The sequence below is a fragment of the Heptranchias perlo genome, chromosome 3 (genome assembly GCF_035084215.1).
Source record: "Heptranchias perlo isolate sHepPer1 chromosome 3, sHepPer1.hap1, whole genome shotgun sequence".
In the NCBI taxonomy this organism is placed as follows: domain Eukaryota; kingdom Metazoa; phylum Chordata; class Chondrichthyes; order Hexanchiformes; family Hexanchidae; genus Heptranchias; species Heptranchias perlo.
Window position 1 is genome coordinate 84,733,926 of NC_090327.1, and position 110,464 is coordinate 84,844,389.

Below are 110,464 nucleotides of genomic sequence, written 5' to 3' on the forward strand. Positions count from 1 at the left end.
ACACTCGAAGCTTGACACCGTCCAGGACAGAACAATTTGCTTAATCAGTCTTCTTGCCACTGGATTTAACATCCAACCCCTCCACCACCAGTGCATGTGGCTGCAATATGTACTATCAACAGAGATTCACTGCAGCAACTCACTGAGGTTACTTCAACTGTATCTCTCTCCCTTGTGGTCTCTACCACTGAAAAGGGCAAGAGCAGCTATGTCATGGGAACAACATCACCTGAAAGTTCCCTCAAGGTCACACATCATGCTGACTTGGACGTGTATTGCTGTTTTTCCATTGTCGCTGGGTCAATATCCTGGAATTCCCTACCTATCAAAATTAAGGGACCACCAACAGTACAAGAACTACAGTGATGCAAAGCAAAGGTCCACCACCACCTTCACAGGGAAATAAATGTGGCCCATGTCCTGAGAACAAATATTTTAAAAACACATTGACAGCTTTGTCATGCTCTTGGTGCTAATCAATAGCAAAGCAGAAGAAATAGCTGCCTATGTTGTCCAATGCCTTTGTTACTTATTTCATACATCTGTGGCCAGCACATTGGCTGATTGTGCAGATAATCCCTGTGCTATATAAGAAGGAGGCTGAGGGAAAAAATTGTGTGCAGGAAACCTTGTCTGCCACTGAAGTTCTGTCATTGTGGTGCGGGGTGGCTGCAGATGTCTTTGTATTAGATGGGAGAGATCTGTAAGTGACACCATGCTATTCCCATTGTCATTGCAAGGTAGGTGTGCCAGGTCAAGCAGATATGGTTGGCATCTTTGTGTGAGAGTCCAATCTGTCTTTAGAGCCTGCTGATTTCCCTGACATGCCTTCTTTATCTACTACACTTAAAGCATGAACTGTTATGTTTAGGTTGCTTTCAAATCATTGAGGCAACAAGGCTTTCCAAAGGATATTCATTGCGCTTGCTGTCTCTTCTGGTTGAATGCTTTGGTTCGCCCTGAGGTCTTATGAATGTTGCTATTGTGGTGACACTTTATAGGTCCCATCTTCTTTAAGGATCTTCTTGTACTGCAGTACTCTTGGAAAGAATTTCTGCACAGTTAGTTTCTCTGTGATGTTGGTAACAATAGCCCCAATTTTAACTCCCAGCTGGGAGTCATGTGGGCAAAGTGATAGCTGGACAGCGGGTTCGGGATTGTGGGCGGCAGGAGGCTGCCACCAGGGAATTGATGGAATGGTTCCCAGCACTCAAGTAAGTGGTTTGGAGTGGAGTTTGGAGGGCATCGCGGTCAAGGGAGGGGAAGGGGAGGGAAGCCCGGAACAGACGAGGCCCAAAGTTTCCTTGTGGGGCATGGAGGAGCACTCCATAAGGAAACCAAAAAAAAATCAAAGCCACTTACCTTTTTGGGCCTCTTCTGGCCCCGGCTCCTCTTCGCAGTAGCTTGTCCTGGTGGGGAGCCACAACAGCTTCCCCGCACAGGCCTCCAGTTAAAATTGGCTATTGTTACCAACATCACAGAGAAACTAACTGTGCAGAAATTCTTTCCAAGAGTATTGCAGTACAAGAAGATCCTTAAAGAAGATGGGACCTATGAAGTGTCACCACAATAGCAACTCAGAAGAGCAGGTTAAGATGCAGGAAGGAAGTGGGATCAATGCGGAGATGTCAAACCGGCCATTTTAACTGCTCACCCGCCCACTTTCTGCTGGGTGGGCAGGGTTAAAATCAGCTCTAAAGATTCAGCTGCTTCCCTCAATTCACCAGCATTAAATCCACGGTCTGCTCTGGAAAAGACAGGAAAAACTACTTTAAACATCAGCTGGAAAAATATAATAATATTCAATATTGGCTGATCCAAACATGAATAACACACAAAACATCAGCTTCAAAATTTGAAAACATACATTAATACTGGAAATGTTTGCTGAAAAATAAAAATTATTTTTAGAAATTTGTCATTGCCTCCTTCTGTCCTTTTAGACTAGGGTTATAACTAGCTTCCCTTTATGATCTATTTATAATGTATAGATATGCTGTTGGGTGGGACTTCTGCCCCAACGTTAAATATTTGAACAGCCTTCTAAAGGCCCTCATTAGTATGGTGGATGTACGCATCATTACTGTAGCTTCCTGCTCAGAACAAGTGAGCGGATAATGCAGGCTCGTAGCCCATAAGGAAATCACTGTGGGGCACATTTGCAGTAGTCAAAGTGCTCGTTGTTCAATTTCCGAACCTCCACTTAGCCAAAACCAGTCAGCAGTACTGATACCACCAGGTGGAAAATCTCTGCTACCATGCCAGTTTGAAAGAATTACAATATTAGAAAATGTATCCAGGATACAGCAGTATTACTCCTTGATGGTATGGTGATTAGGATTTCGTGCTCTCACTGCTGCATCCTGAGTTCAATTGCCGGTCAGGCATCTTTTTGATCAAATCGAAACAGGCTTGTTAGACCAAATGGGCTTTTCCTGTTTCTAAAAAAATTCTAAAGTTACTTTCCTTTGTTATTCCTCTGTCAGTTTTTTTTTAAAAAATGTTTCTTTTTCTCTTCCTCTTTTGGTGTCCTGTGTTCTGTGCCACACACACAGTGCTTTCCCAGGCTGCTGCCATTGATGTTCTATAACCCAATAGCCATAAAATAATTATAGTACTAAAAAAAAATTATTGTATCCAGGATGGGTTTCTTCCTGCTTTGTTTCTCTTTCTTTCACAGGATTCTTGCCCCAGGCAGTTTGATTGGTGAGCTCATAAGCTGAATGAGCTGCTGATTTTCATCACTCTCTCTCTCTGGCAAAGTATCCAGCCTTTAACGTGAGGTTTCGCTAATAGCACACCCAAAATCAGGAAATGGTTATATCTGAAATTGTGGGCATCAGGAATTCATGTCAAAGCTCATTGGAGCACCACCTTTAGACATGTTTCTTTACAAATGTGGGAAACAACTGCATTGTTAATGACTTCAGTTTATATTACCTCATGATAGTTATAGTTGCTAATTGATTTCCTTTCAGATGGTGCTCAGAGGTTACAGTTGAAGTGTAAATTTCTCAACTTCAAGTTTTGATCTGAGCTTCAAAACAATTTGCTTGGAATTCTTTTCTGGCTGATATTATCCTGGCCAACCGTGTGCGTGTGCCCCACATAGCCAACCTTCCGAGCACATGATGCACCAGGAAGGTGCTGAGGGTGTGAGGGTAGGTTATTGGGGGGCCAGCAACTGTTGAAGGGCTGCTGGCAGCTCTTAAAACAATGCCCTTTTTTAAACTAATTGCTTCCATAGAAATGGCCTGATTTGTGGTCTGGTATTGGAGGCCAAGCAACAGGAGGCCCACCAACGAAGTGAGGCCCTAGGTAGAAAGAAAAGTCAAATTTTGTATCAAAGCTTCCTGGAAACACCTGTTTTAAGTGGATGCTGAGCAACTGAAGTGCTTTTCACGCACTTCAACAACAAATAATACGGGGCACCCAAGACATTGCAGTGCATCAGGAGCTGAGGACCATGTTATTGCCCCCTATCTTTCCATTATTGCACGTGCAACATGCCGACAACAATCAGAACCAAAATAGAAAATATGGGCCCCAATATTTACAGGAAGGCACCTGACAACAGCCAGGAAACTCGGAAATACGGGAAAGGTGAAGGTTGTGCCGAATTTAATAGCAGGACCTCATTAGAATTTTTTTACTCAGTTTCCCCACCAGCAGCCGGCCAAAGTGAGAGGCTGGCTGGCGGCCAGGCGGGAAGGTCTACGGTACAAGACCACAGCTGGGGACCGGAGAGGAAGGAGGGTGAGATCAGATCACTGGGGGGCGGTGGGGGTGGGGGGAGATCAGATCCCGGGGAGGTCGGCAAATCACGGGGTGGGGAGAGACATCGCTGGGGGGGGTTGGCCAATTGCGGGGAGGGTCTCGAGATCGCGGCAGGTTAGCTTGGAGGATTGTGGGGAGCACTCCTGCTCCTCCTGGCCCACAAGCAGTGCTGGAAAAGCACCTACCTGCTGGATATGTCAGTTCCAGCCTACTCTTAGCTGCCTGTTTCCCGAGCTCCGGGAAACCCATGCTGAAGCCATTCAATCCAAATGACTGCTAAAATCTGAGGCACATAGCCTCATTAACATATTATAATCACCAAGCTGTCTCTCGAAAGCACGTTACTCTCCTGACCCCCAATCCGCCCCTGTTAAACTGGAAGTAGATGCATTTGCGGGTTGGGGTTGTGTTTCCCCCCTCTCCACTGTCCCGCCCGTCCGGGGAGGGGGGGGGGTAAAAACTTTCCCTATGGTGTCATGAAATAAATGATGTGTAAATAAATGAGTGTGTGCACAATATTAGAAGCACATGTAACAAGAGTTGCTGGGATTGTTTTGTCCTGCATTTGCTGGAGTTTGAGGGGTCGCCAGACACGTATTAGTTAAGTGCACAACAAGATTGAACCAGTCCTCAGACACAGCATTCAAGAAGCCACTGGGTAGAAAACAAGCTACTAACTATAATCTTTCAAAGTTCTCTAGATTCAGGAACTGTCCCTCTAGATTGGAAAATTGCACATGTCACTCCGCTTTTTAAGAAAGGAGAGGGAAACCAGGGAATTATAGACCAGTTAGCCTGACATCTGTTGTGGGGAAAATGCTGGAGTCTATAATTAAGGATAGGGTGACTGAACACCTCGAGAATTTTCAGTTAATCAGAGAGAGCCAGCATGGATTTGTGAAAGGTAGGTCGTGCCTGACAAACCTGATTGAATTTTTTGAAGAGGTGATTAAAGTAGTGGACAGGGGAATGTCAATAGATGTTATTTATATGGACTTCCAGAAGGCATTTGATAAGGTCTCACATAAGAGACTGTAAGCTAAGATAGAAGCCCATGGAATCGAGGGAAAAGTACGGACTTGGTTAGGAAGTTGGCTGAGCGAAAGTTGACAGAGTAGGGATAATGGGTAGGAACTCACATTGGCAGGATGTGACTAGTGGAGTCCCGCAGGGATCTGTCTTGGGGCCTCAATTATTCACAATATTTATTAACGACTTAGGTGAAGGCTTAGAAAGTCTCACATCTAAGTTTGCTGATGACACAAAGATTGATGGCATTGTAAGTAGTGTAGATGAAAACATAAAATTACAAAGTGATATTGATAGATTAGGTGAATGGGCAAAACTGTGGCAAATGGAATTCAATGTAGACGAATGTGAGGTCATCCACTTTGGATCAAAAAAGGATAGAACAGGGTACTTTCTAAATGGTAAAAAGTTAAAAACAGTGGATGTCCAAAGGGACTTAGCGGTTCAGGTACATAGTTCATTGAAGTGACATGAACAGGTGCAGAAAATAATCAATAAGGCTAATGGAATGCTGGCCTTTATATCTAGAGGGCTTGAGTACAAGGGGGCAGAAGTTATGCTGCAGCTATACAAAACCCTGGTTAGACCGCACCTGGAGTACTGTGAGCAGTTCTGGGCACCATACCTTCGGAAGGACATATTGGCCTTGGAGGGAGTGCAGCGTAGGTTTCCTAGAATGATACCCGGACTTCAAGGGTTAAGTGACGAGGAGAAATTACACAAATTGGGGTTGTATTTTCGAGAGTTTAGAAGTTAAGGGGTGATCTGATCGAAGTTTATAAGATATTAAGGGGAACAGATAGGGTGGATAGAGAGAAACTATTTCTGCTGGTTGGGGATTCTAAGAGTAGGGGGCACAGTCTGAAAATTAGAGCCAGTCCTTTCAGGAGTGAGATTAGAAAACATTTCTACACACAAAGGGTGGTAGAAGTTTGGAACTCTCTTCCGCAAACGGCAATTGATACTAGCTCAATTGCTAAATTTAAATCTGAGATAGATAGCTTTTTGGCAACCAAAGGTATTAAGAGATATGGGCCAAAGGCTTTTGTTGCTTTCAAAATTCAACTTACTTTTTAAAAAATTAAATCAGATTAGAATGAGGAAGGAAACTGTTGAGGTGCTAATTTTAACCTAACTCATTTGGTGAGAAACTGATGGGATCAGATCATTTGCCCATTTTATACCTTCCATTGACTTCAATAGAAAGTAAAGTTAGGCAGGGTATATAATGAGCGGCCAATCAAATCCCGTCAGTTTCCCGCCAGGTGAGTTTGGTTATTATTACCCTCTCTCCCTATTTGTCTTTCTCTCTGTTTCTGTCTTCTCTCCCTCCTTCTGTCTCAGTTGTTATCCTTTCTTTGTGGATTTCCAAAGACTTTTGGGTTAGTGTCGCCTCCACCTTACTCCTTTTTTGCCCTGGCCCTATTCCAGCTGTATAATATTGCTGCAAATGGCTCTTTTCTGGTTTTGTGATTTTCAATTTTTTCGAAGTGAGTTGGGGGGAAGAGATGTCTCCTGCAAATATTAATACACTCCTGGAGGCCCTTTCACAAGACACTGTAAGCTATCAAAAGGAAAACTTATTATTACAGAAAATCTGTTTTATTAGTATACAGCAACAAAAATAGCATGGCAGTAAGTAACCAAGTACAGAAATCTAATGACAGATGGACAGAAAGCTGATGACCTCAGGGCCCCCTTCGATCTGCTCAGGGAGCGCAGTGTACAAACATATGGTTGTATCAGGCACACACGATTGAGGAAAGTATCATTGTCTTTTTATTGCTGTGAACAGCTTTATTAACCATGTACAGTGTAAAGAGATAGTAACAAGTACAATCCATCTGGGCACTTAATATAACATGCAAAAGAATAACAAACCTGTACTTTACAGCAATCTCCCAACCGAATCTGGCGCTGCACCTCCGAAGAGTCCAGTGACATTTGTCCAACTTCCTCTTGCGCACCCTGTTGGACGTCAACCAGCCCGTCTGTCAATTGGAATGTATATACATTTTAAGGGATGCGCACAGAGCTCCATCCACCAGCAGTAGAGCAATCAAATTAGTAACCAAATATAATGATTTGTATTAATTCACCAGACTACTTTTGAGAGCCATGTCTGTGAAGGGCCTTTCCAGGAGCAGATAATATTACACACGATCAACAAACTCAGCTGGAGGAAGCAAAATATATTGTCCTGGCTTCATAGAGAAGTGAGGTCACCTACAACATATACGGTTAGGGATCAGAGAACAAGATTAAAGGAAGCAATGGAGCTACGAAAATAATTACTGCTTACCAAAAGAGAATGGCCGAGAAATTCGCCGTCTGCCGGAAACAGACACTTCGCCCACTCATTAGTGCCAGCGTGAGGCCCAAACCAAATTCGATTTCAGACCTCACTTAAATGCCGCCGGCGAGCTGTGCGTGCCAAACAGGCGCCCCGTTACAGCTCACCAGTTGTGGGAGGGCAGGAAATTAGTTGGCTATTATGCTGAGCCAACTGGCAGGTTGGGTCTGGGGTGGGGAGAGATCATTCCAGGGGTGATAGTGTGCTGGTGTTTTTTGTGTGGGCCCAGGAGGAACACTGGGCCTCTAAGGACCACTAGTTAGGCCACTTAACAACTGGTACAACTGGGCGGAGCGTACATAGGAACAGGAATAGGTCATTTAGCCCCTCGAGCCTGTTCCACCATTCAATGAGATCATGGCTAATCTGTGATCTAACTCCATATACCCACCTTAGCCCCATATCCCTTAATACCTTTGGTTAACAAAAATCTATCAATCTCAGATTTAAAATTAACAATTGAGCTAGCAACAACTGCTGTTTGTGGAAGAGTTCCTAACTTCTACCACCCTTTGTGTGTAGAAGTGTTTCCTAACTTCACTCCTGAACGTCCTGGCTCTAATTTTTAGGTTATGTCCCCTAGTCCTAGACCCCCCAACCAGCGGAAATAGTTTCTCTCTATCTACGCTATCAGTTCCCCTTAATATCTGAAAACTTTGATCAAATCACCCCTTAATCTCCTAAATTCCAGGGAATACAATCCTAGTTTGTGTAATCTCTCCTCATAATTTAAACCTTGAAGTCCAGGTATTATTCTAGTAATTCTACGCTGCACTCTCTCCAAGGCTAATATATCCTTCCTGCGGTGCCCGGAACTGAACACAGTACTCAGGAGCTCGATTTTCAAATCAAATTGCAGGTGCGTTAGGGGCGGAGGGGCCCAAAAATCAGGCCGAGCGGGTTTGGAAGACGGCTCCAACCCGCTGACTTCCAGGTTCCCCATAGACGCACCAGTGTTCGCGCGCGCCTCCCGAATGCGAAAGTCCCACCGGCAATTAAAGCCAGCGGGATGATTGTTAACACAGTTATTTAGATAGTTTAAGTATTTGAAGTAGTTAATTTCATGGTGATTGAGGCAGGGGACCGATTTTCATTGCGCCTCAGCGTGTTTCCCGTGCTGTGAGAAACACTCCATGTTTAAGGAGACTTGTTTCAGCTGGCTGCCAGTTGGACATTGAAATGCTTGTTTGACAGATGGGGATAAAGGGTGAATTATTGCAGCAGGGCACTCAGTTCTTTCAGACAAACTTTTGGCCGGGAGATCTTTGTGTTTACACTGAAAATTCTTAGTTTCAACTCAGAATTGTTCTGTTGACACATTTACCAACTTTTTGGACCCCCCTCCAAACTGACACCATCAGGATGGGGGGGTGCCATGGCTGCATTCACCACTACATCCGAGGATGAACAACATCACCAGCCTCACCAGGCACAGCGTGCAATTCTGCCACTTAGAGCTCCACAACGCAGTGCTGCGCCACAGGCACCTGCACAAGAGCACAGAGGGGAACAACAGAGGGAGTGACGTTGCAGGAGACATTACCCTCGTCAGAGGGTCTATAGATCGAGGCTCAGCTTCCTGGACCTCTCTGAGGAGCAGTACATACGGAGGCTGAGAGTGAGTCGCCAGGTGGTTGCAGGCATCTGCAGCCTCCTTCAGGCCGAGCTGCTCCCGGCTGGGCCGAGCGGCAGCTCATTACCCATCACATTTAAAGTCACCACTGCCCTCAACTTCTTTGCTTCCGCATCATTCCAGGGTGCCACTGGGGACATTGCTTGGGTCTCTCCGTCATCTGCACAAAAGTGCATAAGGCAGGTCACCGACGGTTTGTTCCGCAGGGCCTGACAATATGTCAACTTCTCCATGTACGACCTCAGCCAGACGAAGAGGGCAGTGGGATTCCACTCTGTGGCTGGCTTCCCACAGGTGCAGGGTGCAATCGATTGCACCCATATAGCAATCCGAGCACCTCCACACGAGCCAGGACTGTTCATCAACAGAAAGGGGCATCACTCCATCAACCCTCTGGGTTTTGGAGCCCGAGAGGGCCCCTCCAAACACTGGTCCACCTGCACCTCTGCAGGGGCAGATTCGTTCATCTGGAGAGGAGACAACATTGCGGGTACTGGTTGAGAGGAGGGCAACGGGTGAGATGTGGGAGCGCTTTGAATGGTGTCCCCACTTCTATGTCCCCTTTTGCCATCATCCCTCCCTGGGCCAGGGCCACATCAGTCCTACCACTCTGCTGGACAACAGTTTGGAGGACATGTGTGATGTCTTTTAGGGCCAGTGCTAGTGTGTTTGTCTGCCTGTTTAAAGCAGCAGAATGTTGTTCACCCTGAGTCCAAATGACCATTGTTAGGGCCTGAATGGACAATCCTAGGCCCAACAGTCTTCAGCTGCTTCATCAATGACCTTCCCTCCATCATAAGGTCAGAAATGGGGATGTTCGCTGATGACTGCACAGTGTTCAGTTCCATTCGCAACCCCTCAGATAATGAAGCAGTCCGAGCCTGCATGCAGCAAGACCTGGACAACATCCAGGCTTGGGCTCATAAGTGGCAAGTAACATTCGCGCCAGATAAGTGCCAGGCAATGACCATCTCCAACAAGAGAGAGTCTAACCACCTCCCCTTGACATTCAACGGCATTACCATCGCCGAATCCCCCACCATCAACATCCTGGGGATCACCATTGACCAGAAACTTAACTGGACCAGCCATATAAATACTGTGGCTACGAGAGCAGGTCAGAGGCTGGGTATTCTGCGGCGAGTGACTTACCTCCTGACTCCCCAAAGCCTTTCCACCATCTACAAGGCACAAGTCAGGAGTGTGATGGAATACTCTCCACTTGCCTGGATGAGTGCAGCTCCAACAACACTCAAGAAGCTCGACACCATCCAAGATAAAGCAGCCCGCTTGATTGGCACCCCATCCACCACCCTAAACATTCACTCCCTTCACCACCGGCGCACTGTGGCTGCAGTGTGTACCATCCACAGGATGCACTGCAGCAACTCGCCAAGGCTTCTTCGACAGCACCTCCCAAACCCGCGACCTCTACCACCTAGAAGGACAAGAGCAGCAGGCGCATGGGAACACCACCACCTGCACGTTCCCCTCCAAGTCACACACCATCCCGACTTGGAAATATATCGCCGTTCCTTCATTGTCGCTGGGTCAAAATCCTGGAACTCCCTTCCTAACAGCACTGTGGGAGAACCGTCACCACACGGACTGCAGCGGTTCAAGAAGGCGGCTCACCACCACCTTCTCGAGGGCAATTAGGGATGGGCAATAAATGCCGGCCTTGCCAGCGACGCCCACATCCCGTGAACGAATAAAAAAAAAAAAAATTTGTGAGCTGTGCTTGAAGCTCAACGCAGACATTCCCGCACTTACCTGCGCCACTATCTCAGACATTTCAGCAATTACGTGTGACACTATCTCAGACAGTTGCTCAAGACCCTGCGACACTATCTCAGAGATTCCCTCCTGTACCTGTGCCACCATGCCACTCATGCAGGAGTTGGACTCCTCCATCCTCTGCGCTATTGTGGAGAGTGCGCGTGGCACCTGTTCCAGTACCTCGCAAATGTGCCGCTGTCCCTCAATTATTCTCCTTTTAAAGGATGGCCCCCAGGGTTCGGCATCTGCGTCCAGCTGAGCAGAGCCTGGAGAGGAGCGCGCACACCGACGTGGACTCTCCACAGCTGCCCGTGCCACCAGTGTCTGGTCATGCTCACTTGTCTGTGCTGATTCACCAGGTGCCAACCCAACTAACTCACTGCTAGGACCCAACAAGGTGTGAGTATCTGCGCTGCTGGATGGCTCGCTATGATATGACGGTGCACCCTCAGATGCCAGCAGGTCCTCTGAGGAATCGACCTCTCCCGTCACTGCGGTCATTGAAGGGCCTATAAGAGAACAGAAGGCAGTGTTACGTATGATCACAGATGTGTCATGTTGCGATGGGCATACTGAGGTGTTCAACATGCCAGGCACTGTTAACATCAATTCATATTGTGTGTGATGAATGTTAAAGTTGTGTCACCAGACATTTGTGGGGTGCCAGTCTTGGCGTCCCCGACAGACAGGCATTTGAGAGTGCAGTTGGTCTGCAGGGCCTCCTGCTCCGCCTCTGTGAGGACCACTATTTGTTGTGGCCCCCTCCTGTCCTCGCCTTCTCGTGTGCATTTTGCGCTCTCTTCTCCTATAAGGGGAGAAAATACAGATGTGTGGGTGAGTATTGGTGAAGTGGCCAGGCGATGAGACTGGTCAACTGCCAACCTTTCAGTCTGTGAATGATGTATACCATGGAGGAGATTCACAAAATCTTAGAAAATAACTCACAAAATGTATGATGGAGGAGGAAATAATCATTGATCATAAGAGCTATTTTTTCTCAAGTTCTGTCTGATGTTTCTGGTGATCTTTCACTGTCCCTTCACCTGCTCCTCGATTCTCTCTCCTCCTCTTCTTACTGGAGACAACAAAGTATGTTTCCTATGATTTCTGAATTTTTAATAATGGTGTATCCTGTGCTGAGGAAAGCAAGTGGTGTATTTGAGGATTGTAGGTTTCAGTACTTCCTAACAGCTTGGTGGCATTGTGTTGAGCTATCAGTTTCTGGTCCTATTGACATGATGGCTTATTCTGACAGTAAGGAATGCTTTTGTGGATTGCCTTCGATCCTGTGTTGGCCTGGTACACTGCACTGTATTTTACTTTTGAATATTGAAGTCAACAGCTGGGGTTTCAATCAGTAAACATTGTTACTTGTGCAAAGAAATACAGTATTGAGAAAAAAAACTCTAAAGAATGAATTTCTAACCAGGTCATTTGGATCAGAATTTTCCAAAAGGAAAGGCTCACTCAACGACCAGCTTTGCAATCTGTGACCTGTCTCTCAGTGCCAAGAGCAAGATGGATGGGACAAGATCTTGGCAACTGAGGAAACACTGATCTTGTGTGCATCCAAAGCTGGCGGCACAATCAGAAATCATAGTACTTTCCAATTCTGGAGCTGCATTACATTCCAGAAAGGTGCAAAAACATACCTATTTGTCTGTGCTGAATTTTTTAACTTATATTTTGCACTGAGAGAAATAGCATGTAAGGGGTTAATACCCAAAGTTACTGAAAACATCTCGTCAGCTGGAAGCCTTCAGCTGAAAACAGACAAGTTATCTGGGAAAGGACCCCACAGGGTGTGAGCATTTTGTGGTCCACACAATGTTTGTCTGAAGTGGTAGTTGGGTAATCAACCTGGGGCTGTTATTTGCAAACACAAACACCTTTGCCATTCTTCAATATTAATGAATGATTATTTGCTCTAATGTATTTCTGAGAGATGTAGGTGTCTGCTGCTTTGTTTCAGGATTGTAAACAATTTTACAACACCAAGTTATAGTCCAGCAATTTTATTTTAAATTCACAAGCTTTCGGAGACTTCCTCCTTCCTCAGGTAAATGTTTCAGGAGCTCCTTGAAGCCTACGCATTTATACATATAGAACAATACATGGTGTTTACAGACTGCCCCTGCAACTGCCCGTTGTTTCAGGATAGCTGCAGGGTGGTTGCAAGCCACCTGTACACTGATCAAAGGATGGGCTCCAACCTGGGAGGGTGGCTTTGATTCACAACTGTTGTTCAGACTACTGAAAGGTGGATAGGGTCACTGGTTGGCTGGTGTCTTCATTGATTGACAGGTCAGTGGTCAGAGACTTCATTTTACAGAATTACATTGGCACTCCATAGCCAGTTTCAATAAGTGAAATTTTGAAGCCAACAGCTTCAAGGCTACAGTCTGGATTTATAGACAAAACTAAGTGATTGCACAAACAATGGTTCAGGACAAAGCTCCGTAACCCTGCCACGCCCAGCCATGAATGGTGGTGGGCAATTAAGCAACTAACATGAACATCCTCATCCACAAAGATGGCGGAGCCTAGCACATGAATGCAAAAGACAAGGCTGAAGTGTTTGCAACCCTCTTCAACTAGAAGTGCCGAGTGAATGATCCTTCTCGGCCTCTTCCTAACTTTCTCACCATCACAGATGCCAGTCTGCAGATGGTTGGGGTTGTTGGAGGCCAATCATTTCAACCTGTACACATCTCTGCAGGAGTTTCTCAGAGGAGTGTCCATGTCCCAACTATCTTCAGCAGTTTAATCAAAAACCATTCCCTCGTCATAAGGTCAGAAGTGGGGCTGTTCGCTGGTGAATGTTCAGTGTTCAGCTCCATTCGCAATTCCTCATGTAATGAAGCAATCCATGCCTGCATGCAGCAAGACTTGGACAACATCTAGTCTTGGGCTGATAAGTCGCAAGTAACATTTGTACCATACAAGTGCTGGGCAATGACCATCTCCAACAAAAAAGAGCATAACCACCTCGCCTTGATGTTCAATGGCATTACCATTGTCGAGTCCCCTACAGTCAACATCCTGGGGGTCATCATTGATCAGAAACTCAACTGGAGCAGCCACATAATTTCCGTGGCTACTCGAGCAGGTCAGAGGCTGGGTGTTCTGCAGCAAGTGGTTCATCTCCTGACTCCCCAAAGCCTCTCTACCAACTACAAGGCACAAGTCAGGAGTGTAATTAAATACTCTCCACTTGCCTGGATGGGTGCAGCTGCATTAACACGCAAGAAGCTCGATACCATCCAGGACAAAACAATCCGTTTGATTGGCACCTCATCCACAAGTCTAAACATCCACCACTGGAGCACCTTGACTGCAGCTTGTACTATCTACAGGGTGCACTGCAGCAACTTGCCAAGGTGTTTTCAACAGCAGCTCCTAAATCCATGACCTACACCATCTAGAAGGGTAAGTGCAGCAAGTGCATGCGAACAACATCACCTCGAAGTTACCCTCCAGGTCACACACCATTCTGACTTGGCCATATATCGCCGTTCCTTCATCATTGCTAGCTCAAATTCCTGGGACTCTTTACCCAACAGCACGGTGGGAGTCCCTTCACCACATAGACTGCACCGGTTCAAGAAGAAGGCTCACCACCACCTTTTCAAAAGCATCCAGGATAGGCAATAAATGCTGGCCTTGCCAGAGATGCCTACATCCCAAAAATGAATAATAAAAAAATTACGCCTTTGAGGATCCAGGAATTTGGGACAGATAGGTTCTGCTCCAGAAGTGCCCCGCATAAATTCCGTTCTAAATTCTGTTATTTCTGCCTTTCCATCTGCCCTTGAAAATGTGTGCTATTGTTTAAAAGGTGCAGTTTGCCAGGACCCGTTCATCAAGATAGATATACTTGGTTAAAGGGACATTGCTCAACTGAGATTTCTTGTGGAGACTTTTGATTATATCTTGGGACTCACTACAGTTATTAGAAAACTATTTTCACTGTTACACTCGGGAAGCCTTCCCCTACTTTCTGTGTTAACCTTGGAAAACATTGTATTTAAATAAAATTATTGAGCTTGTATCCAAAAGCTGCACATAGGCTTCCCAGTGGGAATCCCACTTAACATGCTGGAGGAAGAGGAGGAAATGGAACTACAGGAGGCTGTAAAAGCAAGTCACCAATGCCCTCTTTGCCAAGGCAGCTCAATTTATATAATTTGATGGTGCTCCCATACAGTTGACTGAGAAGGCCATCAAATGTTTCAGAATTGCCGGTTTCCCCAGGGATGTGATGGCTATATGTTGCACCCATGTGACATTGCACACTCCAAAGGTAAACTCCCATATTTTTATATGAACCGCATAGGCTTCCATTCCCTAAATGTGCAGCTCATTTGTAATGACAGGCATAGTTTCTTGCACATGAATTTGCGATATGCTGGGAGCTGCCAGGATGCTTCTGTACTTAGTCAGCCCAGTGTCCCAACAGGGGCAAGAGGCAGAATGACTGCTGGGTGACGCAGGATATCCACTACTCCCATGGGTCATGATGCTTCTTCATAGGACCACCAGTGCTGCAGAGGAACATTACAGTGAAGCACGCATGAGGAAAAAGATAAGAATTGAGCGACTCATTGGGATGCTCAAATCAGTGTCTGGATGCCTTGCAATATGTGCCCAACAACGTCTTGCAAATTTCAGTAGCATGTTGTGTACTTCATAACTTTGCAATCCAGAAAGGACTGATGGTAGATGTTCCAGAGGATGCCAGAATCTGATAATGACACTGCTGATGCTGAAGACCCAGCACAGGAAACAGGTACAGTGGCAACATCTGCTAGACAGCTGTGAGACAGTCTCAATTTAGCATACCTTCACAGAAGAATAGAGCAGCATCATTTGGTAGTCTCATCAAAGCTTCCTATTGTGCTACAAGTCCCATTGTGCTACAAGAGAACCAACACCAAGCAAGACTTACATCAAATATTCCAGTGCTGTATTGTAACTATTCACAAAAACATTATTGGTTTGTCACCATGCATACCCCTTGTGACCATGCAAGATTTTCTTTGCCATTTCCCACCACTCCTTCTTCATGCCACCTGAAAGCCTGGGATCTGACATATAGACAGCTACTTCAGAATATTATGAGCTTCTTGTGATGGAGGTGGCCCTTCTCTCAGGGCCCCCAAGTCTCGGGATGGACATGGGACAGGTTGACTCTTTGTCATGGGCTTCTTGGCAACCTTATCCTGCAAAGATGAAGGCTTCTGAGGGGAGCTGGTGTAGTGCTTCTCTGTGCTGCTTCTGTGAGGAGAAGCAGCCTCTCAGGCATGCACACCAGCTTCTCCACTGGTATTGGGAACAGAATTCTGGTTACCAACAATGAGCAGGAGAATGAACCTCAAACGGTTTCAGAAATATCCTTAAATCCGTAATAGAGAATCAAGCAAATATCCTCTGGTCCCTCTCATATACTGCCATGTATATGTTGCAATCTGGTTGACAGTGACCTCTCCAGACAGTCCTTTAAGACCTGCAGTCCTTCATTCAGTGCCTCCATACTGAGTTGACTGACTTGCCTGGATCACTCAAGAGGCAGGAGATGGTTTACAGGTGCTCCTGAGGGTTCCACTTTCTCTAGACTGCCCCATCAGATGTTGGTGCACAGCAGGGCAATACACTCCACTGCTATCCCAAGCATCTGTCGCACATATTGAGAGAAGCCTCTGTATGTGTCTAAACCTCTGCTAGCATCCTTCAGGGCAGGATCCCTGAGATCATCATCCACATGCTTTGCAGCCAGGGGCTTATGTCTTACAACTTTGCTCAACTACATCAGGCTCCATTTCCACATCTGCATCCTCTGGTTCCTCTGTAATATGTCGCTTTCCACATGTTAATTCCTCACCGATACTATCTTCAAGTTACATCGAGTCTATAGCACAGAAGCAGGCCATTCGACCCAACAGGTCTATGCTGGCATTTATGCTCCAGATGAGCCTCCTCCCTCCCTACTTCATCAGCATACCCTTCTATTCATTTGCTTATCTAGCTTCCCTTTAAATGCATCTATGCTATTTGCCTCAACTATTCCTTGTGGTAGCACATTCCACATTCTTACCACTCTTTGAGTAAAGAAGTCACTCCTGAATATTAGTGATTAACTTCTATTTATGACCTCTAGTTTTGGACTCCCTCATAAGTGGAAACATTTTCTCCACGTCTACCCTATCAAACCCTTTCCTATCTTAAAAGACCTCTATCAGGTCACCCCTCAGTCTTCTCTTTCTTAGAGAAAAGAGCCCCAGCCTGTTCAGCCTTTCCTGATAAATATATCCTCTCAGTTCTGGTATCATCCTTGTGAATCTTTTTTGTACCTTCCACAATGCCTCTATATCCTTTTTATAATATGGAGACCAGAACTGTGTACAGTACTCCAAGTGTGGTCTAACCAAGGTTCCATACAAGTTTAACATAACTTCTCTGCTTTTTAATTCTATCCCTCTAGAAATGAACCTCAGTGCTTGATTTGCTTTTTTTATGGCCTTATTAACCTGCATCGCTACTTTTAGTGATTTGTGTATCCGTACCCCGAGGTCCCTTTGCTCCTTTACCCCGTTTAGACTCTTATTATCCAAGCAGTATGTGGCCTCCTTATTCTTTCTACCAAAATGTACCACCTCACACTTACCTATGTTAAAATTCATTTGCCAATTACACACCCATTCTTGCATTTTGACACGTTCTTCCTTTGTATTAACTACACCCCCCAATTTGGTGTCGTCTGCAAATTTTGAAATTGTACTTCCAATTCCCGAGTCCAAGTTGTTAATGTAAATTGTGAACAACAGTGGTCCCAGCACTGATCCCTGTGGAACACCACTTCCCACCTTTTGAGTAGCTACCCTTAACCCCTACTCTGTTTTCTGTTTTGCAGCCAGCTTGCTATCCATTCTGCTGCTTGTCCCCTGACGTCACATGCTCTGACCTTAGTCATGAGTCTACAATGCGGTACCTTATCGAAGGCCTTTTGAAAGTCCAAATATATTACATCTACTACATTACCCTCACACCCACCTTGATCTGGTGATGCTACAACTGCTGCACCTCAGCCTGCAATAGAGGGTAAATCCAGGAAAATCACACCTGCTGTGCCACTGACTGATAGGCTGGGGGATTGCGGGAAGGGCCAAAAAGATTGAGGAAATTCGGGGCAAATGAATTAAATGTGCATAGTGGCGCAAATCGCTTAACCCCAAGTGTACTTGTGAAAAATTGTTGTCGCGCCGCTATTTCGCGAAAAAGAGTGAGGAAATTCATTCCCTTGGTGTGCTTCTGGAAACTGCTTTTCTGCTGTAAGCACAAGTTAAAAGTGGAGGGAAAAAGCTTGAATTGTAACAGACAATAACACATCTTGTTAAATGCAGTCTACACAATTCCCTATTTTAAAACAAAGCAAATCAAAGATTGCAATAATTTTTTATTGCTGTTAATAGATTAAACCAACGGCAACAAGGTATATTTCAGAACCAGAAATCATTAACAGAAAATGATGTGAAGAAAACATAAAGGTTTGTGACTCCCTATCTATATTTCAGATAGTAACTGTGCTGGTATCAAAAGAATAACTCCTCAAACAGAGCAGTACACCTGTCCTGCTTGCTGCATTGTTAACTCTGTTTCTGGTGGCTCCTGCACATTGTTGTCCTTCTCCTCCTTGTTGCTACTCCTCAGGTGTGCATTTCCACGGCTGTGGTACAGAGCATTCTGCCAACTGTTTCTACTGCATATTAAAGAGCAGTCGTAAGCTCTGAAACATTAGTTAAGCAGAGCAATGTCTGTTTGAGGAGGTTGCTGTCTCTCGAATGTGCCTCATTTTATGTTACATGCTGAAGTTGTTACAAACCTGTTTCAAGTTAGCAAACTATATCTCCAAAGAGCTCACTTTTCAATCTGTTCTCTCCTTGCCAGAGTTGGGAACTATAATTCTCATTAGATAAATGTATCGTGGGTACTCCCTGGAAAACATGCATTTACATGTTTACTTCATTGCCTCTGGTTGCACACTGCTTGGAGGTTCATGGATTCATGTTCCTTTTTTTTGATGAACACCAAGGGATTTTTTTTTACAGTTACTTGAATGGCCACATGGGTGAAATTGATGAAGATGATGTTCTGTACTGTGAGAATACCGCACTATCCATAGAATTGTGTCTACATTTACTGCTGGATCCTGGTGCTGAATTTAAAGCAGTCACAAGGATGTCGAAACAAAACAAGATCTCTGTAATGTAATAGCAAATCACAAACCAGCTGATCACATGATACTCCTCAATGAGGTTGAGGTAGCTCATCCATCCACAGTAGATATGTTGCCTGGGGTAGTAGCAAATCTCAGTGGTCCTTCTCCTATGGGCCTCCACTCCAACACCTGGTGCTCCTCCCCCAGCATATCCAGCAATACTTGCTGATGCATCCATGCTGCTACAGTCTCTGTTAAAATTCACCAAATGAATCTATACAATGCCACCAACTTTGCTCCCTGCTTAATATCTGCCTGCTCCCTTTGCTACTTGACTGCCAGGTTTAATTGGCTTCATTAATGCAATGTGCTCATGACGTGAAGCCTGAGTAATTTTGGACAAATCTCATTAATTTATACCTAACAAGCACTTAATAAGCAAAAAAATATGCTCATGCTGCATCTTAAGCACAAGAGTAAATACAAAAAGAGGGAAAAGTACGCGAATGCAAATGTACAAATTACTACATTAATGCACAGTTAGCACATGCGCTAGCTTTAATGCACATAGTAATTTTACTTTCATGTGAGAAATGGAAATTCCAGCTTTTAATAATTCACAAGCTGGAGCGCACACCTGCCAACTGAAGGAACCAGCAAGGGAGCTAAAGAAAAAAAGATAGGACTGATGTCCAGCTGCACCTGCCTGCTGTTCCATGTAAACCAATTAAGTCTGCTCCAAACAAAATGAGAATATGTCCAAAACATCTATCTAAAATATATTAAAAGTCTTGTGTGCGGTCAGCATTGGTCCAGTGGTAGCACTCTTACCTCTGAGTCAGAAGGTATAAGTTCAAGCTCCACTCCAGTGTCAGACTTACTCCATCACACTTTACCCGTGACACTTTGATAACACCCTTATTGTTATAAAACAGTGTATTGTCTGGCTCACCGTGAGTAACACCATGGATGCTAGTAATGAATTAATTGTTTTGCATATACTATGCACTTGCCGTTAGTGTCACACTTACTTCCTCTCACAATTTCCCAGCCACACTTTCTCAGCTCTGGCACCCGGATTCACTCTTTTTTGAGGGCATCTTGGCCATCCTATGTTCTATCCCACTTGGGCCTCGGGCCTGTCCACTTCCCATGCTGACCCACCCATCTTTGGCCATTCTTAGGCTGTACTCAGACACCATCCCCATCCGACTCAGGCCATTGGCTACACTTGGGACATCCTTGTCTCCATCCTGGGTCCTCATTGCTACTTGAAACTACCAATTTGTTTTTAGTAATGCTTATATAAATAAATATGAGTGCTATAGGCACTTTAAAAAACAAACTGTCGGCTTCCCAACTTAATGCTGGGAAACTATTTTGGAGTCAGGCTAGAAGAGAGCACAGCAGGTCGTGGAAAGGGGATGGAAGAGGTGCGGGATGAGGTAGAGTGAATAGGAGGGGATGGAGGCTGAAAGGAGCAAAGGCAAGGAATGGGATGAGGGTGGAGGAGGTGGGGTGATGGAAGGGGCAAGCCAAAGAATGGGATCAGGAGGGATGGGATACGGGTAAGGGATTGCAGGAATGCAGAAGGGGGAGAGGTGAGGGAGGGGAGTAGAGGGGGAAGAAGGAAGAGGAGGAGAGAGGTTACTGTGAAGGCAATGGGGTAAGGATATGAAGAACTAAAGAGGCTGGTGGAAAGTGGAGAGGGTAGTGGAGAGGGGGTAGTGGAAACTGAAGGGGTAGTTGAGGCAATGGGAGTGAGGGTGGAGGGAGGAGGCAAGAGGGATGGGAGATGGGGACAGGATGGGGAGCTACCACGCACCGCAGGCTGCATTTTCCTTGCATGTGCTACTGGAAAATATACCCTTTGGACCTCGACAGCTCCCTTTCCTATCACATCATCCATTACCTCCTGCCTGAAAGGAAGAAAAAGAGATAAGCAGAACAGCATTGAGAAAGGAGCAGAAAAGAAGAGAAATGCAGAGAGAAGTACAAGAGAACAGTAAAGGAGGAACAGAAGGAGAAGGAGAAACAGAGAGAGAATCAGCAACATGAATACAACAGATATTTATAAGAGAGAGACCGTAAGCTCTGACTTTCCATGAGCCTTGAGAGATCCACTAGTGCCTTTCTCAGTGTCATTCCCACTCCATTTCAACACTAGGCTTTATCCATGTTTTATTCTGGGCACTCTCCCGAGTTGCCAACATAAAACTGAGGAACAGAACCTGCTAGGTGAGTTTTTCGAAAGACGTTTTATGTTAGTAATAAAATTTGTGTTGCAGTTTAAACTGTGTCTCTACCAGCTGGTTGGAGGCTGATGTTTTTTGAACATGCAATCAGACTCCTATCATACTATGTTTTCATATAAGAATTCCAAGGCCTGTCCCAGATAATTTTACGAGAGGCCCACTTGGGCCCTGTGTTGACATGAGATTATCTATCTATAGATCCGTCTATTTTTAAATAAAAATATACTGCTGAAGGCAATTATATTCAGGTAATTCTTTACAATAAATTTGTCAATGGTATAAAACACTTGGAGGTTCAGGGATTTTATTCTGCATAAAACAAAGACTGCTGTGAATGTTATCAGTATGATTGCACTAAATCTGCATTAAAGTATATAAATTTGGTGTGTTAATGTTAACAAAGCATTCCATAACTGTTGATCCACTCCCCAGTTATTCCTATAATAGATGCTAAGCATGATAATGCGCTGATCCTACTTTAATAAGGGATAATATTACGAATTTGCAATCTCGGCACATCAGGAATTCAGGTGTACCCCTGAAATCCCAATTTGTGCTCCCATGAGGTGAAGCTCCACGATGGGGAGTGTGAATTCATAAATAAGATTGACCCATGGTGCTTTTTGTTTGTCAACGAGCCATTGAAGTATTTCTTCTCAAATCGAAGAGAGGAAAATGAGGTGGGGAGGCTTGCCACATCCTGCCCTAAAAATGGCTGCTAGAATTTTCTCCAGGACTTTTCCCCACCCCCGCCACCTGCCTATTGCCTGCCCCGCTGCATTTAATGACAGCGACAGGGTGGGGCTTAGGTCTCTGTGGGATTCCTCTCCACCTCTGCCAAAGCTCCATCTCCACTAAATAACATCTCAATTAAAGAGGCATTCTCCAGGCAGAGATAGTGACCCAGAGCTGGAGGAGAATTAAGGTGCTTATTTAGAGCAATAGGAACAGGGTAGAGTGCAGTACCTCAGAAAGGAGGATGCTGATTCACACATTGCTGCTGCTCGCTATATGATGCTGCTGGAACAATTGCTCCTATAAGTTGCTGCAGCATGCCAATTGCTGCTGTAGCAGTTGACTTTCCTTCCACTCAGCGGTGCACTCCAAAAAGCAGCACTCTTAGTGTGGGAGCTCATGCTGAGTATATAATTAACCTTGCCCAAGGAAAATGGGACAGGTTCACAACGGGGCTGGACTAGTGGCTATAACTCCTGCTCTGTCCTACTTCTGGTGGGAATCCCAACAGTCTGGAATAGCTAGGCCTGAGTTTTAGTGCAAAATGGGCGATAGCGAATCGGCAGCCCATTTTATACTCCCCCAAATTTATTTTCTACTGAAGTCAATCAAAAAGAAAATCAAGGGGAGGGTAAAACGGGCTGCCGATTTACTATCGCCTGTTTTGCGCTACTGCCAAAGAAAAATTTCACCCCCGTTGTGATTCCATATGACTGTACAAGATTTGGGGGAAAAAAAGCAAAGCCAGCTATGATTATTCCTGTTGCAATTCAAGTTCCATTTAAGTACAGTAATAGCTGCAGCTTCCACTTACACTCCAAAATGGTGAACAGTTTCAAGATATCATAGGTATGCATCCGATCTTTGGATACATCCCTATTCCGAGGGGCACAGCTGAATTGCATTTTCTCTATATTATACTGTAACTACTTCCACCCCTGACACATGATGCCTCTTGAGGCATGTGATGTGATCTGTTCCTCACAATTTTAAACATTTACTAACCTGTTCCAGGAACTGACAAATATACATGTTGAAACTAGTAATAAGCTTTATCAAAGGGACAGCATGGAGCGCTCCTGCAAACAATATTTAAACAAAGGCTGCATTTTTTTATTTGCAAAAAGTAGGATTGCCTTTAAGGGGGGTGAGTAAATGCAGGGCTTTTGGTTACAGAAAGTTTGCCAGGCTTTCAGCTAAGCCAATCATATTGAAAAGCATTATAGGCATCCGCACTATACAGCATCATCATCGAAGTTTTGCAGATTTCAGCCCATTAACAGTGTGGTTAGTATCTTAATAAGTAGCTCATCAGCACTATTGTAGGTATGTTCCCATTGGCTTTTCAGTTTTAGCAGAGAGCTAACAGAGGAAAATAGTGCTTTCTTGAGATAGCTAAAAAAAAAATCAAAATTTTAACCCTTATTTAGCATACTTGAGTTAAAAGCAATTCGCTGCCCCCTTTTCAAATATCTATTTATGCATATATAAAACACCCTTGCACAAAGCTCATACTTTCTGTAAGTGTCACACTCACTTTCCGTAACACTTACCCCACCACCACCCCCGCCACCCCCCCCCCCCCCCCAACACCGGTCTTTTCTCATTGCCCCTGCCCTCTTCAGGCTCACCTCTTGCTCTCAGTCTCCTCCCCACCCAACTCCTGATCACCAAACTCCCCTTCCTGCTCCATACTAGCCAATTCTATCAATGGTTCCCTTTTTGGAAATATTGCCCCTCTCCCTTTCAAAACTATTTTCATCACCCCTCTCAAAAAATCTACCCCTCTCAAAAAATCTACCCTTCCAATTACCGCCCCAACTCCAATTTACCTTTCCTGTATAAAGTCGTTGAACATGTCATTGCCTCCCAGCTGCATACCCATCTCTCCCAAACTTCCTGATCAAATCTCTCCAGTAAGGCTTCTGCACCTCTCACGACACCAAAACAGCCCATGTCAAGAATATGAACGACATCCTCTGTGACTGCGATGTGGGTGCATTATCACTCCAGCGTTTGACATGGTTGTTCACATCATCCTCCTCCAATACCTCTCCTCAGTCGTCCATCTTCACCGGGCTGCACTTTCATGGTTCTATTCCTACCTATCCAAATGCAACCAGTGCATCTCTTCCCTCCTCTGTACTGCCAACTCCTCTGTCCCCCAAAGATCTATTCTTGACCTCCTCCTCTTAAATTATATGCTGCCCCTTGGTGGCATCATCCACTGGTGTGAGGTCAGCTTCCACATGTATGTTAATGTCCAGCTCTATGTCTTCACCACTTCTCCTGAGCCCTCAACTGACTGTTGGGCTGCTTATCTGACATCAAGTCCTGGATGTGTCACAACTTCCTCCTGCTCAACATTTGGAAGACTAAAGCCATCACTTTTAACGCCCTCTACAACTCAGCTCCCTTGCCACTGGCTTCAAGCCCCCATGCCGACCACTCTGTTAGGCTGAATCAGACTGTTTTCATTTTTGGTATCCTGTTCAACCTTAAACTGAACTTTGAACTCCACATCCTACCCATCATCAAGATTACTTACTTTCACCTCCACAACAGTGCCTGTTTCTGTCTCTACCTCAGCTCATCCATCACTGAAACTCTTATACATGCCTTTGCGATTTCCAGTCTCAAATATTCCAAGAAGCAAAATACTGCAGATGCTGGAAATCTGAAATAAAAACAGAAAATGCTGGAAACATTCAGCAGGTCAGGCAGTATCTGTGGAGAGAGGAAGATAGAATTAATGTTTCAGGTCGATGATCTTTTATCAGAACTGGGAGATGTTACAAATGAACAGCTTATAAGTAGGAACATAGCTAGGGAAAAGGGGGCGGAGAGAAAAAAAAGAATGGTTTGTGATTAGGTGGAGGACAGGAGATGATTAAATGACAGAAGCGATATGGTGTAAGATAAAAAGAGGCAATAATAAGAGAAATTAGAGAATTAAAATCTATCATTATTGCCTCCTTCAGCTAATGAATCAGAAGTGACTTGTTTGTTTATTTTTCTTCTCTCTCTTTGTAGGGAAGTCCCTGTCTTCCACAAGGTGGCTCCCCAGTGGAACAGTCTAGGACTAACAATCAAGAACTATTACTGTGACACATTGGGCTAGATCTTCCTCTGTCGCAGGTTTAACTGAAAGTGCATTTCCACCTGTCATTGTGATCCTGCTGGATATTCCTCAGTGGACTGTAATTAAAGATTCTGGGTACTGTTTTCACCCTGTGTTGGGACCCCCATTTTAAGGTGAGGGTTATCTGATGCTGCTGCAATGTTAAACTGGCTGTAGCAGCTGAAAGGGCCAAAGCATCCATTTTGTATTTGTAACAATTTGGCTCACTGCAATATCGGAGACTGGTCCTTCTTCGGGGCATCAAGTCCCCAAATTTACAGATTCTTCAGTTGAGGTGTTAGTGGCTGAACTCTGGCAAAAGAGAACCCAGCTTTTTGACTCTGAGGAAAGGAGGTCCTTGAAAAGAAAGAAAGAACTTGTATTTATATAGTGGCTTTCACAACCTCAGGATGTCGCAAAGCGTTTTATAGCCAATTAAATAGTATTTAAGTGTAGTCACTGTTGTAATGTAGGGAATCACGGCAACCAATTTGCACACAGCAAGGTCTCACAAACAGTGATGAAATAAATGACCAAACCATCTGCTGGTTGAGGGATAAATGTTGGCCAGGATACCAGGAGAACTCTCCTGCTCTTCTTCAAATAGTGCCGTAAGATCGTTTATGTCCACCTGAGAGGGCAGACGGGGCCTCCGTTTAACAACTCATCCGAAAGACAGCATCTTCAGTACTGCAGTGAAGTGTCAGCCTAAATTGAGTGCTTAAGTCTCTGGAGTATGGTTTGAACCCATAACCTTCTGACTCAGATGCGAGAATGCTACTACTAAAGCGGTGATCCTGGTCCAGTGGAAAGAGATGGTTTTGACAGTGAGTGCCACGTTTGGCACGTACCTACTCAATGCCATAAGAAGTTTATGAGCTTACAAAGCAGCCAAGGTAACAGGAGGCAGTCATGTCTTGTAAAAATGCACTCTAATAAGCATATTACCCATTTGCAGCTACAATGCTCTCATTGCATTAACCACCATATACAACTTACCAGCAATGTGTAGAAGGTACAATACCCTTCACCAATACCCTTCACACCATCTTCCTTCCCCAGCAAGTGTTCCTTTACTCACAACCCAACATGTAGGGAAGCAGTGGTACTTTCTCCTGCACCTGTTTTCATTTCTTTAAGGAATACTAATTCTAAAATCTGGGTCACAGTCCATATGATGATAAGCAGAGTGTCTTCACACTCTCTACTTTCTACTTGAAAAGGAAAATAGCCCATAATCAAAGACAAGGAAGTGCCGCCTCAGTTCCTCAAGGCTTCTGCTGGAAAATAGCAACCAGCCACCTCAGAGGGAGTACCGAGGAATAGAGGTTAGAATCGAAAAGGCACACAACTGAAAGCAAACATGCAAGTGCAGCAAGCAGTTAGGAAGGCAAATGGTATGCTGGCCTTCATTGCAAGAGGATTTGAGTACAAGAGCAAGGATGTCTTACTGCAGTTATACAGGGCCTTGGTGAGACCACACCTGGAGTATTGTGTGCAGTTTTAGTCTCCTTACCTAAGAAAGGATATACTTGCCATTGAGGGAGTGCAGCAAAGGTTCATTAGACTGATTCCTGGGATGGCAGGACTGTCGTATGAGGAGAGATTGGGTCGACTAGGCCTGTATTCACACGAGTTTAGAAAAATGAGAGGGGATCTCATTGAAACATATAAAATTCTGACAGGGCTAGACAGACTGGATGCAGGGAGGATGTTTCCCCTGGCTGGGGGGGGGGGGGGATCCAGGACGAGGGGTCACAGTCTCAGGATACGGGGTAGGACATTTAGGACTGAGATGAGGAGAAATTTCTTCATTCAGAGTGTGGTGAACCTGTGGAATTCTCTACCACAGAAGGCTGTGGAGGCCAAGTCACTGAATATATTTAAGAAGGAGCGAGATAGATTTCTAGACACAAAAGGCATCAAGGGGCGTGGGGAGAGAGCGGGAATATGGTATTGAGATAAAGGATCAGTCATGATCATATTGAATGGTGGAGCAGGCTCGAAGGGCCGAATGGCTTACTCCTGCTCCTATTTTCTATGTTTCTACAATTGTATGCACTGGTGAAAACAAAAGTAGAGAGAAACATAGATTGTTTTTCTTTAAATGGTGTTAGCACTGACGGGATATGTGCAGAATAATTTGAAGGCATGGTGAGGCATGCCTGTGAAAAACAGTAGTAGAATGGTTTCCAAATGGGAGTCTTGATGGTTATGGAGGAGAGCTGGAATTCAACAAATTAATATGTTGATGTAGGTGCCAAATGGAGACCATGATGACGACACTGATTCTGTAGTTGGCACGGATCTTATTTAGGTCAAGGTGTCCCTTATGAGCTGCATCTACAGATGTCTGGCAGCTGGCAGTGATTTCTCCTGGGTGACCTCTTTTTAAAGTAGAGCCTTGACTGCCTGCTTACCCTGCTGCCATCTTGACTTTCCTCTTGCTCCCTCGCAATACAGGGCAGTCTATGGCGGAAAGACCATTGTGTCCCTCGTTTTGTGGTGGAAGGTCCAAAATAAAATCTCCACAGCACCTGCAGCAATACAGAAACTATTAGAAAGCTGCAAATAGAAAAAGATCTCAAAAAACAAAGAAAATAAAATGCTCTTGGCAGTAAAGTTTGACCAAGTACACTATCTTAATAATGTGTCCATTAACCATACTTTAACCTGCCTATTAGTACTTCGCAATTAGCAACGTCTATTGTATACTGGTGCTTGTGTTAGGCTGTCCAACAGCAGTAGAGGAGAAATATCTATCGGGCTTCAGGAATTTATTTAATTCTCATTTACATGATGCAGGTAGATTGCAGTGGATGCTGTGGGCCATCCCACATTGGGGGTGGAAGAAGATTGCAACGGGGTTTGGACCAGCAAGAAATCAGTGACAAGCCCAGAATCTGCCACAAAACAGGCAGTAAATGGGAGGAAAATATAATCATCATGTTGGAGAACCAATGCTTTACAGCACCATACCACCTTGGCCATTTCTTTTTTATGTTGTGAGGAGTCTACTGGAGATTATCAGAACAACAATGCATTGTATTAGCAGAAAGTCAAGTTTAGCTCCAGCCATTTTCAATTTTTTCCATTCATCTGGAAAGGGCTAGACTCATGTTGATCTTCTAAATCGACTGAAATTGTACAAAAATCTCTGCCAGAACTAGCCCTATCACGAACTAATTTTACCACTAGCAAATAACTGATTCTCTTCATTAGGCTTTGGCCCATTTATTGAGTGGTACATCCTTGTTTGTGACATTACACAATTTGAACTGTTCCACTCTAAACACAATGATCTTCGTCTGGAGGCTCGTGTGGAGCATAAACGCCGGCCTAGACCAGTTGGGCCGAATGGCCTGTTTCTGTGCAGTAGACTCAATGTAAAGAGATGTTATAAATTTCCAGTTCTTAGTGCAGATAATCTCACCGTTTGAGTCACTTGAGTATCACAGGAGAACTTATCTGATATTACTATAGAGCCTTATTGTGCCTCTACGCTAGTATCATCAGTGCTTGCGGGAGAAGGAATAGTAAATTCTAGAAAAAAGCTCATGCTAGTTATAGAAGAGGGTATAGTTTCCTCAGAATTGATCCATGAATCATGGCCGTGTCTCAAAGAACTGGCTGTTTTTTTCTGGATGTGACCTGGTATCTTAGATTTCCTTAAACCCCAGATTATGGTCTGGTCCATTACCACAATGTGTTGATGCAATGTGTCATGGAGTGCAGATTCTTACCTTCTATCCCTCACTCAGCGATGTGATTAAAAGGAAAGGAAAAGAGAGTAAGCAAGGCACCTTCTGACATTTGTATGCGCTTCCATCCACCTAGTTGAAGAATGGCATCGAGGTCTGGCATCTGCTTTCCTGTCTGCGGAATGGTACAAACTAAATAATGGAGGAAAAGTAAAAAAAAAGAGGGAAGTTTAAAAAAATTCTAGATGTAGGTATGGATTTGTTCAATTTAAAATGCGATACCTAACTGAAATTGTTACTCCGGATATTTATTTCACAGATGCCCTTAAAAGGTTAGAAAATATCCAGGATCATCTTGGTTTAATTATAAGCATTTTTCTACGTGATAGAGATATCCACTGTATTAAAGCCTAAAGTTCTAAATTGCTCCTAATTTAGAAAATCTAGACAAAAATTCCAGGACATTTTCTGCAATTCCAAAGACACGTTCCTTTTGATGTGTGTGCCAACATAACAACAACCATTGTACTTCAAAATAGTTTGTTGTATGTGAAGCTCTGTAGGACTTTTTCTAAGAGTTGTAATAAGGAACTATTCAAAAGCAAGTCTTTTCTTTTTTGTCCTTTTTCACCCTTTTTTCTATCCTTTTTCACTCTTTTTTCTATCTTTCAGAGATAAAGTATGTTTTGCCCACAATTTTATACCCTGAAAAGTACAAGTTCACAGCTAGGTTTCTGTGCTTGTGTATTAAGTTTATTTGTTCCTCCAAAGCAATGTTGCTAAATGCAATCCTCTGATGCAAGGCTGTTTACATTGAAGTGATTTCACTTTAAATTACAACCAGTGCTTGAAATAAAGCAGCAGATAAAGAGTGCTTGCTGTTAAAATAGATACAACTTTAAGCCCAGTTCTGATGACCTGTGATCAAAATAAAGAAACCCTCTGGGTCAGCTATCTGTGTCTTTAAAATGAACAGTAGCTTTTTGTAAATGAAAATCACAAGTCTTCTCTTTCCAGATACACATTAGACAAAACCAGGCTCAAACCATCCTGCTTCCCAGCTACAGATTTTTCCCCTCTATATTTAAAATATTTTAAACTACACATATTCTTGTAACACTTTTATTCCTGCCATATGATGCTGTGCCATTGTGAGTGTTCATCACAATGCTTCCTGTCACCTGATCTAAAGATCACAATGGAAAACGCAACACACAAAGAAAGAAAACTTCATCCCATCTTAACCATCTTTTAAAGGACTCAAAATGTTTTAATTGTACACTACTGTATTATACACAATGACAGAAGCATGACTGTATATTCAATGAGTTTGTAACACAATCTTGAGCTTCATAAAAAATAATAAAACTATTTGATGTAAGCTCTCGCAGTTAATGGCCCGGAAATTGCACTGAGCAGTTAAAGAACATTGCCCGCCATTTGTTAGTCATAAACTCACCCACAAACGATCCACAGGCTTTAGTGCGGGAATTTCCTCTAATGGTGAGCAGCAAAAAGTGCAGCGTCCTTTCCCGGGCTTCTTTGAGCTGTGAGAGCAGGGAAAGGATCGCTCTCTCCCCTCAACCAATCAAATTCAAGCATCCTTGACAAGCCGCGCAGTCAGAACCAGGAAATGAAAGCTACAACAGTGAATTCAATGTAAAATCAGTTAGAGAAAGTGAAATAAAGAGTGGGTAAGAAATATTGAATTAAAAGACAGATAAAAGAGACAGACAGAAAAAGTTAAAAAAAATGTTTTTAATTTTAAAAATGTTTTAATTAACGTCAACAACAATTAAAATCATAAGTAATGAGACCCCACATTTTTAAAAGTTAATTTTCAGTGCCAGAGATGTTGTTTAGCAGTCATTAAGACTTACCATGCCTTTAAAAGTTAGTTTAGACAAAAAAAACCAGCATACCTTTTTTATGGAGAGATTAGTTCATTTCCAGCTGGGGTGGAGAACATGTTTGCACTGGTCCATTCATTCAGCTGGCGAACTGTCCTTCCCGTGCAGCTTTCAAACGAACAGGGCAAATGGTAGAGCAATTTCCGCATTTCTGTGTTTGACTGCGCATGTGCACTCACCAGAACTTGCTCTTCAATTTGCCCTGAAATAACGTTGAGCCCTGTTAGCATCCCCATTATTTTATGAGCAATTTCTGGGCCAATGTTCTTGTCAGTACACCTGAATAGTTGCTATTACACACTTCCTTCCATCTGTCATCATGTATGTAAATATGGAACGTAAAGTAATTCTTAGCAATTTTATAAAAATATATATTTAGTAATGAACCCCTGGTTAATAGTTACTACTTTTGCAATATGTGCATTTGGATAAGCACAATTTTAGTAATAATCTGTCATGCATTTCAAAAATATTTTAAACGGCAATTGTGTCAATACTACATGGTGCAACAAAAATTATTTTGTTGCCTGTTCCATTAAATCTACTCACACTATATAGGTAAAAAAATGACTGTAGTTCAGATTTGAGTATCAAGCTTATTTTGATGCAATGTTGCAATTTAGAGACTCAAGGAAGAATAATTCAAAACTAAAAGCTGTGTGATTGGTTTGGTTTTGAGCATGACCGACAGTTCCTTTTTCAAATTGAATGCTCAGATATTCAAAATTCAGATTAGTCTGTTAATTCTTTTCTGTTACATAAGAAAGGGTTTTTTGCTTTAAATTAAGGTGTCAACTTGAAAAATTTCTGAGTAGAAACCAATCAGTTTGAAACTCCTGAAAGATAGAAAAATGGATTGAATTTTCCAAAGAGCAGTTTAGATTGACATTAGGTTCCCACAGTGGTAACAAATTCAAAAAGAAATACTGTCCATATTTCAAAGTTATTTATAAAGGATTATCTTAGTTCCTAGAGTTGTGATCTTTTTATTACATAGAATTACACAGAAATTACAAGAAGCAAACAGGCTGTTCGGCCCAGCCAGTCTGTGTTGGTGTTTATCCTCCACCCAAGCAGCAGTCCTAATCCCTTGTGTCTGCCTCGTTCCCATATCCCTTTATCTCCCTTTCCTTTAACCATTTATCTAACTTATTCTTAAATGTTGATATGGTCTCTGCTTAAATCACTAACTCCAGTTGTGCACTCCACAGTCTTACAATCCTCCGTGAAAAAAAAGTTTTGCCTGGTCTCTGTCTCAAATCTCTTACATTTAATTTTATATCTATGTCCGCTTCATTCTAGATTCCTTAGCCACTGGAAAAAGTCTCTTTCCATCTACTCTGTCCCATCCCTTTGTATCAAAATCATCCCATAATTTCCAATGTTCTAATGAAAACAGATCCAATTTTCAAAATTGAATTTGTATTTCCTAGCATCCTAGTAAATCTTCACTTACCCTCTCTAATGTCTGCAGTATGGAGCCCAAAAATGCAAACATTATTTCAACTGAGGTCTCCTAAGGTTTTATACAGATTCACCATTACATTTCAACTTTTGTATTCTATACCTCTTGCCATAAAATTCAGTATTTCATCAGCTTTATTATTTTGTCTACTTGAAGAGTTAGATAATAGACTTTCTGTTGTAAATTTATAACTGCATTATTTGACTGTTACTTACTTGCTTGCTCATCTTTTGTTAAATAAATTTGCTTAATGGTTTTTAACTTAAAACAAAATCCTAAGTTATGATATGCTATTTGCTCATCAAAGACAGCAGACATCTGATGAAGATATAGAATAAGTCTAGTAGCTAAAAGCAATTAACAGAGAAGATTTGTTGTTTTATTATCCTGGGTGTATTACTTAGATCTCAAGGTTAAGATAAATACCCTTGAAGGTATAGGGTATTGGGACTTGCCCATGAGATTGAGCTATGATGCGACAATCAAAATGATCCAGTCAGAAGGGTAGAAAAAAACTGATTTGAGGAATACATGGGTGGCTGCTGACATTTGAAGCTACCACAATTTTATTATTTTCACACATTCAAAGATGTCATATAAAAATTTTATTTGAATTTTATGGATGTCACTTTAAAATAAAGTTTGATCTATTGCTGATGCTTCAAAAGAATAGCAAAGAGTCAATGGCAAATAGTATTGGTTGATAACAAATTGGATTGCCTTCTTATCTGCTCTAATGACTCCACCTTCTGCATGTTCTCCTTTTTCCTCAGCTGATGTTTTCTTCATCTATAGTTGACCACATCTATCACATTACCAGTGTTTCTGCTTTAAGCCCACTTCCATCCTTTTAGAACAATCTCGCTCTTACCTTCCATCCCAGTAGCCTTACCATCTGCCAAATCATTTTTCATCACTTCCACCAGCTGCAAGGGATGCCACCAGTAAGCACATTTTCTTCTTTCTTCCTCTCTTTCCGAGAGGGATTGCTCACGTTTCCATCACCCCGCTTCAGGCTGTCATTTCTCTCACATTTTCCTATGCAACCATAACAGATGCAACACCTGCCCAATTGCCTCTACTCGTACCATTGTCCAGGGTCTTAAATACTCCTTCCAAGTGAGAGAGCAACTTATATGTACTTCTTCCAATCTTGTATGCTGTGTTCACTGCTCATGGTGTGGTTTCTTCTACGTTGGGGAGATCAAAAACACAGATTTGGTGACTGCATTGTTGAACATCTCCATTCTGTCTCCAAGTGTGATCCTGACGTCCCTGTGCAACAACTCCCTTCCTTATCACACTCTTACATTTCCATCTTTGGCCTCCTACACTGGCCCACTCTTTGCCTGCTTGCCCATGTTCGGAGATCTGGTACAAGCCTTTCACAACCAGTGGACACTGCAAAAGATTCACAAATTTCTGGGAAATACATGTGTAAATACCAAGAAATAATTTCAGTTTAGTTGGGTCAACTGAACATGTTCGTGGCACAGTCCTAAGAGGAGAGTCCTCAGAGAATGATTGATGACATGCAGCATAAACCAGCATCATCCCTAATGGCCCATCTAAAATAGGCCAACAATTCCCCAGTCAAGCTCAACTCAAAGTTCAGGAACAATATCTAATCTTACTTCATAGTATTCTGCTGTGCTCTGGTCTTTATATTAAGCTTTTACAGAATATACTGCCAGCTCACTGTGAGTCCCAAACAACTGATGGGCACCACCAAAGATTAACTTAACAGGCCTGTTAACAACAATGACTTGCATTTATATAGCGGCTTTAACGTGGTAAAACATCACAAGATGCTTCCCAGGAGCGATTATTAAACAAAATTTGACACCGAGCCACATAAGGAGATATTAGGACAGGTGACCAAAAGCTTGGTCCAAGAGGTAGATTTTAAGGAGCGTCTTAAAGGAGGAGAGGTAGAGGGGTGGAGAGGTTTAGGGAGGGAATTCCAGAGCTTAGTCTGGGGGCAGCAGTGATCCATTTGTTTTACTGGGTCTTCCCAACTGCCACTGATTTTCAGAGCTCAGTAAATGTGTTGAGATGCAATCAGTGTGTCTGTGACGTGATGGCATGACACAAAGTGGCATCATGATTGGAATTGGCTGAGTGTACACAACATTGTCGTGACAAGCTGTTAAAAAAAGCTTAAAAACTTTGCAAGTCATTAAATTCATTAATTGCTTCTATGTACAGGAATTTGTATTTACTTTTGGCCCTTAACTTTTACTGTTGCTCTCTCTGTTATCATTGGATTTATTTAGTGCCTATTGGGCTAATATGCTAAGGGGAAAATATTGAAGCCAATGCTTTAAGATTGTGCCAATAAAATTCTTCATGCTAGTCTTAATTTATCACATCAAATTGTTGCTTCCACCAACTACCACCTGTACTTTATCCTAATGTTAGGTAATTCATAATGCTTTCTTTAGTTTGGGCAATTGTACAACTGGAAATTTTCCTTGTTCAAGGGCACAAATATATGAAGATTTCCCATGACCACCACTATGCTTTACTGACATCACCCTTTTTGCTAAAACAATGAGGAAATTAAGTGCTAGATAAAACACAGTGTTTTGTCAGTTCTATCCTGAGAACTATTCAGCACTTGTAATGATTCTGTACAAAAAAACAATTACTTCGCAATATATATTGCACAGCTAACTGGCATTTTTAGCCACATTTTTGCTTTAACGGCGCACTGATTTTTATTTTTGGTTGCTGAATTATGATTCCAGGTGATGTTATGCCTGGTGGGGTCCTGTAGTGTAGTAGTTATGGTGCTGGACTAGCCACTCGGATATTGTAAATTCAGATCCCTCCATGGCAAGTTGTGAAATTGAATTCAACAAATCTGTTAATTTGTGGACCTGCACCAGAGAAAAAAAATGACAATGATTGTCATTAAGAACCCAATTGGTTCACTACAGCCCTTCAGGGAAGGGAGCCTGCCACCCCTACTCTGGCCTACACTTGACTCTAGTGGTTGAATCTTGATGCTTTTTGAAGTCGTCCAGCAACCCCACTCAATTGTAAAAGAATTGTTGTGAAGAAAGCGGCCCTCTATCACCTCCTCAGTGCAACTCCCACCTCCTGAGTACAAATAAACAATACGTTTTGCATATTTTGATAGTACTGCTCCTCCAACAAAGCCCTGGTTAGGCCACACCTGGAGTACTGTGTTCAGTTCTGGGCACCTTAGGAAGGATATATTGGCCTTGGGGGGAGTGCAGCATAGATTTACTGGAATGATAACTGGACTCCACGGGTTAAATTACAAGGAGCGATTACACAAACTAGGGTTGTATTCCCTGGAATTTAGAAGATTAAGGGGTGATTTGATCATCGTTTTTAAGATATTAAGGGGAACTAATAGGGTAGATAGAGAGAAACTATTCCCACTGGTTGGAGAAGTCTAGGACTATGAGCCGTAGCCTAAAAATTAAGAGCCAGGACTTTCAGGAGTGAAGTTGGGAAACATTTCTACACACAAAGGGTGGTAGAAATTCGGAACTCTCTTCCGCAAACAGCAATTGATGCTCGCTCAATTGTTAATTTTAAAACTGAGATTAATAGATTTTTGTTAACCAAAGGTATTAAGGGATATGGGGCTAAGGTGGGTACATGGAGTTAGGTCACAGATCAGCCATGATCTCACTGAATGGTGGAACAGACTCGAGGGGCTAAACGGCCTGCTCCTGTTCCTATTCAGAGCCCACAGTGGCAACTTGTGAAATTGAACTCAGCAAATCTGTTAATTTTCTGAAATCTATAGATGTTTGGACACTAAGGGAATATGGGGATCGGGCGGGAAAGTGGAGTTGAGGTCGAAGATCAGCCGTGATCTTAGTGAATGGCAGAGCAGGCTCGAGGGGCCGGATGGCCTACTCCTGCTCCCATGACTTATGTTCTTCGATGCTGTAATGTCAGAAACAGAAATCTGTAGCTAAAAGCCACACGAACGGTTACCAGGAGCGGAAGAAAAGCTTTGTTATGTATAATTTTTTTAAAAAAAACAAATATATAAATACATATATATATATATATATATATACACAGAGCGACTCCAGCGATTGATTTGCAAGGCGAGGGCATCGAGAAAGAGAAGTCCCCTCCAGTCACTTCTCCCGCGCGCGGTGCAGTGTGGGAGGTTTGCCCGTTGCCGTCCGCTGTGTGTCTCGCGGACTCAGACCGCTGCGACCTGGGGCTGGCGCGTGGACAGGCAGACGGAGGCTCCGCGCGGCCGCCGCTCACAGCAGGACAACAAGAAAAGGCCGAGTCAACCGACGCTCCGCACCGGCCAGCCGCTGCCGGAGAACCGCAGGCTCCACCAGGCGCCCGGGCCCCGAGTCGCAACTTTTAAGAATTCATCTGACGCCGGACTTTTGCTGGAAAAGAAAGAGGAAAAAGAAAGGGAATCGCGGGAAAAAAAAAATATTTTTTTTCTCTTTCCCCCCCCCCCCCACCACCACCACCCCCTTAAACCGCCCCCCCCCCCCCCCACGGATCAGCGACACACAAACACACAATGTCCGGCGAAAGGAACAGGCGCTCGCTGGCTTTCCGTACCGGAGCGGCTCCAGCCGCCAGTGGGGCCGCGCCCGCCACCGTGAAGATCGAACCGGAGCTCGGGTCCCACCACAACACCGAGGCTTCTAACGCGGCCTTCGTCTCGGTCAGTCCCAACAAGCCGGCTGCTCTCCCTGCGGTGGACGGGGCTGGGGCCGGAGCCGAGGCCGAGGCCGATACTGCCGATGCCGAGGCCGCTCCCTCTCAGGAGGAGGACTGGGTTGAGACGGTGGTGGTGGACGATGACTACCCGGAGCAAGGGGTCTCGGTGCGGGTGGTCGACGGCGGCTCCATCAGCAGCAACGAGTCCGAAGAGGAGGAGGAGGTGGTGGTAGCGGCGGCGGCGGAGGCGGAAGAAGAGGAGGAGGAGGAAGAATTAGACGGGCCCGGGAACGAAGAGCAAACCATAACCCCCGGAGAAGGAGTCGGAGTCAAAGTGGGACGAGACGATGAGGAGGAGGAGGAGGAGGAAGAAAACAGTGGCTGCAACCGGAGAGGAGCCGGGCTGACCCTGTTGGGGCGGCCTCAGTCCTTCTTGCTGCCGCAGCAGCGCACTTTCCAGAGGTCGTGGCTGCAGGAGTTCCCGTGGCTTCAGTACGAGCAGGAGACGGGCCTCATGTATTGCTCCTGGTGTCTGCGGGCCAACAGCGGGGCGGGGAGCAACAATAACCGCAACAAGTTCGTGAAAGGAAGCCGCAATTACAGGAGGACCACGCTGCTGCGGCATCACCTGTACGCCGAGCACCGGGAGAACGACCCGTCGGCTGTTGCCTGTATGGAGGTGAGACCGGGTAAAAAATGAGCCTGCAAAAGGCAGCCTCGGCTTCCTCTCAGGGTGGGAGGGTGTTAAGTAGCCATTGCCGATCCTGCCTTCGTTCCGATTGCCGTGACTCCATTTACTTCAGACTTAGAGCTCTAATTACATCAATGGCTCTTCAGGTTACTCGAGGCTATGATAGACGTTATGGTTTGAGGTTGTCTTTCTCTAGCTCTCTCTCTGTACCATCCCCCAAGCTCCTTAATCCATTTACACAACAGATTGAATTCAGTTTGGATCTATTGATCGGAACGGAATTTGATCTTGCACCCTGTTTACATGGCACCGTGTCCCTGGATCAGAACATAACACGGGAGGGATCACATTACTGACCAATACACGCTCTATAGGGAAGGGGGAAGAGAGGCACACAGGCAGTAACAGAAAGCCACCAGATCTTTTACGATTGAGTTCCAACTTTTTTTTTGTTCAGTAAATTTTTTTGCCCCCCGCCTTGCTATAAGAGAATTTAATTTGATGCAGTATTGCAGCCTGTAATAACGTGAATTAGTTCATGTAGTTTTTTGACTAGGGAAATTAAAATCCACTCAACTTTTGAATCAAAAGGAGTCGTTCTCCATTTTTGTGAGGTTAAGCTGTTGCTTATATGCAGTTTACACTTTAAAACTCTTAAGATGTGGTATTAACAATAGGATTTTGAAAAAGAAAAAAAGTAGATGCTAGAAATCAAACAAAAACTGAAAATGCTGGCATTTGTAGAGAACAAACAAGTTAATGCTTCAGATATAAACCCTTTGACATGATTTTGCAAAATGCTGTTTTCAAAGCTGTGCAAACTTTGTTGGGGAATTACAGTTTGGGTCAGTGTCAAACTAATCCATTTTAATCTTAAAGGGAGTAAAACTTAATTATAGATATGGTTCTGCAATTTGTTCACAGGTTCTGAATTAAACCTACTAAGTGTGACCACCACTGACATTGGCCTGAGCTCACTATATTTTGATCGTGAAACCATCAGACATTGTTAATGTCTTTTTGCAGTGCATTGTCAAGACAGCTGTAAATTATCTAGCACACAATTTCCAGAACTACCCCAATGGCTGATGCATTAGTTTCACTTTGAAGTTGAATTAGGATAATGGAGAGAGATGAATTTCAATACCAGTTAATATCTGGAGGGTTTTAAAAATGCAAGTTTCAGATATGGGTCTGTCACAACACATTATCATTCCTGCTGCTATAACCTATTTATATGTGATGTAAATTGGAGTGAACTTGGTCTAATTCAAATCCAGATTAAAATAAACTGATGTTATTTTAACTGTTTTTAAATCTGGATTTCAATGATACCAAGTCCACTTCAACATAGGTTATAGCAGTAATTCATTGTGCTAAGAGAGTTCATATGAAATCATAACTCGGTTGTACAAATTAAGGGCAGCAATGCAGTAGCTGACAATTGGAAGGCTTAAAAAATTATAATGTTCTGTAACAAAACAAACTAGGATCTTTAATACTAATAGGCAAATCATATAAAACCCTCTTTATAACATGCCTCTTGCTGTAACATGCCTTTTTTACAGCTCCCAAATGGAGAGGGTAATTTGAAAAGGCACAGCTGCCTTGTGAAAGGTATTGTACCAGTCTAGAAGAACAGTCTGTCTCAAATTACTGTAATTGCATCTGTCCCAGATGAGCCCATTGTCACTCATTTACTTATATATCTGTCTATTTTTCCTCTTCATTCATTTTTCCTCTTTCTCGTAAATGTTTATTTTTGCAGCATCATATGTAAGAGTATAATCAGGATGAAGTTTCACAGGAAATTTTCTGTTAGATGCATAGGAGTCAGCTCCGTGTGCTGACTGGATCTATTTCAAGATGACGTCTGTCAGGATGGAATATGGAATAGGAGCATGATGTATATAAATAACATAGCTGGGAATATGTTAAAAGATTGTAACAGAATCAAGGGATTCATCTGTTATAATTTATTATAAAACTTGTAATTAAAGATTGTTGTCTTGCTGTTGTGTTGAATTCTATTTCACATCATGTGAATGGACGGAGCCTGTTGCAAGCTTTGGATGAAAATACAACATAGATAAGGCAGGTTCAAAAGAGTTTTTGCCAGTATTTTCACAATACACATGTATGAAGCATTCCCCAAGACAGCTGGATAAGTATTGTTAACTCAGGGTTTTAAAATTTAACTCAAATTGAGCTGTTTGATATTTTAACAAGGGGATTGCCAAATACTCTTCAAGACTTAGGCCCTTCAAAATAGAACTGGGTAAATACACCAGAAAGTCCATAAACCAGCTGTCTTCGATGTAGTGTCATTTGAATTTCAAAGCTGTGTGTATTATGTGTTTACCTTTTAAATGTACCATCTAGTCACTGAAGCTGTGTGCATTTTTTTGAGGCTGCCTGGCAGTGTTTTTTAAGGAAGTTATATTCCCGAGAGAGGCTCTTAACTAGGCTTTTCAAACAAAGTGCTAGCTTTTTTTGTTTTTGGGATCCATTGGTTTCCCAGTGAGTTTTTGTATAACGTTACAAGATTATCTTTTTTAAAAAACTTGTTTTCCTTAATACATAGTGTCCATTCAGTTCATTCTAAATGGAACTGACCTGGCTAGACTTCATTCAATTTTCTGTTGTCAAATCTAAAACCCTTTAGTTGGTTTTATAATAATTATATAATAACCATATGTTGTCTTTTTATTTCTGCTTCTGCCATCAATACTATGGGCACAAGTTTTTAAAGTGCAAACTGGCTCAATTTGAGGGGAGCTATCATATTTGTGAGCTATTTTTGCATTGATTTCATAGCACTATGATAAACACTGAAATGATGGGCATAATTGTTTTTGCCAGGATTTGTGACCATATAGTCACAGCCTAGATTGGCTTATGCCAGTTTGTGTTCTGTTCAGATTTGTTAGTGCAATCATTTCCTCTTAATTCACAGTCACTTCATTTGAAATTTGAATTTTTTTAAGCAACAAATTCCCAATTTGCTGTATTGCTTATGTTCCTCAATTAAAATTACTGAACAAATCTATTTTAATGTAAAAAAAAATAAACTGAATCGTCAGGTGCAGACTGCAGCTTTTGAAGAGTGGATAAAGTAAGCTGAGCCCTTAAGTTTGGTATAGGCAAGAGGGGTATGAATTAGTTTTCATTAAAGATTTGATGTACTTGTTTACTGTTAATATTTGTTCAAGCTCTGAAGAATAAGATTTTAGATGGGTTTTCTGTGTATTTGATAATTGTATCACTGATGACTGGATTCATTGCCTGTGTGGGACAGTTAGATTAAATGTAATATTTGAAGATTCCCTTTTAAATGGCTTTCAAGTTAAATTGGCGTTTTACTAATGCAGACCTGGAAATTAAAGGCAATCTGGTAGTTAAATGCTCTCAGCTCATAAGCACCAGCTCTCATAACTCCTCCTTGGAGAGCTAAATTTAGTTCCTACTCAAGATGTAACTGCTTATTTACTCCAATCAAAATTTTCTACTGCTTTCTTAGTCCAAGTTTCTGGTAGATCTTAACTTAGAAAGTTTAGGACCTGTGGTTATTTCTTGTCTTAAATTTGAGGCTGGTAGCAGAGATCTAAAATTATCATTAAAATTGCTTACTTGCACAACAGCCAGTGCTATATTTAATAGTGCATAGGTATATCTTATGGTGCATTGACTTTTACGTGGATCTCATTGATAAACAAATTCGTTCCCCAGTCCAATTACACTTTTTTGAATCATCTGTTGGGATCTGCAGTGGGAGATCTGGATTACATCTGATTTTTATGAATTGCAACTGCTACCCTTATGGTGGTAGAGTATTTGAGCCAGGATTTATGAAGCAGATCAGTATTAGAACATGAGCTGAAACAGTTAAGGACAGCATACATGGTGACTGAAATGCAGTTGATACCCTAGGGATTACTGTTGCATGAAATTAAATTGGAGAAATTGTTAAAATTTGGAGGCCTGCAACAGCTAACAAATATTCCCAACTAATAATGTTAAGGAACTTCACCAAATTTCCAATTTATGTAACTGATACCATTGTTAGAAACCAGGTGGAAAATATGAAATAATCCTTGTAACCTATTCCATTTTATAAAGTTGCAAATTTTGGACTTCAGAAAAACATAGAAAATGCTAGAAATTAATACTCAAATGATTCGACCATTCAGTAAACTTATTCCTGACTATGCAGTGTTGTTAAATTCTATTTTTAAAAAAAAACAGATTTACCATGTGTGATGGGCTTTCTGGTCAGGCCCATCACCATTGCTGTATTTCTGATTCTAGGTATGGAAATTGACGCATCTTCAACTAGGTCTCGGGGTCTTATTGGTTGGAGTTAACAATGTTAGGTGTTTTGGACTGAGCTGTACAAACGAGAAAACTCCCGGATTTGATTCCCGATCTTGGCAGAATTGGCCTATCCCTGATCACTTGAGACCCTTGCTGGAAGTATGCACACGTAGATGTTGGGCAAGGACAGGATCAGGTTAGCTGTGATTACCCCACAGTCGAACATTTGTGTGAGGAGCCAGAGAGTAAACCAGAAACCAACCACTGGATGTTGAACTATATTCCTGCTTTAGAAGATGAGGATCAAGCAGGAAATAGCAGGGAAAAGATTAAATAGGAATAAAATGGATTAATATTTCAGAGTAATCATAGCACATCGGCTCCATTGTCCACTCAAGCTGACTGAAGAACCTAAAACAATGAAATTGCTGTAATGAAGCCCATGTTGTTTATTGTACGAAATATGTAGATGGAAATGATTACTGCCTTTATAGTTGTTACCAGCGATCTATTATTTTCTATTTAATCCTGTGCCAAACAGACACGGGTGAAATTAGGGGGTCCACCAGAACCAAAGTACTGATGTCTGAGGACAGTTCGTGAGTTCCTATTTGTTTTGTGACAATTCAAAAGTTCAGTAAAATAATTACAAGAATCTGGGAGGCAAGTATCTCTAATACCTGCTTTCATCAACTTTATAAATGGCACTAATTGTCTGTGTTTCACTGCTGAGTTACACCAAAGGTATGATTTCATATTGTTACGATCGTGATTTTATTTTTAAAGAATCTGCAAGGCCAGCTGGTCCTTTTTAAAATAAATAAATTACTGCTCTTCATTTGATCTGCTTTGCTTTATCTAAAGCTGTAAAGCAGACTATTGATAGCCAGATTTCAAGCTGCCCTAACCAATAATTCTGTTCCTGGAAGCACTTAAAACTTAAAGGGTAACCTGGTGTAGCACAAACATAGAGCAAGAACAAAGTGCAAGGATGCAGATTTGATTCCCTGTTTAGTTGAGCTTTTAATCTGGGGAGCTGAGTGGAGGCTGGGCCCATCTAGTGGTTAGCTTAAAATGTTGTTAGTCGTGGCCTGGAAGCAGATGGCCCACAGCTAAAGCATGGTCTTGGAGAGTCTTATAGACCTGAGAGATTGCATCCCTGCAGAAACTAAGGAATGCTTTTTGGAATTTTTTTTTTTAGAAGTATACAAAGGGTTGGATTATTGTTCCCAGCACACTTTTTCATGTATGTAAATATTTGCTTGGTTGAAACAAAAAGATACTTTGCACTCTTGTGAAATAAGTGATTAATCCTAGACCTGAGTGCCAAGTCCTGTAACCCTGAGCATGCATTAGCAAGCATGCTTGAGTCACTAAGTACCTGTATTAATGTGTTAATTACAATACTGCCCGCTCTTGCTTGGACCAAGATCAATTCCATTTCCCACTGGTTACATTAAATTTTCTTGCGTTTGTTCTGTACTTGAGAGTTGCATGACAAATTACAACTAGTTTCACACAGCTGAATTTGTTTGTGAATGATATTTTTGAGCGCATCATGGTGAGGCTTCTTGCCTGGCCCAAAATTTGCAGATGACATAAAATTTGGAAGTGTATTAAACAGTGAGGAGGATAGTAATAGACTTCAAGAGGACATAGACGGGCTGGTAGAATGGGCGGACACGTGGCAGATGAAATTTAATGCGGAGAAGTGTGAAGTGATAAATTTTGGCAGGAAGATTGAGGAGAGGCAATATAAACTAAATAGTACAATTCTAAAGGGGGTGCAGGAATTGAGAGACCTGGGGGTATATGTGCACAAATCGTTGAAGGTGGCAGGGCAAGTTGAGAAAGCGGTTAAAAAAGCATATGGCATCCTGAGGTTCAGAAATAGAGGCATAGGGTACAAAAGCAAGGGAGTTACGGTGAATCTTTATAAAACACTGGTTTGGTTACAACTGGAGTATTGTGTCCAATTCTGGGCACTGCACTTTAGGGAGGATGTGAAGGCCTCAGAGAGGGTGCAGAAAAGATTCACTCAAACTGTTCCAGGGATGAGTGATTTCGGTTATGTGGGTAGATTGGAGAAGCTGGGATTGTTCTCCTTTAGAGCAGAGAAGGTTAAGAAGAGACTTGGTAGAGGTGTTCAAAATCATGACAAGTTTAGATAAATAAAGAGAAACTGTTCCCATTGGCGCAAGAGTTGAGAACCAGAGGACACAGATTTAAGGTGATTGGCAAAAGAGCCAAAGGTGACATGAGGAGAAACTTTTTTACTCAGCGAGTAGTTATGATCTGGAATGTGCAGCCTGAAAGGGTGGTGGAAGCAGATTCAATCATGGCTTTCAAAAAGGAATTGAATAAATACTTGAAGGAAAAAAATTTGGAGGGCTACAGGGAAAGAGTGAGGGAATGGGATTAACTGGATTGCTCTTACAAAAAGCCAGCACAGGCACGGTGAGCCGAATGGCCTTCTGTGCTGTAACCATTCTGTGATTACAAGAAGTGCTTGGCTATCAGTTCCAGTGAGATCCAGACTGCTGTGCGCCTACTGCTGCCCGGGAAGCTGGTTAAGCATGCAGTGTCTGAAAGGACACTGGCGGTGACCAAGTACACCAGCCCCAAGTAAAACTCCATGATGTACTGAAAAACATCTAAACAATTAGCATCCAACAGACCCATGCAACAGTAAGCACTAAGGATAGGGAAATGCATGCTTAAAAGCTGCCTATTAGCAAGTTTGTTCAGATTAAAATTAAAGGCAGCATCATGTGCTGTTGGATTACGATGGTTTGGATACAGCTAGCCAGCCTTTGAATAGTTGAGCTCACATGGTTCTCGGACCATCTAGGGTTCAGCCCTCCATTTAAAAAAAAAATAGGGTAAGGGGAAGGTTTGAACTACTTATTATAATGGGTAGGCACTTCAAGGGTGACCTTTTTAATTTGTCCACGTAGTGCTGTTACGTTGCCCACACTGTGACATTATATGGTTAAGTCTCTTATTTAGATATAACTGAGAATTACTTACAAGGAAAAGTGGGATGGTACTGCAGGAAGTTAGTGGGAGAATGCTTTAACTCCAGGAATACAGCACCCATGTAATTTAAACTTGTAAGATAGTTTAAATGTAGCTCTGTAGTTATGGATAGATCAAAATACCAAAGACCTAGACTTGCAGCCCAGTTAGTCCAGTATTTTATAATATTTTTGTTTGAATTCAGAGATTGGAGATTGGGGGCCACATTCTAGTGGTTCAAGGCCTAGAATTGATTATTTGTGCACATGAGTGACCAGAAATACTGGGGAATTTATCAAAATGGAGATGAAAATTCTTGACTCAATAGTTGTGTTCACCTGGACCTGTGGATTCCCCATTCCATGTTGAGTATATAACCGTTGAATCCTAGGAGCAAAAATTAGAATGTTACTTGATAAACGTATTTGCTGGAAACTGGCATCTTTCCTTTTTAAAATAAGTATACCTAAAGACCCTGCCTCTAGTGTATTTTACTCAAAAGTGTCAGGTATTAAAATGTAAAACTCCATATTTTAAAATTTTAATCTATTGCTGAATAAGATTTATCTAATGAATATGCTTGATTAAATTGTATTTGGATTTAGTTCACTGTTAGTTCAGCCACGCTAGAGGTACATATGTACCATTAGGGTCAAATAGAACAGAGTAGAAAGTAGTAGTTTAGAATGTAGGCTTGGTAAGTATTAATCCGTTCATTTAATGAAATAGACGCTAGGAACCACAGAAATACTTTTCAATGACTTTATTTATTTATTTATTTATTCATTCATTCATTCGTTCATGGGACGTGGGCGTCGCTGGCAAGGCCGGCATTTATTGCCCATCCCTAATTGCCCTTGAGAAGGTGGTGGTGAGCTGCCTTCTTGAACTGCTGCAATCTGTGTGGTGAAGATTCTCCCACAGTGCTGTTAGGTAGGGAGTTCCAGGATTTTGACCCAGTGACGATGAAGGAATGGTGATATATTTCCAAGTCAGGATGGTGTGTGACTTGGAGGGGAATGTGCAGGTGGTGTTGTATATTTTGATTAATAAATATGGGAACATCTTAACGGTTGATTCAAGACATTTAAACCAATTTAATCCAAATGATTACAGATTGGAATAATATCTGCAAGGGATTTGTCAAAGAAGGAAAATTAACTGCAGCTGTTTTTTTTCCAAAATGGAAGTTAATTAAATTTGTATAATCCAGAGTGAATTATTTTCTCCCTTTTTAAAACAAGTAGAAAGTAAAATTAAGCCTAACATTTGATTTCTTCTTGCTGCCTTGCACACTTAGTTATTTATCCAGTTTTATGTTTGTTGTATTCGTACAAAATTGTTGTAAAGATGTAATTTTAATGTTTCTGTATCATCCATGCACCTTGTATATTAAAAATTTCTGCAGCAACGTGTTTTCCATGAAACCCCTTTGCCTTCATGAATATCCGTTCTATCAGAGCATTTTCAATTTGACGATCAAAATTAATAGAGAATATTTCTGCGAGAAGGTCTCCCACGGTACTGTTTGCATGTTGCATTTGTATTAACCTCAACAATTCAAATGATTTTACTGAACACCCCATTTAACAATGCAGTAATGGGTTAATTTGTTAAGTGAAAGATTGCTGGGAAGTTGGCCTCTATGCTTTGGAAAACTGGGAAACATGCTAGAAATTCAGGAAAACAAAAAATGCTTCATAGTGGTGTTGAGGATGCATTTCTACTTGCACTAATATAGTTCTGCGCTAGATATGGTAACATGTATATCAATGTCTGCTGAATTTTTTTTTAAATTGAAGCTTCCAAAATGCTAATAATCATAGAATCATCGAAGTTTACAACTTGGAAACAGGCCCTTCGGCCCAACATGTCCATGTCGCCCAGTTTATACCACTAAGCTAGTCCCAATTGCCTGCACTTGGCCCATATCCCTCTATACCCATCTTACCCATGTAACTGTCCAAATGCTTTTTAAAAGACAAAATTGTTCCCGCCTCTACTACTGCCTCTGGCAGCTCGTTCCAGACATTCACCACCCTTTGAGTAAAAAAAATTGCCCCTCTGGACCCTTTTGTATCTCTCCCCTCTCACCTTAAATCTATGCCCCCTCGTTATAGACTCCCCTACCTTTGGGAAAAGATTTTGACTATCTACCTTATCTATGCCCCTCATTATTTTATAGACTTCTTTAAGATCACCCCTAAACCTCCTACTCTCCAGGGAAAAAAGTCTCCGTCTATCCAACCTCTCCCTATAAGTCAAACCATCAAGTGCCGGTAGCATCCTAGTAAATCTTTTCTGCACTCTTTCTAGTTTAATAATATCCTTTCTATCCTTAGAGTAATTGGATGCATACATTAGAAATGACACCAAATCAACACTTGTTTAAGAAATAATGGATCTATCCTTTGTCCCTTCTGTGTACATTGGTATTCTGTATCAGCTGTTGAACTTGTATCTACCTGAGTGAGATGGTTGCATGATAACATTCATTGATGAAACGAGCAGTGGAGAGTTGGTATTCTTGCCTAGGATCATATTAACAGGGAAGGAAAAGGTGTGGTTTAAAAAGATGGTTTATTCTAATTTTCTTCAGTCTGTCATTTGCCACTGAATAAAGCAATCATATCATCAGTTCTTTTCAGATTATCTAGCTAATGCAAAAATAAGCCAAGATCCTCCATAATCATGCACATAACTTGGTTATGTCACACTATTTGTGATCTTCATCACATCAACAGTATTAATATTAACTTTGACACAAGTGTGACTTGTGACACAAATTGACAACTTTGACAAATATACACCTATGTGAATTGTTGAAAGGACTTATTTGCCACTATGCAATTTCTTAATTACTACCGACTAGAAAGTGATGCAAAATAAAACCTCACTGTTTTCCCAATAAGTTAATTTGTTATGAAGCCTGTTTAAAACTTCTTTTTAAGAACGGAATTCTCCTAGGTCACGTAGAGAATAAAGGATGTGTGGAGATTGTCTACAAGGTTGGTTCCCTCTTCCCCTACTCCAAACAGAAGATGTACTGATTGAGTTGTGTGGCCAAGTAATGGGGGCAAATACTCTTTGTCCCACACAATTGGTCACAAATTGGGCCAACTTTTGGGTTTGGCCATTGGCTTGCTGTTGACTAGAGTTGGTCACTGTCAACTATTTAGATCACCAATAGGCATTATTGTAATTAACCACCCAAATCTCTCTCCTTGCTCCTGGAACAGATATTAGTTTGAGTTGAATGACACAGACCAAACAGAACGGTGCAAGACATAGGATGAACCATTGGACATCAACATGCTTCTGGCAAAAGAAAGACCAAGTTAGTTAAGGAACTCTCTAAAAGACCCCTTCAGTGTTGTGTCCTTGGCGATTGAAAGTCTCAGTAGGAGGGCGTCTGCCCAGCTCCCAGTTGTCACTGCACTAACACAAGCAGTAGTGTGTTAAACTCAATTTCTTACTGGTACAGAAATGTTGGCACTAGGATTTCTGTAAACTGTACATGTTGTCATGTAAAATTTTCCAAATGTGTCTAATTTATTAGAGTTCTTTGAGGAAGTAACAAGCAACATGGATAAAGGGGATCATCTGGATGTGGTGTACTTGAATTTCCAGAAGGCTTTTGACAAGGTGCCACATCAAAGGCTACTACACAAAATAAGAGCTCATGGTGTGGGAGGTAATATATTAACATGGATAAAGGATTGGTTAGCTAACAGGAAACAGAAAGTAAGCATAAGTGGGTCATTTTCAGGTTGGCAAGATGTAACGAGTGGAGTGCCACAGGGATCAGTGCTGGGGCCTCAACTATTTACAATCTGTATCAATGACTTGGATGAAGGGACCGAATGTATGGTTGCTAAATTTGCTGATCACACAAAGTTAGGTAGTAAAGTAAGTTGTGACGAGGACATAAGGAGTCTGCAAAGGAATATAGATAGGATAAGTGAGTGGGGGAAAAAAATTGGCAGATGGAGAATTAAGTGGGAAAATGTGAACTTGTCCACTTTGGCAGGAGGAATAGAAAAGCAGTATATTTAAATGGAGAGAGATTGCAGAGCTCTGAGGTGCAGAGGGATCTGGGTGTCCTAATACATGAATCACAAGAAGTTAGTATGCAGGTACAGCAAGTGATTAGGAAGGCAAATGGAATGTTGTCATTTATTGCAAGGGGAATGGAATATAAAAGTAGAGATGTTTTGCTACAATTGTAGGGGACATTGGTGAGACCACATCTAGAATACTGTGTGCAGCTTTGGTCTCCTTATTTAAGAAAGGACATAATTGCTTTAGAGGCGGTTCAGAGAATGTTCACCCGACTGATTCCTGGGATGAGGGGGTTATCTTATGAGGAAAAGTTGGACAAGTTGGGCCTGTATACACTGGAGTTTAGAAGAATGAGAGGTGATCTTACTGAAACATATAATATCCTGAGGGGACTTGAAGGGGTACATGCTGAGAGGATGTTTCCCCTTGTGGGACAGACTAGAACTAGGGACCACAGTTTAAAAATAAGGGGTCTCCCATTTAAGACGGAGATGAGGAGAATTTTTTTCTCTCCAGGTAGTGAGTCTGTGGAACTCCCTTCCCCAGAGAGCGTTGAAGGCAGGGTCATTGAATATTTTTCAGGCTGAGTTAGATAGATTCCTGATTAACAAGGGAGTCAAAGGTTATAGGAGATAGATGGGAAAGTAGGGTTGAGGTTACAATCAGATCAGCCATGATCTTATCAAATGGCAGAGCAGGCTCGAGGGGCCGAATGGCCGAATCCTGCTCTTAATTTGAATGTATGTCGTCTTAAATAATGAAATAATCCAATAGTAGATTTTGTCCTTCTGCATTTGGATTATGCCCAGAAAGAGAGGACTTTGAGCTGTGTCATGCTAAGGTGAAGTATATGTGGTTACGTGATGGAGGGAGTAATTTGAGGTAATGAATTAAGAGGATTATGTAAGAAGCATATCACTCAAGATTAAAATTTATTGATGTAATACAGTTTTCTTGTATTGTATAGATAATATCTTAAATGTACCTAGCAATAATACTGGTGTGGGTACTGATTTGATTTGGGTCGCGTGACCAAGGCAAATGGATACTTTTAATACATTTCCTCATTATCTCTGAGGCAGATAATGACAGGGGAAGGGTTCCTGTTTCGAGAGTTCTGTGAAGCTTCAGGAATAAGCACTGGAAAAGATGCAGACTGAGCAGGTATATCATTTGTTGAGTTCAATTGCTTCTCTTTTGGAGTCCAATAACATGCTATGGGGTTAACAAAGATGCATATTTGCAGGGCTCCAAATAACATAGCCTATGTTGACTCCAAAAAACAAATACAGGAGAAAAAGTGTTCCAAATAGACTCCTAAAATTTGGAGGATATCAAGATTGTTGTGTCCTGCACACTTTTTAGAAGTATTTCTGTTTGCACTGCCACATGCTGCATCATTGCCTCATTTCATTTGTTCTTGGAACAGTGCTGGAGGTTAGAAGAATGAGAGGTGATCTCATTGATATGTATAAAATTCTTAGAGGGCTTGATAAGGTAGATGCTGAGAGGTTGTTTCCCTTGGCTGGAGAGTCTAGAACTAGTTCAGTCTCAAGATAAGGAGTTGGCCATTTCGGACCGAGATGAGGAAACATTTATTTACTGAGGGTTGTGAATCTTTGAAATTCTCTACCCCAAAAGGCTATGGATGCTCAGTCGTTGAGTATATTCAAGACTGAGATCGATAGATTTTTGGACTCTAAGGGAATCAAGGGATATGGGGACAGGACAGGACAGGGCAGGAAAGTAGAGTTGAGGTAGATCATCAGCCATGATACTGAATGGCGGAGCAGGCTTGAAGGACCGAATGGCTTACTCCTGCTCTTATTTTGTTCTTATTAGCCACTAACCACATGTGGCTAATTGGGAATCCAGATATGGCTACTTCTATTTTTGATAAATAAAAAATGAGTAATAGACACCGTTGTTGGGCATGTGATCTCAATACTCATTCGTACGGCATACGCGTATGTACTTTAACCTTTTCTTGATTTGTGTGCTTTGCTTCCTTGGTTACTGCTTATTGGTAATCTACTAAAGTGGTGTGTAACATGGCTGAAAATGCACCATGGTAGCACCAGCAGCATTGTATGGAGAGATGAGTTGCGATTGTGGTCAGCTCGATCATTCGGAATTACTGCTTTAGGCCAGCAGAAGAAAGCAAGCACAACTGATGAAGAGCAGCTTTTAAAGGGCACGGTATGGCAAAAGGGAAGCCGCATCCAACCGCGATCTGAATGAAGAGTAGGTGGGGTGGATTCTGGTGTGAGTCACTAAACAATCATTCTGATGAAGTCAAAATACTGCTCACATCTGCTGGACAAAAACCTAGAAGTTTCTGAGAAGTGCTGTGTCTGATAAATTCATGCCAGAATCCTAAACTTTGGTGAAAGAGAAAGACTGCAAAGTTTCATACTGAATGGTGGTAGATGTTTGTTGAATAATTATATACGTGAAGTACATTTAGTTGTTTTTTCAGGCATTTTTTCACTAAAATTAGTGCATATGGCTAAAACAGTGTTGCTGTAGCTATGCCCCTGGCTAGTCAGCAATTTCTGTTGGACAATGCTGAAATAAGGCACGGCTCCAGTTCCATTGGAGAAGGTGTCTACTAGATACAATGGTAAATGTCTATATTTGTAGGAATAGGGTTTCAAAAACATTCTCTATTCCCCTGCACATGTTAATATGGTTACCACTTATCCTGCTATAGCCAGAAATAGGGTGTATATTAACATTGCCAAGATGGTTAAGCTGCTACATCAATCACCTATTGATGCCTTAGAACAGGGGCTAATATATCTGCCCAAGAAATTGTCCGAGGCTGCTTTCCATGACTTGCATGATCTTGTGATTTTCTGTTGAAACCACAGAAAAGGCTGCTTGAGGATCCCACTTTACAGAACAGCATATTTAGGGACCATGATCAGCTTAAAAAAGCCTCACAAAACCTGAGAACCATTCCAGATCTGTCCTTTAAAATGTTGCCATGGCATGCATAATGCAAGACCAGAAGCCCCCTTCAGCCAAGAAATGGTCTGTTTGGAACAAGTTAGGATTTATTTTGGAAACGAACTGTTTCTCCCAAGGTGGTCAGCAGGCCTCTTTTATCATGCTTCCACCTAATGGAGGAGGTTCCATTTCGAGGTGATGTCTAATCTTTTTGGGTGCATCGAAGAGTGAAACAAGAATTGAATTTTTTGAACTTCAATTCTCCCAAGTAGTTTGCTTTTTAAAAAATTTGAAATGAAGTGCAGGCAAGAGATGTTTTGAGTTCCAAAGATTCCTTGATGGCTACTGGAAGTTTCCATTAGGCTGGAAACACTTGAAGGTTTACTCTTTTTAAAAAAAAAATGTAGTAGGCTTCCAGTTAATTTCTTCCCTTGGGGTGCCTTTATCTTGGATAAATGTTCAAAACAAAAAGGAGACTGTCTAGGTGTCACTGTTTTGACGGACGTGTACTTGATATTTGATTTGGGAGAATTTTTCGAGGTACCTTCATTAATAAGTGTTGGTGGATTGATACACAAGTACTACACACTGCAATTTAGTCTGTTAGCCCTGGCTCTTAATGGTGATTGTAACAACCTTCTAAGGCACCAAGGCTTGTGCATCTATCCCTACACAGACAACTGGTTTGGATTGATGTAGGCGATGGGGACAGCAGAAGCAGTGGTTAAGCACGTCCCGTTTGTATTTCTTCCGTTGAAAGGAGGTAGTACTTGGTTGTGTGGACAGTGCATGAGGCTTTTAGATAGATTGAAAGAAAATCTTTTGTCCTGATCTGGCAATAATTTGCTTACTTTGGCAACAAAATTGGGTGAATCAATGGAGAAGTTGGGTACTTCCAAGTAAGTACATCTCCTTGTGTCAGAACAAAGAAAGTTGGAGTGCATTCTAGCAGGTTCCTCCAGAGACTGGCTTATAAGCCAGTAACCTTGAGCAGTACGAATTCTTTTTACTAGATATTGTCTTGATGGCTCCAGACACTAGCTTGTTGGCATGCTGTGCTTCAAGCCAACCCAACAATGCTAAGTCCCCAGAACCTGTCAATTTTGAACGATTCTGTTCTACTCCTGTTTCTTCATGGAGCTTGAAGAAATCAAAAAAAATTAGATTATTTACTTGTCGGTTTGATCTTTCTTAAAACAAATTAAACCTATAACAAAGCTCCCTCTCAGCATACCTTTTGTTTTTCTTCTGACCTGGTGTGGCTTTGGTTCTAGTTATTGAACTGTGTTTCAGTATTCTTGCCGTTGGAAGTTCCTTCCTTTACGCAAAAAAGCTAAGGACCCAAGATCTGTATACTGCAGAATGGAGTAAAGGTTGCCTAACTGTACAGGTACAATTTTCTTGGAGCAATTATACCAGGTGACTTTCCTCCCAATGCAGTATGATGGGAGCATTCTATTTCTGTATGTGTATTTCAGAAAGTGAGGATAACTGTACTTATGATATGAAATCTTAACACTTCCATCAGCTTTGCTTAGTTCAGAAGGAACCCAAATTAATGCTGGTGTTTGAACAGTAGCTGACCAAACCTGACCATATCTGTTCACACTTATGGCCCATTTATATTTGGGAACATTTTGAAATGGGTGAACTTTGCACGAGATAAACTTCTAACAAAACCACAGTGATAGGAAAAACTGAATAGTATCTAGCCTGTTAACCTATAATGCCCCAGCTGTGATCAGCAAACTAAGCACAGTGAGGGGATCAAATGTGAAATACATGTCTCAACTAATTGCTGCATTAATTAGTTGAGCCATCAGATGAGGCACCAAATCTAATTTTTGATAAACTTGAGCAACTCAGTTTTATTTTGAAATGTAACCACTTCTAAGCTTTTCTACCAAGCATGGACATGAAATTGTTCATTTTTCTCCTAATAACATAATATTGTGGAACAGTTGAAATCATTACTTTGATCTACCTTTTTGTGGATAAATGTTCATGTTTTGTATAAAATGAACAGTTATTGCAGAGAAACAGGATCCTTTTGGGTGGTACACAGCTTATCATCTCATCCTTTGTTCTATTATGTCCTGTCAAATGGTTCATGTCAACAGGGGATTAAAAAAAACAAACCATATCAACTTCGTTTTTAGGTGCTGTAGCCAGCAGGGCAGTTTTTCTTTGTAACAACATGTACATATTTGGGCCTGATAAATTTCTTTTTTGGTATAAGAACAAGCAGTTAGAAATCAAACAATCTATAATATATTCAAAATCTTGTGTATAGGGTGCACTTCCTGCGTCACACTTACTTCCAATAACACTCTCCCTGTTACACTTGCAATCCATCCTTGGCTCCTTGCTCTGCCTCATCTACATGCTGCCCCTTGTCAACATCATCTGCAGACATAGGGTCAGCTTCTCTGTGTATGCTGACAACACTCAGCACTACCTCAGCCACCTTGCCCAGCCCCTTCTTTGCCTCTGGTCAAACTGCTTGTCTGACATTCAGTCTTTGAGTTGTATTTTCCTCCAGCTAAACCTTGAAGACCAAAGCCATTATCGTCATCTTCTGCCACAAACTTTGTACCCTTACCACTGACCATCCCTCTCCTTAGCCACTGTCTTAGGCTGAACCAAACTGTTCACAACCTTGGTGCCCTATGCAACTCCAAGCTGAGCTTCTAATCCCAAAGACCACATATTTCCCCCTCCCTTAAACATAGCCCCCACCTCAGTCCATCTGCTGAAGCACTTGTCCATTTGCCACCTCCAGATGATCATCCGGCCGGCCTCCCATTCTGCACCCTCCATAAACTTCAGTTCACCCAAAACTCTGTTGCCCAGTTCTGTCCTGTACCCCTATCATCTCCGTTCTTGCTGACCTACGTCGGCTTTTAGTCCCCCAGTGCTTCAAATTTTAAATTCTCATCCTTATGTTAAAATCCCTCCATGGCCTCGCCCATCTCTTTCTCTGTAACCTCCTCCAGTGCTATAACCTCCTCCCCTCGAATACTCTGTTTTTCTGACTGGCTTCTTCAGCACTCCCTTCGCCCCACCGTTGGTGGCTATGCCATCCGCCACCTGGGCCCCATGTTCTGGAATTTCCTTCCTAAACTCCCCTGCGTCTCCTTTTTAAGATCCTCTTTAAAACTCACACCTCTTAATGTCTCCTACTTTGACTTGACCAAGTTTTTTCTTTTTGTATCTGTTGAGTGCCTTTCCATGTTAAAGGCACTATATGAAACCAAGTTGTTGTAGATGGTTATTGGGGACACTACCCTTAGCTGTGAACTGCAGCCAGTCATATCACTAGAATAATTTCTTGAAGATAAACACCATGTGTCCTTGTCTGAGAAGGCTTGCAATGATTTGCTCACTTCTCACCCTTTTTTGGCCCTCTCCCTCTTGGACAAACCCTGTTGATTAGGGGTTCCCAACAGCTTGTTGCATATGTCATCCAGGCCTCAATAATGGTCTTGACAACAGTTTAAGCAATCTTTTATCCGGAGGGCTGATGAAGAATGGCAAATCTGCAGTATAAGTTGCACAGCCTGGTAATTTGTACAAAAACACTCTAGTTGTATATTATGGGCTGCAATGTCACTTACCATAAGTAGGCTCTGTTGTCACATATCAAGTGTAGTGGATAAACTTTGGTAGATGGGACAAATCTGAAACTGCATTCTATTGTTCAATCCCGAGCACAGAATGTTGCCATGCATCTGAATACGAGTAAACTGTTGCCTGCGTTGATCATTTTCGTGTGAGGCATATAACTTGGGCTTTCGCTCTCCTCGATCAATTGAGAACATACAATTTTCAGCAAGATCAATAGACTGCCAAAGCCGACTAATATGACTTAAAATCCAGATCCTATTTCGGCAATGCCAGAAAAGCACAGGCCGACTTCAATCTTCATAATTCAGGCATCAACAAGAACTTGTCCAGTTTTGATTTGGTTCTGGGGAGTCATTTTTATTTTTGTTTTGATGTCGTGGCCAGCCCTGTTTGTGCTTTTTTTTTCTCTCTCTTACATTCCCACTCTTGTGTACAGGCTCAAGATCTGTGCAATATTGCTAGTTTTGAGAAGTTTCTAAAAGTTCTTAGCTTCACTTCACTTTAATTTAACTTCTGCAGTTTTTTAAGCAGGCTTTAGGAAAGACAAGTACAGATTTTAGTTCTTAATTGCTTACTTGTACTTTGATCAATATTATTTGTTTCTCTTGCAGTTAATTCTTCATTTGCAAGCTTGGCTGAGGCCAGTGGTTCTTTGTTATAAACTCTAGTCATTTTTAAACAGGCAAAATCTGCTGTTCAGAGTCTCGATTTGTAACATCTTCATGCCTTTATCATGCCTATAAATTGAATAAATACTTGATATTCTTGGGCAGTCCAGTGGGGTTTTTTGTTCCATTAGCGACATCACCAGAACATAGCTTCCGTCGATAACAAAAAAGAATGTCCATCTGGTGGCGGGCGCACTCTTCCAAGCTGAAGCTTGGTACCCTGGGTTCATCCCTTGGACCCAGCTTCATTGATGCATAGAAAATTTGGAGCTTTGTGCTCTGGCTTTGAGCAATGACTTAGGTTCTAGCACAAGGAAAGAATACAATGGGAGTAATTTTAACTTTTATCGCTAGGTGATAGTGAATAGGCTGCCTTGTTTTGCAACTCACTTGATTTTCTTTTCCATTAACTTCATTGGATATGCCTTTTTGGTTTACTGCTGTTGTGCCTAAGGTATTTTGGAGAAAAATAGGAATATCTGGGTGCAGTCTTAGTTTTGTTTAGAGCCAGTAAGTAATGTATTGTGTAAGGAAGCTTCCTTGCACCCTCCCAATGTTGAATGATAGAGGTCTTTCTGATTATGAAAGGGTTTGATGGGGTAGAGACCAAAACTAGAGGTCATAAATATAAGATAGTCACTAATAAATCCAATAGGGAATTCAGGAGAAACCTCTTTACCCAGAGAGTGGTTAGAATGTGGAAAGTGCTATCACAAGGAATAGTTGAGGTGAATAGCATAGATGCATTTAAGGGGAAGCTAGATAAACACATGAGGGAGAAAGGAATAGAAGATTATGCTGATTGGCTTAGATGAAGAGGGGTGGCAGGAGGCTCTTTTGGAGTATAAACACCAGCATAGACTAGTTGGGCTGAGTGACTTGTTTCTGTGCCGTACATTCTATCTAATTCTATGAGGCAAGGCAGATAAGTGCCAAGAAAGTCGATCTTTGTACATGCCATGCACTTTAATCACTTGGAATTTTGGGCTGTTAAAGATATTTTCTGCCATTCAGCCTGCAATTGGACAGATAATATCTTAGCAGTCCATTACAACAACAAGGTGAGAGAGGGTGTAGAAAAGAGAGAACCATTATGATTTACAGTTTTGGGACACGGGTATCTGACCTGGTGAAGATATTTCTCTGCCACTAGAAGTGGACATGCCCTCACTTACGTTGCTGTCCATTCCTCATGAGTAAAAGATCCATCCTACAGTGACTGAAGAAATATTCTGTAAAGGAAGGTGGCGAGAGATTGACATGTTTTCATCCCTAGAGCCTTCGACTCTTGTTTCTTCTGCTTTGATGGGTGGAATGGCCTCAATTTTCCTGGAGTTGATGTTTCTTTTGCCCTGATGCAGAAAGCACTTGTGGACCAGGCAAAACTCATTCTGATCACTTAGTATTGGCCCTGTCGGCCATAGTTTTAGATGAGCCAAGCCTGCATTCCTCTACCCCTATATGTCTGATAACTTCCAGCAAAAGTTAAGTTTCGAGTTGGTTAGTTACTTGTAGAATTGCTCTTCAGTCTTGTTGAGCCTGCCTGGTTGTGTATATGTATATGTAGTATTAAAAATAAAAACAGGAAAAAGTTGGATATGCATAGCGCATGAAAGGAAGATGCCGTAACATTTTATTTGGGACTCACTGGGGACTCAACATTTTCAGCATTCAGTCATTAGACCCTTGCTGCATAGCTATTAGCAATGCATCAGTGCCTCTGGGTGCCACATGTGTACCTCAGGTTATTTGTCCAAACATGTTTTACATGCTCAATTATTTGTGACAGTGCAGTCACCCACCAAGTTAGTTTTTCCAATGATTCCGGAGATGAGCCAATGACGAGGAAGCCAGTTCCAGGTTAGGCAGCCCTTTTCTGACAGGAAATTTTCTCATCAACCAGAATCACTTGTTCAGACACCATGTAAACATTATCATGTGGCTGAAAATTAAGGAGTCTGATTGCTCACAATGTAAAAACTTGTGACGCAGTATTTTTCCAAGTATCATCAGCTTCTTTAATCTTCGACCGCTTCGTTTTGTCAGAACATACTGGATGATGACATTGATCCACTGGGATGTTAGCAGCAATAATCATCTTTTTCCTACGAATGGGAACTTATTAGGCATGAACTGGATTATAAAGGTCTGGGAAAAATGTAGATCTTCACCTTCAGTTCAAGGTTAGGTCCCCCAGTATATGTATGTGTGTATACGTGTGTGTGTGTGCGTGCAACTCCCTAGTTTGTGGGAGGTTTCTAAAATTAAGTATCTGCTCACTGTTATGTTGCTAGTGCTTTTTGTATGTGAGAGTGCCATATTTTTCCACATGCTCAGTACAAGCATTTTTTTTTGTCTAGCATTAAAGTGCTACAGTCTTTCTGTAATTTTATGGTTTAGGTATATTGTTGCAGTTTAACCCATAATTGCAAAAAGTACTAGGTTAGTGTAGGTTCAAAATTATAGTGTTTGTCTAGCATTATAAAAGAGGTTATTCCTACTACTCCCATTTTTGTTAAAGGAGAAGTCCAGGTAACCTAGTCATAGATGATGGCGGTTGCATGTAATACTCTGCCTTCCTGAGTTTTTCCATTCCCCACAAACTATGTATAGTTTGGTGCTGGAAGTGCCCATTTGGCAAGTTTGTGTTTGGTTGATATTAGTTTAGCAATGTTAGTCAAATCTCTTGATACAATACTTAGGTGCACAGGTAGCTCATTCAAGAAAACACGCTAATCACATGCACAAAACGTGACTGAATTAGCTTTTGTTAAAAAAAAATGTTCTCTTCCAGTATGTGGTAAGTGTAAAGTTCTATATTGAGCGGCAATAATTGTAAGATGCTCCATTAGAACGATTAGTTTTCCTTTTAACTTTGGGGGAAATGGGATTTTAGTAATTGCACTGGTTTGAAGAATTGAAATTACTGTTATTTACCATGGCTTTGAGGCCCAGTGAGTTGTCTAAAAGTATTAAAGGGACAGACATGACTACTCTAATACAGTAAGTGCCTTTTCTACAGTTTTTAATCTTTAACTGTTGGCAACTCCAAGCCTCCAGGGCCTTGGCCATTGGGAATCTTTTTTTTAAAGATTGCCCTCTTGAAGCTGAAGAAAACCCTAATATTTCAATAATACCTGTTTGTGTCTGTACTACTTCTATGGCAGTGATGGTGAACCTGTGCAACTGAGCACTTAAAAGATGTTTACTTCTATTTGAACATAATACTTTTCATTTCCTCTTCCCTCCCCCATTCTCCTATTGATCTTCCAAGTCGTCTTCCACATTTTTCTATTTTAATTTTCCCAACCTACTAATTTTTGATGCAGTAGGTCCAGAGAACAGACACTCTGGGCTGGGTGCTTTAGTAAGTTTTCAACTGAAACATTGTAGTGCTGGAACAAATACTAATTTTGTACAGTAATAAAGCTACGATTTAAAAGCCATAAGTAGGATTTTCACTGGTGATAGCAAAATAAACACTTCAGTTCTCGTCTCCCTGCCTCTCCTCCCACTTTCTTCTTTCCCCTCTGTCCTATTTGTATTTTTTGGAAGTTTTTACAGAAAGATGAAAGAAATAATGCCAAAGAACATTAAAACAATGCATTGTGTAAAAAAAAATCCATGGTGGATTAGCAGCCATTATAATGGTATTTAATTACTTTAAGCTTCATTTTTAAATTTCCCCTTAAGCTGATCTGTCTGTCTTGTATATGATTTCTCATTTTTAAAAAGTAAAATTTAAAATTCCTTTTGCCTTTCCTTCCTTCTGGCTTGAAACTTGAGTTTTGGAGGTGGGCACAACTTATAAAAAAATAAAATAACGGGTAGTAAGGTCAATTTTTAGCTAATCAAAAGCCAGAATTGTGGTGATTGGCTTGCAACCAGGTCAGTCTGACCCTTATAAACATGGGAAGGGGCTGTCACAGGAAGGGTAAACTTAGTAGTTCAAACTGTGTGTGTGGGTCAATAAGCTGGTCCACAAAGCACTAAGGATTGTATTTTTTTCTCCCTCTACCACCCAGACCCTTCCATTAATTTTGGAGGTGAAAAGGCTTTTTCTGAAACCAGCTACGTGGGCCAGACTACTGATCACACTTGTAGCTTTTGTTTTGTATTTTATAAACTTCAGGAAGTACATTAAACTCAAACGGTGTCTTTCCATGTTGTAATTGAGTTAATTCTTCAAAAAAGCAATTTGTTGAATTTTTGAAGCCAACAGCTTCTAATCATCTCTCCTGATTATCACCTGTGTTGTGTTGCCAAAACAACCTGATATCACCTGTTATTTTGACCATTTAAAATAGGTAAACAATTTAACCAAATTCCGAGTTTACAGGGATCCCTTAGAAGGTCACAAACCAGTGCTGCTACACACAGGATTCTCTTCTCTTCTCTCCACCCACCCCCACCCCATCAGTGCTGAGAGGCCCATGCTTTGCCCTCTCCTTACATCTGATAGATGCCAAGAATCCACCAGTGAGACAAACCTGACATTCTACCCTCCGTTGTGTCAAACCTCAGTCTTCGCAAACCTCAGGTTCTCCCTACACAGTGATGCCAGATCAAAGACCCCCCCCCCCCCCCCCCCACCCGGCCCGTGCAGTTCTGCCAAACCCCAGGAACATTCCACAGCTTTACCAAAGCCCAGGAATGCCCCCGTGCTGCTAGATCCCATTCTCTTCCCCCCCCCCCCCCCCCCCTCAATACTGCTGCCTACAGATATCTGCCTCCAATTGGTGATTTTTGCATACCACCTTGCTATGTAGTTCAGCATTAACAATGAAAGATAAATATATTGATAAAGGAATATCATACACTCAGAATGCATTTTACGAAGCATGAAATTTGATTTATTCAGTCACTGTAAACTAGTCTCCCACATGTTGTCCCCTTCATGGCATAAACTTGCTTATTGTCATAAAATAGTGACTTGTCTGACTGATGGTGAGCAACACCACTGGAGATCACTTGGGTCCCCTCCCTCGCCTTTTTCCAGTACACTGATGATTGGATCGGTCCTGTTTCCTGCACTAGCCCCATTTTCCACCCTTCCCTCACCTTCACATGGTCCATCTCTGACTCTGCCCTTCCCTTCCTCGACTTCTTTATCTCCATTTCTGGGGATAGGCTATTAACCAATAGCTATTATAAGCCCACCGACTCCCACGGCTACCTTGATTACACTTCCACCCACCCTGCTTCCTGTAAAGAAGTTGTAAACTTCTATGATTCTATTGGGCCAAGTGCAGGCAATTGGGACTAGCTTAGTGGTATAAACTGGGTGACTTGGACATGTTGGGCCGAAGGGCCTGTTTCCATGTTGTAAACTTCTATGATTCTATTTCCTTCTCCCGGTTTCTCCGTCTCGGTCGCATCTGTTCTGACAATACCATCTTCTGCAACACTGCTTCCAAGATGGTTTTTTAGACCAGTACATTGAGGAGCCAACCAGGGAACAGACTATCATCGATTGGGCATTGTGCCATGAAAAGAGGTTAATTAATAATCTTGATGTGCAGGGTCCTTTGGGGAAGAGTGACCATAACATGATAGAATTCTTCATTAAGATGGAAAGTGAAGTAGTCCAATCCGAAACTAGGGTCCTAAATCTAAACAAAGGAAACTACGAAGGTATGAGGAGTGAGTTGGCTATGATAGATTGGGAAGCTTCATTGAAAGGCATGACGGTGGATAGGCAATGGATAACATTTAAGGAACGAATGCATGAATTTCAACAGTTATACATTCCTTTCTGGTGCAAGAACACAAAAGGAAATGCGGCCCAACCATGGCTAACAAAAGAAATTAAAGATAGTATTAGATCCAAAGAGGAGTCATATAAATTTGCCAGAAAAAGTAGCAAGCCTGAGAATTGGGAGCAGTTTAGAATTCAGCAAAAAAGGACCAAGAGAAATTAGTATTAGTAAAAGGAGGAATTAAAGGAACTTAATAGTGCTGGAGAAATTAATGGGACAGAATGTCGATAAATCCCCAGGGCCTGATAATCTGCATCCCAGAGTACTAAAAGAGGTAACCATGGAAATAGTGGGTGCATTGGTTGTCATCTTCCAAAATTCTATAGATTATGAAACAGTTCCTGTGGATTGGAGGGTGGCAAATGTAACCCCACTTTTTTTGTTAAAAAAGGAGTGAGAGAAAACAGGGAACTACAGACTGGTTAGCCTAACATCAGTAGTAGGGAAAATGCTAGAGTCTATTATAAAGGATGTGATAACAGAACACTTAGAAAGTATCAATGGGATTCGACAAAGTCAACATGGATTTATGAAAGAGAAATCATGTTTGACAAACCGACATGAGTTTTTTGAGAATGTAATTGGCAGAATAGATAAGGGAGAACCAGTGGATGTGGTTTATTTGGATTTTCAGAAGGCCTTTGATAAGAGGTTAGTGTGCAAAATTGAAGTACATGGGATTGGGGCTAATATACTGGCATGGATTGAAAATTGGTTAACAGACAGGAAACAGAGAGTAGGAATAAATGGGTCTTTTTCAGGGTGGCAGGCAGTGACTAGTGGGGTGCCGCAGGGATCAGTGCTTGGGCCCCATCTATTCACAATATATATCAATGATTTGGATGAGGAACCAAATGTAATATTTCCAAGTTTGCTGACGACACAAAACTAGGTGGGGTTGTGAGGAGGATGCATAGAGGCTTCAAGGCGATTTAGACAAGTTGAGTGAGTGGGCAAATACATGGCAGATGCAGTATAATGTGGATAAATGTGAAGTTATCCACTTCAGAAGGAAAAACAGAAAGGCAGAGTATTATTTAAATGGTGATAGATTGGGAAATGTTTGATGTACAAAGGGACCTGGGTGTCCTTGTACACCAGTCACTGAAAGCAAACATGCAAGTGCAGCAAGCAGTTAGGAAGACAAATGGTATGTTGGCCTTCATTGCAAGATGATATGAGTATAGGAGCAAGGATGTCTTACTGCAGTTATACAGGGCCTTGGTGAGACCACATCTGGAGTATTGTGTGCAGTTTTGGTCTCCATACCTAAAGAAAGGATATACTTGCCATAGAGGGAGTGTAGTGAGGTTCACTAGACTGATTCCTGGGATGGCAGGACTGTCGTATAAGGAGAGATTGGGTCCCATTGAAACATAAAACCTAATGGCCTACTCCTGCTCCTATTTTCTATATTTCTATGTCTTCCTTTTTTCTCAACTGAGGATTCCCCTCCACTATAGTTGACGGGGCCCTCGACCGTGTTCGTCCTATTTCCTGCGCTTTGGCCTTCACCCCTTCCCTCCCAGAACCATGATGGGGTCCTCCTTGTCCTCACCTTCCACCCCACCAGCCTCCACATATCATCTTCCGCCATTTCAGCGCGATCCCACCACCAAATACATTTTCCCCTCCCCTGGTCCACTCTTCCAACACCCGCTCTCCTCCCCACGGCACCTTCCTGTGCGAGCACAGGAGATGCAACATCTGCCCCTTCACCTCATCCCTTCCCACCGTCCAGGGCCCCAAACACTCCTTCCAGGTGAAATAGCGGTTTAATTTGTACTTCATTCAATTTTGTATACTGTATCCGCTGCCCACAATGCGGTCTCCTCTACATTGGAGAGAGCAAACGTAGACTGGGTGATCGCTTTGCTGAACACCTACACTCTCTCCTCAAGCGTGACCCTGACCTGACAGTCGCTTGCCATTTTAATTCCCGTTCCCACTCCCACTCCGACCTCTCTGTCCTCAGCCTCTTTCACTGTTCCGATGAAGCTCAACGTAAGCTCGAGGAACAGCACCTCATCTTTCGTTTGGGCACTTTACAACCTTCCGGACTCGACATTGATTTCAATAACTTCAGATCATAACCACTGCTCCCATTTTTTTCAGCCAGCTAATGCTGGTAATGGTTCTGCTGTTGCCATTTACAGCTACTCCTGATCAATCTTTTGTTTCTTAACCTATCCCATTACTACCCTCCTTGCCTTGCACCATCATCCCTTTTGTCATTTACTCACTCATGCCCTCTACCCTATCATTGATCTTCTCTTTTGTTCTTTCCTCCCTCTTCCCCCCCCCCCCCTTCCATGGCTCTGTACTTGCTCAAAAACTTGAACACTCAACATCTTCCAGTTCTGACAAAAGGTCTTCGACCTGAAACATTAACTCTGTTTCTCCACAGATGCTGCCTGACTTGCTGAGCTTCTCCAGCATTTTCTGATTTTATTTCAGATTTCCAGCATCTGCAGTATTTTGCTTTTGACCGCTGGAGATCTTCTAGTGAAAAATTAAAAGTCTTTCATATAATGTGCACTTCCTATCAGAATCACACTTGCTGTAGTGCTTTGTTTTGTTGCATTTCATTGATAACATTCCTGTTGTAAAATATCATATCCTCTGATCCACCACGAGGAATGCCACGGGAAATCTGCTGTGTAGTGTGTGTTTTATAATAATGAGATCTTTAGTGATTTTGGTTTTTGTTTTTAAAATCTGAACATAGAAGCCATTCAAGATGCAAATAGGGTCTGTCATGAGACACTTTTTAAAAAAAAGAGGATAATGAATGAGAAAACAATGGAGAGCAAGAAAAATTATACAAATTAAAAATAAGTAGAAAGTAAACAATATTGACATGTTTTAATCTTACAAAATCTCCTTTCCTTGTTTCAAAAACAGAAATAGCTTTTTTAAAAATAAAATCAGAAAGACAAATGGAAAAGGAAGCAATAGAAGGCAGTTTTAAAAATAAAAATATCAGTGGCTGAGATAATTGCACAAAAATGGGTGCCTTGACTGGTTATTTTGTGTTGAGAGCCAATAGATTTCAGTGCCGACTCATGCTTGGACCAGTATGGGAGAAAACTTCTTTCGTCTTGATGTGTTTCTGTACCCCTTCCTTACCAAATAATTAAACATGGAAATGGTGAAGTTTGTCCTGATGCACTTCTGTGCCCATTTATAAATGCATTTTACTCTGCTGTTTTTATTTTTAAAAAACCCACTTAATCGTGGATGGAATTTAGCGCAGGTAGTGGTCATGCTGGTAAGCTGTTTTGCAATTCAATTGGATACCATTGAGGTGATTGTTTCTTTAGGGTTCAACAGGGTCAATTGTAGGATGCACTATGGTCCATTTCATTTTATCTGAGCAGTGGTTGATAGCATCTAATCAATCTGCCTGTGGGCAATTTCATTATATTGATGAGAAAACTGAGCAGTGATGAATAACACTCTTAACCGAACTTCCAACCCCATCCGACAGTGTGTTACATAGGAACAGAAGTGGGCTATTCAGCCCCTCGAGCCTGATCCGCTATTGAATTAGATCATGTCTGATCTGTATCTCAATTCCATTTCCCTTGAAAAGTATACATGCACGTGGCTGCAAATGTTGACAACATTTGAAAGTTATAAAGCTGGTATTGGATTTAATCAGACTTCATAAATATATTTGTCAATGGGCGCAATAAATTTCTTGCATCCATAATAATAATAATAAGCCTAACAGCATAACTTTAAATGCTTAGATAAATGAAGTTCTCTGACCAAATACTCAGTAAAATATCTTTTTTTTGTGGGGGGGCCGGGGGAAGAGATGACAGAGACATTCTAAATACATTTTATTGTTGATTATCATGGCAAAGCAAATGTATGTCTTTTTTTTAAGACTTTTCATAAAATATATTGAATGGAAAAAAACAATTAAGTAGAAGCATTAAAATAGAATAACTGAATAAGTATTAACATTTTCATTAATGTCTGGATGGTGTTTCTGACAGGTTTTTCTGCTTAAATATATTATTGTTTCCACCCCTGCTATTCATTTCCTGGTTGAGAGGACAGGCATTTGTGAATACTGTTATTTACACGAAGTGGGGTAGAAGCTTTGCGCACCTAATTTTGCCTCCAGCGGAGAATGTGAAAGAGGGATGGGAAGAGGACATGTGTTCAGATGGTTGCCTGATAGCATGGCTACAAATGGACTCGTGTGAGAATATCACTGGTGTATCATGCTACTCCATAGCATAGTAACATAGCCATGTGTTGTTGAGTTGTATTTTGTTAATAGAAGAGAACAGTGAGGCTGCTTGAACCGGTGAGTTGTAGCCTGGGTAGCATTGTAAAAGTATTTCCATTCTGTTTATGGTGGCTAACTAAGGCAAAGAAAGAGTACTTTGAAGTGTAAGTAGCAAAATGTGATTTGCTTTTGAATTAAAAAAAAAATCCTGTGTGGTTTGTTTTTCTTTCCAGGAGTCAGTAATTACTGTACATCCAAAATGACGTACACACACTAGCCCACATGCAGACCCCCTCCTCTGGTACAAATGGAACACTGCCTGCTTTGAAAAACTGATTTATTTCTGGGGTTTTTTGGAGGAAGGAAAGAGAAAGGGGTAAATGGTCTTTCCCTCCATTTCCGCTATGTTTATTTGCAGGGTGGGATGATCGTCCCTCCAGGCATATCTAGATATTAATGGAACTCCTTGGCCAGTCCTCAAGAAGGTATTCATGAATGGGACCCATGGAAATTTCAGCTTTGTTATCTCTTTGCCTCCCTCCACCCCCATAACATCTATGTATCTGGTAATAAAGGAATGTGTAAGTGAACTAGAGTATAAGCATGTAAGTGAAGAGTTCAGTGGTGTTTGCACTAGGGTGTGTTAATTAATAATTAGAGTCAATAAATATTTTAGCATTTTTTTCTCGGTAACTTTGGGAATGTTTTTGTGCATAGATGAGTGCTGAAGAGATCTCGATTCCCTCCCAACAAAGTCATTATCTCAGAGTGCTTCACGTATTCTATTTTAATTTAATCCTCTACATTGTAATTGCTCCAGACAGCGTTACCTGTATTTTCCGTTTAAATTGAAGCGTGCCAAAAATTAGTAAAATTATATAGAACAAATGATTCTTTTTTGACTCTGGTTTTGGGTAATTGCAGTGAGATTCTCCAAATTGCTGTAAGTTTTAACTATCAAAATATTTTACATTTTGTAATACATCTTTGAATTGTTCGAAGATTTGATTTTTAAAAAAAGTTTCTTTTAACTTTTTTAGAAAAACCCATGTCTGTATTTGTGAAGTTTATAAAAATAGTGTGCATGTAAGGAAAAAATCTTTTAAATTGATCAGAATAGAATGTGCTAGTGTTCCAAAATGAAATCGATGGGAAAACAATATTGTTTCTTTTCAGCTCATGCATTGTGATACTCCAAATGATATTGATATTACATTACAGTAATAAAAGCTACTAAAACATTGAAGGAAGAGTAGTTGCCAGGCTGTTGTGCAGCTCTTCCTAACAACTGGTCCAATGACATAGATGGTGAAGGGGAACTAAGTTGCCTGTTTCTTGCTTGTAGGAAGTCTCCAGTAGGAACAGAACAGGGAAAGGGAGAAAAACAAGAGGGTGATATAGCACATTAAGAATTGTGATAAATATTGTAGAAACAAAATTGTGTTTTCAATGTACGGCACTGCATTTGTAAATGTTGTCTTCCAAAGTAGAGTTAGAAGTTTTTTAAAACTGCTCAAGCACTCTGCTTTGGATGAATGCTAAATTCAGACAGTTGATTAATTCTAGTGCTGACATTCAATACTGAAACTGTTACATAGCACAAGTAAATAATTAACGCATGGTGAGAGATGCAACTTGCTCACTTACATGGTGTTCTGAAAATGCCTTATGACTATGTGGGAATTCCTATTTCAGAATGCATAAATTAGGCTCTGCCTCTCTTCGGGGCTCTTCAGAAAAGTGTACAATTTTGGTAGGTCCTGATTAGCCAGTCTTGGCTGGATCTAGGAATCCCTGGGCCAGAGAGGGGAGAATTATCTCAAGTTCATGCTTTTAATTGTTATCCAGTGTATGCTAGTAGTGGTATGCATGTTCGTGTCGCTTGACATAACCCCTATGGATGAACAGCCTGCACTGCAGTATCACATGTGGGGAAAAAAATGGCAGTTTGGATGAAGTATTGATTAGAGGATAACGAGCACCCAAAAAAAGTGTACCCAAGTATATGTCACTGCCTTCAGGAAGGGAGTGGAGGAGGGAGAAAATTGGAGGCAGAGAAAAACCAAGCTGTTTAAAAACGCAGGACACACTATTGTTCCAAATGAGCATTGTTATTTCTTATCTTGCTCCTTACTTCCTGTTGCAAGTATTTGATTTGCTAGTTAACAATCTTTATACCATTTCTTTCATTCATTCAAGTGTGGTACCCTAAAATGTTTTTTCAATCCATTTGTTGCAATGAAGTTGCAGCATACTAGGTAGGTAGAAGAAAATTGATGAGAGAGTTAACACACTGCCCTTTCACTTCTGGAGCCTGAGTTTGAATCAGGCCTAAAAGAATGGAATGAAAATCTGCTTTCTGGTTTCAGAGGGCCCTAATCAATTTGATATTCTCAAATTGGTTTAGTGAGTACTAGCCTCAGCTCAAATCAATGTTATATCAGCAATCTCACATTGTGAATGGCAAATGGAATGGTTTGCACAGATGCAGGAGGAAGTGGTTTGTTTTGCAGCACATTATTGGAGCAGAGTAGAGAGTTTTATGTTGCATCTAAAGCATGCAAAATCTGGTTGAAAATGCATAAGTTTTCTATTCTCAGTACTGACCACTCACTTCACTCTCAAGAAAGAATACTTCAAAATATAAGTAGAACATAATTTGCTTTTAAATTCAAAAAAAAATCCTGTATGGTTTGTTTTTCTTTCCAGGAGTCTGCGATTACATCCAAATCAACAGATGAGATGTACAGTGAGTACAAAAGCGATCGAAATGAAATTTCCTATTGTTACCAACTGCTTCAGGAACTGAATGAACAGCGGCAGCAAGGCATTCTATGTGATGTCAACATTGTGGTGAAGGGTCAGGTTTTCAAAGCCCACAAGAACATATTAGTTGCAGGCAGCCGTTACTTTAAGACTCTCTATTGCTATACTCCGAATGAGAGTTGTGACCAGGTCACAGTAACTCACCTCGATGTTGTTGCAGTACAAGGTTTCACAGTCATTCTTGATTTCATGTACTCTGGACATTTGGTTCTAACCAGCCAGAACGTAATTGAGGTAATGTCTGTAGCAAGCTACCTACAAATGACTGACATTGTTCAGGCTTGCCGTGGTTTTATAAAGGATGCCCTAAACATCAGTACAAAATCTAATGCGGCAGAGAAAATAATAGTGCAGTATGAGAAGGTAAAAGTCTCCAACAGATCCCATAGAGACAACACTGTAGCCATGTTGAAGCCTGAGCCCAGCAGTCCATGGGTAGTCAAATCTACAAGTACAGTGAATAACTGTGCCACAGGAGGCCTGCATGAAGAAAGAGCTAGGTATGAAATGGAAGGCTATGGTTTAGATATGAGTTCAGTAATGGACCAGAATGAGAGCTACCAGATTAATGATTCAACCTGGAGTCAAGATAACTTTTCAGATTATGGTGGAAAAGACCTGCAGGTGGGGCTACCTCAAGATCAAAGTCCTGCTTTTTCATGGGGAAGTTTGGGAAAACTAATGTTGCATCAGACGGTGCCTCGCAGCGGACGACGGAAAAACCACATAACCAGAAGAATTGTATACAATGTTGCACCAAAAGTTGAAGAGGGAGTTGGCGATAACTTGATGATACAGCCACCCATGGCATTCTCTGAGGATGGATTACAGGAAATTCCTGTAGACTCATTTACAGGTACCGTATACATAGGTCAGTCAAGAAATGTAAACAAAGCGTAACACAAAAAGTCAAAGTGTATTAGTGGTTTTTGTTTCCCACACAAATTTTCTCCCCTTTTCTGAAGGCAGTGACTTATGGAGTAGTTCCGAAGTTCCAGGAAATACTTAGAAACAGAAGGTACAACATGAAAACAGTCTATTTGGCCAAACTGATCCTTGCTGGCATTTGCACTGTTCCCATATCCCTTTTCCTTCATCCATCTATCCAATCTAATCTTGACTATTGACAGTTGCTGCCTCAAACACTAACTGAACTCCACAACCTCACAGCTCTCTGTGTAAAGAAGATTCTCCTGTCCTCTAAATCTTACATGTAAACTTGTATGTATGGATCCTAGTTCTTGACTCCTTAACTACTGGAAACCATCTGTTTCTATCTAGCCTGTTCCATCCTTTCATAATTTTAAACACTTGTATTATACCACTCTGTAATCTGTGTTGTCCTAATGGAAAAAAAACCCCAATTTTTCACTGCTGTCTTCATATTTGTATTTCTTTACACCCAGCTGCATCCTAGTGTACCCTTTCTAAAACTACAATATTCTTCCTGCAGTGTGGCACCCAATACTGCCCATAGTACTCTAACCAAGGTTTTATACAGACTCTCATTTACCTCTTGGCTTTTTTTTATTCTATACCTCATGATAAAAACTAGAATTGCATTAACTTTTTAAGGCCCATCAAGCTGAGGTGCTGTCTCTAATGTCCTGTAAACCTGTAACTCCAAATCCTTTTGTTTTTCTGCAGCACTGAGCCTACTTCCGTTCACTGTATAATTACTACTGTTATTTTTTGCCAACATTTATCACCTCACACTTGCTGACATTGAATTCCATCTGCCATATATTAGTCCATTCCCCCACCTTATCAAAATCCTAAAGTCCATTCACTCAACATCTACTGCATTTTCCCCATCTACCATGTCTGTAACCTCCTCAAAGAATTCTAAAGTTTATCAAGCAGGATTACCCTTTTAAAATCCATGCTACTTCTGTTTTCTCTTTCATCCTTGATTAAAGACTATAAATTTTTCATACCACAGCTGTTACGGTAACTGGCCTATAATTACCCAGATTAGTTCTTGTCCCCCTTTTTTGTCCCCATTCTCTAGGCCTCCCACACACATCCACACTCAATAGAGCCCTGAAATATTTGTAGGGTCTCTGCAATTTCTGCCTCATCTCCTTCAGAATCCTAGGATATGTCATGTCAAGCCCTGGTGCTCTGTCTTCCTTTAACCTAACTAACTTACCTAAAATATTTTTTATTCATCATAATATTTCTCATCTTAGTCTCAGCCACGTCATGATTCACCTCCTCACCGATATCCTTCTCTTCAATGTAAACCAAAGCAAAGTATCCCCTCTGCCATTTTTTGATCATTATCTACAAATTGACAATCCTCTCTTTTCAGGGGCCCTATCTTGCTTTGAACAATTCTCTATGTACTGATATACTTATAAAACACTTTACTATTCCTTCTGATGTTTTTTGAAATGTTTTCCTCATACTCCATCTTAGCTGTCCGTATTCTGCTCTAAACCACATTTCTAACTTTTATATTCTCCTTTAGTTTTCTCATTACTATTATTCTTGTAGTCCTGATTGGTTCTCTTCAGTTTTAATTGGTTTCTAACCTTCATGGCATCCTAACACTACCAGCACTTTCCTTTTTTAATGGAATACATTTATTGTGTACCTTTTGTAATCTTTTTTTTTAAAACAAAAACACCTCACTGTTGCTCTGCAGTCCTTTGGCAATTTTTCCTTCCACCTCAACTAGCTTGCCAATAGTCTTTCATTACTTTGCCCAAGTGGCTATTCTTTACATGGGAAGTGTTCCAGTTGAACTGATCCTCACTCCAATAAGGACCACTGGAAAGAGATGAGTTTTCTACTGCCTAGCCTGGGCTATGCTTATAGCCAATTGTAGTGCCTGGAACACTGCACAAACCCAGGGATTGTACCTGGGCCCTCTTGGTCTGTCCCATACCTCATGGTGTGCCTATTCAGTGAGCCGTAATGAAAATCCCATAACTTGTTTAAAATATATATATATATATATAATCTCACAAACTCTCCCCTATGTTTGCTCCTCCCACCAGCCAAAAAAAAATCCAAGAAACTGGAAAATTGGAGGAAATATCTGGGGAACAATCCCGATGAGATCTGCTGACATGATCTGTTGGGTTGTATTCTTCCACAAATTAGCTACTACTACGGGGAATAGAGAGTTTTCAGAGTAACATGGATATTATCCAGGTACCTGAATTTCTTCAGGAGTTCACATTTGACAACAGATATGGGCCCAATTTATAGTACAAAGCATTCTACTTTGCAGACAAACCCTGCTGAGTTTTAATTCTCCTGTAGACGTAAAGGATCTTAGAAGTCCATTTTGACATTGCAGAAACTACTATAGAAGGCTTAAAGCTATCCGAGTTGTGATTTTCCTCCCTTTCTCATGCCTTCATCCTGAAAAAAAAAAGCTGTTTACCAAAGGCGGCAGTGTTGCTTTTGTATGAGAGGATGTCAGGCAGACTTCAGTTCACAGGATCTCCCCCTAAATTTAAGACCATTGTTTTCTCAGGCCATTGAGTGCTCCATCCAATGACCTGATTGCTTTTGAGCTACCCTCAAACTGGACTCAACACTTAGGCCAAAGAATTCTGTCTCCAGTTTTTGTTTTCCGCACTGCTTCAGGATAATTCAGTTTTACATGGCAAATGTTGTTAGTATTAAATTTGTTACTGTAAGTATAATTTGCCTTTTTTTTGTAGTCCAATCTCCACATGCAAAAGTTCTTTCATTTCTGCTTCAGTTCTTTTTTGGACTTGGTGCAACTTGAGCTTTCTAATAAAAATCTTCTAAGAATTCTTGTGTGCAATGTTACATTTTCATTCCTGCCTGGTGCTGCTTTTACCTCAGGAAACAAAAAACCGTGTGTGTCAAGGTGGACATTTGTATAGAGATTTGAGAGGGATGGAGAATAAAAATTGCTTATGGAAACAATTGCTCTGCCATGAAACTCTGTAAAGATCATTGTCAATGGGTGTTTTCCCCTCTCTGGCTTGACTATTCAGTTGTATGTGGAGGTTGAACTGCATATGAGAATGTGTAAGCCCATACCTATTCGGGTAATAACATACATTCTCTTTGCAAACGATACCGGTGTATCTGACAAAGTATTTATAATTGCAGTAAGATTGCTTTCTGCTTTCTGCTCTCTTCCCATCGCCTCCAGAGTAAAATTTGCAGAATGAAATAAAATAAATCTAGAATTTGTTACGTCACCCAAGCTCAAAATATAATTGGTTGATCACCAACTTGACCTGTTGGATCAATGTAGTATTGCCTAGTGAAATTGTGTAAATTCCTTACAGATAATGTCAAAAGAAACTATTCGTATATTGCTATAACTTGGACAATATTGTTGTTAACTAGCCAGATTAACAGAGGAAAGAAATTTGTAAAATTAGTTTTCAAACAGGTGTTATAATTAATAATTGCCTGTGCACTTATTTTTTTTCAATTTTTCCCACCACTTCCACAACCTTCTATTAAAAAGCTGAAAATATGAATATAATACAATATGATTTACCAATATATTGCAATTATCGCAACAAAAAAAGTAGTCATGACTATTGTGATTGTTATATTGTCATGAAAAGATATTTCAGAAGACAGAAGCGTTACTTTCCAAAATAAAGCTACCAATTATATGACCGCTTAATTTGTAGCAAGTGATGGCACATAATGGTCTGTCTCAGCCATTCTAACTTGGGATTCTGATGAAGCTATTGCAGGATAACTTCAGAATTTTTATCATTGAAAGGAAAACAATAAAAGTTGAACACAGATACGTTGTTTTTGTTAAGTTCAAAATCAAATCAAATGGCAGCAACTTCAATTAAATTATGAAACTCTACAGGGCTGGAAAACTGGTCTCAGTAATGTCGATAGATTAAGTGTGTCCTGGGCTTTGTGATGGTAAGCCAAACAGCTGGAACTTATATTCACTCTGTGCTTAGTTCTAAATCCCAATTAGTGCCAGTCCCATATTTGAAATGCATATATTAAAAATTGGTTTGGTGAACTTTAGAAATCAGAAAATAATTGCGGGATTTTAAAATTATGCATGTGGCCGACCCCCTTCTCCCCCCCCCCCCCCCCCCCCGCCCCCCACCAAGATGGCTGTGAATTTAGCCAGTGGATGACTGATCCCTATAGTCCAAGTTCGATCACTGGTTTGTGCAAAGTTAGTTAAACACAGGTGAAGCAGTGGGTACGGCACTAATAATTGGCTTCTGCATCCTTGGGTTAGAGAAGGGAGTAACTGCCAGGATTGCTGCTTCTGAACACTGTCCAGTAACATCTGCTGTAAATGCACATCTCCAAATATGTGATGAGAAGATAGGATTGGGCTCTATTGTGATGTGTTCTGTTGTGAATAGTCTGTTGATATTCATTAGACACTTGTGAATAATGGCCACTTGGGCAAGGTTCTGATGGGTGCCTGTGGAACAGTACCCCATGAATGAATCAATGCCTTCGGGAGGGGCGGTTGAGGGAGGGGGAATCTGGAAGCCATAAAACAAAATGTTATTGATGTAATTAATCTCTTTCCAGCTGGAACTTCAGATCAATTCAGATTTGGACTGTTACAAGAAGCGCAAAATAGAGAAGCCTGGTTAAATGGTAAGTATTTTTCCAAGTAAATCTTGGAGAAATTGTTGCGTTTAACCCACAGCAATAAGCAGATACTATTATATACATAAAATGTGTATTAAAAAAAGATGGTGTCCACACATCTGTACTACTTTGTCAAGATTTCACATTGCAAGATGCTATGTAAACATTTCTAATAGGCATTCCAATGTAAAAAATCAATGTAAATTGGAATTTCTATTTTAAAAATGAAAAATTTAAATTACATATTTCCCAATAACACATTTATCCATTGAATTATTTTGTATTTTTAATACCTTCATCAAAATTTTTATTGAAGGCAGCAGCCGCTCCCAAAAACTTGGACTTAGACTTGAGATTTTTGTTCAGAGCTATGACTGAGCGCTGAAGGCAAATAATGCAGTCTAATGGTGAGCAGTGTATCAACTTGCCAAGATCCATCATTAGTATTTAAGTAGCCAAACTGGAATATTTTTCTCAAGTTTCCAGCAGTTTCTGGTCAGTTTTTCAGAATTATTTTTTAAAAAATGAAGATGAATTTCTAAAACATTAGTCAGATAAAGTTTATATTTTTAAACAGAGGTTGTGTGTATCTGTATATGTGTGTATATAAATGTGAGAGAAATACTGATTGCAAACCTAACATAGCTTTTATGTTCGATAAACTTCAGAAAATGTATTAGATGGAGTGTCCTTTCCTCGCACAAAAAACTGAATCGTTAACCAGTGGTTTCAGTTGTCACCTGATTATCACCTTTGTTTTGTTGATGGTAAATAATGCTAATTACGTGATCTCCCGTTCATCGTGGTAATTGTGCTGCATATAGCATTGCCTCTAAATGGAGACGTTTTTACTTGCACGCCTTCACCCAATTTGAATATTTGTCTTACTGCAGTGTACATTTCTGAACAATTCATATTCAAAGGACTTTCTTTCTTATATTGGACTGTAATTTTGCTCTGCAAATTTGTTCACAAATAAAAATTAAAGATTATTTATAAAAACATACCAAACAAATGCCAATTTTCTGTTGCTTTACTTTTGAGATTGAGATTTCTAAAGTAGAGTACACTAAAATCTGATCATTTTGTCAGTTTTAATGTAGAAAAATATTTTCCAGAGGGTTCTTAAACTGCAGACCAGTTCATTAAAATAAATGCTTACCATTAACATAATGCAGCCCATTTCATCTGTGAAATTGTTTTGCGACAGGCATACGGATTTTTTTTCAACGCACAACTAATCTAACAAAGTTGTTTGATCGATCAGAAACTTTAATCTCTTCACCATAGAAACATAGAAAATAGGAGCAGGAGTAGGCCATTCGGCCCTTAGAGCCTGCTCCGCCATTCAATATGATTATGGCTGATCTCTATCTCAATACCATATTCCCGCTCTCTCCCCATACCCCTTGATGCCTTTTGTGTCTAGAAATCTATCGAGCTCCTTCTTAAATATATTCAGTGACTTGGATTCCACAGTCTTCTGTGGTAGAGAATTCCACATGTTCGCCACCCTCTGAATGAAGAAATTTCTCCTCATCTCAGTCCGAAACGTCCTACTCCATATCCTGAGACACTGACCCCTCGTTCTGGACCCTCCCCTCCCCGCCCCCCCCCCCCCCCCCCAGCCAGGAGAAACATCCTCCCCGCATCCAGTCTGTAGCCCTGTCAGAATTTTATGTTTCAATGAGATCCCCTCTCATTCTTCCAAACTCGAGTCTATCCAATCGCTCCTCATATGACAGTCCTGCCATCCCAGGGATCAGTCCAGTGAACCTTCGCTGCACTTCCTCTATGGAATATTTCTTCGGTAAGGAGACCAATCCTGCACACAATACTCCAGGTGTGGTCTCACCAAGGCCCTGTATAACTGCAGTAAGACATCCTCGCTCCTATACTCAAATCTTCTTGCAATGAAGGACAGCATACCATTTGCCTTCCGAACTGCTTGCTGCACCTGCATGTTTACTTTCAGTGACTGGTGTACAAGGACACCCAGGTCCCTTTTGTACATCAACATTTCCCAATCTGTCACTATTTAAATAATACTCTGCCTTTCTGTTTTTCTTTCCGAAGTGGATAACTTCACATTTACCCACATTATACTGCATCTGCCATGTATTTGCCCACTCACTCAACTTGTCTAAATTGCCCTGAAGCTTCTTTGCATCCTCCTCACAACTCACGATCCCACCTAGTTTTGTGTAGTCAGCAAGCTTGGAAACAGTACATTTGGTTCCCTCATCCAAATCATTGATACATATTGTGAATAGCTGGGGCCCAAGCACCAATCCCTGTGGTACCCCACTCGTCACTGCCTGCCACCCTGAAAAAGACCCATTTATTCCTACTCTCTGTTTCCTGTCTGTTAACCAATTTTCAAACCATGCCAGTATATTACTACCAATCCCATGTGCTTTAATTTTGCACACTAACCTCTTATGTGGGACTTTATCAAAGGCATTCTGAAAATCCAAATACACCAAATCCAAATACACCACATCCCTTATCTATTCTACCCGTTACATCCTCAAAAAAAACTCATGTACGTTTGTCAAAAATGATTTCCCGTTCAAAAATCCATGTTGACTTTGTCTAATCCCGTTGATATTTTCTAAATGTCCTGTTATCACATCCTTTATAATAGACTCTAGCATTTTCCCTACTACTGATGTTAGGCTAACCGTACTGTAGTTTCCTGTTTTCTCTCCCTTTTTTAAATAGTGGGGTTACATTTGCCACCCTCCAATCTGCAGGAACTGTTCATAATCTATAGAATTTTGGAAGATGACAACTAATGCATCCATTATTTCCATGGCCACCTTTCTTAATACTCTGGGACGCAGATTCAGGCCCTGTAATTTATCGGTGTTCTGTACCATTTAATTTTCTAGCACTTTTTTTACTAATAGTAATTTCCTTTAATTCCTCCTTCTCACTAGTCCCTTGGTTCCCTAGCATTTCTGGGAAGTTATTTGTGTCCTCCTCTGTGAAGACAGAACCAAAGTATTTGTTTAATTGCTCTGCCATTTCCCTGTGCCCCTTTAGAAATTCTCCTGTTTCTGACTGTAAGGGACCTACATTTGTCTTCGCTAATCTTTTTTTAACATACTTGTAGAAGCTTTTACAGTCCACTTTTATGTTCCTTGCAAGTTTACTCTCATACTCTATTTTTCCCCTCTTAATCAATCTCTTGGTCCTTTTTTGCTGAATTCTAAACTGCTCCCAATCGTCGGGCTTGCTAATTTTTCTGGCAACTTTATATGACTCCTCTTTGGATCTAATACTATCTTTAATTTCTTTTGTTAGCCATGGTTGGGCCGCATTTCCTTTTGTGTTGTTGCGCCAGGAAGTAATGTAAAACTGTTGAAATTCATGCATTCGTTCCTTAAATGTTATCCATTGCCTATCCACCGTCATGCCTTTTAATGAAGTTTCCCAGTCTATCATAGCCAACTCACTCCTCATACCTTCGTAGTTTCCTTTGTTTAGATTTAGGATCCTCGTTTTGGATTGGACTACTTCACTTTCCATCCTAATGAAGAATTCTATCATGTTATGGTCACTCTTCCCTAAAGGACCCCGCACAACAAGATAATTAATTATCTTATTAATAATAATAATATATAGGGTATGGTAGCATAGTGGTTATGTTACTGGACTAGTAATCCAGAGGCCTGGACTAATAATCCAGATGAGTTCAAATCCCACCACGGCAGCTGGGGAACTTAAATTCAATTAATTAAATAAAATCTGGAATTAAAAAACTAGTACCAGTAATGGTAGCCATGAAACTACCGGATTGTTGTAAAAACCCATCTGGTCCACTAATGTCCTTTAGGGAAGGAAACCTTCCATCCTTACCCGGTCTGGCCTATATGTGAATCCAGACCCACAGCAATGTGGTTGATTCTTAATTGCCCTCTGAAATGGCCCAGCAAGCCGCTCAGTTGTACAATCTCGCTACAGAAAGTCACAATAAGAATAAAACCGGACGGACCACCCGGCATCGGCCCACTAGGCACCGGACACGACAAATGTAAACCAAGCCCAGTTGACCCTGCAAAATCCTTCTCACCAACATCTGGGGACTTATGCCAAAATTGGGAGAGCTGTCCCACAGACTAGTCATGCAACAGCCTGACATAGCCATACTCACACAATCATACCTTTCAGCCAACGTCCCAGACTCTTCCATCACCATCCCTGGGTATGTCCTGTCCCACTGGCAGGACAGTCCGACCAGAGGTGATGGTACAGTGATATACAGTCAGGAGGGAGTGGCCCTGGGAGTCCTCAACTTTGACTCCGGACCCCATGAAATCTCATTGGCTTCCAGTCAAACATGGGCAAGAAAACCTCCTGCTGATTACCACCTACAGCCCTCCTCAGCTGATGAATCAGTCCTCCTCCATGTTGAGCACTACTTAGAGGAAGCACCGAGGGTAGCAAGGGCACAGAATGTACTCTGGGTGGGGGACTTCAATGTCCATCACCAAGAGTGGCTCGGTAGCACCATTACTGACTGAGGTGGCCGAGTCCTGAAGGATATAGCTGCCAGACTGGGCCTGCGGCAGGTGGTGAGCGAACCAACACTAGGGAAAAGCCTACTTGACCTCGTCCTCACCAATCTAACTGTCGCAGAGGCATCTGTTCATGACAGTATTGGTAGGAGTGACCACCGCCGTGTCCTCGTGGAGAAGTCGTCCCGTCTTCACACTGAGGACACCATCCAACGTGTTGTGTGGCACTACCACCATGCTAAATGGGATAATTTCAGAGCAGATCTAGCAGCTCAAAACTGGGCATCCATGAGGCGCAGTGGGCCATCAGCGGGAGCAGAATTGTATTCCAGCACAATCTGTAACCTCATAGCCCGGTATATTCCTCACTCTACCATTACTAACAAGCCAGGGGATCAACCCTGGTTCAAAGAGGAGTGTAGAAGAGCATGCCAGGAGCAGCACCAGGCATGCCTAAAAATGAGGTGCCAACCTGGTGAAGCTACAACACAGGACTACATGCATGCTAAATGGCAGAAGCAACATGCTATAGACAGAGCTAAGCGATTCCACAACTAACGGATCAGATCAATGCACTGCAGTCCTGCCACATCCAGTCGTGAATGGTGGTGGACAATTAAACAACTAACGGGAGGAGGAGGCTCTGCATACATCCCCATCCTCAATGATGGCAGAGTCCAGCACGTGAGTGCAAAAAACAAGGCTGAAGTGTTTGCAACCATCTTCAGCCAGAAGCGCCGTGTGGATGATCCATCTCAGCCTCCTCCCGATATGCCCACCATCACAGAAGCCAGTCTTCAGCCAATTCGATTCACTCCACGTGATATCAAGAAACGGCTGAGTGCGCTGGATACAGCAAAGGCTATGGGCCCCGACAACATCCTGGCTGCAGTGCTGAAGACTTGTGCTCCAGAACGAGCCGCGCCTCTAGCCATACTGTTCTAGTACAGCTACAAGGCTGGCATCTACCCGACAATGTGGAAAATTGCCCAGGTATGTCGTGTTGCTAAAAAGGAGGACAAATCCAATCTGGCCAATTACCGCCCCATCAGTCTACTCTCAATCATCAGCAAAGTGATGGAAGGTGTCGTTGACAGTGCTATCAAGCGGCACTTACTCACCAATAACCTGCTCACCGATGCTCAGTTTGGGTTCCGCCAGGACCACTCTGCTCCAGACCTCATTGCAGCCTTGGTCCAAACATGGACAAAAGAGCTGAATTCCAGAGGTGAGGTGAGAGTGACTGCCCTTGACATCAAGGCAGCATTTAACGGAGTGTGGCACCAAGGAGCCCTAGTAAAATTGAAGTCAATGGCAATCGGGGAAATCTCTCCAGTGGCTGGAGTCATACCTAGCACAAAGGAAGATGGTAGTGGTTGTTGGAGGCCAATCATCTCAGTCCCAGGACGTTGCTGCAGGAGTTCCTCAGGGCAGTGTCCTAGGCCCAACCATCTTCAGCTGCTTGATCAATGACCTTCCCTCCATCATAAGGTCAGAAATAGGGATGTTCGCTGATGATTGCACAGTGTTCAGTTCCATTCGCAACCCCTCAGATAATGAAGCAGCCCATGCCTGCGTGCAGCAAGACCTGGACAACATCCAGGATTGGACTAATAAGTGGCAAGTAATATTCGTGCCAGGCAATGACTATCTCCAACAAGAGAGTCTAAGCACCTTCCCTTGACATTCAACGGCGCTACCATCGCCGAAACCCCCACCATCAACATCCTGGGGGTCACCATTGACCAGAAACTTAACTGGACTAGCCACGTAAATACTGTGGCTACAAGAACAGGTCAGAGGCTGGGTATTCTGCGGCGAGTGACTCACCTCCTGACTCCCCAAAGTCTTTCCACCATCTACAAGGCACAAGTCAGGAGTGTGATGGAATACTCCCCACTTGCCTGGATGAGCTCCAACAACATCGAAGCTTGACACCATCCAGGACAAAGCAGCCCGCTTGATTGGCAGTCCATGCACCACCCTAAACATTCACTCCCGTCACCACCGGCGCACAGTGGCTGCAGTGTGTACCATCCACAGGTGTAACTGCAGCAACTCGCCGAGGCTTCTTCGACAGCACCTCCCAAACCTGTGACCTCTACCACCTAGAAGGACAAGGGCAGCAGGCACATGGGAACAACACCATCTGCACGTTCCCCTCCAAGTCACCCACCATCCCGACTTGGAAATATATCGCCGTTCCTTCATTGTCGCTGGGTCAAAATTCTGGAACTCCCTTCCTAACAGCACTTTGGGAGAAGCTTAATCACACAGACTGCAGCGGTTCAAGGCGGTGGCTCACCACCCTCTTCTCAAGGGCAATTAGGGATGGGCAATAAATGCTGGCCTTGCCAGTGACGCCCACATCCGATGAACGAATTAAAAAATAATTATATATTAATAATTACCAAATGTGGAAGTTGCACTTTTTACCTGGGCCATCCTCATTTGCCAATTCCACCCTGAGTGTGCTGCCAGGCCTCCTCCCCTGAGTGCTCCCAGACCCCATCACCCTTGAGCTTTATCACAAACAGACCACCTGCTCGGCAGGCATACCCTGGCCCGCGATGCAGGCTGCCCACCTCCTTTCAGCTCCTACTGTATCTGTCCACTCGGCCCATACACTAACCCTAGGCTCTGAGTCGCTTCTGGCCACTGCCTGAATGCTTAGTTTATCTTACCCGCATGTGTTACACCAGCTCCTGAACAATCTGTTCTCACTTGATCCCAGTGTAATTACTGACTCAATACATGTTGGCTGTCAGCTTGCTGAGTACCTTAATCTTTAACAAAGATAAGAGATTGAAATTGGGTGCATCACTAAAGGAACATATGAGAACCATAAGGATGTTAGAGACATAGAGAAGAGACAGAGGGTGGAAAAAGTCAGATGGAAACAGTGAGAAGTGTCTGCAAGAGCTGTACACCGAGAAAAAGATGGCGCACAAACAAAAGAGGGTGGCACAAAGAATCACAGTTAGAAAGAAACAAATAGTTATAGAAACACACCATTTCTTTGGGCACAAGCAAATACAGAGAGAGATAAACATACTGTGTGTAGGGGATAATGTTCCTGTATGTACCAGTAGGTTTGTAGGAAAACTTTAGGGAGGTAGTACATTTTTGACGTGTCTGTAGAGTGCAAAGCATCCTGATTGTCTCAAATCTCTTAATCGCTTAATATTGAAAAAAACTGATGTTTTAACAACAAATGTTGTTACTGTTTTTGCATTTGCAAAAATGCAGCCAATGAACTGGCAACCAGAACATTATCAATTAATCAAAATATTGGGGTAAGTCTAACTCCTTTTGACCAGTTACCTACCCTCCCATTATGTGGCAACCATCCATCTCAAAAAGACGATGATGTAAGCACCAAAGCAGTTCCGTTACTTTGCCATGCTGCAACACTGAGTGGCTGAAGAGTCCAATTCTTGAGCGATAGTCCTTGCCACAGATGGTGCAGGCATAAATTACAGAGCAAGATGGTGAAACCTGCACAGTATTAACTCTTGAAGCCTGATGCGCTTTCATCTTTGCTGTCTTCTCTTTCCTCTCTCCAGCTTCTTAGACTCCCTGATACACACCCATCTCGTGATCTGAGTCAACTGTAGCAGTAAAGTGTTGGGACATATATACAGATGATGCAAGCAAAGCCTTCAGTAGTAGATATTCTTACTCTATATACATTGATATTGCAACAAGACACTAGACCATGGAATGAATTTTTAACTGCAAAGTCCACCCCATGTTCATTGAGGTCCCGTTGACTTTTACCTTGCCAAAAGGGTCACATAAAGAACCTGAATCTACTAATCTCGTCTCCAAGAGAGCAACTTTATCGATGTCAGGTTGCACCAGCTCTCTATCGTTGATGGCAGTCTTTCTAAGGTCTCTGACAAACTCTAGATCGTTTGACATATCAGTGCACATTGTCCTCACATTCTGGCAAGCAAGTTTTAAAATAGTTGTTTGCAACCCAGGAATAGTAGATTGAAGCAAAGAATTTTTACCTCGCCTTTTCTAGGGCTGTGCGCAAATTGAGATGAGCAGTCCATCCCTAAACAGGTTCTGCTTGGTTGTTAGGGCTGCTGCTGGACTCCTGCGTGCTCTGTACTGATGAGGGTGACCAGTGTACACCTAGTCAAAAAGAATAAGAAAACGAAGGCTTGCCTTCAGACCAAAGCCCCCTTCTCCGTTGTACAGACGAGAGCCAAATGCTTGGAAGGCCAAGACATTTGTAAGTCTTCACAGCTGCAGGAGATGCCATAGGGCAAAGCTGAGATGCAGTGCCAACTGCCTAATTCTTTCTCGAGGAGTTGGTTTGGGATTTTCTCCTCTAGCTTTTCTTCAACCAAGAACCAGCTGCAAGGCAGCAGCACCCTTTTTTTAATAAAAATATATATCTTAAGTCCACCGTACTGAGCCTGACTTCCCAACCCCACTCTGCTGTCAACTCGCAACCCGACTCCCAGTTCTGCACTCTCCAACTCCGCACCCGGAGCTCAGCCCCCCGCACAGTGCCCGGCACCCTGCCCCACACTCTCCAAAATCACTGTCGACATTTAGAATAGGAAAGCCTGATTTAACCTTGTGAACACTTTCCCCATCGGTCAAAAATATAATTACAGAACCTCCTATCACTGGTAGTATATATTTAGCAAATCAGTTTTTACTACAAAAACATCTGCAACTTCAAGAAGTCCCTAATTTACCCAGAAACCTATCTATTATATGTTCCAAATCCCCAGCAATTTCCCTCTGCACAGGCCCCCTCCTCCTCTTGGTTTGTGTTTTGAGTTCTGCTCAAATTTGAAACTTGCATTTGTCACCTGGTCCTCCTTTGTTTGTATTTCTCAGGCATCCACATGGATCCCATTTCAAACAACTCCAAAAAAAAAATTCTGTTTTTTCCCGTTCCAGCTGAGTTGTGCTTGTGCGATTCCCAGCCTGATACAGGGAAGGTATTTTCATTTGAGTCCTTTTCTCATTTTTTTGTTCATGTATGGTTATGCATGCGTGGACCTACTTCGACGTTGCATACTGTATTTTTATTCAATTATTTGGCAGCAGTTTATTTGGACCACACAACTTATCTTTATTCATTTATTTTATGCTTTATCTTCAGGCTATCTTCCTGGTTTTATTTAAATTACATTTACTTCCATGCACTTTTGTACCAGCACCACTATTCTGCTTGAGCACCAGCAAGCAATGGTCACACAAAACGATTGCACTTCAATTGTTAATTCTACAATAATGAGAAGTGTGGGGGGTGGAGTTAGAAAGTGATACAAGTGAAGATTCTTGCATTTCTTTTCATTTCAGATTACTATCCACTTATCCCGTACAAATATTTTGTCTGCGAGGAGCAATGTATCCTTAACATACAAAGTTCTCTTTCCAGACTCCTCACTGGCCTATGATAACCATGACAATTAACATAGTAAATGGTTACCAGATACCAGTTCCCCATTTTTGGCCCAACTCCACTGCCAGTCTCCTCACTTCTGCCTACCCAGGTGGCCTGTTTGTCACCTCTGCCAGACCTGGCCGTCTGCCTTCAACATGCCTCCAGCTTCCTTCAATGCAGAGCTGCCTGTACTTGTGTGAATATAAGGCAGTAGTTGCTCTCTTCAACTTTTCACCCAGCACTCCTCTCATAGCTTCTTCCCACCTTTCCTTCTTGGTGTTTCAGTCCTGCCTGTGCTTCTTTATAGGTACTGATGTCCTGTTCCCTCCTATTCCCTGGCTCTCTGGTCCCACCTGCCTCCCAACCACATGTTACAGCAGCTTTGAGATGTCAGTAGTACATAAGACCATGTCAATGCAACAGTGACGGGAGGGCCGTTTGACCTTGAGTAGCGATGCATTCAAGTCTCAGTTCCCAACCCCTATTCCTTCCCAAAACATTTCCTCTTGGCTTAGGTTTGCTAACCCCTGCCTGGCTCGTCCCTTCATGTCCAGCAACAGATGAAATTATTTCTACAGCTGCCCGAGGATCAGCTTAAAATCTAGCTGCACATCTCCTTAGGAGGTGAGATGAAAGATTGAGAGACCTGCTAATTAAATCAGCGGGTCTAACTTAAAATAATTTTTTCAGGAAATCACAGTGAAATGCAGTGGACACTATTTATAGATTTCTAGAAGGCATTTGCTGAGGTGCGACATTAAGAACACAAGAAATAGGAGCAGGAGTAGGCCATACGACCCTTTGAGCCTGCTCCACCAACTAATAAGGTCATGGCTGATCTTCGACCTCATCTCTACTTTCTCGCTCGATCCCATATCCCTTGATTCCCTTAGAGTCCAAAAATGTATCAATCTCAGCCTTGAATATACTCAACGACTAAGCATCCACAGCCCTCTGGGGTAGAGAATTCCAAAGATTCACTACCTTCTGAGTGAAGAAATTCCTCCTCATCTCAGTCCTAAATGTCCGACCACTTATTTTGAGAGAATGCCCCCTAGTTCGAGACTCTCCAGCCAGGGGAAACAGCCTCTCCGCATCTACCAGTCAAGCCATCTCAGAATTTTATATGTTTCGATGAGATCACCTCTGATTCTTCTAAACTCCAGAGAATAAAGGCCCATTTTACTCAATCTCTCCTCATAGAACAACCCTCTCATCCCAGGAATCAATCTGGTGAACCTTTGTTGCACTGCCTCAAAGGCAAGTATATCCTTCCTTAGGTAAGGAGACGAAAACTGTACATGTTACTCCAGGTATGGTCTCACCAAATCCCTGTACAATTGCAGCAAGACTTCCTTACTATTGTACTCCAACCCCCTTGCAATAAAGGCCAAAATATCATTTGCCTTCCTAATTGCTTGCATGTTAACTTTGTGTTTCGTGGACAAGGACACCCAGATCTCTCTGAACACCAACGTTTAATAGTTTCTCACCATTTAAAAAATATTCTGTTTCTCTATTCTTCCTACCAAAGTGAATAACCTCACATTTCCCCACATTATACTCCATCTGCCACCTTCTTGCCCACTCACTTAAACTGTCTATATTCCTTTGCAGACTAATTGTGTCGTCCTCGCAGTTTACTATCCCACCTAGCTTTATATTGTCAGCAAACTTGGATACATTGCACTCGGTCCCCTCATTTAAGTCATTAATATAGATTGTAAACAGCTGAGGCCCAAGCACTGATCCTTGCAGCACCCCACAAGTTACAGCCTGCCAACCTGAAAATGATCCGTTTATTTCTACTCTGTTTTCTGTCCGTGAACCAGTCTTCTATCCATGCTAATATTTAAACCCCCAACCCCATGAGCCCTTGTGTAACAACCTTTTGTGTGGCACCTTATCGAATGCCTTTGAAAATCCAAATATACTACATCCACTGGTTCCCCTTTATTTACCCTGCTAGTTATATCCTCAAAAAGCTCTTAATAGATTTGTCAAACATGATTTCCCTTTCATAAAACCATGTTCACTCTGCCTAATTATATTATGATTTTCTAAGTGCCCTGTTACCACTTCCTTAAAAATGGGTTCCAGCATTTTCCCGATGACTGATGTCAGGCTAACTGGCCTGGAGTTCCCTGTTTTCTCTCTTCCCTCCTTTCTTGAATAGTGGGCTTACATTTGCTACCTTCCAATCCACTGGGACCATTCCAGAATCTAAGGAATTTTGGAAGATCACAACCAATGCATCCACTATCTCTGCAGCCACCTCTTTTAGAACCCTAGGATGTAGGCCATCAGATCCAGGGAATTTGTTGGCTTTGAGTCCCGTTAATTTTTCCAGTACCTTTTCTTTACTAATATTAACTACTTTAATTTCCTCACTCTCAATAGACCCTTGGTTCCCCCCTATTTCTGGTATTTTTTTGTGTCTTCTACTGTGAAGACAGATACAAAATATTTGTTTCATGTCTCTGCCATTTCCTTATTCCCCATTATTATTTTTCCTGGCTCAGCCTCTAAGGGACCCACGTTTACTTTCGCTTTGGCAACTTCTTATGAAAATTAAGGCACATGATATTAAACTGAATGTAATTGTATGGATAGAGGGAGAGTAGTGGACAGAAAGCAAAGAGTTGTGATAAATGGATGTTTTTCAGATTGGTGAGATGTGACTAGAGGTATATCCTAGGGATCTGTTCGAAGTTCTTTTTTCCATTTATAGAAATGATTTGGACATTGGCACTAGAAAAATGATAGTGAAGTTTGCTGATACCAAATTAGCGGGCATGGCAATCTGTGAGGGAGAATGTAGATTTTGCAGGAAAACAAAAGTTAGTGGAGTGGGAAGGTCGGTGACAGCTGCAGTTTAAAGCAGAGAAATGGAAGAACTACATTTTGGGGAAAAGAATAGTGAAAGAAAGTGTGCCTTAAATGGTAAGTCTCTTAACCAAATAGAGGAACAGAGTTCTGGGGCTGCAGATACATGGATCTTTAAAGATGGTAGTGCAGGTAGAAAATGCCATAAAAATGCCGAAGAGCTTCTGGGTTTAGTCCTTGGGGATACGGAATGTAAAAGCAAGGAAATTATATTTAATTTGTACAAGACATTGTTTGGGCCACAGTTGCAGTATTGCATGCAGTTTTAAACACCTAGTTTTAGGAAGGATACTAGAGCCATGGAAATGCTTTAGCAAAGCTTCACTGGACTGATGCGAGCAATGAGAGGTTATAGTTATCAAGGGTTGAAAAATGTTCTTTTTTCACCAGAACAGACTAATGAAGGTTTTCAAAATTAGGGATGATTTTGAGAAAGGAAACAGTGGAAGATTGTTTCTTGTAATATTTGTGAGAACGGGGCTTAGGCTAAAGATTGTCATGAGGGAAATTCAAGAATATTTTTCGGAGGGTTTTACCTCAAGTAAAAGGGAATTTTATATTGAAATCAGAGTTTTAGATTTGTGGTCGAGTAACATATTTGAAAATTTGCATATGGACAATTAAATCTCAATAGTTTATCTTGTAATGGTTAAGTTTAGTTTAACTCTTTCAAGAAGTGAAGCAATCTATAGAAGGCAAGCTATTCAGATAACGTTCCAAAAGGTGATGCAAAATGTATTGTGTTCTTGGAGGTTTAACAGTTGGACCTAAATGGAAAAACTTGCTTCTAAGCAGAGTGGCTAAGGAATCTAGTTATGTTGAAATGGAAACCACTGGCTGAAACTCAAATTCTTAAGTGCAGTTACATAACTGTTTTTGCATTATGGATAGAGTAATAACCGTATTCAGAATCCAATGGAAAAGACATTTTTGACAAATTAGAGTAGATTCACACAAAGTGGGAGGATTACCACAAAATTCATTATTACATAGGAACATAGGAACAGGAGTAGGCCATTCAGCCCCTCGTGCCTGCTCCGCCATTTGATAAGATCATGGCTGATCTGTGATCTAACTCCATATACCTGCCTTTGGCCCATATCCCTTAATACCTTTGGTTGCCAAAAAGCTATCTATCTCAGATTTAAATTTAGTAATTGAGCTAGTATCAATTGCCGTTTGCGGAAGAGAGTTCCAAACTTCTACCACCCTTTGTGTGTAGAAATGTTTTCTAATCTCACTCCTGAAAGGTCTGGCTCTAATTTTTAGACTGTGCCCCCTAGTCCTAGAATCCCCAACCAGCGGAAATAGTTTCTCTTTATCCACCCTATCTGTTCCCCTTAATATCTTATATAAACTTCGATCAGATCACCCCTTAACCTTCTAAACTCTAGAGAATACAACCCCAATTTGTGTAATCTCTCCTCGTAACTTAACCCTTGAAGTCCAGGTATCATTCTAGTAAACCTACGCTGCACTCCCTCCAAGGCCAATATGTCCTTCCGAAGGTGTGGTGCCCAGAACTGCTCACAGTACTCCAGGTGCAGTCTAACCAGGGTTTTATATAGTTGCAGCATAACTTCTGCCCCCTTGTACTCTAGTCCTCTAGATATAAAGTGTTAGCCCCATTATTGACCAGTGAATGTTTTAATTTTTTTATTGTAAGTTCCTTAGATTAGGAAAAGAAGATTGAAATTATAAGCATGAATCAGAATTGTCGAGTTTTCAGTTACTTCTACTCGTGAATAAAATTAAGAAAAATTAAACATTAGTATGCTCGAAAGAGTATTATGCATTTATTACAGACTAAACTTTCCTGAACAATTCTGCAAGTGAACAGGTTGCAGTTTTCCTTGTATATAATGCAATCTCTGCTGGCTTCATATGCTGTGATCATTCTGTTAAATTGCAATGCACAACAGAATTAATTCATTTAACCTTCACCACAGCCAGATCTATTATTGCATGATTTTTTGGAAATGCAAAGCCTGGTCTAGATTCACTGCTAAAAGATGATATAAGATTATCAGATTTTTTTTTATTCGTTCATGGGATGTGGGTGTCGCTGGCCAGGCCAGCATTTATTGCCCTTCCCTAATTGCCCTTGAGAAGATGGTGGTGAGCCGCCTTCTTGAACCGCTGCAGTCCGTGTGGTGAAGGTTCTCCCACAGTGCTGTTAGGAAGGGAGTTCCAGGATTTTGACCCAGCGACGATGAAGGAACGGCGATATATTTCCAAGTCGGGATGGTGTGTGACTTGGAGGGGACCGTGTCGGTGGTGTTGTTCCAATGTGCCTGCTGCCCTTGTCCTTCTAGGTGGTAGAGGTCGCGGGTTTGGTAGGTGCTGTCAAACAAGCCTTAGCGAGTTGCTGCAGTGCATCCTGTGGATGGTAACAGTGCGCCGGTGCTGAAGGGAGTGAATGTTTAGGGTGGTGGACAGGGTGCTAATCAAGCAGGCTGCTTTGTCCTGGATGGTGTCAAGCTTCTTGTGTTGTTGGAGCTGCACTCATTCAGGCAAGTGGAGAGTATTCCATCACACTCCTGACTTGTGCCTTGTAATGGTGGAAAGGCTTTGGAGAATCAGGAGGTGAGTCACTCGCCACAGAATACCTAGCCTCTGACCTGCTCTCGTAGCCACAGTATTTATGTGGCTGGTCCAGTTAAGTTTCTGGTCAATGGTGACCCCCAGGATGTTGATAGTGGGGGAATTCGGCGATGGTAATGCCGTTGAATGTCATGAGGAGGTGGTTAGACTCTCTCTTGTTGGAGATGGTCATTGCCTGGCACTTGTCTGGCGTGAATGATACTTGCCACTTATCAGCCCAAGCCTGGATGTTGTCCAGGTCTTGCTGCATGCGGGCACAGACTACTTCGCTATCTGAGGGGTTGCGAATGGAACTGAACACTGTGCAATCATCAGCGAACATCCCCATTTCTGACCTAATGATGGAGGGAAGGTCATTGATGAAGCAGCTGAAGATGGTTGGGCCTTGGACACTGCCCTGAGGAACTCCTGCAGCAATGTCCTGGGGCTGAGATGATTGGCCTGCAACAACCACTACCATCTTCCTTTGTGCTAGGTATGACTCCAGCCATTGGAGAGATTTCCCCCAATTCCCATTGATTTCAATTTTACTAGGGCTCCTTGATGCCACACTCGGTCAAATGCTTGCCTTGATGTCATGGGTAGTCACACTCACCTCATCTCTGGAATTCAGCTCTTTTGTCCATGTTTGGACCAAGGCTGTAATGAGGTCCGGAGCCGAGTGGTCTTGGCGGAACCGAAACTGAGCATCGGTGAGCACGTTATTGGTGAGTAAGTGCCACTTGATAGCACTGTCGCCGACACCTTCCATCACTTTGCTGATGATTGAGAGTAGACTGATGGGGCGGTAATTGGCCGGATTTCTTCATGTAGAGATCTAACTGTCTGGGTGAACACACTACTTCTTCATTCCCAAGTCAGACAGAATTGACTGAGAGCATGGTGTGTTTGGAAGAATGTTCCACAAAGATGCACTGGTTTAAAAGGCACTGGAGCTTCTGCTCCCAAAAAACAACCTCCCTCAAAATCTGTGACGTCAGTCAAGTTTGTGGATTCAGTTGTCAATCAAATCTGCTGTTTGGAGCATTCAGGTCACTGATTGTCTGAGCTGTGACCAATTGTTTTGCTGGGAGGGTGGGGGTGGTGTCACTTCAAAATAATTTTAACAGCAAGTTCTACAAAAGGGGAGTGTTCTACCATTGTCTTCCACAAGCTGTAGGTAAAACTTTGTAAGTTGTATTTATCTGAGGAGAAGGAAGGCATGCAAAATTGAGATGATAGTTATGTTAAAATTTCTACATTTTGGGTCCATTCTATGGCCAGTGCAGTTTCAGGGACATTGCCACGTATAGGAAAATAGTCTGATTGAACCTGTTGAAGACACTAGGTCCCCTATACTCAGTATATACAAAGAATAACTGTGATGTCTGTGGCAAATGACTGAATTGTCTCTATTGCATACTTTAATGCTGCATGAGAAATGATGTATGGGTCTATAAAGATATCTGAATTCCAAGAATTTTTAGTTGTGCATGTCCAAGAAGGCTTGGTTAACTTTGCTATTTGTGTACATCACTTAGAGAAAGCCTTTTCATTGTTTGTTATATCTTGCAATATCAGTAACTGTGAAAATTAAGTACTGTTCAAAGTTTTAACAGAAATGTAGTAAACAAAACAACATGTATTCTATGTCTGCTAGGTGATGCTTCAATTGGTAGTCAAAACAAATTCAAATGTCCGCATTGTAATTACATTGCCAAGTATCGACGCACATTGAAGAGGCATCAGCTAATACATACAGGAGTGCGATCCTTTGCTTGTGACATCTGTGGAAAGTTGTTCACTCGAAGAGAACATGTCAAGAGACATTCCTTGGTAAGTACAATTGCTGTTTTCAAGAATTGTACTTCTGTGGCTGAAGATTTTAAAGAATTTTGTGCTTCAATTTGGGCACAAGTTTGTTTGAAGACAAACATCGTTTATGCTATGCAGCTTTCTTTTTGCTTGAATCAATGTGTTCCTTCCCTCAAGTGAAAACCAGATGATGCTGGGCCATTTATTTCCAGGGCTATTTTAATTGTGTTAATTGTACTTTACGTAGTAACAGATTGGTTGGGGGAGGGGGGTGTGGGAGGGAATATATTTAATTTACAATAGGCAGCAATTGTATTGCTATTCGACATAGTTTAAAAACAGGAGACAAGGCAAAGTAGTATATAAGCTCCCTCGTACTTGTTGTCAGAGGTGAGAGTGGAGGAGAAGGGGTTGAAGGAGACTATTGGTGGTGGAGTAAAGCAGCCGGGGGTTATCTTTGCTTTTCAAGATGGTTATGGAGGAGTGGGAGGTTTTGACAGGGGAGAGTGAGGTCCAATAATGCTTGATGTGGTCTGGATGGCTATAGCAGTTGTGTGCCAGATACCCTCAAATCTACACCCATTGGACTTGAGGAAAGGAAGATGGGGGCCATACCAGGGGATGACCTGGATGGGAGAGAATAAAAGTTTTGCTGTGGACTAGCACATCAAAGGTGGAGGTGAAGAAATGGTTGAGCAAATCACCCACTGGAGAAGTATTGTAGCCGTTGGAGGGCCAAAGGGCAGGTAGTTGGGAATTTGAAAGTGCATTTGTAAGCGACTGGGGAGAGAGGACAACACATGCAATTTCTAATAAGGAGTCATTGGAGAACGATCAGGAGCAGAAATTCTGGCCAATTTTTCTTCTTAACAAGGAGAAAACCAGCGCTGTGGTATTCCCACCATCAACTGAGATCTGCTAACTCATGAACCAGGCACTAGACTTGGAACCACCTTATTCAATAATGTTTAGCCAGAACAAGCATTTATCCACTGAGCCATCAGATGAGTTGAAGAAAGAAAGAAATTGCATTTATATAGCGCCAACCAATTTACACACAGCAAGGTCCCACAACCAGCAATAAAATAAATGATCAGATCATCTGCTGTAGATGTTAGTTGAGGGATTGATGTTGTTCAGGACACCGGAAAAACTCCCCTGCTCTTCTAATAGTCCAACTGAGAGGGCCAACGGGGCCTCAATTTAACATCCCATCTGAAAGAAAGCACCTCCGACAGTGCAGCATTCCCTCAGTACTACGCTGAAGTGTCAGCCTAGATTTTGTGCTCAAGTCTCTGGAGTGGGACTTGAACCCACAACCTTCTGACTCAGGCGAGAGTGCTCCCACTGAGCCAAAACTGACACTAACTGACTGAGTTGAATATTAATTTCTTAAAAGGGTGGCTTTTCCATATAGGAGATGGAAATTCCTGGTTGTGAGTGAAGGACCAAAGAATGAATACTGTGCATTTGGATGTCGTCTTCGCGACATTTCACAAGAGAAAAGAATTAAATTTCACGCTATCTCTAAACTTTATAATCTCTAACTGTAGTCAGTAAGATTGAGACCATCTATTCAACTGCCTCTGCTGCTTCCCCTTCCCCATGCCCACCAAGCCAAACCTCTCCCAAGGCTCCCTTCTGCCCTATCCCTGAACCCTTTAATTTCTCTCCAGTTTCCCCATATGCACTCTGCAAGCTCCCTTGACCCCATTTCCATTAAATTGCTGACTACCCGACTTCCCTTCCTGGTCCCCATGCTTGCTGACGTTGTAAATGGCTCCTTCTCCTAGGGTATTGTCCCCCTCACTGTCAAAACCGCTGTCATGACCTCCTTCTCAAAAAAGCCACCCTTAACCTCTCTGTCCTTTTAAACCACTGGCCCATCTCCAACCTCCTTTTCCACCCTAAAGTCTTTGAACATGTCGCCTCCCAAATCTGTGCCTATCTTTCCTGACTCCATTGGCATGATTTTGACTTGGAGCCAGGAAGAGGGGGGAGTTTTTTGGCCGCAAAACTCTGAAATAATGTTGGTGGGCCAGAATGTGCGATCGCGACATAATTGAATGATAAAAATTTTACTTCTGGGTTTCTTACCCGGTAGCCAGCCTGAATGACAGGCTGGCTAGCTGTCGGACGGTAAGGCCTGCACTAACAGGCCAGGGATTGGATCAGAGAGAGGGAGAGAGATCATGGAGAAGATGTGGGGGGGGTTGGGGGTGTGTGTGTGGGGTTGTTGAGAAGAGGCTGTGGAGGACATTGGGGGACAAAAGTGGCCGTTGAGAAGATTGAGAGGAGGCCGTGGAGGACATCAGGAGCAGAGTTGGTGATCGGAGGTAGGGAAGTGTCTTGGACATGGGCCAGGGTTGGGGGCGGGGGGAGGGTGCGGTGGCGGTGGGGTCGGCCAATTGCATGGGTCTGATTGCGATAGGTAAGCTTGTTGGACCTGGAGGAAACACGCCTGCTCCTCCTGGCCCACAAGTCGTGCAATAAAAAGGCACTCACCCGATGATCCGGTCCTTCGTGCCTCCTTTTCATTGTCAAGAATCAAGGCCCGCGAAACTCGCGCTGGAGAAGTTAAATTTGAACTTACGTTAAATTCAGTTTTTAAAAAAAGTCCATGACATCTTATAACGACGTTAATTGCCCTACTAACGACCCTCCCACCGGCATTAATTGGGGTTGCGACCTCGGCGAGTACGTTCCGCGCATACATCCAAACACGCCCACGTTAAACCCGGAAGTCAGCGCGTTGGAACCAGGTCGTGATCAAAAAAGTCTTGATTTTTTTACCTCCCACCTGCTGCCAACCCATCCGTTCTTGGGGGTTAAAATTCCCCCATGTTTGAATCTTTCTAATCAGGTTTTCATTACTGCCACAGCACTGACACAAGCCCTAATCAAAGTTACAAATGACATCCTCTGTGACTGTGACCGTGGTACATTATCCATCCTTACCTGTGACCTTTAACGCTGTCGACCACACCCACCCTCTACCATCGTTTGATCTCTGTTATCCAACTCGGTTGCTTGGTTCCACTCTTAACTATCTGATCATTGCCGGAGCATCTCCAGTAATGACTTCTCTTCCTGCCCCTGCACCATTACATCCAGAATTCCCCAAGGATCTATCCTTGTCTCTTTCTCTTGCTTATTTACATGCCACCCCTTGGTGACATTATCCCGAGACATGGGGTTAGCTTCCACATGTACACTGACGAAACCCAGCTCAACCTCTTCCATCAGCTCTTTCAACTCCTCCTCCTGCCTCTGTGTTATCATACTGCTTGTCCAACATACAGTCTTTGGATGAGCCACAATTTCTTCCAGTTAAACATTAGGAAGACCAACGGCATCGTCTTCAACCCTTGCCGCCAATTCCATCGTCCTTCCTGCCCATTGTCTCGTGTTGAACCAGCCTGTCCGCAAACTCGGCATCCTAGTCAGCCCTGCGATGAGCAATCTGACCCCTTATCCTCTCCATCATAAAGTTTGGCTGCTTCCACCTCAGCCCGTATCCCAGTTCATCTGCCACTGAAACCCTCGTCCCTGACTTTTTCACATCCAGACTCAATCTATTCCAATGTTCTCCTGGTTGGCCTCCCATCCTCCACCTTCCATAAACTTCAGCTCATCCAAAACTCTGCTACCTATATCCTATCCCACAACACGCCCTCTTCACCGATCACCCATGTCCTTGCTGACCTATATTGGCTAGCTATCTCCCAGTGACTTCAATTTACAATTCTTATCCTCATGTTTAAATCCTTTCATGGCCATACCCCTTCTTATCTCTAACCTCCAGCCTTGCAAATTGCCCCGAACTCTCACAGCTTCTCTAGCTCTGACCTTGTGGATTCCCACTTTTGCCCCATCATTAGTGGCCATGTCTTCAATAGCTCTGGAATTCTGTCCCGAAACCCTCTGCCTCTTCACCTTCCTCTCCTCCTTTAAAACCCTCCTTAAAGTCCACCTCTTTGACCAAGCTTTTGGTCACCCCTCCTAATACCTTGACTGTGTCCATTTATTTTGACTATATCTCTGTGAAGGGCTTCGTGATGTTTTTCTACATTTATGGTGCTGTATAAATGCAAGTTGTTGTGTTTTCTGTTCTTGCATTATGCATCTTGCATTGTATGATAAGTAGCTGGCTATGGTAGCACACCTTCCATTTATGATAACAGCTCCAGTAACCCTGAGTGTTCCAATGTCTTCCATCTGGTCCTGTTGACCCCGTAGCAACTACATTTCTTGAACTTAGCCACTTCTTTTCAAGTCAGTGAGATAAATAAAACCATCTTTAGGGATGAGTAAGCAGTAAGCTCTCCGCATCAACGGGGAGAGCATTGTAACCTTTAGCGCTGTTTTTACACAGAGCTCTGCCACGTTTAAGATGACATCTATAATTCTACAACCTCAGCTGTTAGTCCTTGGACCAGAAAATGCGGACCTGAACAAGGGCTCATTGTGGATTTGGAGGATTCTTGTCTAAGACATTATCAGGATTCCAACTTCCTCTTCCTATATTGTCCAACAAATTCAGCAGTTTTCTTTTTGTAAAAACATACATTTGTATATTCAGTAAGACCCCTGAACAATTGTTATAGTCGGCTAGCAGTCATTACTTCAACCACTGGTCTAATCAGAAAATAAATGTTGACAGCAAGATTTGCACGTTTACATTCTGTTTTTGTAGAAAAATTTCACACGTTAACATTGTTTGATTTGCTTATTTTTCTTCAGGTACACAAGAAGGATAAAAAGTACAAGTGTATGGTGTGTAAAAAATTCTTCACTCTGGCAGCCAGCGTTGGAATTAGGCATGGATCTCGGCGTTATGGCGTATGTTTGGATTGTTCTGGGGGAGACAGACAGCCAAAAGGTGACCATGATGGTATGGACCTGATGGTTGATCCAGAATTTTTTAAGGAACAGCAGGAAGAACAAGAAGAACCAGGAGGACTGGAGCAGGAAGAAAATGAGAGAATGGTTGACGAAGATGTAGCAGATGAAGAAGGAGGAGGGGAGATTGATCGAGAGCAGTGGGAAGATGCTGGTGCTAGTGAGACATATGTCATATTAGACAATGACTAGCTGGCAGTTAAGCCCTTGTGTTATAAAACTGAAAAGTGTAACTATGGTTGTTCACTGTATAGAGAAGTCCTACGAATTTTATCTGCATTGCAATGATTATGGATTGGCAACAAAACACTAAATTTTCCATATTTTGCTGATAGCTATGAATATTGGATAATTATTGATATTTTAATGATTGTAGTAAGAGCGGTTTCACAACAGTAATGAAAGTATATTGGAGTCAGTGATGGGCAATTCCTTATAACAACTGGGATTGAAATTACAATTTTCTTTTCTCCTGAGATTTGATTTGGAAAAGTATTGTGTGAAAATGCAGTAGTATATGACTTGAAGTACAACTATGGTACAGGGGTGCAAGAGACTGTCTCGCTGACTGCGATACAAAACAAAATACAATTTGAGAACACACAGAATTTTGAGTAACAGGAGAAGGCCATTAGGCCTAAACAAGCCTATCCTTTTTGCGTAGGTCAACCCCTGTATTTACCTATCTTTTTAATGTTTTCCTTCTCTCAAATAAAACAACTCATCCAGTTGTTTCTTGAACCCATTTATACTGTCTGCTTCACCAACCTTTCCTGATGATTACTCTATAAGTAATGTTACCCTTTGGGTGAAACAATTCTGCACGCCGTTCCTTTTAATTGCTCTCATTTTTAAGTTTTCCTCTAGTATTTAATCCCATCACCATAATGAAGCATTTGATTGGATCAGCTTGTTGATTCAGTTTACAATCTTGAAAACTTCACTTGGGTCACCTTAAACTCTCCTTTTATCCAAAGAAAATGATTTCAACTTCCTTAGCCTTTCCTTGTAACTTAAATTCTTGCACTCAGGATCTTTGCTCACCTTTCTACTTTCTTGGGGACAATATTATCCTTCCTATGATAGGTGAGCAAAACTGCACATACTACTGCAGTTGGGGTCTGACCGTCATCTTCTGAAACAGTGATGGAGGAATGATTAGGATTTGTACTTTTTGAAAGGATTGGGTCTGAAATTTGACTTCTGAGGTATTTGTTTTCTATGCATTTTCAAGTCTCAACCTTCCAGACAAAAAGAACCTGTCTAATGACTATATTGTGTAGGTGCTAGTGACTTCTAAGTTTTTAAAGTTTTTTTTTGTGCTCTTTTTAAAATGAATAATGCCAACATACAATCTTATTGCAGCTCATGGCAAAATAAACTACAAAATGAATGGCAGCTTAAGTAAATAACTGCTGATTGTAGAGTTTAAACAAAAGAAATTCACTGTGTGGCATCATTAATGGAGACCATGCTATATATAATCTTATTTCTGAGAACTGAGAGAAAACAGTTGGATGTGTACTTTTTAAATGATAATTTACTTGTTATGCAGCAGACTAAGTCTGGGTCTTACTGAATAAATTAGTCACCAGTGTAACTGAATTCTGATTAACCAAAAAGCAATGAATACTACTTTCTCTCTTTTAAAGGAAAGGAAAAAGCAATGTTGTATGGGATGTTTTGTCTTAACTGGGTATGAAATATAAAAAAAAGCTTACCACCTTACTTAATGACCTATTTAATGTATAAGTTGCATGCTCCTCTCCTGGCATTCTTGACTCTGTATCTCTACACACTACATTATGAAAATACCACTGTATAATAGTGGTTTTACAAAAAAAAACACTTTTACTTTCGTCCTTCAGTTTCTGTATTAGAGTCTGGCCATTGTTCTTAACTCTGAGAAAGATGATGGGCTGCTAATATTATGTTTATGTTTGCAGCTCTCTTCTGTTTGCACTTGTGTTTAAAAACAAGACATTTTCTTCTTCTCTCCCTTGGATATACAAGTGGGGTCTGTAGTACTGTAGATCCAATGTGAAAAGTGAAATTGCTGGCGATGGGACGAGGAGGATTATTTGACCTAATTGAGCAATTTTTGTTTGTGACCCACTTCAAATTAAATAAGCATAATATGGAGCAGATCATTTTTAAATAACTGACAACTTATTGAATTCAACCTAAATAATTTGATACAGTCTTACAGCGGAGCTGCTTCAACAGACATGGTCTGCTTAATTAATGTGCAATTGTGACAATTTTGGGGTGTTACTTCAATCCAGGCATTTTGAAGGATAGGTATACTAAAACCTAAAAAACATAAACCCTATGTAAAAGCCAGAAAGTTACTTGTGTTTCTTTTCCAACAAAAGCACTGCAGCTATATCTGCAACCATGCTTTTGAGTACTCCATAGCTGATGACAATAGTGTGGTGAAGGGGTTGGCATAGTAAGGAAAAGCAGAAATTTTCTTTAAGTTTTTAAAACCGTTGAGCTACGGTTTTTTCAGTAATTTATTTCTTGATTTTTGTAGATGATGATGAAGTCCCTCAGTTAATTATCCCCCCCCCCCCCCCCCCCCCCCCAGTGTCATCCTTTGGGAAGATGCTCTTACTTTTGGAGCAGAGGTTGATATCAGAAAGCTGGGCTTTGTGTACTGAGAAATGAAGAACCACCATTTTATGATAGTGACCTAAAACACCACGAGACTGAAATCATGAGTCCAACACAGTAGGGAAATGGTAATGGTGTCAGCTAGCATGTCCTACCTCAGCAAATTATTATAGAAAAGAGATAGTACTGGCTGAAATGGAATTGGATGCTTTTGATAGCTGCCATTTACTATTACAATAAATGGATACACATCTAATGAGAATGGCATCTTGATGGGTAAACTTGATTTCTTCAATTTATGGCTGCAGAGAGTTCTATTTTACTTTTAACATCTCCGAAATGTCCATAAAGACATTGTACACTTACAGCGATTGCCTTATTCAGTCAAGTGTGTGTTAATTTCATTATAGACTGCAGCATTGGGGAAAATAAAAGTGAGACCAGTAATTTAAAGGAAAGCGTGTTCTGTTAAATAGTTCCCTGTGTTATGTTTTGTATTATGGAACACTGTCTCCTCAGCATTCCCTCTGTCTTTTTCCATGCAAATTTTCTTCTGTCCTAACCTGGTGTATTGTTCTACAGGCTCTAGCAGCTCTCTAGTAGCTTGAGCATGTGGCCAGTCTTCATATGTAGATCTGTGAGAGGCATCAAAGCTGAGACAGATGGAGAGCAGTGGGACGGTGTTGGGGCTAGTGAGACATCCACACATGTTCTTTTCGGTTGGTGTTGCTTGAAGTGATCAGAAATGGGAGCACTGGCTAATTTTTTTCCCACTGTTGTTCAGCATAGATGAAGCTTGGAACCCCCCCCTGGTCTGTACAACTACAATTCAGTGCCGCATCAAGTGCAGTATTTCCTTACTAAACTGTGGAGGGAGTTTGTTGCTCTGTATTGTGCTTTAGAACTGATTAGAGGGACTCTGGAGCGATGGTGTGTGTGGGATCTTTTTCTGTAATATTAAGTTCAGCCTACAGATATGAGGACTGGGGCTATGAGGTATAATGGGAAATTTCTGGACTCCACCATACAGATGAAGGTCCCAGGTTTGATGTGAGCTTGTTGAACTTTTTGATTACAGTGCAAAATGAGACCTTTTGGCTCAGTGATAGAGCTATAAGAACATAAGTAATAGAAGCAGGAGTAGGCCATATGGCCCCTTGAGCCTGTTCCGCCATTCAATCAAATCATGGCTGATCTTCGACCTCAACTCCACTTTCCTGCCTGATCCCCATATCCCTTGATTCCCCTAGAGTCCAAAAATCTATCCATCTTAGCCTTGAATATATTCAATCACTCAGCATCCACAGCCCCCTCGGGTAGAGCATTCCAAAGATTCACAACCCTCTGCGTGAAGAAATTCCTCCTCATCTCAGTCTCGAATGGCCGCCCCCATATCCTGCGACTATGCCCCCTAGTTCTAGACTCCACTTAGTCCCATTTCCCTGCCATTTCCTTATACCCCTTTTTCAAATATTTATCCTCTTCCCTTTTAAAGATTTAATTTTCTCTGCTTGCACCACTGTTCCTGTTGGGCATTCTATGTCTGTGTTGGCTCTGTCACTGATGTCATCATGATATTGCAGGAGAAGTTTGACACAAAATGTCTGTTTCCTGCCTATCTGACTAATAATTCTAAAACCAAATAAGAGGTAACTGATGGCTTAAGTGTACATGTATGTCCCTTTATTACATTTAGAATTCTGAAGAATGCATTTCCCTTTTAATATTAGAAGCATAGTCTATGGAAAATTGTTAAGATAGATCAAGATAATTTTGGAATTGTATAAAGTAACCTTTTATGCAGTCTTGGCTGTTGATACTATTACAAGATATTAATGCACTTTACCATGTTTGTAAACAGGAGGACACAGTGATGTTACCACACCGAGAATTGTGCATGTTACAGTAAACTTTTACCTTGGCTTTAATAAATTTAAGTATAGATACTGCAGTGTAAAAGTTTGAGGCCCCTTTGATGTTATCAAGTCTGCATAAAATGCTATTTTGAACAGTTCCTTTTACAGCCTAATTTTTTCAGAATGTAGTGCAGTCTTACAGATCATCCCCAACACTAAAATTTTCTTTGCAGTCTAAGCATGGTTGCTTTTATTTGCTTCTATTTTAATTTTTTTCCCACTTTTAGTTCTCTACCCACTATCTGCCAGCTGACATTGTGGGCATGCAACTTCCTCTTTGTTCTCTACTAATGTATTAGATCTGTAACTAGATGATGATTTAGTGTTCTTCCTTATTAATAAGCACCTTGACTCCCCTGATCAAATTTAGAGTTGCAGACAGAAACCAACCTCATCGTTTTTCGAGCTCTTTGGTACACTAACACTGCAGCATTGGTACAGAAGGGAATTCCTAGTCTTTATATAATCTGCCTTTCTGTGTTGGCCCTTTCCCTGATCTTTGATATAACTGAAAAATTTCTTAATGAGTCAGCATTGTACAGTAGTGCAAATAGAGTGTCTTAGTTTTCAAAAGTGTTAGTGCATATTGGTGTGTTCAAAAGTACATAGCTTTGTGGACTAAGCTTAAAAATGGATAATTTTATGAAGCAAATTCCTTACAATTGTCAAAGCCAGTGCCACCATAATTCAGGCTACGGCTAGTAAACTAAGATTATCTGTTCCAAAGATGGACTGTAATCCATCTTCCTCAACTTTAGATTTCGGTAACCATAACTACCAAAGATACGTGATGACAGAGTACATTTACAATATTAGTTATTCCAGTGTGTACAGGACAATTATTCTGAATTGCAAAATACTGATTCATCATTTCTTTGAGATTCTTCCAGTTACTTCTGTCATTTGAATTTATTAAAACAATTTTATTCTTCAATGGGTAAATAACAGGAAATGTTTTAAAATGTTTGACGTGAATTAAATATTTAAGTGTATGAATTAGGATCAAACAAATTAGTGTATTAATTGTGATTTTATTCTGTGAAGAAAGCTTGTTTATTACACATTAGGATACTGTCTTTAGCTGTAATTTTACATTTGATGTTGACAAAGATTTTTAGTTTGAATTGGGGTGCACCAAAACAACTGATTGGATTAAACCTCTTCTGTCTGGGATGTGACAATTTTGAAATGTTTGGGACTAAGTAACATTTAGGAACCTCATAATGTCAAGGATTGCGACCTGTGAGGATTTGCCCACCACTGATCACAGTGGAACATAGCATTCTATTGTTTAAGGCAGTTCTGTGTCTAATCCATAAACAAAGTTTATATTGTATATTGTGATCAGCAAGTCTGACAGTTTGTAACACTGCAGTTATGTTAATTATCCATGAGACACATTAATAACAAGCTGTGCTTTTGAAAAGTAATTTTTGCAAACCTTTAAACATAGTAAATTTTAGTCCCATACTTGTTTCCTATCAATTATTTATTTAGCACAATGGATTTATTTCCACTGTATAGATTGCTGTGTGTAATAAATATCTGTAGTTTATAGTGGCAGCATAAAGCAGGTGATTTATATTGGGGGGAGGAGGAAGGGAGGGAGAATTTGTGACTAGAAGAATGAGCTGATTGAATCCTCACATCTGCAGGCTTGACTTTAAATCCAAATTGTAGAAAGGAAATTAAGATTTCCTCATTGTGAAGGATTCTAAATCAATTGAATTATGATAATCCTAATTAGTCCATGTGGAATTTACCTCAGATTTAAGAGTTGTGGCTTTTGAATGACAGGCTGGTTGACCTGTTCAGCAGAGTACCGATGTTGGGACTATTTTGTGACTCACTGAGTACGCAGACCAAACATCTTCAATTCTGCAGCACTGGAACTTTTTTTTGTACCAAAAGAGGGGGAAAATTGACAAAAGAGCACGTGCTAGTGTAAGTTATATTAAGTCACTTAAGAATTGACCGAGTCATTTCCAAAAGGATAAATTAGGAAGAGCTACTGAATAGTGCATCACATTCAGCTGAAGTAGCTTGATAAAAGTTGAAAATTAAGCTTTTTTTTTACACTTTATACAAATAATATATACACTGCAACAACTATATATTTTCCTATTTGAATGTATGATTGCAGCTCAATTTAAACCATCTTTTAGTTGTAAGAAAAACATTCATTCTTAAAAGGATTAATGATCTTCATATGCATCTGTTTTGTTTTGAAGTTACTTAATAGCAGAGTTAAGGGCTGAGGATTTTCTTTCTGTGCAAAAGTGGTTTGCAAATAAATATATTTGGAATGAAAAAGCCCACAGGTCAATGTTCAGGTTTTGTTGGATCAAAACTGAAAAATCTATTCTGGAATTGAAATCTTAATTTCATTACGTTCCTACTTCCTGGCAATAGTAGATGGTAATTGTAGAAAATTAAGGACAAAAGGGGAGGAAAATTGATTTGAGAGAGAAGTAGAAAACCTGGAGAAAAATATGTGAACCATAAAGGGGTGGTTGTGTATGTATGAGTGTTGGGAGAGGGGTGAAGAATTGTAATTGTGGAACCAATTGTGGTTCAGATAGTCACAAGGAAGTTAGCACTTTACCACTACCTTTGTAATGAACTGTATTGGATTTCAGTGCATATTGGTTAGGAGCAGTCACCCAGAAAGTGAATTTTTCAACTTGGTTTGGACAAAAATAACAGAAAATAAAAACCATAGAGCCTGAATCCAAAATGATTGTGTGCATTAACGTCTACATAATTGCCTAATGGAAGATTTAATCTTACTGTATTATAGTTCCCAAAGATTGTTGTTTTGTAAACATTGACTGGGAAACTATACATGTTAATATTCAAAACTCAGATCAACTGTGTACCTTTTTTGTTGTAGATGTTAAAATATATAACACAATTGGCACCAAGTACACATATTCCTTAGTTGCTTTTTGTACCTCAATTTGTGTATTTTTGAAGCACTAAACAGAATACAAAATATTTGTTAATTTAAATGTGACTTGTAAGGCAAATTCTTTATGATGTGGGAGGGTAGCTTGTATGTAAAATTATGGAAATGCTTTTTTCTTTGGAAAATAATATTGATTAGCAATTTCTGTATGTTTTTAATTGCGGAATTTGTTAAAGAATCTCCAAGCCCTAAACCACTTATATTTAATACACCGAAGTCTGCTATATATTGTTCTTGTACTATTTTATTCTTTAAGTTGCACACTAATGCTGTTTCAATATTTTAGATTTTATGTTTTGCTAGTGATTAAACCAAAGTAGCTTTTTCTTTATTTTGTTCAAAATAAGTTAAACCACAGGAAGCAGACTAAGGCAGTTTTAAGAAACAGAAAAGATGTTCCTGAGAGCCCATCTTTTGGATCAGATGGTAAATGGGAACACTCTATTCAGGAAGATGTTAAAGATCCCATGGCACTATTCAAACAAGAGCTGGAGGTTCTTTCAGCATATATGATCATTCCTCCCTCAACCAACATCACCATAAAAGGTTGGTCATCTCATTGCTGTTTGTGGAATCCTGTTGAGTGCATCATTTATGTTATGTTCATAACAGTTACTGCATTATTGAAGAAATTCATTACATGCAAGGCACTTTGAGACACGTGAAACATAGTGTTACAGTATATGTATGCAAGTCTTTTTAATCTAAAGGTTTGTTCTTTATGAAAAACGCACACGCGAGCACAAACTGCAAGCCACAGAAGTTCTAGGTTCTTATTTTGTAGCCAGGAGCAAGTATCCGGCGACATAAAGCTATCAGTTTTTCTGAAGTACTTAATGGCTGCCCTCAGGTAAGATAAATCATCCAGTTTGAAACCTGTTTTTACTTTTGTGATGAAATGATAAAATTGAGTTAGAGCCAGGAGTGTTCTGTGTATTAAATATTGTGTATTGAAGCCTGGAGCTTTCTTTGGGGGAAAAAAAAAGAAAATTTTGTTAGGTTGAGAAAATAAATTATTTCCTTCTCTCTTCAACTCCCCCTTCCACTCCCCAATCCAAACCACCACCAATATTTTTCCAAAGGCCTCAGGGTAACTACAATTACATGAATCATGGATATGTGAGATAAAGGGTTCACTTTAAATAATGGAAAATGGTTCTGTGTTGCACATTCATTTTTTTCTATCACTAATTTTCATTTAGATAGATTTGATGTGATTTAATATTAATCCTGTAGATTTGCTAAATGATCAGTTTGTAGATTGTATGCAGTAAACTGTAAATTCTTTTTGTACAAATTAACTATTGGTGACTCTTTTTGCTTGTCTAAGCTGGTGCTATACTTGTACTAAACTCAACACAAATGTTGAATGATTTGTTTTTGATATCTTGGACCGTTAATCCATTTTTTCATGTGTTTCACTATTGAATAAGAACGTTTGATTTTAATCGGACAGCTGTGTTGAATTTGTGATTTCCACTATCCATACAGACAGTTGGTGTGTCACATATATTGAAGTAGCTGATTCTGAGAGTGTTAAATCATGTTTTGAGAACAGTTAATCTTTAAACGTAAATTTTAGCAGTATTAATGAAATAAGTTGTTTGTTTTCTGTTCAGATGCTTTCTAGAAAATCAGCCTTTAGTTCATTTATTTCCTGCTTCATATATCTGCAGTTTGCTGCTGCTTTATTTTGTTATTTGTTCATAAACTCTGAGCCCAGGCATACTTTTCACAGAATATGCATTTGTTTCCAGTAAACTTGTGCATTATGAGGGAGGAGTAGGGAAAATCATATGTTGTGGGGGGAGGAGGAGTGCAACTTAAAGGTATGATTCAGATAACAAAATATTTGAAAAAAACAGGCAAAAAGACATTTTGTAAATATTCTCAAGGTTAGTTTTAAAATTAGCCGAAAAACTCAACAGCCTACAATATGTAACACAAACAGAAAATGTGGAAATATGCAATAGATCTGCTAGCACTTATTGGGGGGAGGGGGAGTTTGGTTAGTGTTTCATATGCAACCTTGAGAACTGAAAGCAAAGATTAGCATTTTAATGGGGTTGCGGAAATAAGCAGGGGAAGGGAAGAAATGACACATTCCAGTCACACAGGAAGTTAATGGGTTGAATAACTTGCAAACTGCTTAATAGAAAGCGGAGCTGACAAATAATATAAACTATCATCACTGAGGGGCGATGAAAAGCACAAAACATGATGCAAGGAGCTAAGACAGTGACAAGGCCCCCACAAGGAAAAAAATCCAGAAAGTTGGAGGTAGATGCTGGAGGTCTGAAATGATAGAAAATGTTTTAAATGTGCAGTAAATCTGCCAATCCTGTAAAGAGCAAAAACAGGCCAATATCCTGGGCATGGACACCCATGTTTTGATTAAGGGTCTGCACCTGAGATGTCAACCTCACATCCCACACTCCTCCACCTACCGACTGCTGTAAAGAAAAAAGTTGCGGCGGGGGTGGGGGGATAATGCAGGGAGGAAACAGCTACTAAAGTTAATGTTCAGATTATAGAACTGTAGAGTGCCCAGGGGAAAGATGAGATTCTGTTCCCAAAGCTCACATTAAGCTTCGGTTGAACAATGTAGGAGGCCACAGAGTGGGAGGGGAGATTAAAACTGGCAAGCCACAGGGAGGTCAGGATCACATTTGCAGGTAGAACGGAGTCCTCCCAATTTACATGAGAATGCACCATGAGTGGTGAATACAGTATACTAGGTTGGAAGAAGTATAAGTCAGTTGCTGTCTCACACAGGAGGAGGTTGAGGTTTTGGTAATGGTGTAGGAATAGGTGAATAAATATGTGTTGCGTTGCTATGGTTGCGGAGGAATGGGCAACTTGAAGAATGAACAAGGAAGGAACAGTCCGTTCGGAAAAGTGGGGGCGTGCTGTAAGATGTGCTTGGTGGTGGGATTGTGTTATAGATGGTGAAAGATGATCTGACAAATACAGAGGGGACCTTGGGTATGATTGGGATCCTGATGTCAAGAGGAGAGGCAGATGTGTGGGAACTGGAGTGGATGTAACCAACAAGTATAAACCAGATAGTTTGGGGAATCTTTTGCCTTGAAATAGATGTCTTATGGCAGGGGAAAGAGAGAGAGAGGTCCATGAACGGAAAAGTCAGGGGCGGACTGCATAAAGGTGAGAGATGGGTGGGAATTGGAAACACAATCTTAGAAATTTACAGCACAAAAGCAGATCATTCAGCTCACTGAAACTGTGACAACTCTTTAGAGCAATTAAAACCTAACCCCACTACCACACTCTCCCATAGTCTTGTATCTTCCTCTGCTTTAATTATTTGTCCAATTTTCCTTTAAAATATGCAATGGTCTCTTCCTCAGCCACTTCCTTTGACAAAAGTATTCCATGCTGCAGTAATCCACTGAGTTCAAAAAAAATTCTGCCCTCTCCCCTCACTCATAGCAGTTTTAAATTGATGATCACTCATCACTAATTCCCCACCCAGACGAAATAATCTTTCCCTATTCACTCTCGTTCACTAATGTCTTTCAGGGAGCGACCGACATGGCATAAGAAATAGGAACAGGAGCAGGCCATATGGCCTCTTGAGCCTGCTCCGCCATTCAATCAGATCATGGCTGATCTTCAACCTGAACTCCACTTTCCTGCCCGATCCCTATATCCCTTGAATCCCCTAGAGTCCAAAAATATATCGATCTCAGCCTTAAATATACACAACTACTCAGCATCCACAGCCCTCTGGGGTAGAGAATTCCAAAGATTCACAACCCTGAGTGAAGAAACTCCTCCTCATCTCAGTCTTAAATGGCCGACCCCTTATCCTGCGACGAGGCATACATGTGACTCCAATTCCACAGTACATGGTTGACTCTTAATGCCGTCAGAGCAACAAAGGTCGGACAATAAATACTGCCCTGTCAGTGACCTATCCCAAGAACAAATTTTTAAAAACCTCAAATTTAAAAAAAAAACTAGTCTCCTCTTACTTTCCTATGCTTCAGTAGAAATAGTTCCAGTATCTCAAGTTTCTCTTCATAACTATAATTTCCCATCTGTGGCATCATCCTTGTGAATCTACGCTGTATGCTGTCCATGGCTTTAATGTACTTCCGTAATCGAACACCTCAAACTGTGCACACTACTCCATTTGTGGCCTGACCAGTGTTCTTTACTCTTGTACTGTATGCCCCCATTAATGAAACCCAAAATGGTGTTGGCCTTCTTTATGGCTTTGTGTTCTCTACTTGCACTTTCACCCACACCCTTCAGCATCTTTCCATTACGTGTATACTCTTTGTTTTTCCTCCCAAAGTTATTATTTCTCACTTATCCACATTAAATTCCGTCTGCCCATGCAGCTAACCTTTATCTTCCTGAAGTTTTTTTTACAGTGCTCCTTGCTTTGCCAGCACCTCCCCCCCCCCCCCCCACCCCTAAATTTGTGTTGTCAGCAAGTTTTGAGATTGTTCCCTAAGCCCACGTCAAAATCATTTATATACACCAAGAAACCATGTGGTACACCATTTCCAACTTTCTCCAATCCAAATATCTACCATTTACCCTTTTTCCTGCTTATTAAACAACTTTCTATCCATGCTGCTACATTTCTTCTACCAAACACTTGAATTTTTTTTTACAAGCCGCTTGTTAAAGACCTTATCAAATGCCTTCTGGAAATCCATATACACTACATCTACTCTAATCGCTTTATCTATCCTATTGGTCACGTCTTCAAAAAGTTTTGTTGGATTTGTCAAACATGACTTGCCATTAACATCTATGGAGGCTGTCCTTGATTAAATCATGCATTGCTAAATGCTTACTAATTTTATCTCCGATTATGAATTCTAAGAGTTTGCCCACAAATAACATTGGACTAACTGATCTACAGTCACCAAGTTCATCTGTGCCCCCTCTCCCTTTCTTGAACAAAGGTGCCACATTGGTTACTCTCCAGTCTTGTGCCAGAATTTTCATATTTAAGGAGTATTGAAGAATTATGACCAAAGCCTCTGCTACCTCCTCCCTGACTTCTTTTGTAGTTGAAGGTTTATTCCATCAGTTGCATGCCATCAGTGCCCGATAACTTATACACATTGAGTTCTGCTATTTTTTTTTTATGATGTGGAGATGCCGGTGATGGACTGGGGTTGACAATTGTAAACAATTTTACAACACCAAGTTATAGTCCAGCAATTTTATTTTAAATTCACAAGCTTTCGGAGGCTTCCTCCTTCGTCAGGTTCACCTGACGAAGGAGGAAGCCTCCGAAAGCTTGTGAATTTAAAATAAAATTGCTGGACTATAACTTGGTGTTGTAAAATTGTTTACAATTTTTTTTTATAACTTGCATTTACGTAGTGCCTTTAACATACAGTAAAAGTCTCAAGGCGTTTCATAGAGGTGTACTCAAAAATGGCCGTCGAGCTAAAGGAGATAAAAGGAGGGGTGACCAAAAGCACAGTCAAGGAGGTGGGTCTTAAAGGAAGAGGGGGAAGTGTAGAGGCAGAGCGGCTTAAGGAGAGAATTCCAGAGCATGGGGCCTAAGTGGCCGAAGGCACGGCTGCCAATGGTAGTGAAAAGGAAGGGGAGATGCACAAGAGGTCAGAGTCAGCAGAAATTAGAGTTCGGGGGTGGGGAGGGGCGTTGAATTGTAGGGCTGGAGGAAATTAGAAATGGGAAGGGGTGAGGCCATGAAGGGATTTAAACACAAGATTGAGAATTTTTAATTTGAGGTATTGGAGAACCAGGAGCCAATGTAGGTCAGTGAGGATAGGGGAGATGGGTGAGCAGGACTTGGTACTGGATAGAATACAGGCAGCAAAGTTTTGGATCACCTAAAATTTACGGAAGGTGGATGATGAGAGGCGAACCAAAAGAACATTAGAATAATTGAGTTTGGAGGTTAAAAAGGCATGGATGAGGGTTTCAGTGGCAGATGGACTGAGGTGGAAATAGGGAAACTTTGAGATGGAGAGGATATGGGGTCAGAAGTTATAACCAACATAATGAAATCCTCAAGATCAGAGCAATATTTTATTTGGACTTGTTTTTCCTGTTCTTGTCACTTCGGCGTTAGAACCAAATACTAAAGCAAAAGCAAAATACTGCCGATGCTGGAAATCTGAAATAAAAACAGAAAATGCTGGAAACACACAGCAGGTCAGGCAGCATCTGTGGAGAGAGAAACAATTAACATTTCAGGTCGATGACCTTTCGTCAAAACTGGAAGAAGTTTAAGATTTAACAGTTTTTAGGCAAGTACAGAGCCAGGGGAAGGTGGGGGGAGGAAGGGGAGGGAAGAACAAAAAGGAAGATCTATGTGGAAGGCAGGGGTGATTAGATGACCAAAGCAATGATGATGCAAGGCGAAAGGGTGTGGTAGTGGGACAAGTAAAGACACAAAAGATGGGTCTCAA

General features: G+C 41.5%; 1 protein-coding gene and 1 long non-coding RNA gene across 4 annotated transcripts; one reads left to right on the forward strand and one right to left on the reverse strand.

The window, feature by feature from the left end:
* Window positions 1-18,016: 18,016 nt before the first annotated feature.
* Window positions 18,017-37,293, reverse strand: LOC137316841 (uncharacterized). Of its 3 annotated transcripts, none has more exons than XR_010961629.1 (8): window positions 36,555-37,293; window positions 32,866-33,374; window positions 30,521-30,710; window positions 30,058-30,238; window positions 28,701-28,790; window positions 27,318-27,434; window positions 24,325-24,453; window positions 18,017-19,037 (listed from the first exon to the last, which is right to left on the reverse strand). It is a non-coding gene; the product is annotated as an uncharacterized lncRNA (long non-coding RNA). The 3 variants fall into 3 exon arrangements; XR_010961626.1 differs by having other exon boundaries at window positions 24,325-24,503; window positions 36,555-37,292; XR_010961627.1 differs by having other exon boundaries at window positions 24,325-24,503; window positions 32,866-33,163; window positions 36,555-37,290.
* On the forward strand, window positions 36,135-102,536 carry zbtb10 (zinc finger and BTB domain containing 10). The gene is made up of 5 exons (XM_067980672.1): window positions 36,135-37,335; window positions 68,703-69,675; window positions 74,349-74,417; window positions 91,480-91,655; window positions 96,378-102,536. Exons 1-5 carry the CDS (start codon window positions 36,514-36,516, stop codon window positions 96,726-96,728), a joined length of 2,391 nt encoding a protein of 796 aa, XP_067836773.1. The 5' UTR covers window positions 36,135-36,513; the 3' UTR covers window positions 96,729-102,536.
* Window positions 102,537-110,464: the final 7,928 nt, after the last annotated feature.

Excerpts from the sequence above, each read along its gene's own strand:
- zbtb10 (XM_067980672.1), top strand. The coding sequence starts at position 36,514 with ATGTCCGGCGAAAGGAACAGGCGCTCGCTGGCTTTCCGTACCGGAGCG. Across the intron at positions 69,676-74,348 it reads TCCTGTAGACTCATTTACAG|CTGGAACTTCAGATCAATTC; the intron begins GTACCGTATACA and ends ATCTCTTTCCAG. Across the intron at positions 74,418-91,479 it reads TAGAGAAGCCTGGTTAAATG|GTGATGCTTCAATTGGTAGT; the intron begins GTAAGTATTTTT and ends TATGTCTGCTAG.